Genomic DNA, 144179 nt, shown 5'->3' on the forward strand with positions numbered 1-144179 from the left:
CCTGGGATCATGACCTGAGCCAAAGGCAGAGGTTTTAACCCACTGAGCCATTCAGGCTAGCTCTTTAAATAAAATAATGATCAAATGCTAACCTTAGGCAGCAGAACACCTTGTGAGCTTATAGAACATGGTTATACATAGGAAATATTCCCTTCCTGGCATAGATATGGGTTGAAGTATTTATTAGTGAATACATGTGTAAGTCCAAATGTATGATGCAAAGTGGTGCTCACCTGAGATGATGATTTTTTTTTTTTTAAGATTTATTTATTTGAGAGGTAGAGAGCAACCACAGAGGGGGAGTAGCAGAGGGGAAGAGTGAGGAGAGAGAATTTCAAGCAGACTCCCTGCTGAGCCCAAAGCCCAACACAGGACTCCATCCCACCACCATGAGATCATGACCTGAGCCAAAAATCAAGAGTCCCACAATTAACTGACTGAGCCACTCAAGTGCCCCTGAGACAATGCTTTCTTAATAAAAAAAAGTCAATTAGCTCTAGCATTAAGAGGTAATGGGAAAGGTTTGCCACCCAAAGGTGTTTTGTCAAATGAAAGGCTTCTTAGAAAACGACCACAACCAACACTTGGCTTCCAGAAGGCCAAGGTCATACCTGTCAATATCAGACTGAGTCTCTGGTAAATTCCATTCAAAATATGTAACACTAAATAATCCCTTAATGTATTTGAACTTCACTTTCTTCATCTGCAAAACGGGAATGACGATGTAAAACTTGCCCAGGAATGAACCTTGTGAGGGCCAAAGGAGACAATGCAGGGCAAGGGTTTTGAAACTGTCAAGTGCAGGATTACATGATTTCAGTGATTTTGACTAATTTACGTTTGCTTAGACAGGTCAGGCTTTTAGAAATCGTTGGTAAGACTCAGCGATTACGTTAGATGTCAGGAGTCCGATGATTAAATTACAGAAACTACGTGTTGTCCGCCCTGGTCCAAGAAGGTCATCTGTTATTCTCCTGTTTCTGTTACTAGTGATCCAAAGTTGACCCTAAATGAATTCCAGCCCCTTGAAAAGTCTCCCCCCAACCTCTGTATCAAAACGGTCCTCATGCCTCATTCCCCGCGCCCGTCTTTTCTAGTTCCTTGCAGGGGGACTACATTTCACAGAAACCCCTCCAGTGCCCAGAGGGGAAGGTGCTGTGACGTCCTTCCACGCGCGCTCGGAACACCTTTTCCCTCCCCCGGCCCGCCGGCCCGCTGTCGCGCCAGTCCGCCGTCCCGCCAGCCCTCCTGGCTCCCGGCAGCGCGGCCCGCGGACCCGCAGCGGCCCGGAGCGCGGCTGCGGACGCCCGGCGGCGGGGCGCCACGGCGCAGGCTCCGCGGCCCGAGCAGGCGCGTCAGCCGAGCTCGGCGGTGGCGCGGGCGGCGGGGACGCAGCTGCCCCCGCTCTGCGCCCGCCGCACCCCCAGAAGCCACCGCCGTCTGGGCCCCGAGCCGCCGCGTCCTCGCCTGGCGGCTGCGGGTGGGGGCGCCTCGGGTAGGTGTGGGGGGCTCTTGGCTGGGGTGGGGGAGGAGGGCAGGAGAGGACCCGCAGAGGGAGGCGGCGGTGGTCTGGGGACGGGAAAAAACGCTCTGCGGAAGGACCGGGTCAAGCCTGAGGTGGTGGAGGCGCGGGGAGCACTGCGGCGTGCAGGGGGAGGCGGCGAGTGCTGCCCAGCGTGGGTAAAGGGGCGCGGGGCGCCCGGCAGCCGAGTCAGGGATGCAGCGATCCGGTGGCGTCCGCGGATACGCTCCGGATGGAAGGATGCTGAGACCTGGGGGGAACTAGGAGAACGCAGGATTTGCGGGGAGGGCTCCTTGCCTTGTTTTGTGAAGCTCTTTCAGTCATTGCAGCTGTCCCCTTTGAAAGGTTGGAGGTGAAGACAGGGAGCATAGGGTTGGATTTCTCTGGCCCCTTCAAACCGTTGGGACGGCCCTCCCGTTTTCCTGGGGAAGAATGTGGAGGTGGGAGAAGTACCTGCTGCTGTGGGCAGAGGTGTGTGGAAGCCGATGCCACCGTGGGATGGGGGAAGGGAACGTCCAGTGGGAAGTTGACAGAGGAGAACCTTCTGTTCTTGCTCTGGTCATGATAAGCCCTCTCTGTTGTCCTCGGAGAGGGGGCCTGGGAAGAAGCCCTCTGGCTTGCCATAGGTGCTGTAAAGGATACATGGAAGAAAATAAGAATTCCTGGGAGAAAGGGAGGTGCAAAATATGACACAGGAGAAGCAAAATTATAAGGGTGAGATAGGAATTAAGTGAATGGTGAGGAGTCTGATAGATCTCTTAGTCTGCAGAAAACAATGATGGAGAAACAATTTATGGTTTGGAAATGAAGGGCTTCAATAAATATTCCAGTGTTACTAGACACTTGAAGTTCTTCTTCATCTTCTCCTTCTTTTTTTTTTTTTTTCCCCTTAATGCATCGGACCGGCAACAATATAATTATAATTTGAGCATAGAAAGTGTTATTAAAATAGGTCTAAGAAGATTATTTTAAAGAGTCTGACCATACTTGCTAGTTTTTTTCCATATTATGTTACCTAGAATGTAGAGTCAAAAATCATCTTCGATCAATCTTAATATCATGAAAGTGGGAAAGCCAACAAAATACCTTAAGTCAATATGCATCCTTTTTGGGTAAAAGGTAACTTGCAAATTTAATGTGTATAAATAAAAACAACGAATTTAAAGTGTGAAGTTTTGATGCTACTATTTTTCTTTTATCTCTGTCAATTCTTTAATCTTTGTGATTAGAATAGTTTTATTATTTTTGAAAAAAATATACATGCAAACTTCAAAAATATAGAAATTGAAAAAGGAAATAAAAAATCCAAATGTACAAGAAGAAGGAAACCATTTTAACACTGTGTTACACATCCTTGCAGGTAGTTTTCTAAGCATATATTGAATATTGTGCAGTTCAATGTCAATTTATGATTTTCTCTAACATAAAATCAGAAATTTTGCATACTTATCTTTTATACCTCCTTGGGGTTGTATTTTCTAAGAACCGTTATTCCATTTAACCTTTACTCACAAATATATAATGAAGGCCAACCACATTGGTTTGAGCAATGAGAATTTCATGTACAAATGTACTTGTCCTTTGGGTAGTAATGGTCATACTCCCTAGAGTCCTATTGTTATCACGTTATGTAAACCTTTTCTTGTTCTTTCTTGTAGATTGATCTCCTGAAACTTAACTTTCAAGATGAAGTTTTTATTGGCGATTGCCTTTTTTATTTTAATTTCCTTATGGGTTGAAGAAGCTTATTCTAAAGAGAAGTCTTCAAAGAAAGGGAAGGGGAAAAAGAAGCAGTATCTATGCCCATCGTACGTCCTTCATGTCTTATATTATTATATGGAGAAATATTAGTGCATTTTTTATCAAAGTAAGGTGGTTTGTTAAAGCATATCAGCAGAACTTTTCATATCAGAATATGTACCCATTGGTTTCACAAGAGATGTTTAGAATGTGATAACTAATACCTAGTGCTTAAGATAAAGTTTTATAAAGTTTTGTTCATGCTCTAGGATTATACAATTTATGTACATATTTTATAAAATTAGGAAAAAAATTACTTTCTTTCTTACCCTAAATAAGGAGCTATAATTGGATACTGAAATTCCATGTTTTGAGCAAGAGCAGTTCAAAAAGATGGTTTTAAAAATTCCTAAAAATGAATATCAGTTTAAAAATTAGCTAAAGTATGATTTTTAAGGTATATTTCATTTATGTTGATGCATGGAAGAAGAAAATTCACATGGTAGATCAGTTTTCTATTTCAATATTATTCTGCAAAGGGCTTAGATTGGAAAATTATTTTTTTCAAAATTGGATATTTTTCAAAAATGGATATTTTTCCTTTTCAAAAAAGGAATATTTTTTCAAATATTTCAAATATTTTTCAGAAAAGGATATTTTTCAAAAAATACGTCATGAAATTTGAAGTTACTTGTAAAAACAAAATCTAAATCTGAAACACCAACTCCTCCTTTTGTGGTTTGGACTTTTTTTTTTTAATAAGAATGGTTAATATTACTGGCGAATAACAGCATATTTTTTTTATAATACCTAATGGTTAGAGCAATTGAAGAGTTTGTAAGTAAATAACTTTCATAAATATAAGGGATCTTTAGGTAATAAGATCACATATGCAGTGATCTGGAATAAAAATTAATTTGCTGTTATAGGTCATTTTTTAATTAAGATATTTTAAATGTCATATTGATCATGGGTGACATCTCAGAATCAACATTATTCAAAGATAGACCATGATAGTTTTGTAGATATTCTGTATGAGATAGGAACATTTTGGGAAGTTTATTTTGTTAAGAAAGGATATTAAAATTGATATTTTGGGATGGATATCTGTCTGACCATGTGAGACTGGAAGTCTGGAGTCAGTATCATGTACATATAGGTTAGCATTAAATAAAGTTCCTGATTTAGAAGTATCTCTTGGTTTTCAAGTTTATTAGTCCTACTTATTTCAGTGCTGCAGAGTCTGATGTCAGGGCCAGATTTCTGTGTGTATTACGGGATGGCCCTGAGTTACATTCACGTGTCCCTCCTTAGCTGTCTGCCCAGTTGGATATGAAGTATCTGGTGGGGTAGGTTTAGGAATAATCACCATCTGCAATTATTACTATTCTTCAGTGTTCAGAGTTTTTGTGTCACAACCAGGAGATAAGCCTGTTAGCAAAATGGACATTGTCAGGCCTTACTCCTCCCAAGGGAAAGGACACATTCTCATGTTTTAGCTCTTTTTGTATTTTTTACTTGATGAATGTTGGCATATTGATACAAACTGTTGCATACATGTTACAGTCATGGTGACTCTATGTGTGTGTCAGGCCAGCTTCAATCAGTCAGGTTTCCCTATATGTGGAAGCTGATAGAACTCTCTTCCACTACCTCTTGCCTGTCCCCCAGCCTCCGCCCCCAATCAAGTGTCATGAATCAAAGAGTTCGGAAGCTGGCAACAGCAAGTCTTAGAACTACTATGTATCTTTTTTTTTTTAATATGTTTAAGATTTTAAGATTTTATTTATTTATTTAACAGAGAGAGAGATAGATCACAAGTAGGCAGAGAGGCAGACAGAGAGAAAGGGGGAAGCAGGCTCCCTCCTGAGCGGAGAGCATGATGAGCTCGATGAGCATGAGAGCTTGATCCCAGGACCCTGAGATCATGACCTGAGCCGAAGGCAGATGCTTAACCCACTGAGCCACCCAGATGCCCCCCCTTTTTTTTAAGATTTATTTATTTCGGGGGTACAGAGAGAGCAAATCTTCAGGCAGACTACCCATTGATTGTGGGGCCCAACATGGGGCTCAGTCTCATGACCCATGAGATTACAACCTGAACAGAAACCAAGAGTCCAGTGCTTAACCAATGGAGGCACCCAGATACCCCTCACTACCATATATCTTACAATGGTCTTTTAGAAGGCATTCTGTCCCTTTTCAGAATTATGCTATTAAATTGTCTTATATATAAACTGGCTATATGTTTACAATGTCTATAGTTATTTAAGACAGATTTTTAAAGTTAAATCTAGTAGGTTAAGAATGAAACAATAAGGTTCTCTTGCTGAACATTTAAATTGACAAATAGAAGGCCCAACATAGACTTGGTAAGCCCATATCATGGTATTTTAAATACATTGTGTAATTAATTGAAATTTTATTTTTGAAATTTTCTACCATGAAATTTAAACTTTTTATTTTATTTATTTTATCTTATTATAATTATGAGACTAGATAAAACTTTATTAATAGTTGCCATGGTGATGCTGCCAAAAAACTGACTTATTAAAAAACAAGCGTGCCTTGGAGAATAAGATTTATGTATTTTTTTGTTTGAGCATTTTATCAGAATTTTGATTTATTGACACTAAATTATGAAATTCAGAAGACAATAGCGTTTTCTCTGGCTGTGTTTGGATCCATTATACATAATTCCTTGGAATATCCAGATTAAGAATCTCAGCTATTATAATATGCTGTGAAAGAATATGCAGATCCTTTGTATCTTGGAGAATGATCCAGTTAGCCCATCTTGTATGAGTTGATAAAGTATAAAAACATTTTGACTAAGAGGAATATTTGAGATTATGAAAGTTAGGTACAGACCACCATAATGCTTTTCAATATGGTGAGATCTCCCTCCGTGGTATTTTTATTTATTTACATTTTTTTCTTTTTGAATAGAATTGAGGAAGCAATGAGGTTGTATACACACATGCAGTTAATGTGTGAGTATTGCAAACATGAGCAAAGATTTCCCATTTTACTATTGTAACAATATTCTGTCCCCCAACCAAGACTTAAAAAGGTTTTAAAATGAAGAAATAGAAAATTCAGGGTCCTTAAAATTCTAGGGATTAATTTTGATGTTGAGCTTGAATTGTATCATAAACTTTTACTGGCTCTTTTACTATATATTTTTTTAACTTACTTTGTTTTGAGATGCTATAACATAAATTTATGCTATTGTTTTTTATGTTTATAAGTGAAGCAGTAGTACCACACTGACAAGGTTTCTGATAAATTTCCTTTCAAAAACTTCAGAAATTTAAAACACATTAAGATATAAGAAATAAACTATAAATGAGAAAAAAATTGATTAAGTCCTTGGATAGAGTAAGCTTTTTATTTACAGCTTGAATTTAATGTTAACCTTTATTTATTGGTCTCTCCTCTTTCTATAGAGTCGGCCTGAGTGATTCCATCCAAATCTATGGCTGTAACTACCATGTATTCACTGTTAGCTCCAAAGGCTCTATGTCCATCTCAGACTTCTTTGAAGAATGCCATATCCATACATCCAATATTTTCTACCTGGCTCTCCTATTTTGACCTCAAACTCAACTTCAAATGATAACACTTGAGTTCAGAAATCCTCCCCATCACTCCTGATGCAGGAGTAATGCATTCCTTATCTAGGAAATGCATTATCTAGGAAACGATACCTCTACTTCTTTTCCCAACCAAAATGCTGGGCATCTCCTTAGACCTTCTCTTTCTACTGAAGCATCTCAAATTCAGTAGTGTCCAAGACTTCTCAATTCCATCTTTCTCACCCCCAGAATATGTCCTTCATTTTCACTTCCCTGTGGGTACTGTGTTAATTACTTCTCTCCACCCATTTTCATGAACTCTTTATTAGTCTCCCTTCTTCTTGTCTTCCTCCATCAATTCATATTGGACACTGACCCTAGAGGATGTGTTCTAAATCTTCAATCTAAGCAAGTAATTCTAATGCTTAGAACCCTTCAAGCACCTCCATAGCTTTCTGTGGCTTCATAGATAAAGCTCTTGATGAACTGGCCTCTGGCTCATTTCTTGGCTGCACATTTCTTGGCTCCACACACACAGCTCTTGCTGAACTGGCCTCTGACACCTGCATCTGTGTCTTTTTATCCAGCCCCCCTCTCACCCAACACATATGAGTCAGGTCTCATATACACTTGATCTTTCACACCTCTTGGAAGTATGCTTTCCTTTACCTGAAATGCCAATGCTTTCTTTTTATCTTTAGTTAATTCCTGCCCCAGTGGTCTTGTCTAAATCTGTGGCTATAAATATCATCTTTCACTGTTGACTCTTCTTAGAAAACAATATTCAGCTGAGTAAACTGGAAGATCTAATTGGCTTTATTAAGAAATTCAAGAATTAGGCAGTATTCCATCTAGCAAGTAGAGAGATGCTCTGAAGAGTTATACAAAATGGAAGGTTTTTATGGGAAGAAGTTATTAGCAAAAGAAAGGATTGCTTCAGGCAAGGCTACCTTCCCTTAAGGGGAAGGGCAAGGGATTTTATTGGGTAGATTACCTCATCTTTTGGGGGATGGAGAGGGCACATGTGACAGATTCCTCATTGATGCTGGTCAGGAAATTCCTGACTAACCAGTTAACACTACATTTTTAGGGTAGGTTGAAATGTAGTCGGGTAAGGTATTAGGTCCATATTTGGTGACTTGACTGAAGTGACACCATTTTGAGCCAGTGGTTTTCTTTTTAAGGCACCTAAATCTGCATGCCTGGCCCAGACCTCTCTCTGAAGAGCACCACACCCATATAACCAGATTTTAGTCTGACGGACCCACAGTGACCTCAAACTCAAACCTTGCTATCTCCTTTGGGAAATCTTTCCTAATCTGATAATTTGATTTAGATAATTACACTCTATACTTCCATATTTCCCTAATTGTCTATCATGTTTATAATACTATGGCAATCATCAATTAGAATTGTTGCTTTCCCCACCTGATTGTAAGCTTCTTGGGAGTAGCATCTACTACTCAATCACCAGAGATGATATCAATTTAGTGCGTGACACAAATTATACATACAATAAAAATTTGTTTAAAGAATGAATAAAAATCCAAAGATTTTTGGCTCTTATAAATCTTATATTTAGATTTTGTTAAGGAACTTGAATATAACTTATATAGTCCCTATGGACTATATTTAGAAGTATGGTCTCAGTATAGGGATAACTAGATAAGTTAACAACTGGGTAATTAGTGAAACATTTCCAACCTGGATGATGTTTCCTGATGAAATTTTGGCCTTATCGTGTTTAACATTTTATCAATGACTAAAATAAGACTGTATGGATGAGATACTTATCCAAACTGAGAATCATGTGACTTAGGGACATATAATGAATATCTGAGACAGAATTAGTATCCACTATGATCTTGAAGGGACAAAGTAATGGACTGAAACTAAAAAAGGTCGATGGAAGTATAAATTGCACTTTTGCCCAGAAATCATCTGTGCAAGTATAGGATGGGGGAAACACAGTATGGTAGAGGTCATTTGAGGGAAAAAAAAATAGATAATACAGTAATGATTTATATACATATATATGTATTACATGTAAACAATATATATGATACAAATGAGTATAAGTATATATACTTATATACTATATACTATACTTATATATTCTATATACTTATATACTATAAGTATATATACTTACTTAAATTAATATTTTTATTTTACCAAGTTTATGTTTACTATATTACTTCACTTAATAGGATGATATTTAAAGCAAGACTTACAGAGATTTCTGCATTTTGCTAGTCATATTTTCAGGGGAGAGAAATAAGAACAATTGAGATCATTAAAATCATTATCATATTAGGGAGACTTAAAGAAACTGAGATACTTAAAGTTGTTTTCAAATTGTTGAAAAACTGTGATGTAGATGAGAAAGTAGACTTGGCAGTTGGCACCAATAATGAAAACCAGGACTAATGAGCTGAAGCTAGATATTTTTAGCTCTCAGGAAGAACTTTCTGATAAGAGTTTTGCCTAAATATAATTGACTGGGAAGGGAAGTAGTAGAGTAGTATATGACTGGTGTCACTTGGCATTGAGGGGTAGTTATTTAGCAGACATTTTATAGAAAGTTTGAACATTGGTTGGGTGGTTTGACCAGATGGTGATACTTAAGGTCATTTCAATTTGTCAGATTTTTAAGATTCTTTGATTCTAATATATTATATTTGATTATGGCCTTACTATTGTCCAATAGAATGAGATAGAATAATTTAAAAATTTTATCTCAATACATGTTTAGACAGATCTGCCTTTATTTTTGGCACATTGCCTTGGGATGCTCTACCATATAAAATAAATATTATCTTGGTCCTATATTAATAATAAGGATTTAAAAACCTTCAGTAGTAGAATTTAATCTTGGAATTTCATGAATAATCATATTTTAAAAGGATCTCTTTCAAACCCAGAAAATACTTCTCTTTTCTGATCTAAACCAATAGGCAGAAATATGTCTTACATAGTGATTGGGGGATGACAGACATAAGTGATCCAATTAATGCTTACCATAATTTATAAGAAGGTGTAGGTTTGCAAACTTATATTTATATGTGTATTATATATGAAACCAGAACATGTTAAAATATACTTTCAGTGTTGCCTGAGTGGCTCAGTCAGTTAAGCATCTACTTTCGGCTCAGGTCATTATTCTGGGGTCCTGGGATAAAGCCACACATTGGGCTCCCTGCCCAATGGAGAGTCTGCTTCTCCTTCTGCTGCTCTCTCTCTCTGTCAAATAAATAAATAAAACCTTTCAAAAAATAAAATACACTTGCAGAATTTTTGTTTGAATAAACAAAAATAAAACAAGACAGAATTATCTCAGTAAAAACATTACTTGTCATTTCTATTTGTGCTCCCAGCAGATATAATAACACTTCTAAATACTGGATTTAGGGGCACCTGGGCCTCTCCATTGGTGAACCATTCACTCTTGATTTTGGCTCAGGTCGTGATCTCAAGGTTGTGAGATCCAGCCCCATATTGGGCTCTGTGCTCTGCTGGAAGTCTGCTTGAGATTCTCCCTCTCCCTCTCCCCTCCCCCCACTCACATGTGCTCTCTCCCATGCTCTTCTCTCAAGTAAATAAATAAATCTTTAAAATTCATACATACATACATACTGAGTTTGACCAGGCTGTAACCTCTTAGCACGTGCTGCCATAGTTTACTATCATTGAGCTTAGGGAACCTTCCACCATTTGTTGAGGACTGTTTGAATTTCAGGTGTCTGATAGCTTATAGTAAGCGCACTAATATGTTTACAAGTTTAATTTAAAATCTCTTTTCTCCTACTTGGCCCAAACTTTTATCTTAGGTATGGAGAAGCTTAATAATAAGCCCTAAATTAGTACTAGGTGAGGGCTGCTATTACTTACATTAGTGTGTGGTCATGTTAGTATGAATTTATCCTGTCTTCTTCATGATCTTTCCTCCAGACCATTGGTGCTCTACCTTTAAAATCACGACAAGGAAATTTTTACTGTGATTCTGTGTGCACTAATGGAAAAATTGTGATTTCTTTATATTAGTTTGTTCATATACTAAAAAAAAAATGTGAGTTTAAGTGTTACTCTCTGTTATGAGAATTTTTTTTGTTTCCTTTAGAGATATACTGTACCACTTGATAATAACATTTGTACACATCAGTTTTATGTGGTAGAAGGGTAGGAATACTGAATAATCAAAAAGCTACTACGTGTTGTGTAAGTATACTATTAGCCATTTTCTTCCTATTCTAATTCACTTACCTACTATTGATTTATAGAATAGGTTGATTTTAGTTTAGTTCTAGTTTCTTCCTAGTGGAAATGTTGATGATAACTGCATTGGCCAAAAGATGGAAGGCAATTGCAAAAGGTTATGGGTAATCTCGGTAATGAATACGATTGAAAATTGCCTACATTATTCTTACTATAACATATTTAGGTTGAATAGTTCACTGATGTTTAGTTATACATTTTCTTGCTACCTGTTGAACCTGGGACCTCAGTCCCAGCTGAGTGGCATGCTTTTCTTTTGCCGTCAGCTGAATTAATGATCTTCCCTTTCCAAATAATTTCCCAGGTTTTAAAACTGGCATCCTCATTACTCTAGCTACTCAGGCATGAAATTTAAATGGAACCTGTCTTTCTATCTCTTAGAATTATTTCCTATATCTGTCAGGTTCATTGCATCTCCACTTACCATCATTTTGAACAGTTTTCATCAATATTTTTCTAATTATTTACCCTATTTTTTCTGTTCATTATCATTCATTTTGCATATGGTTTCCATTTTCATCTTGTTAATATTATATTCAAGACCCACAGTGTCTTCTTATTGCCTGATGGGTCCCAGTGCAGACTCTTTACTTTGACTTTCAAGGGCCTCTGTAATTTGCATCCCAAACTTTATGTGAAACTACCCTATTTTATTTTATTTTTCCTTTGGTAGATTTTTTTCTCATCTTTTTTTTTTTTTAATTTAATTTAAGTTTTTTCAGTGTTCCAAAATTCGTTATGTACCACACCCAGTGCTCCATGCGATACGTGCCCTCCTTAATACCCATCGTCAGGCTCACCCAACCCCCTACCCCTGTCCGCTCCAAAACCCTCAGTGTGTTTCTCAGAGTCCACAGTCTCTCCTGGTTTCTCTCCCCCTCCAATTTCTCCCAACTCACTTATTTTAGAAAGGCTGATCTACCTTCACTCCTAAACTTCTTTTGCCATTGCTTATGCTTAGACTTGTTTATGTGTAGAATGACAACTTCCTGCATAGTCCTTCAGGACTCATCTCAAGTAGTACTTTGTCTTATGAAAGTTTTAAAATAATTAGAAGATTCAGTTGAGAATGAGGTTAATATAAATTGATAGCATGCGATGGCTATTTAATACTTTTGTCTTGGACACTGATAGAAATACTATGTTTAGAAAGGAAAAAAAAAGTTAATATGGTGGGTATAAATTCTGGTTGCTACCGTGTGTGGTGGTTAGAATTACATCAGAGTTTGTCCAGGGAATCATGATCAGGGTTTGAAGGAACATGAAAATTTGTTGTTTGATCAATTGCACTGTGGGTTGTTTTTCTTGAAGAATAGAAGAATAATTACTTGCTGTTTGAGGAATTACCGCATGAGGTAAACTCGACTTCTTTTGTATGATGTCAAGTTATAAAGCCAAGACCAAAGAGAAACATTGAGGAAGACAAGTTCAATTTTAAAGGATATGATAGAACTGTCCAAAAATAAAATGAATTTCTTTGGGTGGTTCTTTGTTGCTACAGTGATTAAACATAGTTTGGGTAGGTATATTACCCAAGTCAATCATCACTGGAAAGTTACAGAATGTGAAAGTTCTTTTTTGTCCTCAAAATTTCAGAAGTCTATGATTAGAACTTGTGTTCACTCCCTCTCCTTTTTATTTTTTTTTAAATTTTTTTAAAATTTATTTATTTATTTATTTGACAGACAGAGATCACAAGTAGAGAGGCAGGCAGGGAGAGAGAGGAGGAAGTAGGCTCTCTGCAGAGCAGAGAGCCCGACTCAGGGCTGGATCCCAGGACCCTGGGATCACGACCTGAGCCGAAGGCAGAGGCTTTAACCCACTGAGCCACCCAGGCGCCCCTTCACTCCCTCTTCTTGATCTTTTTGAATCTCTTTTGTCCATACTGTATTTTTTTTCAAAGATTTTATTTATTTATTTGACAGAGAGAGACACAGCGAGAGAGAGAACACAAGCAGGGGGATTGGGAGGAGAAGCAGGCTTCTAGCCAAGCAGATATCCTGGTGTGGGGCTTGATCCCACGACCCTGGGATCATGACCTGGGCTGACGGCAGACACTTAATGACTGAGCCACCCAGGCTACCCATACTGTATGTTTTGACATTTGATTTTATTTAATACAAATACTCTTTATATGATATCTTTTATTTTCTAGTTGAACTATATTATGTATGTATTAACTCTAATACATGTATATATACACATCTTATTTAATATATATATGTGTATATATACGTACACATCCATCTCATCTCAAATATTTACAATTTATTTAGATTGTTAACACAATGTATTAACTCTAACCATATATAACAAGTGTGTTCATACACACTTATTATGTAGCATACATAAATGAGACTCTTATGCAAAGAATCTTGAAGTGGGCAACATATAAAAGTGTGTGTGTATATATATATATTCACGCATGTATGTTTAACCTATATGTGAAAGTGTGTGTGTGTGTGTGTACACAGACACATACACAGTTTTATATTCTGCTTACTTCATAATTCTTTCCTTAAGAGCCTCACTTATGCTTGCTAAATCAAGCAGAATAAAATGGGTCACTGACTCTACAGAAAAAAACAAGTCTTTTGATTGGTCAGTGGCTCGCTGGAACTGTGATTAAAGGTAGCACTTCTAAACCTGTACTGTTTAAAGTTCCCTTTGTATGTCTGCTAACTCATGATGACATGGTAGTATAGGCGAAAGAACACTGCTGTATCTCAATTAAAGCTGTTGTTGAGTGGCTTTATGACTTTCAGTAATTCACTAATTTTAGGGGCCATCTCATTTGTATAAGGAGGTTTGATCCCAGTAGTCTCCTAATTTCACTCATTCATTCATTTATGACAGCTGTATCTTGTAAGACTTTACCAAGTTTTATTCATGATTCTTTTGGTACCTTTATATCCTGTGTTAACTATTTTTGTTTTTGTCACTGTTTTGCTTTCATATTCAAAACCAGTCAAGCCAAACCAACAGAAAAATACACAAAACTCTGTTTCTTGACCAAGTTAATTACAAAGAGATCTAAATTTTGAACTTGGTTTATCAAAATGTAAGCATTTAACTGAATCCCAAAGTAGAATAATGTATGCGGAAGGTGAACTGTTTGCTTTCTTAGCTTACCAATTTTTATAAAAAAGGAGTTTAACTTATAAAAATGTACTTTTTTTTCCCTTTGGAGATGAATAATACAATAATACAGTAAAGTCTTTTCAGAATATATTTGCAGAACTCTTCTCTATTCTCTTTGTGCTACTACCTAAAAGAGGCACATTGCTTCTGTGTTCCAGAAAGCAGAGAACTTTTTTAACTGAGTTCCTTAACCATAGATATTTCATGGAAATTTACACTTAGAATTCATGAAGCAAATTATTCAAATTTATGTACATACAAATAACTCCTCTGAGAGATGATGTAAATACAAAATAATATTTCTAGAGCTCTGATTGGAATAACAGCAAAACACTGATTAAATCACTAATAGAATATGTTGGGTAACTTGAAACATCTGACCTTTATTAGTCCTCTTGTGAGAGAACAATAGTATGAATCTGTGATATTTAGCGAAGGTTACTATTCTGATTTCTGAGAATAACCTAATAAAAAGGCCAACTTATTAATGATTGGTTGTGTAGTGAGTATTCTTCCCCACCGATAGTTAGCTTCCCGTTAAACCATGGGGGTGGCTGACAAAACGATCCAGGGGTCTAACTGTAACACTCTTTAATATCATCCAGAAGTTTTGTACTCATTTGATTATAATATTTTTGGCTTAATTCTACAGATGTAGATGTTTTCAGTTATTAAGAATCTGTATTGATTTATTTTGTGTGGTGATCTAGTCTTGGCTGGGTCCTCACTATGTTTCCAATAATCCTTGTACTTGGCCCTTAGTGCTCTACTTTTCTCTCTGTCTCTCTAATAATTGTTTCATCCTTTATCCTGAATCTTAGCATGCACTCTTAGCTTTTGCTTAAAAAAAAAAAAAGAAGCCACTGGGCAGGAACTCACCCAGTGTCTCCCTGTCTTCACACTAAAGCTACCTATAACATCATCCTTTCTTTTCTCCTTTGCTCCGGACTTAACAGGAAGTGACTTCTTTTGTTCATCTTTTCCACGCTTTTCTGACACCTATCTCTATTATCTTACCTTTGCTGGCCCAACTTTTCAATATGCTTTTCTTCTTTGGCTCTTTTTTTTTCCTCTGAGGGCTTACAAAGTTACAGAAGGGTCTCTCAGTTGAGAAACAAAGAACATTTTTATAGTCCTGTTGCATTAACTTTGTTTTGTTTTCCCTGTGTTCACTGCCATATGTCTTAAACTAATCGACTACAATGGTCTATACTTTCTCAGGGATATTCATTATTTATTTTTCCCTTCCCTTCCCTTTCCTTTCCTTTCCTTAAATTTCTTTAAATTATGAAAGCCATACACTATTGGGTTAACACATGAAACAATATGTACCACTTAGTATTCTGAATACTTACTCTCCTGTAGACATTAACTGCTGCTTCATTGTACTTTTTGGTAAAGATACTTTATTCCTTTTAACCAAATCTACTGACTTTCCTTTGAGTCCTTCCATTACTTGGTAAAAACTAATGATTGTAATGAGAACTAATGAGTTTCTTACTCATCAATTTTCCCCTGAGTAATTTCTGCTTTATCTGTAGCTCTTTCCACATCTTTACCTCTAGGAGTAACTACCCATGTGAGTTCCCGATAATTATTTTCAGTATTCTACTGGACCCCAGAGTTAATGTATGGAACCAGCCCTTCCGTCTGCATTTCCCAGCTTTGTATTCAGCCATTTGTGAGAAATAGCTGAAGCAACTTTCTTCCATGAGATGTCTCCCTGATTATCTCATCAGTTACTTATCCTGTTGATTCTTGTTTAGAAATGACTCTTGCATCTGCTGTTTCTTCTCATCCCCACTAGTATAGTCTTTGCCAGGCTCTCATCATTTCACCTGGAATCTCTTATTGCAGTTACTTACCCAGAAGCCTGAATTCTGTCCTATCTTCTCCACTTTAGTTCACACTGCATGGTAATGGCTCTCAAATTGTTGGTCTGGGCACCCCTTTATAATCTGAAACACTATTGAGGACACAAAGAGTTTCAGTTTATGTGAGTTATAGCTACTAATACAGCCTTATTATAAATTGAGACAAATTTTTAAAAAATTTATTAAATCACTTAAAATAAGCCTACTCATTACACATTAACATAAAAAACTTAATTCTTGTGAAAATAACTATATTTTCAAAAATAAAAATAGTAGGGAGAGTAACCATTGTTTAACATTGTTATATATCTCTTTTAGGCTGGCTTAAGGGAAGACAGCCAGATTCTCATATTGGTCTTGTGATATATTGCTTTGATTGAAATAGGTAAAGAAAATATACCTCAGACATGTAATTAGAAATGGGAAGAGTATTTTAATAGCCTTTTCATAACTGAATATTCTTCTTTAATGCCATGTCAAAATTTAACAAGTAATAGTTGCAATGTAAATTTTGAAATCAGATTAGTGACCACTCTATTTTCTGTTGCAATAAAATCCACTCGTTTTACACTTTTTCTTAGAGTTTCTTATTTTTATTACTGTTCGTATTTTTTTGGTGTCTTAATTATTTTTGAACAATTTAATTTTCACTTTTTTCCAGTTTTATTGAGATGTACTTGACCTGTAACATTGTATTCGTCTAAGGTGTACAACATAGTTATTTGAGATATGTAAATATGGTGAATGGATTATAATTAAGTTTAGTTAATATCCATTAAACCTCACAAGGTTACACATTTTTTTTCTTGTGATGAGAACTTTTAAGATTCACTCTCTCAGTAATTTTCAAATATACAGTATAGTCTTATTAACTGTAGTTACAGTGAATGGCTATTCTGCCCAAACTTGATTTTATAACATCCTGCATTGGTCATTAGGAAAATATAGGTATGCTTGGCTTTGCAAATGTTGACATATTTCCTTATAGAATGTCAAAAAGTCACATCCATTTAATGTCACGTCTGATCTCATTGGAAAGTCTATTAAGTATTGAAAAGCTGTCAGGGTCATGGTGATGAATATTAAGTTTCCCAAAATTCCACATTTTTTGTAAAAATTTACATTATTTTATTGGCAACAAATGCTATGCTCTTTTTAGTTTTTGTTGAAGTTGTAAGATGTCTTGATTTGCTGTTGAAAAGTTATTCATTAGATATCTTAAAACTAAATGACCATAGCTTTTCTGTGGTGTTCCATGAAAATGGTGTTCCATAAAAATACCACTGCTAGAACATCATTCATCCGAGTGCTTTTCATAGGAACAGTTAACATAGTTTCATATGCAGCAGAAGTGCTGTATGGATACTTCCCTTTTTTTTTTATACAGAATATTAAGACAATGTGGACTTAAATTTTAAAATTCAATAAACTTAGAATTTTTTATTTCTCCTTCAAGAACATCACTTATGAACACTGTTTTTAAATTATTTATTTATTTAATTACTGCTAGCATGCAGTAAGTAGTAAAGAATACAATGACTATTAGTGCCTATTAATATTATTTTCTTGATGCAGTTTTATTCACTATTGCTTTTGCACCATCAGTGCAAATGTCAGTATTGTGAAACAAAGTAAATGGTATTTTAAAATAATAATTATTATTATGAAAATAGTTTTGACTCTGTGGACCACTAGAAAAGGTCTTGGGTACCTTCAGATCCTTGTGGACTACACTTTGAGAACTGCTGTTTCATAGGGTCAACAGATTTGTGATGCCCATTATATATCCAAGCATTTATTTCTCTCTCTTTTTTGAAAGATGTATTTATTTGATTAAGAGTGTTGGGGGGAGGGGCGCTTGGGTGGCTCAGCAGGTTAAGCCTCTGCCTTCGGCTCAGGTCATGATCTCAGTGTCCTGGGATCAAGCCCTGCATTGGGCTCCCTGCTCAGCAGGGAGCCTGCTTCCTCCTCTCTCTCTCTCTCTGCCTGCCTCCTCTCTGCCTACTGTGATCTCTGTCTGTCAAATAAATAAATAACATCTTTTTTTTTTAAAGACCTGAGCTGAAGGCAGAGGCTTAACCCAGAGCCATCCAGGTGCCCCTAAATAAATAAAATCTTAAAAAAAGAAAAAAAGAGTGACAGGGGGAGGTGCAGAGAGAGGGAGAAAGAGAATCTTCAGCAGACTGCCTGCTGAGTGAGGAGCCCCTTGGGGAGTGCTTGACCCCAGGACCCTGAGATTATGACCTTAGCCAAAATCAGGAGTCAGATGCTTAACTGACTGAGCTACCCAGGCGTCCCTTTCTCTTTCCACTTCTGCTTCCCACCGCTGTCATGCCTTCTGAGTGCTGAACTTCTCAGTGATCCAGGTCCTTCCCTGAGTCTGTACTATTGTTCATACTGTCACCACCTCCTCAAATTTGCCCTCACCCTCTACCTTTTACCTGTTACATGCTTCTTTATCCCTTCAGCCCCAGCTCAAAAGTCACTGACTCTAAGAAAGCCGAACTCTATACACAATTAAATGATTAAGAAATAAAATCAATAATGACAAATTTGAAGTGAAATTAGTTGAATTAAAGAGGAAGAATGAGATTGAGGTTCCAGAGAGGAATAGGATTCACTTTGTTACTAACTCACAGTATGTCCTCCAAGATAAGTCATCTTGGATCTTAAAAATTCTGATCTGTAAAATGAAGGAATAGCAATATGATTTATGAATTTCTCACAGTAATTGGGAGAAAAGGTTATTTGGAATTTTGACATGTGGAAGCAATGTTGTCCTGAGTCAGAAGACCTTAGTTCTATTCTAGAACACATTAATACATTTGTGACCTTGAATGAACAATTGTTTTTCCTCTCCAGTCCTCAATTTTCTCATCTGTAAATTAGAAATAATAATCTCTACCTATTTCATAGAGCTTCTCTGAAGGTATAATTTGAAATTTATGTGAATGTATTTTCTGAACTGTAAAAGTTTTACGAAGTGAACTACCTATGGTAGTGTATTATGGAACCCTTTTTTAGGGGTTCAAAGGAATTTTGCATATTTTATATTGTTCTTGATCTCATTTTTCTATTTTTTTCTTTTTATTTTTTTAAAGATATATTTTTATCCCCAGGGGTACAGGTCTGTGAATCGCCAGGTTTACACACTTCACAGCAATCACCAAAGCACATACCCTCCCCAATGTCCATAACCCCACCCCCCTTCTCCCAACCCCCCTCCCCCCAGCAACCCTCAGTTTGTTTTGTGAGATTAAGAGTCACTTATGGTTTTTCTCCCTCCCTATCCCATCTTGTTTCATGGATTCTTCTCCTACCCACTTAAGCCCCCATGTTGCATCACCACTTCCTCATATCAGGGAGATCATATGATAGTTGTCTTTCTCCACTTGACTTATTTTGCTAAGCATGTTATGCTCTAGTTCCATCCATGTTGTCACAAATGGCAAGATTTCATTTCTTTTGATGGCTGCATAGTATTCCATTGTGTATATATACCCATCTTCTTTATCCATTCATCTGTTGATGGACATCTAGGTTCTTTCCATAGTTTGGCTATTGTGGACATTGCTGCTATAAACATTCGGGTGCACGTGCCCCTTTGGATCACTACGTTTTTATCTTTAGGGTAAATTCCCAGTAGTGCAATTGCTGGGTCATAGGGCAGTTCTATTTTCAACATTTTGAGGAACCTCCATGTGTTTTCCAGAGTGGTTGCACCAGCTTGCATTCCCACCAACAGTGTAGGAGTGTTCCCCTTTCTCCGCATCTTCGCCAGCATCTGTCATTTCCTGACTTGTTGATTTTAGCCATTCTGACTGGTGTGAGGTGATATCTCATTGTGGTTTTGATTTGTATTTCCCTGATGCCGAGTGATATGGAGCACTTTTTCATGTGTCTGTTGGCCATCTGGATGTCTTCTTTGCAGAAACGTCTGTTCATGTCCTCTGCCCATTTCTTGATTGGATTATTTGTTCTTTGGGTGTTGAGTTTGTTAAGTTCTTTATAGATTTTGGACACTAGTCCTTTATCTGATATGTCGTTTGCAAATATCTTCTCCCATTCTGTCAGTTGTCTTTTGGTTTTGTTAACTCTTTCCTTTGCTGTGCAAAAGCTTTTGATCTTGATGAAATCCCAATAGTTCATTTTTGCCTTTGCTTCCCTTGCCTTTGGCGATGTTCCTAGGAAGATGTTGCTGCGGCTGAGGTCGAAGAGGTTGCTGCCTGTGTTCTCCTCAAGGATTTTGATGGATTCCTTTCTCACATTGAGGTCCTTCATCCATTTTGAGTCTATTTTTGTGTGTGGTGTAAGGAAATGGTCCAATTTCATTTTTCTGCATGTGGCTGTCCAATTTTCCCAGCACCATTTATTGAAGAGGCTGTCTTTTTTCCATTGGACATTCTTTCCTATTTTGTCAAAGATTAGTTGACCATAGAGTTGAGGGTCTATTTCTGGGCTCTCTATTCTGTTCCATTGATCTATGTGTCTGTTTTTGTGCCAATACCATGCTGTCTTGATGACAACAGCTTTGTAATAGAGCTTGAAGTCCGGAATTGTGATGCCACCAACTTTGGCTTTCTTTTTCAATATTCCTTTGGCTATTCGAGGTCTTTTCTGGTTCCATAAAAATTTTAGGATTATTTGTTCCATTTCTTTGAAAAAAATGGATCGTACTTTGATAGGAATTGCATTAAATGTGTAGATTGCTTTAGGTAGCATAGACATTTTCACAATATTTATTCTTCCAATCCAGGAGCATGGAACGTTTTTCCATTTCTTTGTGTCTTCCTCAATTTCTTTCATGAGTACTTTATAGTTTTCTGAGTATAGATTCTGTGCCTCTTTGGTTAGGTTTATTCCTAGGTACCTTATGGTTAGGGGTGCAATTGTAAATGGGATTGACTCCTTAATTTCTCTTTCTTCTGTCTTGTTGTTGGTGTAGAGAAATGCAACTGATTTCTGTGCATTGATTTTATATCCTGACACTTTACTGAATTCCTGTACAAGTTCTAGCAGTTTTGGAGTGGAGTCTTTTGGGTTTTCCACATAGAGTATCATATCATCTGTGAAGAGTGATAGTTTGACTTCTTTGCCGATTTGAATGCCTTTAATTTCCTTTTGTTGTCTGATTGCTGAGGCTAGGACTTCTAGTACTATGTTGAATAGCAGTGGTGATAATGGACATCCCTGCCGTGTTCCTGACCTTAGCGGAAAAGCTTTCAGTTTTTCCTCCATTGAGAATGATATTTGCAATGGGGTTTTCATAGATGGCTTTGATGATATTGAGGTATGTGCCCTCTATCCCTACACTTTGAAGAGTTTTGATCAGGAAGGGATGCTGTACTTTGTCAAAGGCTTTTTCAGCATCTATTGAGAGTATCATATGGTTCTTGTTCTTTCTTTTATTGATGTGTTTTATCACATTGACTGATTTGAGGATGTTGAACCAACGTTGCAGCCCTGGAATATTTCCCACTTGGTCGTGGTGAATAGTCCTTTTAATGTACTGTTGAATCCTATTGGCTAGTATTTTGGTGAGAATTTTCGCATCTGCATTCATCAAGGATATTGGTCAATAGCTCTCTTTTTTGATGGGATCCTTGTCTGGTTTTGTGATCAAGGTGATGTTGGCCTCATAAAATGAGTTTGGAAGTTTTCCTTCCATTTCTATTTTTTGGAACAGTTTCAGGAGAATAGGAATTAGTTCTTCTTTAAATGTTTGGTAGAATTCCCCTGGGAAGCCGTCTGGCCCTGGGCTTTTATTTGTTTGCAGATTTTTAATGACTGTTTCAATCTCCTTACTGGTTATGGGTCTGTTCAGGCTTTCTCTTTCTTCCTGGTTCAGTTGTGGTAGTTTATTTGCTTCTAGGAATGCATCCATTTCTTTCAAATTGTCAAAATTTGTTGGCATAGAGTTGCTCATAGTATGTTCTTATAATAGTTTGTATTTCTTTGGTGTTAGTTGTGATCTCTCCTCTTTCATTCAGGATTTTATTTATTTGGGTCCTTTCTCTTTTCTTTTTGATAAGTCTGGCCAGGGGTTTATCAATTTTATTAGTTCTTTCAAAGAACCAGGTCCTAGTTTCGTTGATTTGTTTTATTGTTTTTTGGTTTCTATTTCATTGGTTTCTGCTCTGATCTTTTTGATTTCTCTTCTCCTGCTGGGCTTAGGTTTTCTTTCTTGTTCTTTCTCCAGCTCCTTTAGGTGTAGGGTTAGGTTGTGTACCTGAGACCTTTCTTGTTTCTTGAGAAAGGCTTGTACCGCTATATATTTTCCTCTCAGGACTGCCTTTGTTGTGTCCCACAGATTTTGAACCATTGTATTTTCATTATCATTTGTTTCCGTGATTTTTTTCAATTCTTCTTTAATTTCCCAGTTGACCCATTCATTCTTTAGGAGGATGCTGTTTAGTCTCCATGTATTTGGGTTCTTTCCAAACTTCCTCTTGTGGTTGAGTTTTAGCTTCAGAGCATTGTGGTCTGAAAATATGCAGGGAATGATCCCAATCTTTTGATACCGGTTGAGACCTGATTTAGGACCGAGGATGTGATCTATTCTGGAATGTTTCATGTGCACTAGAGAAGAATGTATATTCTGTTGCTTTGGGATGAAATGTTCTGAATATATCTGTGATGTCGTTTAAGGCCTTTATTTCCTTGTTGATCTTTTGCTTGGATGATCTGTCCATTTCAGTGAGGGGAGTGTTAAAGTCCCCTGATATTATTGTATTATTGTTGATGTGTTTCTTTGATTTTGTTATTAATTGGTTTATATAGTTGGCTGCTCCCACGTTGGGGGCATAGATATTTAAAATTGTTAGATCTTCTTGTTGGAAAGACCCTTTGAGTATGATATAGTGTCCTTCCTCATCTCTTATTGTAGTCTTTGGCTTAAAATCTATTTGATCTGATATAAGGATTGCCACTCCTGCTTTCTTCTGATGTCCATTAGAATGGTAAATTCTTTTCCACCCCCTCACTTTAAATCTGGAGGTGTCTTCGGGCTTAAAATGAGTTTCTTGGAGGCAACATATAGATGGGTTTTGTTTTTTTGTCCATTCTGATACCCTGTGTCTTTTGATTGGGGCATTTAGCCCATTAACATTCAGGGTAACTATTGAGAGATGAATTTAGTTCCATTGTATTGCCTGTAAGGTGACTGTTACTGTATATTGTCTCTGTTCCTTTCTGATCTACCACTTGTAGGTTCTCTCTTTGCTTAGAGGACCCCTTTCAATATTTCCTGTAGAGCTGGTTTGGTGTTTGCAAATTATTTCAGTTTTTGTTTGTCCTGGAAGCTTTTAATCCCTCCTTCTATTTTGAATGATAACCTAGCTGGATATAGTATTCTTGGCTGCATGTTTTTCTCGTTTAGTGCTCTGAAAATATCATGCCAGCTCTTTCTGGCCTGCCAGGTCTCTGTGGATAATTCAGCTGCCAATCTAATATTTTTACCATTGTACGTTACAGACTTCTTTTCCCGGGCTGCTTTCAGGATTTTCTCTTTGTCACTAAGACTTGTAAATTTTACTATTAGGTGACGGGGTGTGGGCCTATTCTTGTTGATTTTGAGGGGCGTTCTCTGAACCTCCTGAATTTTGATGCTCGTTCCTTTTGCCATATTGGGGAAATTCTCCCCAATAATTCTCTCCAGTATACCTTCTGCTCCCCTCTCTCTTTCTTCATCTTCTGGAATCCCAATTATTCTAATATTGTTTCGTCTTATGGTGTCACTTTTCTCTCGAATTCTCCCCTCGTGATCCAGTAGCTGTTTGTCCCTCTTTTGCTCAGCTTCTTTATTCTCTGTCATTTGGTCTTCTATATCGCTAATTCTTTCTTCTGCCTCATTTATCCTAGCAATGAGAGCCTCCATTTTTGATTGCACCTCATTAATAGCTTTTTTTATTTCAACTTGGTTAGATTTTAGTTCTTTTATTTCTCCAGAAAGGGCTTTTATATCTCCCGAGAGGGTTTCTCTAATATCTTCTTCCATGCCTTTTTCGAGCCCGGCTAGAACCTTGAGAATTGTCATTCTGAACTCTAGATCTGACATATTACCAATGTCTGTATTGATTAGGTCCCTAGCCTTTGGTACTGCCTCTTGTTCTTTTTTTTTGTGGTGAATTTTTCCACCTTGTCATTTTGTCCAGATAAGAGTATATGAAGGAGGAAGTAAAATACTAAAAGGGTTGCAACAACCCCAGGAAAATATGCTTTAACCAAATCAGAAGACATCCCAAATCGTGAAGGGGGGAGAAAGGGGATAAAAAGAGTTTCAAAAAGAAAGAAAGAAAGGAAAAAAAAAATTAAAAAAAGAAAATGAATAAAGAAAAGTATAAAAAAGAAAATGTATATATATATTAGATAAACTAGTTAAAAACTGTTAAAAAGGAAAAGGGTAAAAGTTAAAAAAAATTTACAAAAGAAGAGAAAAAAAATGATAAAGAAAAAAATTACTTTAACTGCAAGACTAAAAAATCACAGGGAGAAAGCCATGAGTTCCGTGCTTTGCTTTCTCCTCTTCTGGAATTCTGCTGCTCTCCTTGGTATTGAAACTGCACTCCTTGGTAGGTGAACTTGGTCTTGGCTGGATTTCTTGTTGATCTTCTGGGGGAGGGGCCTGTTGTATTGATTCTCAAGTGTCTTTTGCCCCAGGCGGAATTGCACCGTCCTTACCCGCAGCCAGGCTGAGTAATCCGCTCGGGTTTGCTTTCAGGAGCTTTTGTTCCCTGAGTGCTTTCCGTAGAGTTCCGGAGGACGGGAATACAAATGGCGGCCTTCTGGTCTCAGGCCCGGAGGAGCCGAAAGCCCGGGGCCCCACTCCTCAGTGCGCCCTCAGAGAACAGCGCCAGTATCTCCCGTCTGCCTGACCTCCGGCCGTGCTCCGAGCTCACCGAGCCTGCGACCGTTTCAAGGTAACCCGGAGCTGTGAGCTTACTGTCGGCTCTGTCTCTGTAGCTGGCTTTCCTGTTCCAATACCCGCAAGCTCTACAACACTCAAACACCCCCGATCCTTCTGTGACCCTGTGGGATCTGAGGCCACGCTGACCCCGCGTGGGCTTCGCCCCGGTTTAGCCTATGGAGCGATGTCCCTCAGCAGATCAGACTTTTAAAAGTCCTGATTTTGGGGCGCCTGGGTGGCTCAGTGGGTTAAGCCGCTGCCTTCGGCTCAGGTCATGATCTCAGGGTCCTGGGATCGAGTCCCACATCAGGCTCTCTGCTCAGCAGGGAGCCTGCTTCCTCCTCTCTCTCTCTGCCTGCCTCTCTGCCTACTTGTGATCTCTGTCAAATAAATAAATAAAATCTTAAAAAAAAAAAAAAAGATATAAAAAGTCCTGATTTTGTGCTCCGTTGCTCTGCCGCTTGCTGGGAGCTGGCCCCTCCCCCCGGGGTCTATCTTCCCGTCGCTTTGGATTCACTTCTCTGCCAGTCCTACCTTTCAGAAAGTGGTTGTTTTTCTGTTTCTAGAATTGCTGTTCTTCTTCTCTTTGATCTGCTGATGGATTTGCAGGTGTTTGCAATCTTTAGATAAGCTATCTAGCTGATCTCCTGCTAGCTGAAGTAGTCTCAGCCTGCTACTTCTCCGCCATCTTGACTCCTCCTCATTTTTCTATTTTTAGGCTAATTTTCTTAGGCAGAAAAACTAATCAGGGAGGAAATATCTGGGTAGCTTGATTAGACATAGGTCTTTCATAGATTCAGTACTAGGACTGGTTGAATACATTTGTGGCACACTTTCAATGCAAGGGTGGGTGCCATATGCTTGACATATGGCCCCATTTGATACAGTAAATCTAGCAGGCAACATCATTCACCTTTATATATGAAAAGTTTGTCTTGTGGAGCACATTTATGTAGCTTTTTTAAGGTCATAAGGTTAATAGTATTCTAGATATCTAATCCAGATAAGTATTTTAGACTAATTTTTTCCTCATATAGCACATCATAGCCCATCCTGTTTATTTGGAAGGTAATAAAACCAAGGTCAAATAGCTTTCTTATGGCATACCACTGGCTAGGAGCTGGGAGTAAAACTTAGGTCTTCAGATTCTCAGTCTGAGGTTTTTTTGTTTTTGTTTTTTTTTAATTAGCTTTCTTTCCAGTTTGTATTTATTTAGTTGTTACTTTCACCAATAAGAACTCATTTTTCTTTATCTTGATTTCACGTATCCTTTTTATATTTTTATCATTTTCAAATAACATAACAGGTTTACTTGTGGTCTTTTACGGAGATTGAAAAATCACTGAAGTTCTATCTAAATAACAGAATGTCAGTTTCTGAGTGGAGAGCCTTACAGTCTTCCTGTTCATTGATGTGTGTGTTCCACCACATAAAAACTTGTCGTTAGTTTGATTAATGGTATTCAATTTGAATGTTAGTTACCAAGAGAGTTGTGTAAATAAGTCATTCTGAGCTACTATTGTCATGAAACAGTATATGATGCATTCTTTCTTCAAACTGCATATATTCATACTGTAAGAACTACAAAGGCATAACTACAAAGGAAATTAAGTGTAAAACACACAGTTCTCTTTGGCTATGTTTTTAAGAGATAAAAAGCAATAGTCCAATTCTTCAGAGATAAGAAAGGGAATTATCATTTAGTGACCGTAATAAATTTGAAGTGAATGCATTTACTCCCTTTCATATAGAATATTAGAGAATTTTAGTTTTGACCAGTAATTCTAGTATCATCTTTTTGTTGCTTTGTACAGTCAATCTGTCTTTCTTTTCATGTGTATATATGCAGATGTTTGTGTCTGTCCATGTGGGTGTACACACACATATAATTAAACACAAAAGTTGTTTTTGTGTGTATTTTTTTAAACATTCTGAAGCCTAATATGCATACATAAAAATGCACTAATCATAAGTATATAGCTTAAGTTCACATTTAACCGTGTAACCAGCACTTGAGACCTAGAGATAGCACATTACTCAAAAGCTTAGAAGCCACTTCATGTCCTCTTCCAATTACTCATTGCCTTCTTGAAGATTACCATACAGTATATTAAACTTGCCTTTCAACTATATATAAATGGAATAATCCAGTAAATATCTTTAATGAGTACCTTATTTTGTTCATTTTATCTATGAGATTCATCTGCAATGTTCAGTAGCTCATTACTGCATAGTATTCTATGAATCACTACACTTTATTTTTCTAGTCTACTTTGGAGACTTTGGGTTGTTTCCAAATACATGGACATACACAAAAATAAAGACTTTTATTGAGGACATATGAAAAACTAGAGATTATTGAGAAAAAGGCAACCTAATTGAAAATGACTAAAAGTCTATAGACAAAAGGCCATAAGCATCTTCACTAGTGATTAAGGAAATGTGAATTAAAATCACAATGGGATACTATTACACATCCACCAGAATGGCTAAAATTAAAAAAAAAAAAAAGTGGGGGGATATCAAGAGTGTGAGCCAGAATGTGAACTATAGCTCTCATACACTGCTGGTGAAAGTTCAGATTGGCATAACACTAGGTAAATTGACAGCATCTAAAAACCCCTGAAAATTCACATTCCCTATCATTCAGCCATTCTGTTTCTATGTATATATACTCAGTGGCAATGTGTACATGTTTACTCAAAGATATGTACAAGAATGTTCATAGAAACACTATATGTAACTACCAAAAATATGATTCATTTTTTTAAATTTTGAATGTGGTTTTTTTGATTCAAAAAATACAAATTATTTTAAAATACAAAATAATATTTGGCATTGCATCAAGAATTAGACCTTTGGTAGTACTAATATAGATTAAGTTGTCTAGAATGAGAATTATATGAAAAAGGTGAAATAGCCATTTGTAGCTGTGGTTAAAATATTCAAGATAAAGATGGACTCCTGTAAGTTATTTCTGGAAGTGTGCATCTTCTTTCTTATCAAAATTAGGTGGGTATAGTCAATGCTGGCTTATCATTGGAATGGAAGAGAGTAGTCCTATAGGTAGCTTGAAATGAAAGGCTCAAGGGCCTCTGGGTGGCACAGTCAGTTAAGCAACTGACTCTTGGTTTCGGCTCAGGTGCTGAGTTCAGGTTGTGAGATCAAGCCCTGTGTTAGGCTCCATGCTTGGCCAGGAGTCTGCTTGGGATTCTCTCTACTTGTGCTTTCTCTCTCTCTCAAGTGAATACAAACAAACAAACAAACAAATGGCAAAATTACTCTTTTACTCATTACTCATTATAATTGAGTAATTACTCAATGAGTAATTACTCATTACTCTTTTGAATGCATTTATATTATTTCACAATTCTTTTTTTTTTAAAAGATTTTGTTTATTTATTTGACACTCAGAGATCACAAGTAGACAGAGAGGCACTGTTAACCCACTGAGCCACTCAGGCACTCCTTATTTCACAATTCTTAATGAAAATTTTCAACTAGAATAAACAATCTCTTTCTGACCCTTAATGAACATACTGTCTACTTCTCATTTCATGTTTTAAAAGTTAATCACTTATTCACGTACTCTTTATTGAGCATTTAGTTTGTGCCAGGCCCTGACCCAGGTGCTTGGGATATAGCTGAGACCAAAACAACGTTCTTTGCCCTCAGGAAGTTTGATTCCAGTAAGAGACAGAACATGAACATGTAAACATGAATATTTTAAAAATTAAATTTATTTTTTTTCACTGTTCTAAAATTTATTGTTTCTGCACCATACCCAGTGCTCCATGCAATGCGTGCACTCCACAATACCAGCAATCAGTGCTGTGGGAAAAAAGAGAGCAGGATAAGGAGAATCGGGGGTGTAAGGGAGTTGCTATTTTATGCATGTTAGTTAAAAATATCTTTCTGATAAGGTAAGATTTGAATAGAGAGCTAAAAGAAGTAAAGAAGAAAGCCATGGCAATCTCTAGAAGAACATTGATTAAGGGAAAGAGACACCCAATACCAAAGTCCTGAAGCAGGCTTTATGTGTTCAAACAACAGTCTGGAGTCCAAGAACAGAGTGATGATGGAAGAGTCAGAAAGCCTGTAGTTCACTGAAAGGGTGATTCCCATGCTTTGTGTCTGAGCAACAGAAAACATGAAGTTTTTTCATTTACTGAGAGGTCTATCAAAGATTACATTAAGAGTAGATAGATAGGAAGTGAGGGAAAAATCAGGAGTTTGGTCTTGGTGCAATCATTTGGAGGTCTCTATTAGACTTTAAAGAGGAAATGTCTCCTAAGCTGTTGAATATGGATCGAAATTCTGGGGAATGGTGCAGTCTGGAGGTATAATTTTCAAGTTATAAATTAATGATGTGGATGAGGTCATGTAGAAAGTGTCTTAGGAAAGTAAAAACATCTGAGAAATGACTGGAGATGACATTGAAGAAATGAAGAACAGCAGGCAAAGGTGAATGGGAAGGAGCAGCTAGCGAAAGAAAGACTGGATTTAAAGGGAGTGTCTTTTACTTGAACTGAAGTCAAATTAAGAAAATCTTTTAAGAAGGTGGGTAGGGAATAACAATGTCAGATACTGCTGTGAGCTGGAGAGAGGTGAACATTGATAATAGGTCATTACATTTGACAACATCATTGACCTTGATAAGACTTTTTTCTATAGATGGTTACAAAATCTCGCTATATTGGATTTAATGGACATTAGTGAAGAAATGGGGGCTGAAAATATTAAAATTCTTCTGAGGAATTTTGATGTAAAAAGAAGCAGAGTAGTAATGAGCTATAGTCAGAAAGAACTTAGGGTCAAGAGGAAAGTTTTTACAGATGGGGGATAATAAAGGATATTTACAAGGTGGTGAGAAGTTTCTGGTAAAGAGAGAAAGCTTGTGATGCAAGAGAGCAGGGACAGTTGCTGGAGTGATTCCGCAATGGCAGAAACTCACAAAGAAGTAGAAAATGTAACCTTCAGTAGCATTTTTATCTTTTTTTTTTTCCAGCTTGTCTATGAGGTTCACAATGATAGAAGAAAAGTAGACAAACAATTGTTTTGTTTAAGAGTCCTATTACATGGGAAAAATAAAAAAGGATTTCATCTGGTAACAGTATATTGCACTTACTATCCTTGCCACTTATTTTGGGCTAGAACACAGATGCCAAAACAAAATCTTCTGATATACACCAGGGCATCAACTATATTTCTCTCAAGTCTCCGTTACATAACCATGCAGGATCTGTACAACACACACAGGTTTTAATTGACTGATACTTCTATACCATACAGTAGATAACTGGTTATGGTTCATTGGTCTGTCTCTGTGGGCTCAAGAAGATTAGTTTACAGAGCTGCAGATTGTTATTTTTTCCATATACTTGTTTGTCTTTGGAGTCCTGTTTCTAAGCCATATTGCACAAATTGCCTTTCAACAGTGTGTGAAATTTTAGGAAAAAACACCCTTGAACAGGAATATTAATTAAGACTTTCTTTTTTCCCCCAATTCTTTTGTTTTATTTCTTTCAGTGTTCCAGAATTCATTGTTTATGCACCACATTCAGTGCTCCATGCAATACATGCCCTCCATACTATCTACCATATGGTTCATCCAACTCCCCACCCTCTCCCCTCTAAAACCCTCAGTTTGTTTCTCAGAGTCCACAGTCTCTCATGATTTGTCTCCTCCTCCGATTTCCCCCAACTCACTTCTCCTCTCCATCTCCCAGTGTCCTCCGTGTTATTCCTTATGCTCCACAAATAAGGGAAACTATATGATAATTGACTCTCTCTGCTTGACTAATTTCACTCAGTGTAATCTCTTCCAGTCCCATCCATGTTGATACAAAAATTGAATCCTTTCTGGGGCGCCTGGGTGGCTCAGTGGGTTAAAGCTGCTGCCTTTGGCTCAGGTCATGATCCCGGGGTCCTGGGATCGAGCCCCGCATCGGGCTATCTGCTCAGCAGGGAGCCTGCTTCTTCCTCTCTCTCTCTCTCTCTCTGCCTGCCTCTCTGCCTACTTGTGATCTCTGCCTGTCAAATAAATAAAATCTTAAAAAAAAAATTGAATCCTTTCTGATGGAGGCATAATATTCCATTGTATATATGGACCATATCTTCTTTATCCATTCATCCATTGAAGGGCATCTTTGTTCTTTCCACAGTTTGATGACTGGGGCCACTGCTGCTATGAACATTGGGATACAGATGTTCCTTCTTTTCACTACATCAGTATTTTGGGGGTAAATACCCAGTTGTGCAATTGCAGGGTCATAGGAAAGCTCTATTTTTAATTTTTAAAGGAATCTCCACACTGTTTTCCAAAGTGGTTGCACCAACTTGCATTCCCACCAACAGTGTAAGAGGGTTCCCCTTTCTCCACATCCTCTCCAACACATGTTGTTTACTGTCTTGTTAGTTTTGGCCATTCTAACTGGTGTAAAGTGGTATCTCAATGTGGTTTTGATTTGAATCTCTCTGATTGCTAGTGATGATGAACATTTTTTCATGTGTCTGTTAGCCATTTGTATGTCTTTGGAGAAGTGTCTGTTCATGTCTTTTGCCCATTTTTTGATGTGATTATCTGTTTTGTGTATGTTGAGTTTGAGGAGTTCTTTATAGATCTTGGATATCAGGCCTTTGTCTGTAATGTAATTTGTGAATATCTTCTCCCATTCTGTGGGTTGCCTCTTTGTTTTGTTGACCGTTTCCTTTGCTGTACAGAAACTTTTGAACTTGATGAAGTCCCAAAAGTTCATTTTCACTTTTGTTTCATTTGCCTTTGGAGACATGTCTTGAAAGAAGTTGCTATGACTGATGTCAAAGAGGTTACAGCCTTTATTCTCTAGAATTTATAGTTAAGACTTTCTTTGGATAGCAGTGATCTTGTAGAGGAAGAAATAGAATTTATAAGACATGAACAACTGCTCTTATTTTTACATATTAATCTAAACTCTTCATATTTAAATAAAATAGAGGTGGCATTTTTGAAATAGAGGTTTTTTTGAAATAACTTCTAAAAATGTAGAAATGACTGATTTTTTATTATTAGGACAAAGCACTTTTATTTAAATAGAGAGGCAAGTTATTAAAATTCTAATTTGTAATTTCATAATTCTTTAATCTTAGCTCATGAAAATTCTTAAATCTCTACTTTAATAAGTCTGCCTTTTAAATTCATAATCACCTTCTGTATTTGAAAGTTTTTTATGCCTATGTGATGTCCTACCAGAATCCAAATTATAGAAATCATAATTGATTATTTGGTATTAAGGAGCATCTTGCTACTTTAAACTTCAAAAATGTAATTACTTGTATTTAATTTTAAGTAAATATTAACATTTACTTTATTAATTAAATAGTCTATAATTACTTACCTTTTCTGTTAAAAAGGACCACTAAGAGCAGTTAAAATTTAACTTAGTTTATCAGGAAGTTGAAGTAGGGTTCTTTCTGACTCAGTCTTAGATGAAGTGCCAAAGGCCACAAACAAAATGATAGGTGCCTTGATGGCCTTAATGGGTTAAGACCGAGACCAAGTAGGAGAAATTGTTTGGAGAAATTTGCTGGAGCCCAGTGGCATTTTCCATACCCTTTGCCACTGGAGATGGGAGGGAAATGTATTTCCTTCTTCTCAAATCCTAGTGAGAGGCAGAACCATGTCTGTCCCCTTTAGTTTGAGGGGCACATAGTAGACTGATTTCTGACTCACATCAGAGAAGTCAAAGGCATGGCTGTGACCATGGGTTAGAGGAGATACCACAGAGAAGAGGGCTACCACAACATGGAGATTCACTTTCTGTTTATCAGGAAAAATAATACTTGAGTAGTCACTTGACACTATGATAGAGACCAAGAGATGTAGACAGTGACAGCGAGAGCAACGTGAGCAAGAACATGCTCGCTTGATGTTTAAAACCAAGGAACTTTGCTCCAAAGGGCCTAGGGGCATGTTGGAACCCAGTACTGTGCCTGTGAGGTGTGGACTGCAGAATACCTGGAGTGAAGGTTAGAATCAGGAGCTGTCGGCTGAAGAAAAGCCATGGCCATTTCATGGTCATTGAAATGAGAGGTTCTCAAAGAGAGGATTTTGAGAAACCCACAAAGATGCTGTAAACTAACAAGGCAGGAGAACAGAACAAAAACTAGTCTGGCCTGCAGCACCTTTCTGAGGAAGACTTGTCTAGGGGAGGGAGGGCATATCATTTTTGAATCAAGCTGAGAATTTTTATTATTACCAGGGAGTGGGCAACTGAATTATAAAAAGTGACAGTTCTGGAGGGACTTAAAGTGCCATGGAGACCTTTTATTATCTGAGAGTGACTGTAAATATTATGAGATCTGCGGAAGATTTCATGCAAGTACTAGCTCACAAAGTGAATTTGGATGGGTGTAGAGGGAAAAGCAGAATATGTTTGTATGTATATATATATATAAAGAGAGAGAGAGAGAGAGAGATTGAGAGAGAGAGAGTCTTCTAGAGTCTAGCTCATTCAATAAAAAGTTACATTGGTTTCCAAACAGTGGCTGATAAGAACAACAACAACAAAAGGCTTATCTTTCATTATCCAGATGCCACCATGTACTGCAAGGAAGCAGTTCATCTCACTGAATGACATTCATACTTGTTGCCTTTGTATCTTTTAGTGGGATGTTTGTCTGAGACACTTATCGTTGTTCAGACATGTGTGACTGTGGATATTTTAATGAAGATATCATTCAAAAGAGAGAGTTTTCTGATCTCTATCTCACAAATAATCTTATACCTTAGAAATGCTGCAAAGAGAAGCTACAAAGAGCAGTTACAGCCGAAACAGGGTCAATAGTGACAGCTTTTCCCTGGCTCACTCAGTTCACTCCTGAGCAGAAGAAGCCCCTTTATCCAAAATCTCGGCAGTATCTCTTGGAGCTCTTTACTCTAAAGGGCTGTGAGGCTTAAATTATTTGTTTCAGTTCCCAATTTCTTCTCTGGCCTCTCAATAGCTTGTTTTTAAGTTTTGTTTTGTATTAGCAAAAAAAACTACTTCCTTTTATTAGCTCAGTACCATAATTTTCTAGAAAGTAGTAGAACTAGAGTATTGCTTTGGAAAATGAACTCACAGTACGTATTTATGTAAGGAATGAGAATATTTTACATATTTGCTTAACCAAACCACATAATTGATAAGTTTCAACTGGTTTAGGCTCCACTTTTTTTTTCACCCTGACTGGTTTATCTTATTTTGTAACTGATTTCTCTTCCTTTGCCTATGACACAAAATAGGTTAGTGGGAAGTGATATGTAACACAAAGAATATAAATAGACCTTGTTCGAAGGTCTTTATTTAAATTGTCTAACCCTGAAAACAGGTCTTTTTTGAAGAAATGGTTTTCCAGGATTATTAGCTTCTGTGTATCAGTTAGCTCATCTGTAAACAGAGCTAATAACCTTGGAAAATCACCTCACTCAACATCATCATATTTGCAAGATTTCATCCATGTTGTGGGTATAGCAATAGTACTTTCCTCCTCATTGCTGTGTTGTATTCAATTGTCTTGAATATACTACCTTTGTATATTTGTCCGCTTTACACGTCAAATGAAAAATACATATGAGCATAGGTGGAGGTTCGATTTGAAAGGATTATTCCAATAGACTGAATGCTCTGACTTTAAGTTCTTTAAGCATCTCAAAGGTCTGGCAGAAGGGGCTTCTCTTTTATAGGAGTAATTGAGGCTGGAAGGAACCAGGTGTTGGGGAGTGCAGTGAGCAGTGGCAAAGTTGGACAATTTTTCTTTGCCACAAGCCAGTTCTTGGGGAAATCCATTAAGGAGGGTTTGTTCTGCTCTTTAAGTGACTGCTTAATCTCAGGGGCATGAGAAAATTGAGGATCCTTTGGGGAGAAGAGAAGCCTAACCCAAGTTTCTTCAAGTGAGGTGGCCAGGCATCTAGTTCAGGTTGGTTAGTGGGGACAAACAGTTCAGGTACTCATTTATGAGACAAAAAAGGGGAATTTAGGGGATTTCTGGTCTTGTCATAGGCAAGCAAGGGTTAACCACGAGTCTTACCAGGTTATCTGGGGACAGGATCTTTGCAGTAAGATGCTTCCCAGAATGCTAAAAGGCAAGGATATTTCTTAACGTCCCAGTGTTCTGGGAATTCAAGTGAAGTTTGAATATTACTGTTATTACTCTTGATGAATATTCATAATGCTTCCAGTTTGGGGTCTTTATTATTGGGGTTTGTTAAAGGTGTTATAAACATTTTTATATACGTGTTTTGGTAGTCATAAGTATATACCTAAGAGTGAAATTTCTGTATCAGAGGCTATGTGTATACTGAACTTTGGACAGTTTTCCAATTAGACTTCATCATTAATATATGAGAGTTCCAGCTGCTCCATGCTCATATCCAAAGTTGATATTATTAGCATTAACTTGAATTTTAGCCATTTGGTGTAGGTACAATGATATTGCAATGTGATTTTAATTTGTATTTCTCCAGTGATTACTATTGTTTGAGCATCTTTTCATGCATATATTGGACTTTTAGCTGTCTTCTTTTGCAAAGTGCTATTTCAAGTGTTTGCTCACTTAAGTGTTTGTTTTTTTTCCTGAGTGGTATGTGGAAATTCTTCATACATCCTAGACAGGATTCCTTGTCACAAGCATGTACTGTAAATCTCTTCTCCATCCTTTGATTCAACTTCTTATTGGTAACTTTTGATGAGTTGATGTACCTATTTTGAATGAGTTCTGATTTATTAGTTATTGTTAATGCTTTTGTGTTTTGTTTTTACATCTTTCTTTGTTCCAAGGTCATGTAGATAGTCTGTTTTTGTTTTTGTTTTTTTTTTTCCTGAGAGCCTTATTGTTTTATATTTCACATTTAGTTGTGTAATCTACTTCAGTTCGCTTCTCATATATGATGTGGGATAACTCAAGACTCATTTCTAAAATAGGCATATTGATTAACACAGCACATTTGTTGAAGAGGCTACCCTTTCCCCGATTTCCAAGTGATAGCTGTACAAATAGTTCAATAATCAGCCATTCGATTCAGTTAAAAAAAAACCAAACTTACTTTTGACTTTTTTCTTACACTTAATTGAGCAATAACTCATTCAAAACTTATTATATGTATACATACAGTATAGATTTTCTTTTGGGGGGGTTGTCACTCGAAATTGTGTTTTTAAAATTTTTTCCATCTTATTATGATAAGAACACTTAAATAACATGTAGCCCTCTTAACAGATTTTTGTGTGTAATATGGTATTATTAGGTATAGACAGTGTTAAACAGCAGACCTGTAGAGCTTTCTCATTTTGCATAACTGAATTTTACCTTTTGATTAGCCACTGCTCTTTTCTTCTCACTGCCAATCATTATTTTCTTCTTTGCTTCTCTGAGTGTGACTACTCTAGATACTTTATATGAGTGGAATCGTTCATGCGGTATTTATGCTTCTATGACTGGCTTATTTCACTTCGCATAATGGCCTTAATATTCATTCCTGTTGCATGTTGCAGGACGTCCTTCTCTTTAATGGCTGGGTAGGGGAACGCCTGGGTGGCTCAGTGGGTTAAGTGTCTGCATTTGGTCAGGTCATTATCTGAGGAGTCCCTGCATTGGGCTCCTTGCTCTGCATTCTCCCTCTGCCTGTGGCTTTCCCTACTTGTACTCTCTATCTCTCTATCTGACAAATAAATAAAATCTTAAAAAAAATGAAGACTGGATAGTAGTTGATTGTATGTATATGCAGGACTTTTTATCTATTCCTCTGTCAGTGGACATTTAGTTTGTTTCTGTATTGTGGCTACTGTGGTGCCCTGACTCCGGTGGTGCAGACACAGGGAAGAGGTGTGTTTCTAGCCCAGTCACAGTGCAGCAAGGTGGTGGGGGTGGTGAGTGCTGCTTGTTGGCACAGCTGTTCTGTTCTCTGTCATCCCCAGGGACTAGCATTTGTGCTGGGTCCCTCAGTGCCCCAGATGAGATAGGAGCTGGTCCCTAGGGTGGCACCTGGCAAAGCTGGTGTATTAGATATGAAGTCTGAGGCTTTCCCTCTTCAGGGAGGAACTGCAAGCTGAGGACACATTTGGATGGGATTATTACACTGTGCTGTGCTGTGCTGTGCTAGGGTGGGGATTAGGGCAAGAGGGTGTTTCCATTTTTCCTACTAATTTCATTGCACCTGCTTGGGTGTAGAAGCCTGTCAACTAGCTTTTGGATTTCTGACAAGAGAATTCATCTGTGTGGTGCTGTTGAGTTGGTATGCCCACAGAGGGAAGGAGTGTCGATTTCCTTCCCTGCCCCTCAGTACTATGCCCACTCCAGTCTGGCTCCTGTCTCTCTCACCTGAAAAAAAGCTCTCCTTTTGCTAAATCCCATGGGTAAGGCTTCATTCTTCACCTTAACCTCTCAGTGGCATTTGGTCCCATTAACCAACTCTTTCATAAAATATTCTTTCTCCTTAATTCTGTTCCCACCACATGCTTCTGGATTTCATCTTCTCTTGCAGTTTATTCTTTGTCTTAATTGTTGGCTTATCATCCTCCATCTGCTCATTAAATGTTGGACTTCTCAGTTTTTAATTCCATATTCTTTCACTGTAAACTCTCTTTTCTAACAAGTGATTCATTAGACTGTTAGAATCATCTGAGGAGCTTTCTAAAATCCTGATGCTTGGACTTCATCCCAAAATAATTAAAGCTGGGGTGGGACTAGGCCTTAGTTGTTTGCAGAGCTTCTCAAGTGAATTTAGTGCATAGCAAAGCTGAGAATCACTAGACAAATCCATCTGAACCCACAATCTTTAAATACTACCTTTTCATCAGAATAACCAACACTCGTGTTTGGTTTGTAAATACATGGTATCTTGCATGACATATAGAAAATGCTCAAAAACTTTGTTAAATAAATCCAAGGAATTACTAAAGTCAGGAAAATATTTGGTGTATAGATAATTGAGTGATAGTAACATTTTTGTTGTTCATTAAGTAATTGTATTATTTAGTTGATGTTGTGGGTTGAGTTGTCTCTAAGATGGTCTTTGAGATAAAGATTTCCACGCAGAAAGAGCTTGTTTTTGGGACAACACTTCTTGGGAATGAGGAAGCAGGTTCAAACACAGGAAAGGTGCAATTGCACCTGTGGCATGGGTTCGATGCCACAGGGCGTGCTGAAGCTGGGATGGTCCTTCAAAGTTATCTCAATCAGTAAGAAGAGACTTGAACGCTTTTGTGTCCCCATGTTGAAGCTTTGTTGGGTTTGTTGGGTTTGTTGGGTTTGTTGTCCCCATGTTGAAGCTTTGTTGGGTTTGAGTTGCCTCCAGAGCAGGACACCTTCCTTCAGCTGAAGGCTATTCCAAAAGGGACCCAGCTCAGAGCCTTAAGAAGCCAGCATTCCTGGCAGAAGCCTTGAATCCAGAGGGGTGATGGGGAGGATCTGGCACCATGGCATCTGCTACAAGTAGAACCAGATTAGCAGGCAAATGGGATCTTACTGATCATCTTATTTAGACCTTTGATTTAAAGGTGACTTTATGCGGCGCCTGGGTGGCTCAGTGGGTTAAGCCTCCGCGTTTGGCTCGGGTCATGATCCTGGGATCCTGGGATTGAGCCCCGCATCCGGCTCTCTGCTCAGCAGGGAGCCTGCTTCCCTTCCTCTCTCTCTGCCTACTTGTGATCTCTCTGTCAAATAAATAAATAAAAATCTTTAAAGGTAACTTTACTGAGGCTCAGAGAGGGATTTGCCTCATATTATGTAGTAACCTTAGAGTCTGTTGGGGTCTAAAATGCTAGTCCCCTTAGTCTTAGACAATTGTTTCTTCAGTTATACCCACTGTGTGTGAGTGTGGGATTTATCCTATCACCATTTCTGTTAGGCCAGAAAGGAAACATTTTATATTTATCTCTGCAGGGAGATAGAAAATTGAGAAAAGATAATTACAGTTGTAGCAGCAGTTAGAAGCAGAGTTAGAGGTATTACTCCGGATTCGCCTTTGCTTGATGAGCATGTAGTACTCTTTCTGCAGAGCATGGAATGTAATTGCTGAGTGAATGTTTTGAGGTTTATGTGTGTGTCCTTTGGTTATGAGGTTTATATCAACTTAGTAAACCAATAAGAAGTAGCGAGAATGTATAATGTTTTACACTGAGAAACATACCCTGTCAGTAGGCGACCCTTGCAGTATTCATATGATGAGGAATCTCACATGTGATCGGAGGTTAAAAGAGACCACAGCCTCTGATGGGACTGGGAAGTTGCTGGTCTCCAGAATCCAGCATCTCTGCAGATAGATGTTTCTACTCTGTGAAAAATGTTTTTCTTTGAGCCACGGATGATGTAACTGCATAACTGAAGGTAGACAAGATCTGGAAGTATTTCCACAGGACCCAACAGTTCCTGAGCCCAGTTGAGAGATAAACAGAAGGATTGCTGTGAAACTCTGTTCTTAATTATGATTCTTGGCCTGTAATGACACAGTAGATGTTGCCACACACAGGCACACATACCCATAAACACATTCTTTTCAAGTAAATATAAACTAATTAAACTAAATCAATCATGTAAAAGGTATCACTCACTGTATTCATAAACCTTCTGTTCATAGTTCAATCCAGAAACAGAACAGAAAATAAATATAGAAGCTGTCAAAAGAGGTAATAATAAGTTTAACTGTAATTAGGAAAATACAAAACAAACAAAACTCCTCTATAATAACCTTGCAGTTCCCTGGATTCATACATAACTACCGACTCAATTTATTACCTGAATATATAAGGTGTTTCTCTGTCTTTGTATGTCTGTCTGTCTGGTTATCTAGGAGAGTATTTTCACTGCTCTAAAAATCCTCTATGCTCTGCCTATCGATCCCCCACTCACCCCAGTCCCTGGCAACCCTTTTTACTCTCTCCATAGTTTTGCCTTTGTCCACAATGTCATATAGTTGGAATCATCACATAGTAGCCTTTACTTATTGTAATATGTATTTCTGGATGCTCTATGTCTGTTCATGGCTTAACAGATCATTTGTTTTTAGTGCTAAGTAATATTCCATTGTCTGGATGTACCATAATTTACTTATCCATTCATGTACTAAAAAACATCTTGGTTGCTTCCAGATTTAGCAATTATGAATAAAGCTGCTATAAATATTTGTGTGCAGATTTGTTCATGTAGATCTTAGGTTTTTATATCCTTTGGGTAAATACCAAGGAGTGAGATCGCTAAATCGTCTGGTAACAGTTATGTTTAGTTTTGTAAGAAATTGTCACCCTGTCTTTCAAAGTGGGTGCACCATTTTGCATTCCCATCAGAAATGTACCAGAGTTTCCATTGTTCCATATCTTCATTTGCTTTTGGTGGTATCAGTGTTATAGATTCTGACCACTGTAATAGGTATAATGCTGTCTCATTGTTGTTTTAATTTGCATTTCCCTGATGCCATATGATGTGGAGCCTCTTTCCATAGACTTATTTTCCATCTGTATGTCTTCTTTGGTGAGGTATCTATTAAGGTCTTTGGCACTCTGCTCTTTTTCCCCCCTCAAATAAATTTTATTTTAGAACAACTTTAGATTTACAGAAAATTTGCTAATACAGAGTTCACAAATACTCTGCTCCTAGTTTCTCCTATTATTAGCCTTTTGCATTTGTATGATACATTTTTTAATAATTAAAGAACCACTGCTGCTACACTGTTATTAAATAAAGTCCATTCTTTACTCAAGTTTCCTTAGTTTTTACCCAATGTCCTTTTTCTGTTCCAGAATGCCATTCAGTACATTACATCTAGTATTCATGTTTCCTTAGGCTCCTGTTGGCTGTGAAAGTTTCTCAGACCTTCCTTTTTTTACATGACCATGATGGTTTTGAGGAGTACTACTCTGGTATTTTGTAATGTCACTCTACTGGGATTGGTCTATGTTTTTCTCAGGATTAGACTGGAGGTATGTAGTTTTAGGAGGAAGGTCACAGGATACAATGCCGTTCTCATCACATTTTATTAATGGTACGTAAAATCAACATGACTCAACACTGTTGAGGTTAACCTTGATCATCTGGCTAAGGTAGTATGTGTCAGGTTGCTTTGCTGTAAAGTCACTTTTTTTCCCCTTCCCATTTTATATTCTTTGAAAGAAAGTCACTATGCACAGCACATGCTCAGGAGTTATGTCCCATCAGTTGAGAATAGAGGATATACTTGAAATTCCAGTTATTTGGAATCCTGCTTGGGAAGATTGACTATCCTCCTTCACTTATTTATTTAATCATTTATTTGTATCCATATGGACTCATGGATTTTTACTTTATACTTTGGAATATAACCCAATATGACTTTATTTAATTGCTCAAATCATTTAGATTTGAGCATTTGGGAAATCTTTTCATTGGATTGTGTGTCACTTTGACACACTGATTATCTTTTCTTTCTTTCTTTCTTTTGAGTTTACTTTCAGTTGCTATGAGATCTGATCTTTTCTTTATTTCTTTTTTTTTTTAAATGTTTTTCTTTTCCTCTCATTTTAGATGAGGATACCAGCATTTGTTTCCACAAAAGAAAGTTTCTACAACCTTAAGTGTTCAGGCCCAGGATCCCTCAGCATTGTAAATTTTGTGTGAATTTTTCAGGGAAGAACATAGATTTTGCCAGATTTTTAGTGTTGTCCATAACCTAAAAAGAGGTAAAGAATCACTGCTCCAGTGTAAAGGGGAGAAATAACACAACCTACACATTTTACATACCTTGCTCTTTCCTAACTGCTTTGTGCTTGCCTCAGTTCATGTCCAGCTGGAAGCTTTATAGCTCCCACACCCAGATTCCTCCTCCAGCATATGCCAGACTGCTTTCAGGTCCAAAAAGAACTTTGACCGTTGTTGTTACAGTTATAACTCTGTAAAAACATAAGCATCCCTTTGGACTCAGACTTTTAACTGGAGGGAAGATATTCAGTTAATATGCTCATATACACCAGTTTTGATATTGAATTATGCAGTATGGTCACTAAAGGGTCATGTAAAAATAAGAGTGTTCTACAGTTGATGGAAAGCTGAGTTTCCCCTTTGGAAAGAAATTTCTGGATTTGTCCTTTAGTTCTGGAAAACATTACATCATCCAACTATACAGCCTGATACATTCCTTGCATAACTTCACATATTAGTAATGACATTGGTTCAAGTTTAGGCAAGTGAACAAAAGAAGACTGGTTGTAAAAAGGCTTTTGATATAAAACATTATTTTCTCTAGTCATTTGATCACTTTGCTTGAGTAAAGTAAGTTATTTTCTTAAATTAATATCATATTTCTGTGGAATAAATCCTGTTTTGTCATAATAACAATTATTGATAGATTTCTTGAAATAAAACAAAATGGCATAGTCAAAATGGATAAAATATTGGACTGAGTTGCAGAATATAATGACTAACAATGAAACATGTAGTGTGTGACCTATTTAAATGCATTTAACTCTTCTTATTCTTGCTTGTTTTGTGTAAATAGTATAGTCACTTTCCCATATTACAGGGTTTATATACTAAAGTGCAGAGAAAAATTGCAGATTATTTCAGCTCTTTGGCAGAAAGTGCTGTAGCTTCTAGACTCTTAAAATGTATCTTAACATGTAGAGATGACTTTAATGTTGTTTTAGTATTGAGTGAGCTAAACAAAAGATTTCTATTGTTTTCAGGTAGGAAAAACCCCTGAATTCATGCATGTGAATATGAACTACATGGGATTCACTTAAATTTTAAAATATCTTTGAATTTCTAGTATAAGGAAAGGTGAACTATCAACTGAATATTCATATAAAATTAACTACAACAGACATGAAAATATATATTTATACAAATAAGAATAAAAAAAAGGAGCTATAATGTATTTGATATATTCCTTTTTTATTAATTTGAAGAGATTTTTCTTAGCTGACACTGATTTTTTTATTGTTGTTAATAAACAAGAATTTCCGTTGTTTTGTTTTTTGTTTTTGTTTGTTTTTAGCTGTGGAAAGAAAGAAAAACATTTGGGGATGTCTGGATGGAAGAGTGACTCTGATAAATTATAGAAAGAACAGATTCAGATTTTCCAGGAGTAATGATAAGTAAGGCTAATAGAAACTAAGAATTTATCACACACACACACACACACACACACACATACACGTCTATACACGCATTTATATAATATATCCCAAAGCAATATATGGGTGGATGGTGATAAGATGAATACTACTTCACTCCCATTTGGCAGGTTTATTGTGAAATGACAAGTAGGAATCAGAAATACCAGATTTCATAACTCTCCCATCTTAGGATACTTTCTTAGCCTTGCTGTCTTAGTTCCTGTGGGTACATCCTCTGTTGCTCCATTAACTCAACCTAGTGTGTACTCTTTTACCGGTCAGGGTTTTTCTCCTTCATTGAAGAACAGCTCTCTGGGTGGTTAATTATCTCTCCTGTTTCTCAGGGGAATGTTTGTGATTATCAAATCAAAGAATGTAATAGACATGATAGTTGATTCCTCAGTGTTTCATTCTGGACTATTGCTCTGAGCCAATCATGGTCGTTTTTTTCTCCTTGACAGTGATTGGTTCAGCAATGGCCATTGCTGGAAAACTTCTGAAGAAAACAAAAGAACAAAAGTAACCCCTATTCTGAGAAGACACCTCAGGAGGAAATGCTCTTTACCTGCATGTGATGTGTGGAAATGCCCTTGCTTTAGTGCACACAGGCTTCCTGAGGTTGCAGTCAGCTTAGAGGTCTGGCAGATAGGAGATGCCTGGGTGGCTCAGTGGGCTGAGCATTTGACTTTGGATTTTTGACTCAGGTCAAGATTTCAGGGTGGTGAGATAGAGCCCTGCTCTTGGGCTTAGTGATGAGGATGGAGCCTGCTTGAGATGCTCTCTCCCTCTTCCTGTGCGACTCCCCACCCCTGCTCACTCTCTTTCTCTCTCAAGTAGATAAATCTTAAAAAAAAAAAAAGAGCAGGCAGATGGAAAGTGCTTGAAAGAGTGTGTATTTCATACTATACAGAAAGTGTATGGAATTACAAAAATATAGAAGCCATGATTCCCTCAAGAATCATACTGTCTGGATTCAGTCTAGTTGTTAATAAATACACAGATATGAAAAAAAAAGCTATAATATAATTGCCAAACAGTCTGTTTATGTTTTTGTTTGTTAGAGTAAGATGGGATGATTGAAACAAGATTTTAGGAGAGCAGTCTTAAAGGACAGGTTGGGGTTAGAGTAGTACAGTGAGAAGTGGAAGTTACAATATTCCAGGAAGGGAGATTTACGCTGAACCAGTGAAGGGAGGAAGGACAAAATTTGGCAGTGAGTTCCAAGGACCAGAAAGTAAGTTTGATTGATACAACTTATAGTGGTACAGGAGGAAAGATTTTTTTCCTTCTATCCTCAATAGCTAGGTCTATGAACTAAATGACAACAGGCATATTAACAGGAGAAAAGGTATACAAATTATTAATTTTTAATATCACATTCATGGGGGCATCAGAGCTAAAAAAAATAGTGAATACCCACAGAGTGGTGAGATTTGAGAGCTTATATTATGTCTTCATAGAGAAAGGGGAGGAGGATATGTTCCTCTTAGGGGAAAATATAAGATTTTTAGGAAAGATGAATGAACCTTTAGAAGAACAGTTGGGAGTTATGATCGAATATGACAAAGTTTGTTTCTGTGTCCTGTCCTGTGATAAGAGTCAATCTTATTTAGTTGATGAAACTCCAAGGGAGGGGATTTATGACGGTAAATTCTTTTGGGGGAATCTGTCTGTAGGCAGATAGGAGTTCAGAGAAAGCCTCCCCTGCATTTGCTCTTTTTCAAGGACTTTAGCTCAAATAATCCGTATGCCAAAGAGACATCTTCCACAGTTGGAAGAAAAAAATCAGGCTGGAAAGTTCTCATTATTAAAATCAGTGTTAATTTTTTTAATATTGTCTGATCATTTCATTGGTTAAAATGGATGTACTTGTAAAGGATTTTACGTCAAGAGACACAATAATGAAGTCCTTAATTGATCCAATACAAGTATATTTTGTAATCAGTCAATTCTGTTTTCCTCCCCTGAATGGAAACCTTGTAAATGGGTTTGAACACTAATTTGCATCCTAATATCCAATTTTCCTACATACCTTCATTCTCTTCAGAGTTTTCAATCTTTTGATAAAGGATGATACTTGGCTCTAGGGAGGTTACAATTTCACCTGCAATGAAATGGGAAATCTCATTACTAACCCCCAAATTCCTGCAGCTATAGTATTGGCACTGATAAGGCCACGAGAAGCAATTTAAAAAATCTACATCATCTCCTGAACCTTTAGGAGGTTTAACTAACTGATCAGCATGTTTTCTTTAATATTTTGGACTCTGATATCTACTTGAAGAGATTGTCTGTATCAGTTTGTAGTGTTTTTTGGATTTTATAAACCTCTTAATATCAGTCGCATCCCACCTCTAGGGGTTATATCTTATCAGCAGACTGTATGTAATTAACTCAGAACAGAATTGCCTGATACATGAGAGGTTGGATTTCAAAACAAAACCATGCCCCTTACTTCTAAGTTTGCTTTGTATAAATTAATATCATTTTTTTGAAATCGAAACTTTCACCATATCAGTACAGAATACACTAGATAGGGGTAGATACTCCAAGTATAATTTTAAACTTCCTTGTGATTGTCATGGACTTTTTTCCTTTTTTGTATTGAGACAATGATAATATAAGACTTTATGTGTAAAGATATGTATTGTTTTACTTTATGTTAAACCAACAAACAGTAAACAACAAAACATTTTTCATTGGATTCCAAGAAAGTGGATTTTTTGTTTGTGTGGGTTTTTTTTAAGATTTTATTTATTTATTTGGCAGACAGAGATCACAAGTCGGCAGAGAGGCAGGCAGAGAGAGAGGACGAGGCACGCTCCCTGCTGAGCAGAGAGCCCGATGTGGGACTCGATTCCAGGACCCTGGGATCATGACCTGAGCCAAAGGCAGAGGCTTTAACCCACTGAGCCACCCAGGTGCCCCTGTTTGTGTTTTATAGTGCTTTCAAATGATACCAATTTGGTCAAAATTCATTGTTCAAAGTTAATTAAAAGAGAAAAAATGTGCCAGGTTTTTCTCATTTTGATAGCTAACAAGCAAACATATATAGAAAAGAGGTAGCTGTAACTTGTAGCTCTGTATTTTCCTTGTTTAATTGATCTGGTAATAGAGAAACTTCTTTTACCACTTCCCTGCATCCCCCACCATTCTCCGCAACATATTGAACTCATTGAGGACATTCATCGGTTATTTCTCGGGGAATACCATTTTATAAATGTCAGCGTGATAGTTTTCTGAATTGTTAGACTGTCTCTCTGGCCATATCCTCTTAGGGTATGTACATACTCTTTTGTTTAGGCAGAAGGTTAATGTACATTATTAAACTATTTTTGGGGGGCGCCTGGGTAGCTCAGTGGGTTGAAGCCTCTGCCTTCAGCTCAGGTCATGATCCCAGGGTCCTGGGATCGAGCCCCGCATCGGGCTCTCTGCTTGGCAGGGAGCCTGCTTCCTTTCCTCTCTCTCTCTCTGCCTGCCTCTCTGCCTGCTTGTGATCTCTGTCTGTTAAATAAATAATTAAAAAAACAAAACAAAACTATTTTTTGCTCTTTTCTTTTTCCCTTTTATCTCATTGTCTGTACTCCCTTTGTGCATCTCTAGATTTTGATTGCAGATTGCTTCTGAACTAGTAATATATCTACTTAATTTTATTTAAAAGAAAACAACATTGAGTACTTGGGGGAGTGTTGCATGAATTTAGAAAATTAAGTGCTAAAATACTTTCTTCACCTTTTATTTCTCATGACAACTATCTTTTGGGCATTTGACAATGCCTACTATTTTTATTTACTTCTATTTGGAAAAGCCATGCTGTAGTTGTGAATCTGTCTCAAAAAGCATCTCTTCTCCATGGAGAATTACACATTTCTATTGCCAGCTATGTCTAAATGCTTACCAGAGTTTTGTTTTGTTTTCTTCTCCTATAGCCAGCAGTCAGCCGAGGACCTTGCCCGAGTACCTGCCAACTCTACTAGCAATATCTTGAATAGGCTATTGGTCAGTTATGATCCCAGGATAAGACCAAATTTTAAAGGTTTGTTTCTTACCCCCTTCAAAACCTTCAATCTGTGCAGTTTAAAAGTTAATTTTATGTGTTTAATCATTCAGTTGTGATATTCAAAACAATAAGGTTTCAAATTGGCATGTTACTGTCCTGTGATGTTGCTTAGGTTTCGAGCAATTTAATGACAAAAATATTCAAAGACAAGCAGAATACTAGTTCTGTTGTTTCAAATGGTTCCCAGTTAAAAGAACAAAATAAGTATATTGTGGATTAGACTAACCTCCATCATGGGTTTGCTAAGCACTTAGTATTCCAAGTCTTAGTGATTTAAATTTCAAGCTCTGGACACAGAACTTCCTTTCATTCACAGACACCAAAGTTATAATTTGTAGAATAGCCCACACTTGTTAGGGATAGACAATAGTTCTGATATGTTTTTAGATTCTTTTAAAATTTTTGCTAGCATTTCACATTGATAAAAATATCCCTCTACTCTTTTGCTGAAAAAAAAAATGGCCATATGGTTTTTAAAAACATGCTAACTTTGTGAATAAAAGCAACTGTGTTTTCTACAACAGATTGTTTCTACTCCAACAGAATATTACTATTTATCACACCTTTCAAGAACTAAAACCATACTTGCAATAAAAGTCACGAGAAGATTGTATAGTTGTGCAAACTTTCTTTCTTTCTTTTCTTATTTTCTTTTTTTGTCCTCTTGACGAGCTGGGAAAAGCTATCTGAAAAAAAATATCCTCTGGAAAACTCTAATCCTTATTGCTGGCTAACGACAGGTATTAATGTAGATCAGATTAACATTATAAGGCTTGATATTTTTTTCTTCTTCCTTTGCAGAAAAAAAAAATGTCTGCAGCTGTTTCTAGTCAACTGAAGTTATACAACTATGTTGTAAAAACAGGGTTTTTTGTTCATTACCAGAACCTATTCAGTTACTTTCAACAACAGCCTTGGTCTGGGTTGTCACATGTCTACCATATATTGATTCACCACCTGTTTTCCATCAGTCAGTGGTTATGTGGCTAAAAGGCTAAATTCACATTTTCCCTTTGTTAACCCAACCAGCAGCCCACAATGAATAAAAAGAAAAAAGAAAAAAAAGAAAACAAAAAAGCAAGCAAGCAAGAAATTTGCAACATTATACCTTAATTCTCACTCCATGAACTTTCAAATTATTTTCCAACAGGTCAGGCAAAAATCTTTATAATGATTCTGTTATATGTCTGATTAACTTTGTATATTTATGAATTAAAAATCAAAATACAGTCATTATAGGTAATAGGTATTGAACACTGCTTTACTAATGAAAGTAAGACTTGAAATGATTATAAAAATACAAAAAACTAAAACATTAAAAAATGTTTTTTTTAAAGAATGTTTTACGTTTTCTTAAGGTAAGTGCGTTAGCTCAATTAAAAACTTCTTTAAAAGTTAACATATTTACTCAGTCTTAACAATTTAAGAAATAAATATTTCTGAATAATAACATGAGTTAATACAACTTAACTCATTTTTAAATTTTTATTATGATGCTTTACTTAGAAAAATAAGTTAATAGCAATTGTGAACATGGAATACTAAGACCATAGTTTTAAAGTTTTGTATCTCAAGTGGATTGGAAAAAATATAAAATCAAGTACATAAACCATAGAAATATGATAATCTAACCAAATTCTAACAGTTACTGAGTATGTTCTTAATTTTTATTTGTAGGCATTCCTGTTGATGTAGTAGTCAACATTTTTATCAACAGTTTTGGATCTATTCAAGAGACAACAATGGTAAGATTACAGGCAATTTAATATTTTTAATTATCAAAATTTTAACTAGAAGATAGTGAAAGATATAGTAAAACTGAAAATAAGGAGTAACTCTATGGAAAAATGCATGCTTTTTTCTAGTATGAAATATCCAAATTCCAAGGTGTGTTACATCAGAGATTTCAGTGCCTATATAATTTTGCAATTCAAATGTAGCCTTAATGCTAATTAAAACTTACAGAGTTGAAAGAATTAATTTACTCACTCTGAGCTACTAATTGGATACCACCTGGGAAAAGCATTTATGAATATTCTGGAGCAATGTTTATTTCCTAGTATGCATGTATGTATGAACATTAAAAAATACTTAAGTGTTCACAGTTTATTTTTCTTTCTTTTTTTAAATTTATTTTAAGTTTTATAATCGTTTATTTTTCTCCTAGTTTCCTGAGGAGAATCTTTGTTTCCTCTGTAGTGCTAATATTGTGGTGCTTGGATCAGAGAATTATAAAAAGCAAAGAGGAAAATTAATTTTTATAAGATAAGGCAACAGAGCTCCGTGAAAAAATTATATAATAAGAGGAAAGATCAAGGAAGGGCAAAAGAGGAGCAAGAAAGAGGTGACAGGAAGGCTCCTGTCTTGAAAGGATTGGGCAAGGAGTGGCTGCTACCCATGATGAGTTGGACTACAGGGACAAAGGCTTCTATAAAGTAGTAGTTTTGTTAGTAGGTTACTAATTAGTAGATTACATTAGCAGACTTTCTGAATAATGTGTGATATAATTACTCCTGCTTCTTAAAAGGCATTCAATAAAGTCTACTTGCTCTTTGATGTTTTAGAATATTAGGTTTTCTGCCTTTTTGAAAAACGATGTGCTGAAATGATACTTCAAGTGGGAGAAAGAAGGCCCAAGTTTTTTTGTATTTTTTTGAGATCCTTATATTTTATTAATAATATACACTGTGGATCGAAAGGCCAGTAATGGATTGGGCACAGTACAATTTTTCAGGGACTCTCCCAGGCTAGAGAAAGAATGATTTAAAATACTTATTCCTTTATTCCTCATGGCAGCATAATGTGTTATCAAAGCAACTATTTATTGCATCTGATTTGTGACACCCATTTTTGTATCTAATTGCAATAAGAATGTTATTTATTTTTTGTAGAAGCATGTATTTAGCCCCTGAATAATTGGTTATTTTCTTAGTGTGTAAATATTCTTAGAGAATTATTCAAAAGTAGATTCTGGAATCAAATTCATTGATTTCCGGTGACTTTTTAGTTTACCTAAATGACAGAAACAGAGTACAGATCAAAGACAGCTACAGAGTAAGATACAGTGAGTGCCGTATAGCACTCAGGAGACAAGTGTAGCACTTGTTTACCAAAAATGTGGTTAGTCTAGCTAAGCACTTCACTTTGTAAGAATAAGAGATGTCCTTTTTTCAAGGTGAAACTTTAAAGGAATCCATTTTGTCTGGATACTCTTCTCTGTGCCCTCTTGTATTTCTTGGCATCACTACACTAATACTAAATCATCCCTGAAAGAATGTTCTGGCCTGATGGAAACGCTCCTGCTCTGTCTTGCATTTTGGGACAGTTAATACAAGGATATTTTTTCTCATTTGCATAAAAGCCACACATGTGTCCAGCTCAGTAGATATCATTAATGTATCTCTACTTCAGTCATCATTGAATGCCTTCCAAATGTTAGATACTTCAACTTCTCCAGGCCCCGTCTGTAGTTACTTGATGATATCCGGCTGAAAACACCGGGGGAAAGGGATGCTAGAAAAGGGAGAGGAACTTTCCTACAGATTATTTGAGGATTATAATAAAATATTGCATATTTATAACATATTCTCATATTGTCCTCCTTCAGGGATTCAATATAGTAGCTAGCCCAGGGTACTTACTGCTGGGACCAGATTCAGCCTATTCTCATCAGAGTCTTTGTCCCTGCTTTTTAACCGTGATTTCCATTTCTTCTAATTAGAGACTTTTCTGGCTGCTCTGACTCACTTTGTGCCTTCTTTTCAATCCAGGTCTTTCATCTCTATCACTTGTTACTTAAATCTGATAGCTTTATTTTTCTCTCTCTCTCTCTTTCTTATTTATTTTGCTAATAGCCCGAGAGTATATTTCTTAAAAACAAACCCAACAAAAAAGTCCCCTAAAACAAGAGGTTGGGAAAACAGAGAGTATTAGATTTGTGTAAATAAAGGATATATGTTCAGGGAAACAATATCGTGACCAGTGTGTAAGTTGCAATATTAGACTGGCTTGTGCTTGAATCTGTTGTGTAAATTACAAAAATAAAGAAGCAGTAGCTTTCAGTGATGGTGATTCTTGGTTTGTTATGCATTCTCAAATTCATTTCGTATTTCACAATAGAATTTCAATCCAAAGAAAATGCTAAAGAAAACGAACCATTTATAAGTTTGTTAGTAGCACCATTATACAGTTGGGATTTTGTTTATTAATAGCCCACTAGAAATTTCCCTTACAAAGTTCTGCTGAAATAAAGGAACTCATAAAATCTGGGAAGCTTTGATACTGCCCCAAACTTTTCTCTCCTATTCAGACCTTTCTATCTCAACTGGAAGTTACTTATTCCAGAAGGCATAATGCAGAACACAGAACTTGGGGGTGACTGTGACTTCAGTAGCTGCAAGTCAGGTAGTGGACAGATGTAGGGCAGCTTCTGAAAGGGGAGGGCGACCATTCCATTTTTCCAACAGATAACACTGATTATCAAAGAAGCAATCAGGTTTATAGGCATTCACATTGTTGTTAGGAAATTTGAACCAATTCCATTTGGAAACCATTTCTTTGTGCTAATTTTTCTTTTTCTTAATTCAGATGTTAACTATTGGTGACTAAATTAAAAGTAATCTCACACTTATTCAGAAGCAATAATTGTGTAGTGAAGGAGAAATTATAGCCATATTAGTATTCCTTAAGATCTTCTATACTTCCATGGTTATAGGCCCCTTCAGCTTGTTTTATTATCTCATTTTATCAGCATTATAATTCCTTTTTCTCATATCTGTGTTTATTTACATTCCACTAACTTATATTTTTGTAAGGTATCATTATAAATACTATACGTGGTATTTATTGACATTAATAGTAACATCACCAAAATTATCTAATAAGTATAATCATCCTATTTCAAGTTCTAATTTTATCAGTTTGTATGCTACTGCCTGTGGCAACTGAAATGAGTATTCAGAACACTGAGAAGAATGGTTTTTTAGAGGTCAGGAGCATCTGCTCTGTGGTTATGATTGTAATATATTTTGATTTTTCCATTTGGTTTTTATCTTTGGCTTAAATCACTGGGATTTTAATAAATAAAAATGTGAACTGTTACACTTGTGAGGAAAAATTAGGTAGTATGTTTTATTATAATAATCAATGCATAGACTTCATCAGGAACACATAAGAACTATTTCATGGAAATAGGAGCCTGTTTGTATAATCCATGTTCTTTCTTTGGTTGAGGATGCTTCATGATTATACTGTATTATGATTACACTACAATTCATGGTCCCATCAGACTTTCAAACCCTTTCTGCTGCATGACTTATTATGTGTCTCAGTAGACTTCAACTCTTTTTGAGCAACCCAGTGTGCCTGTCAGGAAAAAAAAAAAAAGAAGTCACATTTTGGAACTGTTAAAAGAGCTAAATTATGGTTCTTGGCAATTATTTATCTTTGTTGTTTTAGAAACAATTTTATGTATTTCCCTTTATATAAACTTACATTTCTTTCCTTAAAACTTGTCTTAGCTTACTATTCTTTTTATCTTGTTGCTTTTATTATTAACTTTCCAGCATTATTTCACTGTAGAATAATATTAGACATATTTTCCCCATTTTTCTCTATTTTGCATCTTAGATACACAAAGTTTCAAAAGGTTTTTATATTTATTTTTTCTCATATGATCAATATTCAGGTCTGTCCCCTGTGGTAGTCTAAATAATGTTCCCTCAAACCGTCCATATCCTAATCTCAGAACCTGTGAATAAGGTATTTTACATGATAAAAGAGACTGTGTGTTTATAATTAAAGTAAGGATCTTGAGTTGGGGAGATTATTCTGGTTATCCAAGTGGGCCCACTATCATCACAGGGTCCTTCTAAGCAGGAGGCAGGAAGATCAGAGTCAATAGTGGTAGATGTGATCAAGACAGTGTGAACGTGGAGTGATGCAAGGAAGTGATGTATCAGTCAAGGAACGTAGGCGGCCTCTAGACACTGAAAATGCAAAAAAATGGAGTCTCTCTTCAGCTTCTCAAGAAGGAGTCAGCCTTACAGATACTGTGACTTTAGTCCCATGAAACTAATTGTGATGTTTCGAATTCCAGAACTATAAGTAATAATTTATGATGTTTTAAATCACTAACTTTTGATAATTTTGTTATAGCAGCAATGGGAAACTCATACATGTGCTGATGAACACTTTGTTGATGCATTTTTTTCCTCCCACATTCTATTGGAAGATTATCTAATTGCATATAACTTCATCCTATATGCTACTAGAGAGATATCTGATTATGTATATAACTTTTTCATATGGGAAAATAATCAATGGTTTTGAATTCAGTGATTACTAAATACTCTCACTTGTTAATTGTAATAAGGACATAATTTGAAAGAGAATATATTTTTAGTTGTTAAAAATGTATTTCATTCTCTTTTTTTGTCAAAGTTACTTTTTTAGTATCTGCCTTAAAATGAAAAATAACATGATTTGTTGTGGATACTTTTCTCTTCCCTTTTTTCTTCTAGCTGTATTATTTAGAAGTATTGGTGATTAAACATCATATTAGGCAATAAGGAAGGAGGAGAAATGCTCAAGTTTTATATTCTTCTTCCAGTAATTAGTCATTGTTATCAACTGATATAGAGAAATTAAATTAATGGTATTAATAATACTAGACAAATATCCTAACCTGTCAAAATGTGACAGTAATATGTATTAAATAGAATCATGTTGCATACTTTTTATTCAGCCCAACATACTGCCACTCTTATGGAGTTCATAGTTCAGGGAGGCACCACAGTACCACCTAGCAGGCACTCCTAATACATATGGAATATTGGAATAGGTCTAGAATTTTTAAATATTCATAAGGTGTTACTAAACAATATTTAACTATTTTTAAATAAAATGACATATTGGGAATAATTACTAAAATATAACCTAGAAAATTTTAGTGGCATTTTGCTAACTCGTAATTCTTACATGAAATACCTAACCTCACTAATGACTAAATTTAAATCTTTTCAAACCAGGCTTATAACAGCTCTTTGACAGAAATTTAATTATAAAGCTGCCAGAGGCTATGAGAGCTGATCTCCTTCATTGCCTTGAATGCTAATATTTTTATTATAATGTAAAGACTACAGATGAGTTAGAGATTCCCTGTGTGAGAGGCAGGTAAAAATTATAACTAACCAGAATAGCTATCCTAACAACAATAGAAAATATAAACATTTTTTAAATATTAAAATATCAATAATACAACTTAACCAGTTTTAATGTCTTATTGTGAAATGTTTTATTGCATTGAAGAAATAGTTGAATTTAGTCTTAATTGGGACTGAAAATTTTGGAGAACATCCATTTTCCAGATAATGACTAATAGTGTGCTCTTTGGAATGAACAATGAGTAGTATTTGTCACCAAGTTCTTTAAAAACAATTAAGTAATTTCCCACTGATAAAAGAAGTCTGTTTCTGATGGGAATTTGTTCATTGCAAAATAAACGATAAAGCTATAATTACTGTGATTGACTAATTGAAAATGAAAATAAATAGGTTTCAAAGATAGTTATCTTAATATAGAACATTTGAAATGCCAATAACTAGCAATTATTTAGAAATGCTCATAAAACATTAACCAAAGCAACTAATGAGCTTTTATCTTTTAATGAATGTTAAACTCAAACTATTAATTTAAACTGTAAAATTTTAAAACACTCTTAAAGGATATATAAACTTGCTACAACTTGGATTGAATCATAATGATATGTGACTACACAGCTAATAGAAAAACATCTTTGAAGTACTTTTATAAGGAAATAATAAGATATAATGGCCAAGACTGATACAATGAAATAAGCAATTTCCAGATTTTTGGTGATGCTCATTATAATACAACTCTGGAGTTCTACTAAAAAATTAAGAAAAGGATTACAGTGGAGACTTGAAGATATGTGGTGTGTTAAGCTTACAGTGGAGCAGTTGAAAGCACGAAGAATAATTCGGGAAATGCTCAGAAGCAGATTTTAGCACTGTGTCAAGATTTGTGACTTTGAAGTAGATTACTGTTAAGAATAATTGTTGGTTGGGGGCACTGGGTGCCTCCGTTGGTTAAGCATCTACCTTCAGCTCAGGTCATGATCTCGGGGTCCTAGCATCAAGCCCTGCATTGGACTCCCTGTTGAGCAGGGAGCCTGATTCTCCCTCTGCCCTTCCTACTCATGCTTTCTTTCTCTCTCTTTCTCTCAAATAAATAATAAAATCTTTGAGATAAACAAATGAAAAAATAATTGGTTGATCAACACAGTACAAAACAAACTAAATGAGTTACACTAGATGCAGAATTTTTTTGAAGCAAAAAAACCCCAAACAAACAACTTATTAAACTGTGTTACCAACATTATAGAAGGATAACAGCAGCATAAAAGGTATATCCTAATAAGGCAGTATATTTGTCTAGCCTTTAATATGGCCAAGTCCTGTTCATATACTTTGTATACTATCTCATTTAATCTCTATAAAAACCCTATCTTTGTGGGTAAGTTATTACTATCCCCATATTATAGATAGGAATTTTGTCCTTTGTTCACTTCTTAATCCTCCATAATCTTGCTTTTAATATGCCACTCTACCAAAAATGCTTTTGCTAAAATTTTCAGCGGCTTTCTCATTTGCTGATATTCAGTATGACTCTGCTTGACACTGTATGACACCTGCTGCTGTTGACCTTCTCAAAGCTTTGGACTATTTGGTTTGGTGAAATCACATTTTCAGGATTTCCTTTTTTCCTCAGTCTTCTAGCCTGCCCTTTGAATGCATGTCCTTCCCAGGGTTATTTATTTATCCATTTTTTTGCTTTGGATTCCTACTCTAATACTTATGGACAAACTCTTCATTAATCATCTTCTCCCCCCCCCTTTTTTCATGTTTTCAAGATTCATTTATATCATTACAGGTATCAGAATTTCATTCTTTTTTTATAGCCAAATAATATTCCTTAGGGTGTATGCATATACAGGCATACCTTGTTTTATTGTGCTTTGTAGATACTGTTTTTTTTTTTTTTTTTTACAGATTGGAGATTTTTGGCATCCTGCAATCAGCAAGTTTATTTGTGTCATTTTTCCAACAGCATTTGCTTACTTGCTGTCTCCTTGTCACATTTGGTAATTCACACAATATTTCAAACTCTATTATTAATATTATATTTGTTATTATGATCTGTGATCTTTGATGTTAGTCTTATGATTGTTTTAGGGCATCAGGAACCAAGGTCATATAAGATGGCAAACTTAATTGATAAATGTTGTGTGTGTTCTGACTATTCTACCAACCAGCCATTTTCTGTTTCTTTCCCTGTCTATGGGTTTCCCTCCCCTGAGACACACAATACTGAAATTAGGCCAGTTAATAACAAGACAATGGCATCTAAGTGTTCAAGTGAAAGGAAGAATCACATACCTCACTTTAAATCAAAGGTAGAAATGATCAAGCTTAGTGAAGAAGGCATGTCAAAAGCCAAGATAGGCCAAAGGCTAGGTCTCTTGCACCAAACAGTCGCACTGTGGATGCAAAGGAAAAGTTCTGGAAGAAAATTAAAAAATGCTATGCTAGTGAACACATGAATGATAAGAAAGCAAAGCAGCCTTGTTTAGTGATCTGGATAGAAGGTCAAATCAGCTACAACATTCCCTTAAGCCAGAGCCTAATCCAGAGCAAGGCTCTAAGTCTTTTCAGTTTTATGAAGGCTAAGAGAGGTGAGGAAGCTGCAGAAGAAAAGTTTCAAGCTAACAAAGGTTGGTTCATGAAGCTTAAGGAAAGAAGCCGTCTCCATAACATCGATGTGCAAAGTGAAGCAGCATGTGCCGATAGAGAAGCTGCAGCAAGTTCTCCAGAAGATCCACCTGAGGGCATTCATGAAGTTGGCTACACTGAACAACGGATTTTCACCGTACACAAAACAGCCTTGTATTGAAAGACGATGCCATCAAGAACTTTCATAGCACGAGAGGAGAAGCCAGTGCCTGGTTTCAAAGCTTTAAAAGACAGACTGACTCTCTTGTTGGGGACTAGTGCAGCTGACAACTTGAAATGGAAGCCAGCGTTCATTTACCATTCTGAAAACCCCCCATTCTGAAAACCCCAGGCCCTTAAGAAGTATGCTAAATCTATTCCGTGCTTTGTCAGTGGCACAGCAAAGCCGGTATCACAGCTGTCTGTTTACATCATGGTTTACTGAATATTTTAGGCCCACTGCTGAGACCTAGTGCTCTAAAAAAAGATTCCTTTAAAAGTATGGCTTCTTCACAATACTTTTGGTCATCCCACCATTTTGATGGAGATGGGCAACAATATTAATGTTGTCTCCATACCTGCTAATACAGCATCCATTCTGCAGCCCAGAGATTAAGAAGTAATTTTGAAATTCAAGTCTTATTATTTAAGAAATGCATTCTGCAAGGCTATCGTTGTCATAGATAGTTATTCCTCTGATGGATCTGGGCAAAGTAAATTGAAAGCTTTTGAAAGGGATACAGCATTTTAGATACTATTAAGAACATTTGTAATTTGTGGGAAGTAGTCAAAATACCAACATGAACAGGAGTTTGGAAGCTGATTCCAAACCTCATGGATGATTTTGAGGGGTTCAAGACTGCAGTACAGGAGGTTGCTGAAGATACAGTGGAAATAGTGAGAGAACTAGAATTAGTTGTAGAGCCTAAGGATGTGACTGAACTGCTGCAAGTTTATGATCAAACGCGAATGGACGAGGAATTGTTTCTTTTCAATGAGCAAAGAAAGTGTTTTCTTGAGATGCAATTCACTCCATGAAGACGTTGTATAGATTGTTGAAATGACAACAAAGGATTCAGAACATGACATAAACTTGGTTGATAAAGCAGCAGCAGGGTTTGAGAGGACAGACTCCAGTTTTGAAAGAAGTTTTGCTGTGGATAAAATGCTATCAAACAGCATCACATGCTACAGAGAAATTGTTCATGAAAGGAAGAATCAATGGGTGTGGCAAACTTCACTGTTGTCTTCTTGTAAGAAATTGCCAACCACTTTGATCTTCAGCAGCCACCGGCCTGGTCAGTCAGCAGCCATCAGCATTGAGGCCAGACCCTCCACCAGTAAAAAAATACTACGACTCACTGAAAGATTAGGTGAGTGTTAGTATTTTTTTAAATAATAAAGTATTTTTTAATTAAGGCAGGTATATTTTTTAGACATAGTGCTATCACACATTAATAGATTATATAGTACAATGTAAATATAACTTTTATATGCACTAGAAAATCAGACAATTCATTTGATTTGCTTCATTGCAATATTCACTTTATTGCAGTGATATGGAACTGAACCCACAGTTTCTCCAAGGTATGCCTGTATACCCCATTTCATTTATCCATTTACCTCTTGATGGGTGCTTGGGTTGTTTCCACCTTTTGGCTCTTGTGAATAATGCTGCAATGAGCATGGTGTGTAAGTATTTGTTGGAGTCTCTGGTTTCAGTTCTTTTGGATTTATACCTAGGAGTGGAATTGCTGGATCATATGGTATTTCTATTGCGTTTTTGAGGACAAAGTATAATTACTTAAAAGTGAAAAATGTACATTTAGTGAGGAAGTATGGACATGTTAGTGATTTATTTAACTCATTAGTGAGGGACCCAGCGGGATACTAAAGCTGCTTCAGTGGAAAATTCAGGAGCTTGAAGTGAAAGAATGAATGCTGAAATTAGATTGCTAAATTAGACACAGGCTTGTTAATGTCTCACAGGGCAATAAAGGTGTAATCTTTGGGGATATCTTTTCTCCCTGACATAGAACATTTGCATCTGTACCGGGCAGATACCATTTGCAATTCTTGAATCTTCTGTATCTTATCTGCTTTTGCAGAATCTAGGCCCTAACTAATAGAAGATGGCAAGTCAGACAAAGATACACTTTCCTAGAGAACCCCACAACCCTTTGGTGGGCTTGTTATGAATTGTTTCATCAGGATATTGAAAGGTTGAATAATAACCTTTTTTCCTTACTTCCAAATTTTGATTTTTCTTACCTTCTTGTCTATTCCCTTTCATTTTGTTTATACTATATTTTGCATCCACCCTTTGTAACTTTTGTACATATCTTTCTTAGAATGTATTACTTTGTTGAAATGTATTTACTTTTCTTTAAATTTTGATACATATTGCCTAATAACTGTCCAGGTTAGTTTATACTCCAGGAAAGTTTATGCATTTATGTTGCTATTGTTGGTGTATGAATGTGCCAACTCTCTATGCCTTACCAGTGATAAGTAGGATTACTCATCATTTCTAACTTCATGGGCAAAGGGAAAAATAGAATCTTGTTTTTCATTGTTTTTCTTTTGTAGTGGGGCAGAACATATCTTCGTGTTTATTGGTTCTTCATAGCAAATTTTGCTATAGAGATTTCCATGAGAGTACTTTCTCAAAAGAAACTTACAGTACCCCTCTGTTTTTGAGAGAACTATCAGATTGTTTTATATAAATCATGTTCATATTTTTAATGTTAAATATCATTCTTTCATATGAAAATAACACATTTTACTAATCTGTCCTCCCTGATGGATTTTAGATACTTTCTGGGGTTTTGTTTGTTTGTTTGTTTGTTTGTTTTGGTTTGGTTTTGGCTATTACATAGTTGTATGCAGTAGACATCTTTGAAATGTATTTATGTACCAAGTACCTTACTTTTAAAACTGGACTTTTTTGTTTTTTGAGAGCAGTTTTATCTTCACAGCAAAATGGAGCAGAAAATATAGAGAGTTCTCATATACTCCTTACGCCCCCTCCTCACAACCTCCCCCACTATCAACCTTTGCACCAAAGGGGTGTATTTGTTGCAATCGGTGAACCTACAATAGCACATCATCAACCAGTCTGTAGATTACATTAGGGTTTGCTCTTATTGTTCATTTTATGAGTTTTGACAAATGTTTGAACATACGTATCCATTTATAATTTCATATAGAAGAATTTCAGTACCCTAAAAGTCCTCTGTGTTCTGCCTGTTCATCTCTCCTTCCCCTATAATCCTTGGCAACCACTGATTGATTGATTGATTGATTTTTACTGTATCCAAGTTTTGCCTTCTCCAGAATGTCATGTAATTGGAATCATGTAGCATATAGCCTTTTCAGATTGGCTTCTTTTACTTACTGGCATGTATTTAAGGTTCCTGCATATATTTTTATCGCTTGATAGCTCATTTCTTTTTCTTGCTGACTAATATTCTTTTGTCTGGATGTACCACAGTTTATCCATTCACCCACTGAAGGACATCTTGGTTGCTTCCAAGTTTAGGCAATTATGAATACAACTGCTATAAACATGGACGTGCAGGTTTTTGTGTAAGATTTTAGTTCCTTTGGGTAAAAACCAAGGAGTACAGTGTTGTAAGAATATATTTAGTTTTGTAAGAAACTTCCAAACTGTCTTCGAAAGTGGATGTGCCATTTTCATTTCCACCATCAGTGAATGAGAGTGCCTTTTGCTCCATATCCTCATTTGCATTTGGTGTTGTCAGTGTGATGGATTTGGCCCTATCTGATCATTGTGTAATTGGTATCATTGTTTTAATTGTTTAATTTGAATCTCTCTAACGGCATATGAAGTGGAATGTCTTTTGATAGGTTTATTTGTCATCAGTATATCTTCTTTGGTGAAGTGTCTGTTAAGATCTTTGGCCCATTTTTTTAATGGGGTTGTTTGTATTCTTATTGTTACATTTTAAGATGTATTTTGTGTATTTCTTCTTGGTCTTGACTTTAACTAGCGTCTTTCTCCTGGCCACTCCCAAACCTCTGTCTCATGCTCTGGCCTCCTTTTAGTACTGATCTTGATTATTTCTGCTACTTTATGTTTCTTGGTATTTAGTGATTCTTTTGTATTGCAAACAAAACACTTGAGAAACAGTGACTTTTGACTGCTACTTTAGTCCTGCCCTTTCTTAATATCACCACCTGTTAAAATTCTGCCAACTCTTAGAGAACTCCCCAGACTCACTATCTGCAGGCTTTCCTGACCTGTGTCTGTAGTGATCATTTATTCTCTAGTAAGTGCTGTCACCCCTAGAATCCTTACCATTTATTCCCTTACTTGTGTAATCATCACTTCCTGTTTGACTTATCATATGGTTTCACTTATTTGTGGAACATAAGGAATAGCATGGTGGACACTAAGAGGAAGGAAAAATGAAGGGGGAGAAATCGGAGTAGGAGAAAAACCATGAGAGACTATGAACTCCGGGAAACAAACTGAGAATTTTAGAAGGGAGGGTGGGTAGGAGGATGATTGAGCCTGGTGATAGGTATTAAGGAGGGCATGGATTTCCTGGAACCCTGGGTGTTATACACAAACGATGAATCATGGAATACCACATCAAAAACTAATGATGTACTATATGGTGACTAACAACACAATTAAAAAAAAAATCACTTCCTGAGGGTATGGCCCTCAAATTTTTATCTCTCTCAGACTGGTAGCTCAGACCTTCAAACATAGAAAGCTCTTAATGAATTACTATTTAATGAATGAAAAAATGAAGGAAGAAATGAATGTTCAACCTAGCAAAGTAAAACTGATTGTTAACTCAGTCTCTTTTGTAACCATTGAATTTAGTCTTGAACATAAAAACCATAGATGTTTTATTTTGTTAGTCCACAAAACAAACCTACCATTGTTAGTAGATGTATTTTAAGTCTTTGAAATCTGAATAATATTAGGTTTATCAGATATTAATAATTCATATTAATAATCTGAAATTGCCTTGTTTTCTAGTACTATATTATATTCATCTTTTTATAACAGCTACTAACATAGTCTTCACATCTGTTACCCAAAAAATTTTTTTTTAAATCTTTTAAAGAATAGAATTAAAGTCAGTTTTGATGTTCAATAACCAATTGAAACTTTCAGGTGGCATCTTTGTAACTATAGAAAAGGAATGCTGTCAATGGTAGTTGTGAACCATTTCAAAGTGGTGACAATAACTATAATGGTAATAAAGTTAATAATACATATAATAAATTAGTTAACTTTTGAGTACCCTCTTTGTTCCAGGTTTCATGCTTTAGGTACGACCTTTCATTTGATTCTTGTGAATAACTGAGGATTAATTTTATTGATGAATTTAAGCTCAGAGAAGTTAAGTGACTAGCCTTAGGACACATAATAGGACATAATTCAGACCCACATTTGTCTAATTGTCCTGTCTTCAAGTCTCCGTGTAGGTGTCAGTTCACTTTGTTACTTTTAACTTATCCTGAGTCTACATGCCCCATAGCAATCTATTTCCATTTTCAGAGTCTTTTTCAAATTGTTTTATATTTGACTAATTGTCAATGTAACTGACAATTATTTCTTTGAAGTCTGAGAGTACTCACAGTGTGTCCTTAGTACCTAGAGCATGGAAAGTAATATATGGTTAATAAATAATTTTTGGATTGAATGAGTGAGCCAACCCATCACCTAGAGATTTAGGAGGAATTTAAATAAACATTTTTGGGAAATAAATAATATATTCTGTAGCTAGATTCTCAAGGATGTTTAATGGAAAGGAAACGGACATTTATATAGTGGGTACTATATTAATCTTTTATATTGAGCATTTTATTGAGTTATCACATTAGGAATTAAGATTCTTATTTTTTAATGTTAAAAATTGAGCTCAGACAGTTTAAGAAACTTGCTCAGAGTCAAAGCTATAAGATTCAGAGCTGAAACTTGAGTGAGAAACTTTGTATTTCTAAGTCTATGTTGACTCCATTATATTAGACTCTATAATTTGATTAATATAACTACAAAAATTACTTGTGATGATAGATAGAATTTTAAAAGGGATGGCATTAAAACATTCTTATATAATTTGTAATTTTGTAATTTTTTCCACAGATAGGTTTTGTTTTGTCAAAACCTTTGATATTATGTAGGGCCACACGCTGGGCTTTAATCAGCTTTTGGCTGGTTAAAATGTTTTGAACTTAAGAACTGATATAAAGATATAAGCATTATAAAGTTATTCTTGGATTGATGGAAGCACTGATTAGACTTCAAGAAGGATTTAGAAGAATGAACTTCACATGGGAAGCACCATTTGAATTACTTTAAAGTTTTAAAAGAAAAATAACTTTGCTGTATAATTTTAGATGAGTTACCCATACAATTTTTGGAGATAGAATTGTGGAATATAGGAGTGTTCCCCAAAGAATGTGTGTATGTATGGAAATTTTAAGGAGAATTCAGTAGTAATTCTGGGGTAATTTTTAAATTTTTACCCCAGACATTGCAAGGTGGCTTATTTTTAATTATGCAAAATATGCCCAAGTTAAAGCTTAGAATTGCTTTAACTCCTGTCAGATATCTTGAGTATTGTTATAAAATATCGATATGTCATTGGAAATTAATTACCATGATGTAAACTAACATACATTCCAAATTTCATCTAAAGAATACCAATAGGTCTTAATATCTGTATCTCTAAACATAGAGTTAACATTCTATTAAAATATGAAAACCTAATTTTAGACTAAAATAAAGCATCCTGATTCTAAAAGCCACATTGGCAGTTTCTGGGAAGTGGCATACAAACAATGTTGACAGACTCTTGTCAAGAATATGACAATCCAGGGTGCCTGGGTGGCTCAGTCGATTAAGGGTCTGTCTTTGGCTCAGGTCATGATCCCAGGGTCCTGGGATACACTCCCGCATCAGGCGCCTTGCTTGGTGCGGAGCCTGCTTCTCCCTCCCCCTGCTACTCCACCTGCTTGTGCGCGCTCTCTCTCTCTTTCTCTCTGTGTCAAATAAATAAATATTCTTAAAAAAAAAAAAGATAATCCCTAAATTGTTATTTGACTTTTGATTCGTCTGTATTTCTGTCAAATGTTTTAGGTGTATCATAATACCAAAAATATGCAAGGTAATAATTGAAATAGGACTAAATATGCAAGAGCCACACAGTGATAGTCATACAAGGATATGGGAGAGAAATTATTAACTCAACTGGCTATAGAATTTAGTCTTTAGTGCCGTAGCTGCCAGGCGAAAAGAAAAACATGATACGAGGGGCACCTGGGTGGCTCAGTGGGTTAAAGCTCAGGTCATGATCTCAGGGTCCTGGTATCAAGCCCCGTATCAGGCTCTCTGCTCAGCAGGGAACCTGCTCCCTCCTCTCTCTCTGCTTGCCTCTCTGCCTACTTGTGATCTCTGTCTGTCAAATGAATAAATAAAATCTTAAAAAAAAATGATACGATAGTTCAGTCTTGCTTTCCTGTAATAGGAAGCATATAAGAGAATCAGGAAAGTATTTTTAGTATAAACTCTGAGGAATATATTTCTTTTTGCAAAGCCTTAGACTAAATATGCCTAGCACATAGTAAATACCTAAATAGTTGTATTATAGTTATATATGTATAAACAAATGAGAAATTACATATAGAAGAACTTACCTTGTATATTTTCATGTGATGGTCGTTGACCAAAATAAGGAGTCATGGCTTTAATAATGTGTTTACAGATATATAGCAAAGTCATCTGGTTATTTTTCATACTAATCCTTGCAAACAGGTTAAGGATGTATATTTTACCATGACATTGTGAATGCACATTTTAAATATGGAAGATTAAAGATGTAGTTTTTGATGATATACCTTTTGATAAGACACAGTACATAGAGAAGGTAATAAAATAGCTTTAGTTTACCTACTTTTAGAATGCTGATAATTTAAGCAGGTCATTCCAAGGAAGCTTTTTAGCAAATAATATAAAGTTGAATACTGTTAAGTATTCAAAGTAATGTCAAGTGTATGTCAACCATGTGCTTTAGCTAAGGTAATGTAACTGGGATCTTATTAGAAAATCAAACCCCAGGGCACCTAGGTGGCCCAGTGGGTTCAGCGTTGGAGGTTTGGTTTTGGCTCAGGTCATGATCTCAGGGTCGTGGGATGGAGCCCCACATTGGGCTCTATGCTCAACAGGGAGTCTACTTGAGATTCTCTCTCTTCTTCCCCCTGCCCCTCTTTGTGTGCTCTCTCTCTGTCTCTCAAATCTTTTTTTGAAAAAAGAAAATAATTGAACCTAATGTGTATTCTTTTTAAAGGGGAGGGCCATGCATGTTTGCCTGGAATGGAAAAAAGCTTGCATCAGGAAGCAAAATGAGGTCTTCTGGAAGTCTCACCATGTGATGTAGATAAGCCTTTGTCTTGGACGCGTCTGAGTTAGTTCTTTTTGTCATAATCACTGTCAGATGTGAAGCAATTAAGTCCCATTATGAGTTTTAAGATAGTTGTATATTTTGACAGTTCATATAGTTGTACAATGCAGCTCTTTATTTTCCAGATTTCTAAGCCTCCTTTATTCCCTCCTTAATTCCATGTTCATTTGATTAGAAAGATATTATCTTTTTTTATCAGTGCTGCATATAAGTTCAGTGCCAGCTTATATAATCTTTAATTTATTTGACTTTGGTCCTCTAGCATCATCTGCATATGATTCTTAAGAATCAATTTGTATTATACATGTTGAATTTTTTTTATAAATCTTAAGTTTAGAGTAGCTATGAGATGTAGGTAGTTTAATTTTATTTCACTATCTATACTTCAGTATGTGGATGTCATTACTACGTACCTTACCCTTCTACAGTTATTACACAGAGTCTGAAGATCATGTGAGAAAGTAAATTTTCCAAGCTTTTTTACTGGGACAGTTACTACTCCTTGATTATGTTTTATTTTATACGTTATACATACATAAAACATGTGCACTTAGGTTTCATAGAAATCTATTCTTATTACTAAATAAAAGATGATCTATAATGTCTTCTTTCCTAGTTGCTTATTTGGATTTTGATTCATTTTCATCATGTTGAAAGAGTATAGATAGATAGCATTTTGTGAATTTTGAATGACTGAAAGCAAGGAAGCTGAAGCCCAAAACAATTTTTACCTTGAGCACTTCTGTGCATGTTATGAGTGCAGTATGTAAAATTAAAATCAAAAGTCCTGAGCACCATGCTCAGTGCTAAGTACGTACATGCTAACAGTCTGATTTGTGGCAGACCCCCATATCACTGATGATATAAAATATATTAAGCTACTAAACATGTTTCTAGGTTCTCATATTCTTAATATCTATGTCTTGACATAATTCAATTTTTACAAAGGTTTAAAATGAGTATTTTTGAAGATAGACAAAAAACTGAAGTAAAATGGCCAGCTTTTTAGTGGATTTCAAAACATTTTTTTTCTTATTTAAATAAACGTAACTCAAATTTTGATATACTTAATCTGTTTTGCACGATGCAAGTCTCAGTTGACTTTCTCACATTCTCTCTACAATCATATACACATATGAGTAGTCAAGAATAGTTTATCTTTTCCTTATTACATATATGTAGATAAGTATGTGTGTTATAGACATATATACATGTTATATGTTGTTTTTATAGCTTGCTACTTAGTAAAAGGCAAGTAGAAATATTTTCCCTTGGCTGCTTATCTATTTTTAATTAAATTTTATTCTACTTTTTTGGAGGAAGAATGACAATATTTAGTAATCTCATGTTTTTATGATAATATCACTTAACCAACTGGCATAACTGGTATTTGTAAAAAGGTGAAGCAATTATTGGTAAAGTTATATTTTGATATCAGAGCTAGCAAGTGCTAAGGAAATTTCTGTAAAGTTATTAAATAGACACAATGGTGTCTTTATATTTAGTGGCCAAGCAGTTTTGATCCTGTTTGGTGGGGGGAGAATAAAAATATCTGTGCTGCTTATCACTGAAACTCTTTTCATTCTAGTTCTGAATATATTATTTCAAATAGCAGTAAACACACACATGCACACAATTTTTTTCCAGGACTATAGAGTTAACATCTTCTTGAGACAGAAATGGAATGATCCCAGGCTGAAGCTCCCAAGTGATTTTCGGGGCTCGGACGCACTGACGGTGGATCCCACAATGTACAAATGTCTATGGAAACCTGACTTATTTTTTGCAAATGAAAAAAGTGCCAATTTTCATGATGTGACCCAGGAAAATATCCTTCTTTTTATTTTTCGTGATGGAGATGTTCTTGTCAGCATGAGGTACTCTTTAATAATATTTGTACAGCCCTACGTGTGTGTGTGTGTGTGTGTGTGTGTGTGTGTGTGTGTGTTTGTGTGTATAAATTCAGATTATCACAGACAAATACATTAAGTGACATCTAAGACCTCTGTTTCTACTTTCAGGTTATCTATTACTCTTTCATGCCCTTTGGACTTGACCTTGTTTCCCATGGATACACAACGTTGCAAGATGCAACTGGAGAGCTGTATGTAAATGAGACCCTAAGTGACTATAGGAATACATATTCTTAAAATCTCTAACCAGTACATTCTGCTAATCTCTTAGATAACAATGGTCAAACTAATGTTTTTTATTACAAATAGTAGAATAATTTATTTAGGATAATTGTTATTCTTTTACTGTAATAATTACTAAGATAGACATATCTTTTGGGTGTTAGGTTTTGCTTTCAGTTTATGTAGGTGTACACTTCTAAATTGTTCCAACTGCCATCATCATTTGGATTGATAATATAAATAAAGGAGAAAACCATATCTTAATAACTGTTTTACTGTTAAAGCCACATGTTCAGATCAGAAAATTTGAAAATATTAAAAAATAGCACCTAAATCCTACCAAGCAGTCATTTTCTGCAGATTGTCTAAAAAGTTTTTTTTTTTTTTGCAAAATTGGGATTTTTGTGTTTCTATGATCATATGTTTTTCACTTCATGAAAGATATACCACATTAAGGTATAAGGTATATTAACTGAAATAATTAATGAAATAATTATCTTTAAAATATACCAATTAATTTTCTAATCATACTTATCTTTTGAAAATAAAAGAGGATATAAAACTTGAAAAACTAACACTAAAATAAGGAAGTCTTAGCCTGAAGACCTATATTAAATGACCTCTTTCAGCAAAAAAATAAAGAACAGCCTTGTAAAATATATATATACTTGCTAGATTAGATATGCTTTAAAGTTACTTTGTGGTTATCTGCTGTTTAAAAAAAAAATTACTGAAGCTGGAACCTAAATCTGAACAATCTCAACTGCTTTCTAAGTATAAATTGAGATTTTGCAGATGTAAGTGTGTGTATGTATGTACGTTTTTGTGTGTTGTATCTATTCATGCCTGTGTTAATATGTATTTGTGTAAGAAATTCCAAGTGGGTATTTATATTCAAATCTATTGTCAGATGCACTGAAGTATTGCTTTGAAAAATCCAAGTACTTATAGTTGAATGGTAGGCTATGATATGTTGTAAAACCCCATAGGATCCTTGAGTTGTAGCCATATTACCTAAACCCAAAATATGTACTTTTGCATTTAATAATGATGTCCACTTGAGAGACTGTTTTCCTGCTTTCCTGTGCAATGCAACTCCCTTAGGGAAGTTTGTAGTTATTTCTTCAAAAATATAAGTGATTTGTGCTTAAGGTTTTTGTTTTTTTTTTTTTAATTTTCAGGTAGCATATTGTATAATTGTGAATGAGTCTATTCTGAATATATTCAGAAAGCTAGTATGACATATTTATTACTTTTTATTGATGACAGCTCTGAAATCTGACATAGCAAAGTATGCTACTATATAGGAGGCAGTGAGATTGTAACTCTGTACCATATGCTCATTGTTTTAGTTTGTTCTTTCTTTAAGCCAATTATCTGTAAATTTGTGCTACTGTTTTCATTGATAGCCATAGATTTTATCTCTGCATTTTTAACAAGAGTTTCAAAGAAGAGTGACCTGTTATTTTACCATTTATGTGTGTAATAATTGGATTCTTAAAATATTAAGGAAATATTAATTACCTTTCAAACTAATATTTTTATTTATTCACTTTTGTTTATAGTTGGCTATACAACTGATGATTTACGATTTATCTGGCAGTCAGGGGATCCTGTTCAGTTAGAAAAAATCGCCTTGCCTCAGTTTGATATTAAAAAGGAAGATATTGAATATGGCAACTGTACAAAATACTATAAAGGCACTGGTAAGTAATATTCTTTGAATTAAACAAAACTAAGTCCTGTTTCAAAGGTTTGTTTCAATTTTAACATACGTCAGGAACAGAATAGAAATTATTTAAATAATGAGTTCAGTATTTATAGGTAGTTTATCTTTACCTTCATATATTTAAATCTTTCATAAAATGACATTTGCTAAAGTTCTTAAAAATGTTCATTACTACATAGTTTTGCTTTTATGTAACTACGTAACAAGAGGTTTTCAATTTTTTATTTTAGTAATATGAACTCTCCCAGGCAATAGTTTTCTTAGGTGTTGCCAAGAAACTCTTTTTCTGGCAAGTTTCAGTTTGGGACCAAACATCATGGATTTGATGAATGTAGTCCATACACACTTGTCTCCTGTCTTTTAGGCAGGTTTAGATGTTGGTTGACCCATATTCTTAGTTACAGAAAGCACTGATCTTTATGCTACACAGGAAGCGGTAAGTGTGGAGAATAATTGGGCATCAGTTAATATTCCCTGTATAATATTGTTGGCCTAGGTTATGGAATGCTAATTGTGAAAAGCACAACAAATTAACCTCATTCACTACATTACCTCAAGCTTTGCAGAAATGAAAATATACCCACTAATCAATACTTTAATAATATGATTCATATTCAACATTTGAGTCACAACTGACAGTTATAGTTATTGAGGGTTTTAGTTATTAAATATAATGTTTTTTCCTATAGTAATATACATAAAAGGCTGATTGAATTTTGCTCATTATTTTCAAACTAATCATTATCATTTCAATTTTGAATTATGCAATTCTAATTTTCTATGAGGAAGTAAACAAAGATATGACAAAGGTGTTCAGAAATAGATATAATTAGGAGCACCTGGGTGGTTCAGTTGGTTAAGTGCCCAACAGTTGATTTTGGCTAGAATCCTGAGATCAAGGTGTGTAGAACCTTGTAGACTATCTCTGCCCACCCCCCAGAACCCACGGCTGCTCTTTCACTCTCACTCTCTCTTAAATAAATAAATAAATCTTAAAAAGTGAGAGAGAGAAATAGATATAATTTAATGTATTGTAACATTTATGTTGACTTGCAAAAATAAAAATGTATAGTGTAATTGTGTAGGATTCGGGGAGATCAGATGTTTGAGTTTATAATACTGCCATCATGGCATCATCAAAGACAAAATATAATACGAAAAAAGGCAGAGTGAACTTTGACACATTTACAGTGCTACAGTAAATGCAACACTTAGGCAACTGGAGATAAAGTTAGTTTAAGCATCTGTTGTCATTGACATTCACATAATTTAATGGATTATATAGCATTTATATATAAGTAGCTCCTTCTGTTATAGAGTTTATAGTATATTAGAACAAGAGAGATAAAAAACAAATACACTGCTAAAAGAAATTATAAAGTTTTTTAAAAAGGAATTCCTGAGAACTCTTAAAAATTTTGACCATCAAAACACTCATGTATCATTTGGATACATGGGCTTTTAGGGATCTTATTGACAGTTCTGAACCAGTTCCTTTATTTAACACAGAAAATAACTGAGGAGCACAGTGATTGAGGGACTTATGGAATGTTGCAGGCAAATCAATGGCAGCTGCTGCACGAAGAACTGTACTCCTTTTCTCTGTACTCACTCAAATTAAGGGAAATGCACTACCGTGTTTAGAAACTTTGACAGGTCACCTAGTAATGAAAAAAAAAAAAAAAGCTTGAAAGTCAAGGACAATCCTTTTCGGATTGTTGTGTAGAAACACATATTTGGTAGATAGCTTTTGGATTTCTTGCTGTTTGTTAGGCATTATTTTAAGTGTTCTGCAGGAACTCTATTTTAATTCTCACAACCACCCTATGCATTCAGTACTTTTATTTTCCCTTTTTTATTTATGTTAGGATAATAGACCAAAGACACTTACCCAAGTCATACAGTTACTGAGTGATGACTGGAATAGTGAGTCTGACATTGCTATAATACCTGTGAAGTCAGTCCTCCTACACTTTGCAAATAGTTATTCACATCTAGATTATATGGTTAATATTTCAAAATGAATAGGCTCAAAATTGTTTTGAGAAATTTGAAATGACCTTATTGAAGTTTTAAGCTTTGTCTAAAGATGAAAATAAAGCTAGTAATTTTATTTCTGATTTTATGTAATAGCATAAAATTATGAGATAGCATTGAAAATCCTGGGGGTGCTTATTTTTTTTACCTTTAAGTCCTACATCTAAAAACCTTCATTGGGGATGCAACAAGGAATAAAGGAGATATCTCTGCCTTTTTATAGATCTATATTCTAATATGGTACACACATAAAATAAATAAGATCCTTTTGTGCTTGAGAGGTTACTCAAGATTATGAACACGAAAGTTTTTTGTGGTCCTTTTTGAGCTATTTTAAGTAAGTCGCTGATCTCTCATTAGCTACACAAAATAACAATAAAAGAACTTATGTCTAACATAACAATAGTTGTCATTTACTGTGTTTCAGTAAGCATCTTATCAGTGTTTACATGAATCATTATATGAATATAAGTAAAACATTTTAATATTTGGATAATATTTAGATATGTATTTATAAATATGGAAACTTATAAATATATAAATGCCTAATATGTAAAATAGTGAAAAAGATACAGACAGCAACATTTATAAAATGATGGGCAGTATTTTCTTTAACTAGTACAGAAATAATCAGAAATGATGATTTGGCTTTAACTTTATTAAAAATTATAGTTTTTTTATAATTATAGATGTTACAGAGGTGGAGAGATGGATAGGAAAACAAGAATACAGAAATACTTAAATTGAAAGCCCAAGTGAATAATAGTGAAATAAAACCTCACAGGAAATAGAAAGTAAATTGAATTTGCCAATGAACATTTATATCAATTAGCTGCCCACCTGCCTCTCATAAATGTAACAGTACTAGGAAAAGATCAAAAAAGATCAAGAAATGTTTCTCATAAAAGTTTATGGAGCAAATCACTATTATATCCAAGCATATATTTTATTGCCGAATTCATCCCAGTCCTGGGAAGCTCCCCTAGTGGGTGCCTTCATAAAAGGAGGGGGTGGAAACCGGCTTCAGACTATAGGAGTCCTGTTATTTAGGCTGTTATTTAAACGTGGTGGGATGGAATGCAAAATTCACTTTAGAGTGAGCAACCCTATAGTAAGTTGTTGTAGTATTTGTGACAATTTAGGGTACCTAAAAATATGCAGTAAACACATACATGTTGTTCTCTATCTCACAGGCACCAGGTACACATAAAATGAACTTGAGTAAGTGATACTATTGCAAAGCCAGGTACTTCAGAACCACTTTTAGGAGGTACCGTGAGTCTCTTAATTGTGGAAAATTGGAATTATGAAAGATTCTATTTTGGAAATTTTGCACATGATTTTTAGTTAGAAACATGTTCTTGTTTATACAGGCAGGAAGTTAAGATGAGTGGTGGGAAGACACAAGGGAGGGAGTTTTCATTGTTTGACCTCTTGTATCTTTTAAAAACCTGTGAATAATTTAAATTGATTTTCTACTTTTAATGTACTTAAAAAAGAAGACAAACATGCTGGTTTTTTTTGTTTGTTTGTTTTGTTTTGTTTTATATAATTTGGAAACATTTGGCATAATTAGAATTTACTTCAGTTCCAGTCAGTTCTTAATTTTTGTTACATTAGCCCCAATATTCTAATCTCTCAGAGTTAGCAATGATTATAATTCACAAGGGGAAAAGGATAGATTTCTGGTCTAAGCTACTCAATAAGAGGATGTGAATAGCTGTTCTTTTATTTAACATTTTTAAAGATCCTATTGTGTGCCAGTACCACCATAGGTATCATTAATGAATAAATTTGAAGATTGTTCTAGTGCTAGAAGTGTGTATATTCTTCCTAACTAGGAAAATTAAGTAAATGTTACTTTTAAAATATAAAATAGCAAAAAAAATTGTCCTTTCCCCATAATTATTATATTTATTTATTCATTTATTTATTTTAGCATTTTGAAATACTGGTGTTTAAGCTAAACACAACTGGAGAAATATTAACTTTCTATTATTTGCACATAGCCTTGCTTTTTTCTGAATGGTAAATGAGATTTTTATCAAAATTAAGCACTTTAAGCATTAACTATCGTATTTAAATTGCTAACTGAAAGGACTAAAGCATTTTTTTAAAAAAAGTCTCAAACATCTAGAAGTCTCTCTTCTATTCCAGTGCTAGAAGAATATCTTGTCACTTATTTTGTTTCTCAAGTCAGCAAAGGCTCTGATGAGGCTGCCCATAATTTGCGATTAATTTGGAGGACTAGTTGGTATCATGGCATCCCTAGAATTATTTTTTTTAAATTTTTTATAAACATATATTTTTATCCCAGGGGAATCCCTAGAATTATGTTGTAAGGCAATTTCTGCATTTGTCTCAGCTTCTGACAATGAAGTCCTTTCCCTCATAAAGCATGTTTGAGCACCTGGAGTGGCAGATGGGACAGAATTGAGAGGAATATCAGATCACTACCCTGTATAATATTTTATCTCTATAGCCAGAAAACATGTATTTCTTATCCTTGCTAAGATTTACTTACAATATGCTTAATTTTTTAAGGTTTAAGTATGCATAGGAGTTATTGTAGACTGCTATGCTTTCTAGATAAGAAGTGGTACATGTAGCCAAAAAATTATACTGACAATACATAGTCTTGGAATGTTTCTTTTTAGACTTGTTCCACTTTGATTTACTGCTCCCTATATGACTCCTTCAGATCAGTTGCTCTGACAGTGCCCATGGGTAATGAAAAGTTTAAGTTCATTGCCAATTCCCTGAACAAAGACTTAAAAGCTGTGACCCTGACATAGTGGAACAGCATGTGGTATCTATTTCTCAACATCATAATAAGGTTGTGAAAGGTCAGGTGAGGCGGGTCGCATCATGTCAACCTTTACACCAAATAAATTATATATTTATAAGAGAAAACTCTCTTTGTGGAATTTACTTTGTGAAACTGTCTCAAATAGAAGTGACTTATAATTTACAGGTACATTACTGGTTTTTGCTGTTGTAGGTAGGTGGGCCCCTCTGATTTCTAACATAAAGTTTGTTTCCGAAAGGGTACTACACCTGTGTGGAAGTCATCTTCACCCTGAGGAGACAGGTCGGCTTTTACATGATGGGTGTTTATGCCCCAACCTTGCTGATAGTGGTTCTCTCCTGGCTCTCCTTCTGGATCAACCCAGATGCAAGTGCTGCCCGAGTGCCCCTGGGTAAAGTATTCTGTGCTTTTCTCTCATGTCAGGAATGTGTTATGTCCTTGCATAACTCACTATATACTCAACAATTTTTAAATAGACTTTTAGAATTGAAGGCAACCTTATTCTCATCTGTTTTTAGACTTCCCTCAAAACTTGACCTTGAGGGTACCTGGGTGGCTGAGTGGGTTAAGCCTCTGCCTTCAGCTCAGGTCATGGTCTCAGGGTCCTGAGATCAAGCCCCACATTGGGCTCTCTGCTCAGCAGGAAGCTTGCTTCCCCTTCTCTCTCTCTGCCTGCCTCTCTGCCTACTTGTGATCTCTCTCTCTGTCAAATAAATAAATAAAATCTTAAAAAAAAAACACAAAACTTGAGCTTTAACTAGAATTTCTCAATGTTTATGAACTCCATAATTAAACCAAGTTTTTTTTTCTTTTCATATATTTGGATATTTTAAACAGTTAATCTATCCTACTTTGACTTTCATCCAATAATTATTAAGTAATTTTCACAGATAACTAAAATCTAAACTCCCCAAGAGTGCCAAACTAAACATAAAACTATTTTGATGGGACTCTTTCTAAATTATACTGTATACCATCTCATACTCTTCAACCGGGAATATGTGATACAGTGTATTTTTTTAAACATAACTTCATGTCATTTTCTTAAACATCAGTTATTGTGTGCTCTATCATCAGGACTGGCTAGGGAGAAGAAGAGCTGGTTATCCATGCTCCCCCATTTGTTATTTTTAATGCTCTGCCACACAGGAACAGCATCAGCCAGTCTTGAAAACTGTGTCTATATAGGGGTGAAAAAGTCTTTGCTTCATGAAATAATCAAGAGATCTTCTAATGGATGAATTGATTAAACTTAAAAATAAGAACATTGTTATAACAAATTTTGATTGTTTATTATGTTTTAAGATGTTTCATTACTGTGTGTGTATGTGTGTGTGTGTGTGTGTGTGTGTGTGTGTGTGTGTTTTCTGAATATCACCTGGAACTTACATAGGTAAGACTGTGGTATATCTGGCCTCTTAGCGACTGGTTGCAGCACTTTTTTTTTCATTGAAAAGAGCTTGTGCAAATCTCCCTCCTGACAGAGTAGGGGAATTAAATGAAATACAGATTTTAAAGAGTAGGCAACCAGGAAAGAAGCAATGAAAGTGACGGTTTTACCTGGGTAACAAACGTGATGGTTTGTATTTAATAAGAGCCACAGAGACCAAATCTGTATCTTAATAACCAGAAATGTGGGAAATTTCATCCTACTGGTTATGTATCTGGAATGAAGACAAAGACAACCAGGATTAACTCCTTTAGGGGATGAGAATGAACTATGTAGTATACCATACTGAGAATAAAACACCTAAAAAACTAGATTTGTGTCAGACTTGTCAAAAATATCATGCATTTACCCCCAAATAGTTAATTTTTTGCTTATTAGGAATATCATGCAGGGATATAAATTGAAATGTCAGGCTTCCAAGAGTACTCTGGAGACATTTCAATCCCTGACATATTCTTGAAGGATTTTTCTCTGTAAATCCCCATCTATTACAAGACTTCTGTCATGAAGTCCCTTAACTTTCCAGTTAACATCCAGTGGAACTGTTGTATGAAGTAAACATGCTTAATGGTTGAAAGTCAGTCTCTTCCGTTAAATATGGATTTGAATTCCTGCTCTCTGCTTACTAGCTATGACAGTTTGGACAATAAGCAGATCTAATCTCTTTAAGCCTACTCTGTTAAAATGTGGATAGGGATGAAAAACTACTCAAAGGGTTAATTGGAAGATTGAAAATATGAGTGGAAAGTGCTTATTACCCATTCAGGAGTTAATAATATGCCTCATTTATACATAACAGTTTATAAAGCACTTTTACACAATAGATTCATTTAGCAAGTATTTATTGTGCACCAACTATGTCCTAAGCAATGTTCAAGAAGATGGGCATATAGTTAAAGTAAATAGAAAATAGATAAAACAGATAAAACAAAAGAAAAACACTGAGCCTCAATGAGTGTACTTTTTCTTGGAAAGAAAGAGACACCAAATAAATACAATATGTAATCTCTAAGATGATGATATATAACTTCCAGTTATAGAACAAATAAGTCCTAGAGATAAGAAGTACAGCATAGGGAATATAGTCTATAATACTATAATAACAAGGTATGATGGCGGAATACATTTAATCATGGTGAGCATTGAACACTCAATAGAATTGTCAAATCACTATATTGTACACCTAAAACTAATATAGCATTGTATGTCAACTCTACTTCAATTTAATAATCCTAATGCCCAGGGAGTGGTAGAAGGCTGATGTAGGGACAGAGAGTTCAGGGACAGCAGCCTGCTTGTCAGGAACTTCTCAGAAGGAAGTGATATTGGATAAAAATGTGACAGAGGTGAAGAAATGAATCACTGTGTGTATCTAGGAAAGAATAAGCTGGGATAGTGGTCATCAAGTCCAGCATTCCTAAGGCAGGAGCATGCTTGGAATATTTTGGGAATGCCAAGGCCAATGTGGCTGGAGCAGAATGAGTGAAAGTGTGATTAGTAGAGGTCAGAAAGACAGCAGTGTTGAGGAGACCATGTAACATCTCCTAAGGCATTCTGATGATTTTGGCTGAAATGGGAAGACCTTGAGGGCTTTTACATGCGATCTGCTTTAAATTTTAATAGATTCTCTTTGTCTGCTTTGTGTAGAACCCATTAAAAGGGGGTTTGGGTGGGAGCAGGGAAGGCAGTTATTAGGAAGCTCTAGTAATCCAGGTGAAACAATCACAGTATTGCCAGGGGGTAGAGACACGTATAAATAGATGATGGTTATGGTAGACATAATGAGATTTGCAGATGTGTTGTATGTCGGATTTAAGAAAGCAGATTCAAGGCTGACTTCAAGGGTTTTTCTGGCTGAAAAGCCAGGAAGATGAAGCTGCCACTAAATTAGATGGGAAAATCTGTGGACAAAGTATGTTTGAGAAGTTGGGCAGACCAGGAGTTCTTTTTGGACATGTTAAGTCTGAGATATCTTTTAGGTAGAGTTATCAGGTATTCAATTGGATATACAAGACTGGGGTTTCTAGGAAAGATTAAGGCTGGTGGTAAGAACTTCAGATTTATCAGCATATAGATGATCTTTAAAGGGAGACTGGATTATGGGTAGAGAAGATGTCTCAGAACTCAACCCCTGAGACTGACAAGATGAGTGACAACCAACATGATGTAGCTTCCTGGGAGCCAAATGGAGAAAGCATTTCTAGGTGAAGGGAGTGATCAGTTAAGTTGCTTGTAAATCAAGTAAGTTTGGGGCTAAATATTGTCATTGGATTCAGCAGCCTGAGGAAGTCACTGGTGTCCATGATAAGGACAGTTTCCGTAGAGTGACAAGAGGAAAGCTTGGTTGGAGTGACTTCAAGTGAGAATAGGAGGGGAGGAACTATTGGCATCCAGTATAAACAACCCATTGGAGATTGTTAACTGTGAAAAGAAAAAGAGAATAGGGAAATAGCTGGGGTGGGAATAGGAGTTGACAGGTTTTGGGGTTTTGTTTTTAAGGTGGACAAAATCATATTACATTTATTTTTGGTGGAAAACAAGCATTAACAAAGGAAAAAATGAGAGCTGGAAGAAGTGTAGGAGCAGAATCCTTGAGAAGTGAGAGGGGATGAGATCTGGTGGACAGACTGGACTTTGCTAGGACAAAGTGGATTTGTTCCAGGGATCAGCAAATGCCTGTAAAAGGCCTGATAGTAAATATCCCATTTTTTAGTTTCAGGTGTACAATGTAGTGATTCAGCCCTTCTATACATTACTCAGTGCTCATCATAAGTGTACTCTTAATCTCCTTCACCCTATTTTAACCATCCCCCCATCCTTGTTGCCTCTAGTAACCATCACTTTGTTCTCTATAGTTGAGTCTGTTTTTTAATTTGTCTCTCTCTGTTTTTTTTAAATTTTGCTCATTTGTTTTGTTTCTTAAATTTCTTAAATTCCACATGTGAATAGTATATATATATGTATAGCATTTGTCCTCTGACTTATTTTGCTTAACATTAGAATTTCTAGCTCAATCCATGTTGTTGTAAATGGCAATTTCATAATTTTTATGTCTGAATAATATTTCATGGTATGTTTACATGTGTGTATGTATGGGTATATATGTGGTATATGCACACACATACATACCACATTTTCTTTATTCATCTATGGATGGATACTTGGGCTGCTTCCATAATTTGGTTATCGCAAATAATGCTGTAATAAACATGAGGAACATATATCCATTTGAAATAGTGTTTCTGTATTTTTATGGTAAATACCTGGTACTGCAATTACTGGATGTAATTCTGGGTAGTTCTATTTTTAATTTTTTGAGGAACCTCCTTACTGTTTTCCACAGTGGTTGCACCAGTTTGCATTCCCATCAACAGTATACAAGAGCTCTTTTTTCTCCACATCCTCACCACAACCTCACTTGTTGTTTCTTGTGTTTTTGATTTTAGCCATTCTGACAGGTGTGAGATGATATCAAAATATGTTTTACTTTTATGAAATACTACTATAGAGTTTATCAAAAAGATGGTACCATTTGCTTCACATACTCCCTAACATTTACCAGTTACTTCACATACTCCCTAACATTTAATTTTCTCACCTTATTGTAGTTCTCTAGTGTAATGTTGAATAGAATTGTTGAGACAGGGGTTATTCCTGTTTCTGGGTAGAAATAACTGAGCCACTCATTATTGGGTGTGGTAGTAGCTGTAGATTTTTTGTAGCTTTCTTAATTGGGTTGCATAGATTCCATTTTCTCTCTAGTTGGCTCAGAGTTTTTTTTTTTTAAACATGTATGATAAAATTTGATTGAATTTGTATTGAGTTTAAATTTGATTGAATTTTGCCAAATACTTTTTATGCATGTATTTAAGTATTCAGATGGGTTTTCATATTTATTTTGGTGAATTATATTGATTGATTTCTAGATGTTACATGAGTTGCAAAAATTATTGCACAAAAATATGTTGATAATATTTCTTCATCCCTTTAATGTCTGGCTGTAGTGGTATTCCAGATTTTGTTCCTGATATTGTTAAATTGTGAATTCTCTTTATTCTTAATCATTCTAGCTAAAGGCTTGCCCATTTCTTGACATTTTCAAAATCTCAGATTTCGTTTCATTTATCTCTTCTATAATCCTTTTTGTTGATTTTTAGCTCTTTATTAAATTCTTTTTTTTTAATTAGTTTGAATTTAATTGGATATTTTTGATGCTGAAAGTGGGAACTCAGATCATTTTTAGATTTTTTTCCCTAGTATGAGCATTTAAAGTTATTAATATCCCTATACGCACTACTTTAGCTACTACTCACAAAATTTTGATATATATTTTTCATCTTCTTTCCGTTAAAAATATTTTGTTTTTTTTTTTGTGATTTCTTCTTGGCTTATGGATTTTGTTTGATTTCCAAATATTTAGAGTTTTAGTAAGTACTGGAACATGATTTAAATTTTATTTTAATGCTTTCTGATTTTGTCAGAATATGATTTCAAACTTTTGTTTATAGGAACTGTTTTTTATGGCCCAGACCAGTATATGTCTCCTGGTAACTATACCATGTTCACTTGCAAAGTATATTTGTCATCATTGGGTGTAGTGTTCTGTAAATATCAATGGAGTCAAGTTGATTGATAGTACTATTGAAGTCTTTTATGTCTTTTGTCTAGTTATTTTTATAGCTATTGGTGAGAGAGTTATTAAATATCTTACACTATAAAAATTATGCTTCATGAATTTGGAAGCTCTGTTATTAAACCATTACATATTTGTGATTTTATCTAAAAAGGAAATCTTATTACTTTAATGTATGATTTAATGTATCATGGTACTTTAATAAAAAGATATTCCATTCAAATGGAAACAAAACTGGAGTAGCTATACTTACATTAACAAAATAGATTTTTAAATACAGACTTTAGGGGCACCTGGGTGGCTCAGTCGGTTAAGTGTCCACCTTTGGCTCAGGTCATGATCCCAGAGTCCTAGGATCAAGCACTGCATCAGGCCCCCTGTTCAGTGGGGAGTCTGCTTCTCCCTCTGCCTCTCATCCCACTCATGCTCTCTCTCATTTTCTCTCCAATAAATAAATTCTTTTTTTTAAAAAAGGAGACTATAATGAGACAAAGAAGGGCATTACATAATGACAAAGAGGCCAATCCAACAAGAGAACATAATATTTGTAAATATTTATGCACCCAGCATAGGAGCACATAAATATATAAAGCAAATATTCACAGACTTAAAGGGAGAAATAGACAGCAATACATAATAGAAGGAGACTCTAATGCCCCATTTATACCAATGGATAGACCATCCAGACAGAAGATCAATAAACATCAGCCTTAAGCAGCATGTTAGAACATATGGACTTAACAGTTACAGAATATTGCATCTAAGAGCAGCAGAATACATATTCTCAAGTGTACATAAAGGATTTTCCAAGATAGATCATATGTTAGGCTGAAAAACAAGTTTTAATAAATTTAATAGGATTGAAGTCACATCAAGCAGTTTTTCAAACCACAATGATATTACACCAGAAATTACAAAGATTTCTTTATTTGAAAGAGAGAGTGCATGTGCATGTGAGTGGGGGGAAGGGGGAGAGGGAGAGGGGGAGAGAGAATCTCAAGCATATTCCCTACTGAGCACAGAGCCTGACACAGGGCTCAGTGCCATGGCTCTGGTCATGACCTGAGCCCAAATCAAGTGTTGGAAGTTTAACCAACTGAGCACCCCAGGTGTCCCTGAAATTAGAAATTAATTACACAAAGAAAACTTCAAAATTGACACATTTCTGGATATTAAACAGCATGCAACTGAACAACCAATGGGTCAAAAAATCAAAAGAGAAATTAAAAATACCTTGAGACAAATGAAAATGAAAGGTAACATACCAAAATTTATAGATGTAACAAATGTAGTTTTAAGAGGGAAGTTCATAGTGATAAATATTTACTTCAAGAAACAAGAGAAATCACATATAAACAACCCAACTTTATGCCTGTAGGAACTATAAAAAAGAAGAACAAATGAAGTCAGAAGTAAGTAGATGGAAGGAAATAAAGATGATAGTAGAAATAAATGGAGATGAAAAGGACAAGAAAAAAGATCAATGAAACTAAAAGCTGTCTCTTTGAAAACAAACAAATTTAGCTAGATTCACATAGAAAGAAAGAGAAAATGCTCAGATAACTGAAATCAGGAAAAAAGAGATGTTACAACTGTTATCAACAAAAATGAAGGGTCACAAGAGACTATTAGGAACAATTATACACCAATAAACAGATAGCCTAGAGGAAATGGGTAAACATACAACCTACCAATCCCAATCATAATAAAATAGCAAATTCAAACAGATGGATTACCAGCAAGGAGATTGAATCAATAATCATAAACCTTCCCAAAAGCAAAAGTCCTAGACTGGACAGCATCACTGGCGAGTTATTTCAAACATTTAACATTTTTTCTCAAACTCTTCCAAAAAATAGAAAACAGAAGAATTCTTCCAAACATTGAACAAGGTCAGCATTACTTTGGTACCAAAAACAGACAAAAATGCCACACACTAAAAAGATTACAGGCCAATATTCCTGGTAAATACACATGCAAAAATCCTCAACAAAATACTAGAAAATCTAATTTAAGAGTACATTAAAATGATCATACACCATGATCAAGGGAAATTCTTTCCAGAGATGCAAGAATGATTCAACATCTGTACGTTGGTCAGTGTGATACATCACATTAACAAAATGAATGATAAAACCCCTATGATCACCTCTGTAGATACAGAAAAAGCATTTGATACATTTAACATTCATTTATGATTTAAAAATATACTCTCAAGAAAGTAGATAGAGAGAGACTGTACCTCAACATAATAAAACCCTTATGTAACAAGCCCACAGTCAACATATTATACTCAACAATGTAAAGATGAAAGCTTTTGATCTAAGATCAGGAATAAGACAAGGTAAGCAGAGAGAGTCAATTATCATATGGTTTCACTTATTTGTGGAGCATAACAAATAGCATGGAGGACAAGGGGCGTTAGAGAGGAGTAGGGAATTTGGGTAAATTGGAAGGGGAGGTGAACCATGAGAGACTATGGACTCTGAAAAACAGTCTGAGGGGTTTGAAGTGGCGGGGGGGTGGGAGGTTGGGGTACCAGGTGGTGGGTATTATAGAGGACACGGCTTGCATGGAGCACTGGGTGTGGTGAAAAAATAATGAATACTGTTTTTCTGAAAATAAATAAATTGGAAAAAAAAAAGACAAGGTTATCCACTCTTGCTATTTTTATTTAACATAGTGTTGGAAGTCCTAGACAGAGCAATTAGGCAAGAAAAAGAAATAAAAAACATCTAAATTGGAAAGGAAGAATTAAACTGTCACTATTTGCAGATGACATATTATATTCAGAAAACCCTGAACACTCCATCAAAAAATGGCTAGAATTAATAAATGAATTCAGTATAGTTGCAAGATACAAATTCAACACACAAAAATCTCTTGTGTTTCTTTATGCTAATTATGAACTATAAAAGAGATTTAGAAAATCCTATTGCAATTGCATTAAAAAGTATAAAATATTTAGGAATAAATTTAACAAAGGATATAAATGAGCTAAAACTACACGTTATTAAATAAATTGAAGACAATGCAAAAAAATGGAAAGATATTCCATTAATATTGTTAAAATGTCTATATTACTCCAAGCAGTATACAAATTCAGTGGAATCTCTATCAAAATTCCAATAGCATTTTTCTCAGAAATAGAATAATCCTAAAATTTGTATGTAGTTACAAAAAATCCTGAATAGCCAGACCAGTCTTGACAAAGAAAAGCAAAACTGAAGGTATCCACACTCCCTGATTTCAAACTATACTACAAAGCTATAGCAGTTAAAACAGTATGGTATTGACATGAAAAATAGACACACAGATTAATGAAACAAAATAGAGAGCCTAGAAAAAACCCACACATATATGGTCAATTAATTTACGATGGCAGTGCCAAAAATATACAGCTGGGGACAGTCTCCTCAGTAGTGCCGGGAAAATTGGACAGTCACCTGCAAACTGGACCACTATCTTATACATGTGCAAAAATTAATGCCAAATGGATTAAAGACTAAGTATTAGACCTGAAACCATAATCTTTTAACAGAAAACAGGTGGTAAGCTCCCTGGTGGTAAGCTTGGTGATGGTTTTTTGAGTTTGACATCAAGAGTATAAATAAACAAATGGGACTGTATCAAACTAAAAAGCTTCTGCACAGCAAAGGAAACCATCAATTAAAATGAAAAAATAACCTACTGAATTGGAGAAAATAATTGCAAATCATATATCTGATATGTTATCATATGATATGATATGTTATCATATGATATGATATGCTAATATCCAAAATATACAAAGACTTATAAACTCAATAGCAAAAAAACAAAAACAAAACAAAACGGAATAAAAGTCCAGTTAAAAAATGGGCAGAGGACTTGAATAAATGTTTTTCCAAGAGATTTACAGAGGGCCAATAAACACATGAAAAGACATTGGATATTCTCCCAATCTTGTTTTGATTTACCTTTTCCATTGTTAACAAACATGAAAGCTCCCTCTATGAATTTTAGGTGAAGACTTTTGTCCTTAGTTACTTCTTTAAGTATGGGAATAACTATGCAAACAACTATGGAACTGTTATAAATTATATAGAATATTCCCTTTCTCTGGTACATAAAACACTTGAACTGCTGCTAAAAAGGAATTTTTTTAACAAATAACTTCCAGTCAAAAAGATTTGATAATTTAGGTTACAACTCAGACCTCTAGCAGACCACACATACATACATTTCATTCTTATACTCTTTTCATCTGGAGCAGGACCTCTTTCATTAATGTCAAAAAGTCTTTTTGGATTTTAGTTTGGACATGATATTAATAATGGTTTTCCTTTAGTATCCTTTGATTAAGGCATTATGAAATGATAACATCCCAATATAATTCAGTAGTACTTCTAAATGAATTTTCATTTTATTAATCACAATTCCACATCTATGAATTTGATAAATAGTTTATCACTTAATGGTATAAAAATTATTTGGAGTTTATTACTTCTTGACCAGTTCATGGCATTTGTTATTACATTAGCATTCTATTCTACTCTCTGGTTCCATCCTTATTGCCGCAAATGGCAAGATCTCATTTTTTTATGGCTGAGTAATTTTACACCGTACACACACACACACACACACACACCACATCTTCACATCTTCTTTATCCATTCATCTATCATTGGGCACTTGGTGGCTTTCCTATCTTGCTATTGTAAATAATCCTGCAGTAAATTAAGGGTGCATATATCTTTTCAAATTAGAGATTTCATTTGCTTTGAGTAGATACCCAGCCGTGGAATTTCCTTTGATTGGCTTATGATTTATTAAAATGCAGATAAAAATTCACTATGCATTACCTAATAATGAAGTAATTTTATTTGAAGAATGTATTAAGATAATGTCACAGTGTTTGTCTAAAGGAATATTATTTGCTCAGATTTTCTTTTTAAAAAAGATTTTATTTGTTGTGAGAGAGAGAGAGAGAGAGAGAGTATATGAGTGGCGGTTGGGATGGAGGGAGAGAGAGAGAGAGAAATCTGAAGCAGACTCTGTGCTGAGGGCAGAGCCTGAGGCAGGGCTCAATTTCACACCGCAAGATCATGACCTGAGCTGAAATCAAGATTTGGCCACTTTACCGACTGAGCCACCCAGGTGCCTTATGATTTCCTATTTTAGGATTAAAAAAACAAAGGATATTTCCTTTTTTAATATGATTTCCTAAAGAGAAGGCATGCAATGATATTCATATTCTCCTCCTCCAGAACGCATCTCCATTTCTATTCTTTTGCCTTTGAAATGATAAAAATTCTAATAGAATTGACTATCATGGTTTTTAACTTAATACCTGGAATTATAAATACCTCCTTTCTCCTCCCCACCCCACATCTATTAATGTCATACCATTCCTTTTAAAAGACAGTCCCTTCTCTCTTTCTTTGCTTTCCTTTCTCTGACACTCCAGCATCTTTTCCTCACAAAGCTTTCTGCATTTTCAGCATGACCTCCATCTTCGTATTGGCTGATCTTTCTTTCCTTTTACAAAACTCTCACGTGCTTTGTGCTCTGTCATGGTCATCAGTTTCTTGGCCTTTATCTAACCTAACTCAGTATTTTTATTACCAAAGTCATTATCTTTTCTAAGTCTCTTCTTCCCATCTTTCATGGGTACTTTTCTAGTTACTCTGTTTTTCAGATAATTTTCTCAATCTTTTCCTTCTTCCTTCAATCAATAACCAAGTCTTTTAAAATGTTCTCTTCAAAATCCTTTTTATATTAGTCCTATTCTTCTTTTTTCATGCTTTCTTTCTAAAATTGCTGTTTTTTCCCTTTCTTAGTCTGTTTTATATATCCTTACCAGAGTAATGTCTTTGACATTCTTTTGATAATGATAATGTCATTTCTCTTCCCTCAGCTTACAGTTTCTTAATATTTTCTACCAAATATGGTAAATTCATTATAGGGCTTTTAAGACCCTCTATAATCTGACATTATTCTCCACTTTCTCATGGACTTTCTAATATATCAAAAAATATTCAGGTATACTACTAAGTTTGATATATTCTCTGTTATTGATGAACATGAAATGCTATGGAAACATGGAGAATGGTGTGTCAATATATTCTATCTCAAGAAATTAAGCAAGGCTTATTTTTGATTGATAGATTGACAGATAACATTTGATTAAGAATAGAAAAATTGACTTGGAAATATCATTTGCCAAATTAATGCCCATAGGTATAACTCACTGTAGTTTCAAGAAATAAGTGATAGGACCTTGGATTTGTATGTTATTTTCTACTTCAGGTTGGTAACATTAAGACCTATATTAACTTTTAAAATATAGTCCTATTAATTAGTTCTTAGTTTTCCTCAGGACTAAGGATAATTAGTTTAATAGCATATAGGATGTTTATCAAGTCTTTATATTCTAAGTAATATTGTTTCCATCCGCTAGAAACCTTTCTTTCTAGTAGAGACTCTTTAAACTCTTGCATACTTACAAAAAACCAAACCAACAAACTCTGTAACCTTCAAGAGCCTCAGAATTCAACTGATCGAATATATTTTTCAATGTTTTAACTGATTATTAATACTAATATAGTACTTACCATATTTTCAAAGCAAGAGAAAAGAGAGCCAAGTACATCTTTATTAGGATAACATATCATTAACTCTCAGGGGTGGTCAAATCTAAGAATTAAAAAGTGTACTTTGCCCATAAGTGAAATGGACTCACAGAGTCAAGGCAAACCTATTTCCTACATGGCTGAAAGTGAATCTCCCTTAACATCATATAAGATTTTTTCCGATCCATTGTATTATTGGTAGTTAGTGACAGTGGGTCATATTTGCCCATCCCCTCTTCTGAAAATATGAAGGGAGAGAAAGACTAAAGGGAAAGGCTGGGAATATGGCAAGTGGAAAGAAAAGGAGAGATATAAATTAATGCAATTTTCCTTTAGGATCTTAAAATTATTTGACTTAAATTGATATGTAACTAGTTAGCTTTCCATAAGTGGTTAATATTACATATAGCAGAATATTAGTCTTTCCTTGAAAAGCTGAAATCATTTGTTTCCCTGAAATAATCAGGAACACTCTATCTTTATCTTTTCTATTAGATTTTGTTCTTTAATTGTGAACCTTATCAGAAAATTGTTTTGTATGTTCTATTCTTGCTCAGGTTTAGTTCTTCATAGGGTAAAATTCAGTTCTATAACTGTCTAAAATAAAGTGGAAAAATGAAATAACTAATTATAGAGCTTTGTGGCTTTTTTTGAGATACTATAAAATAGTTTTTAGACATCTATAGTATTTAAACATGGTCTAAATTGTGTTTCTACACCTTGGTTTAAATTTGTTTACTTTTAAATATTAAATATTTATAAACATCTCCAACTACATTCACAAATTCTAAGATAAAAAGTATGTTAGTATTGTTTTTTCTACTCTTTGAGCTTGAAAGAGATCTGAGGAGCATTGCAACTTACTGGAGAAGGATATTTTCCAAAAGTAATGTTTGCAGAACATTTCACAGGGGTAAAAAACAACTTTAACTCCCATTTCTATTTCTGTAGGTATCTTCTCGGTACTCAGCTTGGCCTCTGAGTGTACAACCCTTGCTGCCGAACTTCCCAAAGTATCCTACGTGAAAGCTCTTGATGTATGGCTCATTGCTTGTCTTCTCTTTGGGTTTGCTTCCCTGGTGGAGTATGCTGTCGTCCAGGTGATGTTGAATAACCCCAAAAGAGTTGAAGCAGAAAAAGCCAGAATTGCTAAGGCTGAGCAAGCAGATGGAAAAGGTGGAAATGCCGCTAAAAAGAATACTGTCAATGGTACAGGCACTCCTGTTCACATTAGCACTTTGCAGGTAAGATTGAAACTGTCCAGGGAAATTCTCTCCCCCATCCTCTCTGAAGTATCAAGAGAAAGATACTTTTCTGTGGGTGTGAAGGTTTGATAGAATCGGTGTTCACTCATTTTCCTCTCACAGAAAAAAAGGAACTGTACACAGCATACTTTTTGGAAAAAAAACAAAAACAAAAACCCTTAGGTTAAATACTAATTAAGAAACAGGAATCCACACTGAATCAAATTTATAGAACACATTCCATGGAGTTTAATGGTACATTTCTGCTTTGATGGCTACCTTTGAATGTGGAGATCTTGCCAAAGTATAGACCTTCTGACTGTTTCTCACTATACCCATAGTTTAGTATCTGTCCAGCTTAGTGGGGAGTGCTTACAGAATTGGACATTATCACTTGATCATAGATTTAAGAATAATAGACAATGCCTTTAGATTCTGAGAAATTCTGGAGCAGTAGGCTATTTCATGGATTAAATATAGCTATCCACTTACCCCAGTGTACCTGATTGATGTCTTCTGTATGGGAAGAGTAGTAAACCAGGAGACTATGTCCATTGAGCTTTGCATGATAAATTCCATAAGAGACTAATAGGTTCATACTGTCCTACAACCTTGAAAACCTTACCTCTTCCTTCTATATTATAGCTCCATTAACATGGGCCATTAGTCTATTAGTTTGTTAATTACAGCCATATCCCTTACCTAGAATGTTAGGCAAGTATGCTACAGACTCTTTTCTAAGTACAAAAGGAGGCAAACTGTTTCTATATGGTGCTGCCTGAAGCTAGAATTTTTAGGAAAATTAAAAAAAAATTCTAGTTAAGTCATTAAACTCTCTTTATGAAGAATATGAAGAATAACTATACTATTTTCATTACTGCAGAGTCGTCATGACCTTAGAGAGATCATGTTTGACATGTCTTTTCAAGCCTTTTCCATTCAGCATGTTTTTGCAGACAACATATATTGTTGATTTATGGCTTTTAATCTGCTCCACCACTCTCATGTTTTGATTGGTATATTTAGATCATTTAAATTTAATGTAAGTATTGATATGTTAGGATTTCATTCTATTGTTTCATGTTTTCTTTTATGTTTCATGTTTTTTTAACCTCCCTCTTTTCTGTTTCTTGTTTCATGAAGGTTACTTTAACATTTTTTAGAATGACATTTTGAGTTTTCTATATTGTTTTTAAGTATATTTCTTTGTCTATCTTGTTTAGTGGTGTTCTAGATACTAATTACATGTACATAACTTGTCATGGTCTACTAGTGTCATTATTTTGCCAGTTTGTGTGATGTTACATTCTTTAACATCCCTTTAACTTTCTGTTTATGATAGCATTGTAAATATTTCTTAGAACCTAATTAGAGAGTGTTAAAATTTTTGTTTCGTTATCAAACATAGTTTAGAAAAACTGAGAGGGAGAAGGAAAGCTTATTATATTTATATATCTTTTTGCTCCATGTTCTTTTTTTCTGACATCGATAGCATTGTAAATATTTCTTAGAACCTAATTAGAAAGTGTTAAAATTTTTGTTTCGTTATCAAACATAGTTTAGAAAAACTGAGAGGGAGAAGGAAAGCTTATTATATTTATATATCTTTTTGCTCCATGTTCTTTTTTTCTGACATCTTTCATTGTTTACTTTTAGAGAATTTCCTTTATCCATTATTTTGGATAATGCTGTTGATAACAAATTGTTCTAGTTTTCCTCCATCTGAGGAAGTCTTGATTTCCACTTCATTTCTGAAGGATATTTTCACTAGTTATAGGATTCTGGGTTGACAGTTCTTTTAGCACATAAAAAATAGTTGTGCTACCTCCTTCTGACCTCTGTGGCTTCTGATGAGAACTCCACTTCATTTGTATTGTTTTTCCCTCTGAGGGTAAACTTTCGTTTTTCTCTGGCCACCTTTAAGACTTCTTTTGGTCTTTATTATTCGGAAGTTAAATTCTATGTTTTGGTGTGGATTTCTTTGCATTTGTTCAGCTCCTGCTGAGAAAGGAGGCTGATGTGGGACTTGATCACATGACCCTGGGATTATGATTGGGCCAAAGTCAGACATTCAACCCACTGAGCCACTCACGCTTTCCTCAGCTATTATTTTCTTAAGTATCTTTTCAGATCTGCTATCTTTCTCCCAACTTTCTGAGTCTCTAGTGACACAACTGTTAGCTCCTTTGTTATAGTCCCACAGCTCCCTGATGCTTTTCATTTTTTTCTAGTTGACTTTCTCTGTTTTATTGGGATGGGATAATTTCTTCGGTTATATCTTCTAATCCAGTGATTTTTTTTCCTCTGCCCCTTCCATTTTTCTGTTGAGCTCATATGCTGAAATTTATATTTACTTAATATATTTTATAGTAATAAAATCTCCATTTGGTCTTTCTTTCATTCTTTCTTTGCTTATATTTTGTATTTCTTTGCTCAGGCTCTCTATTTTTCAAAAGATTTCAAACAATTGTTCACCACACCTAATTGAAGCATTTTTATCATTCGTGTTTTAAAACCTTTCTCAGATAATTCTAATACATTTTTCATCTTGGTGTTGGTATCTACTGATCATATTTTTTAAAAAAATTCAATTTGAGATCTTCTTTGGTTCTTCATATGATGAGTGATTTCTGTTGAAACTGGAACATTTTCATATTATTTTAAGAGACTCTGAATCTTGTTTAAACTTGCCTTGTTTTGTGGGCTTTCTCTTACTGTGTCCTTCCAGGAGAAGGAAGGGTGTTGCATCAGAACTTCCAGAAGTAGAAGTTCAGATCCTCACACTGTGTGGGTCTCTTCATTATTTCAGGGTGGTATTGGGAATTTTTAATACCCCATGTGGTCTCCACTGATACGACAGGGGGAATGCCCTTGTTACCACTCTGTGGTGATAGAAGTCCTGCCTCTCTGCTAGGCCTCCTGTGATATCATCCTCAGTGTAAAAGAGGGGAAGCAGTTTGCTTCTGCTGGGTGGGGGTGGAGGTCCTAGTTGCTTACACAGTCTCCACTGATGCAGTGGGAGAAGCAGACCCTTGTTAGTGGTCTATAGAGATGGAAGTCTAGAAGTCCCAGCTTCTTGTCTGGCCTTCTCCAATACCATTGCAGTGAGAGTATTGGGTGCCTTGTTACAGCCTCTTAAAGGTGGAAGGCTCAGTTCTCCCCTCAGACTTTGCTGCATGAATGGAGATGGGGTTACACTTTTTTGTGTGTGGTGTTTGGCTCAAGTAGAGAGATTATTAGCCAAAAGGGTTTTGGTCTTGCTAAGCTGCTTTTTGCTTTGTTCTGTGACTAGAGGAAGCAGGATTTTATTGGGGCTATTTTTATCTGTGTCCATTGGCATATCAATTTCAGCTTCAAATCTGGGATATATAAGGCAAAAAGGACACACAAGAACTCACCACCAAGTGAAGGTGCCCAGCTGATCTCCATTTATATCTCCCAGTCTTTTATCAGTTTCTCCTTTTTCCAACCTACTAATCCCTCTACTCACTAACTTGAACCCTGGCTAGTGATCTCAAGACAGAAAGCAAAGAAGTTCTACAGAATAGGTGCTATTTATTTTATAGTTGGAGGAGATTTTCAGAGTATCATAGAATATATCAAGATTTTTATGACAATAGATATAAAGGATAAATAAGATCATTAGACTGAATTATGTTATTTTCTATTAAAGAGTAATTATACACAATATTATATTAGTTTCAGATGGAAAACATAGTTATTTGATATTTATATACATTGGGAAATAATCAGCACAGTAAGATAAGTCACAATCTGTCACTATACAAAATTGTTGCAAAATTATTGACTATATTCCCTATTCTGTAATTTATATCCTATATTTTTACTTATTTTATTAATGGAAGATTGTACCTTTTAATTCCTTTCATTTATTTTTATCCATCTCCTACCCCCTCCCCTGAAACAACCATCAGTTTGTTCTCTGTATCTGTGAGTCTTGTTTGTTTTGTTTTTGATTCCACATAAAAGGCAAATAATACAGTATTTATCTTTCTCTGACTTTTCTCACTTAACATAATACTCTTTAGGTCTACCCCTCTTGTCACAAATGACAAGATTTCATTCTCTCTTGTGGTTGAGTAATATTCCATTATATGTATTTACTACATCTTACATCTTCTTTATTCATTCATCTGTAAGTGGATACTTAGGTTGCTTTTGTATCTTACCTATTGTAAATAATGCTGCAGCAAAAATTGGGATACCTGTGTCTTTTTGTTTTTAAGATTATATTTTTAAGTAATCTCTATACCCAATGTGGGGCTTGAACCTATGACCCTGAGATCAAGAGTCACACGTTCTCCCCGCTAAGCCACCCAGGTGCTACCTGTGTCTTTTTGAATTAGTGTTTTCATTTTCATCAGATAAATACACAGAAGCAGAATTGCTGGGTCAAATGGTAACTCTATTTTTAATTTTTTGAGGAAACTTCATTCTGTTTTCCAGAGTGGCTGTACCAGTTTACATTCCTGCCAACAATGCACAATGGTGGCCTTCTGTCTGCATCTTCACCAATACTTGTCATTTCTTTTGATATTAGCCATTCTGATTGGTGTGATGCGATATCTCAGCGTGGTTTTGATTTGCATTTTCCTGATGGTTAATGATGTGGAACATTTTTCCATATGCCTGTTGATCATCTAAATATACTTTGGCAAAATGTCTTTTCAGGTCTTCTGCTCAGTTTTTTTTTTTTTTTAAGATTTTATTTATTCATCTGAGAGAGAAAGACAGAGAGAGCACAGGCAAGGGGAGAGGCAGAGGGAGAGGGAGAAGCAGACTCCCTGAGCTGCTGAGCTGGTAGCCTGACATGGGGCTGGATCCCAGGACCTGGAGATCATGACATGAACTGAAGGCATACACTTATTGAACCATCTGAGCCCCCCAGGTGCCCTTTCTGCCCAGTTTTTAACTGGACTGTGTTTTTTATATTGAGTGGTATGAGTTATAATGTGAATATTAGTATACTTAATGTTGTCCCAAAGTCCCTTAAACTACCCAGTTTTAAAATTATTTTTCTCTTTTCTGTTTGTTTTGGGTTATTTTCACTATTCTGACTTCCAGATTGCGGATCCATTTTTCTGTATCAACTAATCTGCCTTTTCTTCCCTCTGGCATATTTAACATTTTATTATTGCATTCTTCAGCTCTGGTTGGTGAGCATTTTTATAACCTTTATTATGAACTCTTTATCAGGTAGATTGTTTACTCCATTTCATTTAGTTCTTTTACCAAGATTTTGTCTTGTTCATTCATTTAGAACATATTCTTCCATCTCTTCATCTGCCTGACTCTCCGTCAGGCAAAGTATTTAAAATTAAATACTTAATTTTGTATTAAGTATTCCAGCTCTTTTTCCTGGTCTAGAAGGAGTGGCCTCATTTAAGTGTTGTCTTGTGGGGCCCAGAAGTGCACATCTTCCTGGCCACAGGAGCCAGGTGTTCCAGGAGCATCCCCTGTGTAGGCTGTGTGCACCCTCCTGTTGTGGTGGATACATGACTGTTGTGGGCATGTGATAGGTGGGAGTGGCCTCTGGCCCAGCAGGCTGGGATACCTGGCTGTGACTGCTGCAGGGGCATGGTGGATGGGGTTATTGTCTTGTCAACTGCAAGGCCTGACCAAGGCATAGGGTTGTTTGATGCCCTTTATGGAAAATGCCCTCTGACATTAGCAGTCTAGAGGAAGCATTCTAAAATGGCACTCACCAGTGCCAGGATCAGCATGGACGAACAAGGTGGTAAAACTGGCTACCTCCACTGTCTAAGTTCTTGGGGGAAAAGAGGCTCAGCTCCTCCTGTTCTTGCACTGGTTTCCATGTCAAGTGAGTCAGCACCTGAGCCTTTTAAGAGTGGGTTTTTCAATTACTATGGTTCTGTAATTTTCCTGGACATATTCCTTATCAGTTTTCAGAGTTAGGTATTTTGAGGACTCATGTCTCCTGTGCAGAATCTAAGGGTTAAGTTGCATGACCTGGAGCTCACATCTTTTACTCCTCAGGGTAAAGCTGTGTAACTTTGAGATCCCTCCTAAACATGGAGTGCTGTGTCTGAGGTGTTTTTTTTTTTTTTTCCCCTTAATGAGACTGTATCTCTGCCTCTTCTACACATTTTGTTGATGTCCCTTAGTACAGAGGCTCTGTTCATCCACATTCTTGATCCCCTTCAGAGGGAATTTTTCCATATATGGTTGTAGATTGGTTAGGTCCATGGGAGGGATGAGATCAGGTTCTCCCTGTGCCATCTTGAATTCTCTACAGAATTGTGTTATTTTAAAATTTAGCTTTCAGGCATTAAAATAATTACCCAACAAAGGAAAGTTGAAAATATTTAAGAACATCTATATTTTAATTCTTTGTGTTTGAGCTTAGTAATAGAAAAACATGTGTTTGGATTCTGAAACTGTTACATTTTGCTACAAAAGTCATAGAGTGATACTTATGGAGTTTAAAAGTTGACCAGAAAATTTAGTCTCCAGAAATAAATATGAGTTATTTTTATTGCTTACAGGCCAAATGCAACTTCTAAAATGAACATTGTACCCATGTAACATTTGTATCCTGAGATAGACTTCAAAATGAGAATGAGTAAAAAAACTAACATCTTTAATATATATGTCAAACTTAGAGAAAATATGTAAGCTTGATAAATTCATAAGACTGTTACACATTGACATAAAAAATATAAAAAAGAGAAATTAAATTTTGTTGTCTTTTTAATTTAGTGGTTTTGCTATGGAAAACATAATTTCTAGTTTCAAAATACATTTGTTCCACTATACTTTGCTTTCAAAACACAAACTTTTATGAAGTAATTTCTATGAAATTGTTATTGAAACCCAAGTTTGGCTGCTTGCCACTCGAAAGACAATGCTGAAGAGACAAGTGTTGGTTGGAAAGGAAAGAGTGCTTTGTTTAGGAGGCTGGCAACCTTGGAAGATGGTAGATTGGTGTCCAAGGACCATCTCTGAGGTTCCAGGTGAAGAAGTGGGTTTTTAAAGGGGAAATTCAGGGTAGGAGATTACATACATATTGATGAAAAGGGCAGAGAAACTTATGACTATTCATGAGGAAAGATGGACCACACATATTGAGCAAACATATATGTAACATAAATCTCATTTCACTTTGGGGTAGGGACTTAACACCAGAAAGAGGAAAAAGTCAGCCCCTCACATCAGGAGGTTTTATTAGGACAGGGAGAAGGGGCCCTGGGCATACTCAGAGCTGGTATAAAATGGAATGGGGTCTTAGTCTTGTTATCTCTGTGAAAGAATGCAGGGCCTTGCTTGTTCATAGGCTGGCACCATGTCAGTTGACCTTGAGTTCAGTCTTCTACAGAAACAGCTAGTGGATTTGTTAGTAGGGTCTGAAAACACACAATAGCTGATTAGGGAGAAAGGATTCTCTGAAAAACAAGCTTTCAACATACTGCTAGTTTCAGCCTCATGAACCCTGTGGTGCACAGTTTCAAAAGGATATGCCATTTATTTTTAGACAGAATAACAATAGTTATTAATGAAAGCACAATGAAATTTGAATTATAGGGAATTTTTGATGCTGATTTTTAAAATAATACTGTTTGCTAAAGAAAGGGATAATTTTAAAAAGTGTAATAAGAAACAGCAATGATAATGTAATCTAGCTTTTAGCATGTTTTAAAATTTTGCCTGCATACATAAATCTGTCATCATACACGCATAATTATCTGGGTTATTTCCCCCTTAAATTTAGTAGAGGACCCACTATTGCTAATATCATCCTGTCCCCAATGCCTGGTGTGTACCGTGTGCTATTCATAAGAAAGATGCTGTGAATAAAAGACAAAATAGTGTCTTTGCCTTATGATTTGAACAATTAAAAACATAAAACCTGTTGTTTAAGTATGAATGAGATAGTTGTTTCCTATAGTAATGATGGGTTTTTAAAAATAAGGAATGACTTAAATTGGGTAAATTATATAGAAATTATTCCCTTTTGAACATATTTTTATTAACTGCAAAAGATACTATTATCCACGTGAAATCATATGTAAGTTTTCTGGTCAAGAAATATTGCATATGGTGATTTCCTTTTAAATGTGTGACTCAAACTGAAAACCATACACACAGTCACACACACAACCTAAAGGTTGTAATTTGAAGCATTAGGAAGTTCTTATCTGCGTCATTTTTTATTCTTGACAGTTTCATTACCATACTAGCTCATTTTTGCTACCAGTAATTTTCAGGAATGACAAGTTTATATGATGAAAGTAAATGAGACACATATTTATATGAGGAAAAATTGAGAAATAATAAATTGGAGATTAATATAACCAAGATCACTTTTAAGAATGTGTTACGTAGGACTACTCTCTTATTAGTAAGGAGTGTATTGAATCCCTCTTGATGTGATATTATAATTGCTTTATATAATATTACATTGTAAATATTTTTGTACTTTTAAGTAAATATTTGATATGATAACTATGGGTGGAGAGTATTGTCATGTTTGTGTAAAAAAAGTTATGTTTGTGTAAAATCTCCAATGAATGCTAAAAGGTGAGCCCAGCCAACTAGTTAATGAATCATGGCCTATTTAAGGAAGCTGAGGACTTCTTATTTCTTATTTAGGTATGTCACATAAAAGTTATTTCCATAAAAGAGGTTCTCTCCTTCAGTACACACACACACACACACACACACACACACACACAACTCTTTTCAAATAAGAGAACCTTCAAATACATTTCTAGAGGAGGTTTTAATAAATTAAATGAGTGAAGATTTAGTACAACCAACTGAAGCTCTTTGGAGTACTTTTCTGTTATTACTTTAACATTGAAGAAATTATTCTTCTTTTACTGACATATATACTATATTTAAATAATCTCTCTGACTAAATATAACATCCTATGTCTACATTTTGATTAAACTGTGTGGATGAAACTCTAAAATTATTGAAATGGCTAGCAGAACCCAATAATATGTTTTTGTAAATAAAACAGATTAGAAAATTTCAACTATTTATGTGTTACTTGGGTTATAATATCATATAAATTTGATTACTTATTTAGTTATTTATAGATACTAAAACTAGTATCTAGGATCTAGTGTATCTAGTATACACTAGAGCTGTGTATAAAATATGATTTAAATGCATTTCTGTAGTAAATATGCATGGCTTTCTTTGTGAGAAAGTAAAGTAAATGATAAGAATTGAGTCTATTGGCAGAAGCTAAAATATCCCTTTGTTTTGATAAGTGGATTCTAAAGCACAGTTAGTAAATAAAAAACTTTTGGAGTAGAGAATTCTAAAGGGAGAAAGCAAGGTGGGATATCCACAGAGTCCCAGATTTTGATGACTGCTCTGAGAGTCTGGGGATAATACAAAGATATGATATGTAGAGACTGTTCTCAACCTCTGTTCCAAACAAGGCAGCAATTTCACTCTTCACAAAAGTTCATTAATAATCCTAAGACTTACTCCTCAAATAGGACTGGAAAATTAGAGCTTCAAATGTGGTCTTCTTTCTGGTACACTTAAGGAAACGTGTAGGAGTATGAATGTGAGTCTGTGTGTTCGTGTTTGTGGTGGTGGAGCTGAAATCACAGAATGCTTGCTGAAAATGGCCTTTTAAAATTTTAAATTGGGGAATTTAAATGGAAGGTATGAGTAAGTTTTATATATATAAAATATATTTTCTATTATATAATCATAATTTATAATATTCACATATTTGTGTTTGTTAATATATGTATACTATATATATTCATAATTGTATATATGTGATTTCCCAAAGTCATATTTAAATAATTTCAATTTTAGTTGCTGTCTTTGTTCTCATTCCACTGACCAGTCCCTATTTTTTGCCAGATATTTTCCTAGACACACTGCATAAATTGATATGGACTAGACCCTGAACTTGTGATTGCTCAATCAAAAATAGCCAATCAAGCCATACTCTTTTAAAGTCAGTTGAGTTCTCAACTACACATTAGCAAAGGGGAGGGAGAATCCTCTTAAGGTTTGCCTCTGTTAGCTAAAACAAAGTTCCATCAAAGCAGTATGGAACTATGTTTCTACTTGGGCTATTTTACATCCCAAACCTTCTCTAAATATGTTAATATATTGGTGTTTCACATCTTTTTTTTTTTTTTCTTAGTATGAAACACTAAGAAGGGTAAAATTCCCCCCCAAAAAACATATAATAAATAGGTAAAATTCCAGCTCCATAATTCCCATTCCTACTTACCAGTAGCTTCTTGTGTATTTTTATATAGTTATATTTATATAAACATATTTTTAACAATTCTTACTCAGCAGAATTTTACACATATCTATGTGGTATGAAGTATATATGATTAAAGCCAACACTTATATACCAGCTTAAAAAAATAACATTACCAGGACATGTTCGTAATTGAAGAAAAAATGGAAGTAATCTACATGTATAATGATAGGAGATACACAAACGCATCTTAACTTGTTTTGTTTTGTTTTCTTTTGTTTTCACCCACTATATCTTAATTTTATGTGCTGTATTCCTCTAAACACTGCCATCTGGCTCTTGCCCAGAAGATATGACTCAGTGTTTGTCCAGATAAAGGCTAGGATCCTGCTACCTGAAGTACTGCTGGGAAATAATTTGTGTTAATTCTTATATTAAGCATTAGTTTTACCCAGCCATAATCTGGCAAAGGTGAATGGAATCTATATAACTAGTCATTGTATTACAAAAATTGCAAAAACTAGAGTAACTATAGTGTACTAAGAGTATATAATGACAGGTTTCCTTTTTCAGTAAAAGCAGTAAATATCAATAATGGAGATTCCCAAGGCAAACTGTGGAACTCAGGATTAAGAATAGTAGGAAATTAAGCAGTAGAGTCAAGAATTAACCCTTCTGTGGCCTTTTGTAATATCAGTGTTATTTTAAGATGTTGGGGTTGGCATCTATTTTTTTCTTTTAAGAAATATTTTATTTATTTATTTGACAGAGAGAGGGAGATCACAAGTAGGCATAGAGGCAGTCAGAGAGAGAGGGGGAAGCAGGCTCCCCACTGAGCAGAGAGCCCGATGCGGGATTCAATCCCAGGACCTTGAGACCGTGACCTGAGCCAAAGGCAGAGTCTTAACACACTGAGCCACTCAGACACCCCAGCATCTATTTTTTCTGAGAGCATTTCTGATTGCTAGAGAGAGTTCAATGTGAAATAATTATTCTGTATCTTATAGGGAATGTTATAAATTTAATAGTTTAAAGATTATCAACTGAATAATCACTATGACATATGATCTGGCTGAAATATACATAATTTCTTTGGATTCTCTGAGTGGTTGGCTAATTCACTTTAGTCACAAATTAGGAATGATTGCCTTTCACCAGTTCGTCTTTGGTTCATGATCACTATGACCCTTTTTTAGTTCCTAGTTGTGAATGCAGTTTGGAGACAGAGTCTGTCTCATTAAAGAGATAAATGGCCTCAGTCATTTAAAAACCACCATCTCCAGAAATAGAATCCATGAGGAAGTCAAAGATTAGAAGCACCAGAAGATTTCTCTTATCCATGTATTGTAGTAATATGGTCTGTATAATGGTTAAATATTGGACTGTAGTGTATTGGTATTTCAAATGAGAACACTGACAAGCCTGGGAGTACCTAAGTTAAATGTTGATTTGCATTTTGAGTCCCTTGACATAAAATAACCTATCAAAAGTTTATTCCATGACATAAGCCTTGTCATATGGGCAACATTTTAGAACTCTAAATACTCAGGTAGTCTGATGGCCTTATCAGTTACTATTGGATCTTTTTGTGAAACCAAGATAAGAGTCAAATGACTAAACCAGCAGATTTTTAAAGTATCCTTTTGAAGAGATATTTATGAATAGAACAATTCTAAATGTACTCTGTCTTCAACTTTTATTCTCAGGTAGGAGAGACAAGATGCAAAAAGGTGTGCACTTCCAAGTCTGATCTGAGGTCTAATGACTTCAGCATTGTTGGAAGCTTACCAAGAGATTTTGAATTATCCAATTATGACTGCTATGGAAAACCTATTGAAGTCAACAATGGGCTTGGGAAATCTCAGGCGAAGAACAACAAGAAGCCGCCGCCTGCCAAACCTGTGATTCCAACAGCAGCAAAGCGAATTGATCTTTATGCGAGGGCATTGTTTCCTTTCTGCTTCTTGTTCTTCAATGTTATATATTGGTCTATATATTTATGATAAATCTTTCTGATTTGTGTAAAATAAAATGCCATTTCATTGTGACCGGCTTCCCTCATAAATGCCAATCTGAGAAATTTTGCATTTTCATAGCAATATATTGCATTTTGGATGCCATTTGATTGTAATAAAAATGTGGCACCTTACTTTTGAATGGCAGCATGATCTTGTTACTTCTGTGCTCTACTAATGATGTATATATGTATAGCGAACACATTGCTTTAAGAATAAATGAAGGATAAGCATACTACATAAAATAAAATCCAAACAATTCTCTTCAGTTAGTGTAAATTGCAGATACTTCAGATGATTCTCATAATAAAATGATGTGCACGCTGGATCCTGTTATGGTCACCATTCTAATGTATGTAGAATTTCAAATTTCCTTCCTTGTAACTTTCAGAGAAAACCATCTTAATATTGTATAATTTTAGATGATATTATCACAGATTAAGCAAAATTATATTACATATTATTTAAACTTTGTAAGTAGAAACATATCAACTATAATTATGTGGGCTCTGTGGAGAAATAAAGTTCAAAAAATTACTAATTTGCAAAATCAGCTCATTTTAAAGTGTGCCTGTGTTGTCAAAATGCCAGTTTATGAAACACAGAGAGCATTTTTGAAACAAAGGGAAATCTAGATTTATGTAAATTCATACTGAATTCTGACTTCTGAGAAAAATAAAGGATAGATACATTGATTAAATATTTCTGGTAAAAGAAAGTCTATTTAATCCACGTTAAAGCCTAAATATATTTTCATGGATTTCATTTTGTTGATACAGAATATACAAAATCATTGTGCCTTAAAGAATCATAAATATTTTAAATTGGAATATAATAATGGATATGTGATTTCACATAATTTTTAAGAAATGAAGAGGAAAATACACTATTACTGGAAATAACTTGAGTTTGAGGGGAAAAATCATGGGAGGATTTTAATTTCTTTATTAAAATGCTTACTTTTTTTAAGTAAAATTGACTTTTTCTGAATTCATTTCTTTTTTTATTTGAATACTTTTTGGATTTGCTATAAAACATTTAAAGATTAAGTATGTAATATCTTTGTTTAAGTTAGGTCTTACTGCTAGTTGTATTTTCTTTCTTGTCAGAGGTCTAGACTTTTTAGATTTATTTACATTGATCTTGTTTGAACCTGAAAATAGGCACTTGATGATCTATAAGTCTCCTGTTTCCTAGTGATATCAATCCAGTGTAACTTTTTTATTTCTCCATAGCAGAAATTGGAATTATCCATAATTCATATAACACAAGCATAAGACCAAGTAAGTATATTTACATTATTTAGAGAGTTTTGTTGGAGCTGAGAGTTTATATGGTCAATTCAATGATAAAATGTGTTTAAATATTGTTTATGCAAATTGATATATGTAATTCAATGCTATTTCATTAAAGACTTTAATTTTTTAAAGATTTTCATTGATTACCAAATTTTTAAAAAATAAGATGTAATCTAATCCTCTGCAGTCCTTCAGCACCCCCTAGCTGCAAAATTTAGCCATCTGAATAGTTATAAAATGCCACAACTAACCCCACCAATGGACTTGAATATCCTGCGGGGACCCAGGGCAGTAACATTTTAATGGAACTGTGATGGGGGGAAAAAAAGCCTTGAGTAGAACTTAAACCATTTAAAATTTTTACTTATAAAAATTAGATTTGATTATAATACATTTTCTATGTTGCCTCAAATTTCATTCATATTCAGGAGTTTGATTTAGAAACAGAATTTTAAGTGGGAAATGTACCAAATGGAAGACAGGTTTCATCATGCAAGAATTTATTGAAAAAAAAAGTGAATGAATTCCTTTATGTAATATAGTATTGTTGCCTCTTAAGATCAATTTTAATACCCAACTATAAATATGTCCTGTTCCAGTACTAAGTGTGTTATGGAACATCAAATGGAGCATTAGACCGTGATCATAACAAAGAAGTACAATCTGTGTCCACTTATAGTTTTATAATTGTTACCTCAAAGATTTAGTTGCTTAACCCCACGGTAGTTCTGGTCTGTGTCTCTAAATATTATGTCTTTCTTGGAGACTTGCAGTATATCTACCTGGATATCAGTATCTTAGATTCAGTGTCTCCAAAATAAAAATTATCTTCTCTTCACAAATCAGTAGGTTTCCTTATTTCTTGTTCTTGTTAAAGTGTTAAAGATGTCGCCATTGTAGTCAGCCATATTAAATCTTCCTTCCTTCTCTCGTTTTTCACCCTTTCAAGAGGCATAGAGATTTTCCCTCTCACCCTTACCACAGCCTCCTCTCCATTTCTGCTGATACAGCCTTAATTCAGTTGCCTTTCCCATTCTTTTCCAGACTGCAACAGCAGTTTTTAATCTCTCTCCACTCTACCTCAGCTGATTATTACTATCATTATCATTATTATTATTATTTTGATTAAGTACTTTGCATACCTAATGTGGGGCTTGAACTCATGACCTTGAAATGAAGCATTGTGTCCTGCTCAGATTGAGCCAACCAGGTGCCCCAACTCAGCTTAGTTTGAACTAATTGTGAGATAATGAGTTTTTTAAATTATCCAAGTAAGATATGAATACCTGATATATTAGAAAGCAAGATGTATTTAGAGTGAGCACTAAACATTGGTGTCATAGCCATCTTTCTTCAAGCTCTTCTCTCTTCTTCCCAGAGGTTATCACCTTACTCTAGGTAAATTTACAACTCTATCCATGTTTAAGTATAAAAGATAATTTAACTCAATGGGATTTAACATAAAGGGGATTTTACCATATGCATAGTTTTGCAACTTCTTTATTTTTCATTTACTGTTTTAAGTTTTGGAGATCTTTCTGTGTGAGGACATATTGGACATTTATAAATCTATCCTCTGTCTCCCGATTATTCTAAAGCATGAATGTGCTTGAATGTAGCTGCTTCTTAAGCAGAAGTTTTGATTGGTTTACTTTTCTAATCAAAATAGTATTGCACTAAGTATCTTTGTGCACACATGAGTATACTTCCATGAGACGTATGTCGGAAATGGAGTGCTGAGTTTAAAGATGTGTACGTTTTAAATTTGAGGATGTTCTCCCAGATTTCCCTCCAAAAAGATACTAATGTTGATTTTCATCATGGTATATCCAACTCGCACAACCTAGTCATCTCTAAACCTACTTTATGTCACTGACACACTACTTTTCTTTTTAAAAGCTTTCTTGAGATTGTTTCAGACTTTTAGAAAGCTTGCGAAAATATTCCAAAGAATTCCTGTTTACCACTTATACAGATTCCCCAAATGTTAATACGTCATCATACTTACTTATTCCCCTCCTACTGTGTGTGTGTGTGTGTGTGTGTGTGTGTACTTGAGACATTTTTTCTGAAACATTTAAAATAAATTTGCAGATATGATGTCTCCTTACCTCTATACACTTTAGTGTATGTTTCCTAAACAAGGAGACGGTACCACAGTACTACCAGTTATCCATATCAAGAAATAAACATTAATACAAGGCTATAATCTAGAGACCTTATTCAAATTTACCATTTGCCCCACTTTTTTTGTTTGTTTCAAGATTCAATCCAGTATCACAAATTTCACTTAATTATCATGAAATTAAATTCTTCAAAATAAAGTTTGATTATGGCATTCTGCTCAAATGTCTTTGGTGTGTCTTGTGCTGCCCAGTGAACTAAGTAAAAAGTCCTCTCTCTGATATGAAATTTTCTCCTATTAAATGTTTAACTTATCTCTGCAGCTATTTCTCATACCACCCCTCTTCTCACATCTTAAACTCCAATGAAACTGATTTTGACCTTTATGTGTCCTGTTTAGCAATGATTAGAGTGCTAAGTTCAGCTACGTTACTTACCTTTTAGGGAAGTGGTTTATTTCATGTTTCACTATTTCTTTTAAGTATGCCACTCTTGGATGTCATGTCTTTACTCATTTTAACTAAAATGTTTTCCTCCAATATAGTTTATTAGCCATATGGTTGCATCTCTATTGAAAAATGAAGTTAAAATATTTCCTATTACATATTCAGTGTTCAAATTAAGGTGCTCTAAAAACAACTCAATTTATCATCCCTATTTACTGAAAGTTTGTTTACATAAATAGTTGAATATAAAATTTTAAAGTACTAAGCCTAAGATGAGAAATGGTTTGAAGTATTTTTTATAACTTTTAATCGACTTTTTAAAAGATTTTATTTATTTGACAGAGAGAGAGGGAACACAAGCAGGGGGAGCAGCAGGGTGAGGGAGAAGCAGGCTCCCTACCAAGCAGGGAGCCTGATGTGGGCCTCGGTAGGTCCCAGGCCCCTGAGACTAGAGACCAGAGCCAAAGGCAGGCAATTATCCAACTGAGCCACCCAAGCTCCCTAAAGCCTTTCTTGTTAGATTGTTATTGCTGTGCTATGCTTTAGAATAGCAGATTTTTTCCAATATTTTCAAATTAAATGCATATGTTTACACAGCATATCAATAATTTAGCATTCACTACCTCCCCCCTTATTTACTAAACAGACTTTCTTGTGATTAATATTAATGGAGAATATGGATGCCATATTCAAGATTGGTTACTCCTTAGTGTGTATATATACATATAGCCATAAACTTTATATTTTATATTTAATACCTTTTATGTTTTCTCTATATTTTTACACCTATATTATTATACATGCTCATATATTATTATATTTTGTCCTTATCCAAGAAGAACAATAAGAAAATTAAAATTTCTATATTCTAAACAATAAATGCATTTACGTTTCCACAAATACTTTAAAATTTCTCAAATTTCACATATCACTCCCAAACCATTCTCTCTAAACCCTCTTAGAATAAAATACTGAAAAAAAAAATTGTACATCAGTAAATGCTTATTGGGTACTTATGCTAAAGGTATTGTGTTAACCAAAAACTGCAAAGACCAGGACTCCCTTCTTAAATGAGAGTCAATAGTGTGAGAAGGAAATAGATATGCTAAATACACAGATCACTATTATACAAACCAGAATGCATTATGCACATCACCAAAGGACGAGAAGGAACCACCTCATTTGTCTAAAAGAAAAAGACCTGTTTTCAAGAAAAGTAAGAAATAGTTTAATATAACTAGGTAACCTCTATTTTAAAATAGATTGTAGAATTTTGAAGCTAGATATTAACTAAAAAATGATGATATGTAAAGTGTAGAAACATTGCAATTAAAAATGTTAAAGCGCTATTTGTATTTTATTTCCTAGTTAACATTGCTGAGGAAATAATGAACAGTAAAGGAAAGTTTCCTTAGTTGATGATGTAATGCACTTTACCTAATGTTTGCTTCTTAACTAAAACTCCCATCTGATCTTAATCCTATAACTTGAAACATTTTTCAGTAAATCCCAATTTGCAGCCTGAGGCAATTGCAGTTCAATTAATATCATTCACAGTAAAGCGGTCAAAAGGAATCAGAGCCCTCCGCCCCCATTTAGCAAGAATGCAGTCAAACTACAGGTCCTTTCCCAATTACCTCATCAAATAGGGATTTTATTAGTCAATTAGCATTGCCTCACCCTATGCCATTGATGACACATAACAGAAACCCCATTTTGTGAAATGGTAAACAAGATGAAGAGGCAAATGATTTTAATTTTTGAAAAAACTAAGCTCAGTTTATTGTAGGTTCCCATGGGATGTTCTTTCAAGTGTTTATTAGAGTTGGAAGTGTAGCTGGAGGAAAATGGCATTTAACAATAATAAACACCCCGTCCACTTCTCTTTAAGGACTACAGCCTACGCCATATAGCTTTTAGGGATCTTCTCCTTCCGACACGAAGTTAGCACACAATGGCATCTGCCTACTTTACCAGCCAAATGTATGCATTTTTAATAAATCCAAGTCAGAATCTTCAGGCTCCTCAGCTACAAAGATGATCTTTAACTTATTAACTGAAAGAATTATATGGAACTCATTAAGAGGGAATACCTAATAAATTCTGCCTTGGACTATTATAAAGCCTCATTCTAAACACAGCTGCACTTGTCTGGTTCATTCATTTGTATACTCAAAAGCCCTTTCATTCAAAAATCACTGGAGTTTCCAATCAGTCCACTGGCATCTTAGAAGCGTTCAAATTTCTAATTGAATGAATTTAAATGTCTAAATGAAAACGTGACATCTGCTGAAGACTACGTGTGGGACATGCATGATATGAAAGTAATCTCAGGGTCCTAACTGAGACAAAAACCAGCATCGGATGGAAACTTAAATGGAGGCAGGGATGGGTAGTAGAAAGACCTTTTGGAATGGAAGTAATAGGACCCGACTTTGCCATATACAGCCCTGCAAACCTGGTCTAAGAATTTTTTCTTAAGTACTCTATTTTTAAAGAAGGAATAAAAATAATGTAAGAATGACGAATTACGACATGTAAGTCTGCCTTTTATAGCCCATTATAGGCAAGGATTTGGAAACACATAATCTATGCTAGGATTCTATTTATTAGTGTATATCTGGCAAGTTATTCAACATTTGTGAGCCTCAGTTTCCCTATTTCTAAAACATGGGTAACAATAACAATCTCACAATGTTATTGTGATGATTTAATGTATTATTATATGTAAAGTGCTCAGCAGAGTTCCCAGCACATAGTACATGCAATAAAAATTGTGGTTATTTTTTCTGATTTTACCCCTAACTACTATGACAACAGTATTTCCAGCACTAAACCTATCTCTAAGGAAGTTGTCCTTTTTCAAAATTTCCTAATTAAAATAATGGTGTTTGGCTAAAATATACACTGACATTTTGATAAGAGGCACATATGACTTCTGCATGTTAGGTGTTTTAGCATCCATAATCATTGAGATTGATTTTGAATATAAAATAAATGTAATTTAAAGAGAAACAACAGCAGAAACTACAACTTGTATATTAAAATATTATTGGTAGGTATGAAAAGAATCTTCAGACTATTTACTTGGAATCCATAATTTAAACATTAGGTTGTGAGCAACAGAGTGCAATAATGCAAAAAATTCAGAATCCACATATTTAAGGGTCATATTCTACATTTATCCTATAAAAATAGATAAATGAGAATATTTCAGAATTTTTAAAAAAGAATACAGGAAGGATTTCCTAGATATGTTACCCATATTGTTCAAATTGGACTCAATCTCTTGTAACTTGTGCATGTATGGTAATAAGAGATAATTAAAGATCTAATAAAAGATTATTAATGCTTATAATGATTTTCCTGGAGAACTGCATGATTCTGAAATTCTTTCTGAAACTTAGAGGGAATACTAAATAACATTCACTAGAATTTTGTGTTAATATATTTTATTGTACTTTAATTCTTTGAAAATCAGTAATTCAAATATGTACTGACCATAATGGTTAGTTTCAATCAAAATATCCTATTAACTCACTTCTGTATAAATGATAATGTGTTGCATTCTGAATTCATATTAAAAATGTATGAGGTCAACCTCTAAGTAACAAAATTATATTTAAATCTTCTTAAGGCAACATATTGTATTTTATAGCCATAATATTTATGCATTTATGAAAAAATACTTGTTAAACACTTTACACCTGACAAGTATAATGCTGGAAAGATACTAAAGTAAAAAATGTGTGTGTGTGTGTGTGTATGTGAATACACACACACACAGAGTATAATAACAATTCGTTGGTGTTTTATTTACAATTAAGACATACTATATTTTGCCCATTTGGAAGTACTAAAGGGTACCTGTTATATATATATATATATATATATATATATATATATATATATATATATATGGAACAGTTTCACATTAAGGTTACATTAGGAGTTCTTTGAGAGAATGTCTATTTAAGGATCAAATAAAACAAGTGTGTGCTAATTGATATGAACCAGATGGCCCAGAGAGAAAAAGTTCGTCTCAACAGATTGTTCCATTTATTTATTTGTATGCTATTCATTGAAAAAAACACTCCCATCCTTGTATATACCCCAGGTTCATTCTGCCCCACCTCATAAAAGCAACTATATATGCTTCTCTACCCCATCACTGAATACTTCAAGAAAAACTCCTGTTTTCTGTGTACAAAATGGTTCAGGAAGGGAACACACCCAGCTTCCTCCCTATTCACTTTGTCCAATTCTTTTGGGTCTACTCATAATTCAGGCTGACTCTAACTCCTTGCACATAGGCTAGGTCAGTCCCGTCCTCCAGGGGGTTTTGGCACTTGCAGAGTATCTTATCTTACTTCGTAGGATACCCTTTCTTGGGATCTCCTCACGAGCCATCATTGTTCATCCCATCTCAAATCCCAGCTCTTCTCTCAAGCCTCCACTTCCGAGGCTTAACCTCCTCTAGTTCCCGCCTTTCCGTATGTTTCCACATGTTTCCTCTGTGCCCCTGGGATGCCTTTATCAATGAAACCTGAACATCCTTAACCTTTCTTTTATTCCTTCCCCTACCTTGCCTGTACTTAATCAGAGCTCTTCAGAGAAGTGTCTAAGTTCAATACCAAACAGTGAAATAGCTGTCGGACTCTGTCTCTTTCAGGTGGACCCTGTTTATTTTCTCTCACCATATATAGGGTATGAGACTTGAATAAGCATCTTTCTTGCTCTCTAATAATTTCGCAGATTACTTCTCCACCTATGTGTCTTAGTCTGTTGAAGCTAGTATAGGAAATCACCATTGACTCGGTGACTTTAACAACAAACATTTATCTCTCACAATTCTCAAGTCTGACTTTGAGATTAGGGGGCCAGCATGTCTGTTCTTGGAAAGCGCTCTCTTCTTGGTTCAGCGGGGGCCATCTCCCTGTGGTGCCTTCACAGGGCGAACAGAGCTAGTGAATAGTCTGGCCTCTTGCTGTAAGAGCAACAATTCCGTTCATGAGGGCTCCACCTTCATGATCTAATTAACTTCCCCAAAGCCTAGTCTCCAAACACCATCACACTGGGATTAGGATTTCAACATTCAACATGAATTTGGCGGGGTACAAACATTCACAGTATTGCACACCACTACACTGTGCAAAACTCCTTTTTTTTTTAACTTCTTTCTTTTGAAACTTGAACTTTTTTATGATTTTAAACATGTGTATGTGTGTGTGTATCAATGAATGAGAGAGATTGAGAGTGAGAAGTATCAGTGGGAATAGAAAAAAATCAGAAAAATGGAAAAGGAAATATAATAATTACCTATATTCCAACACTAAGAATTAAATCGCTTTAACTTTCTAGCATATTTGATTTGAATTCTTTTATTCATTTTATTGGTAAGTAACATAAGAATACTTTGTCTTATTTGTTCTTTTAATTAGAATTATGAAAATTAATGAAAGGAAACTTCACTAAAATGAGTTGGGAGGCCAGAAGGGGAAACTCTTGGGCCCACTTGTCTTCACTTGCAGAGCCAACAGGAAGAGATATACCTTGCAAGTGACAATACTTTAGCTACTTCTTTACTACCCAGCAGGAGGAGAAAGGTTTTGCTCCTCCCCAGCAACATTTCAGCCAATGAGAGACAGTCACAACTCAGCCAGTGAAAAGCCACTGCACTTCAAACCCAGTTTTCACCACTGAGCTTTTTATAATATAAACAACTTGTTTATATTTTGTTTATAATAGACCTTCTATAGAAATCTCCTTCCTCTATAAAAAAACAAAAAAACAAAAAACAAAAACAAAAACAACCCATACTTTTCCTTTGTTCTCCAGACTTGTCCATGACTTACCATGGCTTATTTGTCCTGAATTGCTATTCCCAGATGAACCCATTTTTTGCTCGTAAAATAACTGGCAGTTTTATTTTTGAGGTTAACAGACCCTAAGGGATAAACTTGAAATAGTCACAACCTCTTGATCCTCTGCAGTTATACTTGGAGGCAGTTATGATTATCAGTTTGTACTTTTTTCCAAAATTATTGCTTAATATACTAAAGAAACAATATACAAATATTCATGTTTTTAAATGTACATAAATGATATGTAACCATATGTATTACTCACAACCTTAGGGTTTTTTAAAGCTATTCATACATAACCAGATTATTCATTCATATGCATGTATCACATTTTATTAAATTAAGAATATTTATTGATTCAGGGCGCCTGGGTGGCTCAGTGGGTTAAGCTGCTGCCTTCGGCTCAGGTCATGATCTCAGGGTCCTGGGATCAAGTCCCGCATCAGGGGTGTCTGCTCAGGGGGGAGCCTGCTTCCCTCTCTCTCTCTCTCTCTCTGCCTGCCTCTCCATCTACATTTTTTTTTTTAAGATTTTGTTTATTTATTTGACAGAGAGAAATCACAAGTAGACGGAGAGGCAGGCAGAGAAAGAGAGAGGGAAGCAGGCTCCCTGCTGAGCAGAGAGCCCGATGCGGGACTCGATCCCAGGACCCTGAGATCATGACCTGAGCCGAAGGCAGCGGCTTAACCCACTGAGCCACCCAGGCGCCCTCTCCCTCTACTCTTGATCTCTCTCTGTCAAATAAATAAAGAAAATCTTAAAAAAAAAGGGATATTTATTGATTCAAAAATTTCATTGTTTCAAATAATGCTGAAATAAGCATCCTTGTGGATATATCCTACCATTTATGTGAGAATTATTTTGTGTAGTAGATAACTATACAAAGAACATCTATAGTGTTAAAAAATTAATTTATAAAGCAAAATTTTTCTATAGGGTAGCTATACCAATTTACACTCCTGCCATGATTGTATGAAAGAACTTATTTCCATCCTCCATTCAGGAAGTGATATAGTCAGAATTTTACTTTAAGAAATTTACCAAACTAAGGTGCTGAATATACTCATTGTTTTAATTTGTAACTATTGACATATTGAATTTTTTCTCCTATAAACTATTATGTAGTTACTGGGTTAAAAGATTTTTTTTATTTTTTATTTTTTAAGATTTCATTTATTTATGTGAGAGAGAACATGAGCGAGGAGGAGATCAGAGGAAGAAGCAGACCCCCCATGCTCAAAATGATATCTGTATTCCTGAGATGAGCTGTTTTTGTTTGTGATGTGTTGTTTTTAGCATATTCCTTTTATATTTAATATGGTCTTTTAAGAGTTATGTAAAATTGCTGTATCTGTCTTTATATGTGAGATTGGCCAAAATAATATTTTCTTAAGTCATCCACATTCTGTTTATGTGGTTTCATAAAATGAGTTGAGTATCTTTTTGTTTCTTTCTAAACTCTAGAAGAAATTAAATAAACCCAGAATGAATGGTTCTTTGAGTTTTTCTAGAACTCCCCAAAAAACAAATCCAGTCCTTTGCTGTTGAAGGTGCATTGGGAGACATTTATGAATCTGAGGACATTTTAAAACAAAAAACCATGTTGGTCTATTCACACTTTTCCCTTGTTAGATAAATTTTGATAATTTATATTTTCTCTAGGAAATTATCTCTTGTATTTAGATTTTTAAAATATTGGTTATCATGCATAAAATAATGTGTTGTGGTGTCAAAAATCTCTATTATAATCTGTATCCCTTTTCATCCTAATGATATTTACTTATGTTATCTCTTTTCTTTTTTTATTATCTTTTCTTAATTGCACTTATACAGATTTTAAATTCTTAGTCTTATCAGAACATCAGTTTATGTCTTTCTTTTTTTTTAAATTTACTTCTTTCTTGATCAGTACCATTGGATTTATTTTGTATTGTGTGTGTACTCCATTAATTTCTCCTTTTGTCTTCAGTATTTCTTTTCTTTGATTTTGTTTGGGTCTATTTTGTCATTGTTTCTTAAAGTTCTTGATTCAAATGTTCAGTCCTTTTTTTCGAGCTATTCTTATTTTCCAATAGATGCATCTAAAGTTACAAATTCCTCTGTAGGCATTGCTGCATGGCACATATTTTTCTATATATTTTTTGTTGAGGTCAGTTATCAGTGTTTTTACGTCTATTTTAAATTTATTCTGTGATATGAAATTACTTAGAATTGTGGCTTCTCCTATCCAGATGTACAGGACATTTGGTTATCATTTTTTAGGAACATCTATGTTTTGACTATCATTTTATTATTGATTTCTTATCTTACTAAATATGATTGATGAACATAATCTGTGACAAAAATTATTAAAAATTGACATTTTACCATGTAATTCTATTGATTTCGCTTTCTATATTTTAAGGCTTCATTAATCCTTATGTGTATATATTATATATATTATTTTTAATATTTTATTTATATTAAATTAACATAGTATATTATTAATTTCAGAGGTAGAGTTCAGTGATTCATAAGCTGTATATAACAGCCAGTGCTGTTATATCACACGCCCTTCTTAATGCCCATCACCCATTTATCCACTCCCTCACCCTGTAACAACCCTCAGTTTGTATCCTATGGTTAAGAGTCTCTTTTGGTTTGTCTCCATCTCTGATTTCATCTTGTTTTATTTTTTCCTACCTTCCTCTATGCTCCTCTGTTTTGTTTCTTAAATGCCACATACGAATAAAATCATATGATAACTTTCTTTCTCTGATTGACTTATTCCACTTAACACCCTCTAGTTTCATCCATATCCTTACAAATGGCAAGATTTCATTTTTTTGATGAGTAAGTAATTTTCCATTGTGTATATATGTAGTTATACACACACATCTTCTTTATCCATTCATTTGTCGACAGACATCTGGGCTCTTTCCATAGTTTGGATATTGTGGACATTATTGCTATACATTAGGGTGCAGGTGTCCCTTTGGTTCACTACATTGTATCTTTGGGGTAAATACCTAGTAGGGCAATTGCTGGATTATAGGGTAACTCTATTTTTAACTTTTTGAGGAAACTCCATACTGTTTTCCAGAGTGGCTGTGCCAGCTTGCATTCCCATCCACAGTGTAAGAGGGTTCCCCTTTCTCTGCATCCTCGCCAGCATTTTTTGTTTCATGACTTGTCAATTTTAGCCATTCTGACTGGAGTAAATTAGTATCTCATTGTGATACTGAGGTATCACAGTATGATGATGATTCCCTGATGATGAGCTGATATGGAGCATTTTTTTTCATGTGTCTGTTGGCTGCTTGTACATATTCTTTGGAGAAATGTCTGTTTATCTCTTCTGCCCATTTCTTGACTGTATTATTTGTTCTTTGGGTGTTGCGTTTGGCAAGTTCTTAATAGATTTTGGATACTACCTTTTATCTGATAAAGAATTTGCAAAAATCTCTCATTCCATAGGATGTCTTTTGGTTTTGTCAACTGTCCAAAAGCTTTTAATCTTGATGAAGTCCCAATAGCTCATTTTTGCCTTTGTTTCCCTTGCCTTTGTAGATGTGTCTAGCCAGAAGTCGCCGCGGCCAAGATCGAAGATTTTGTTGCCTTTGTTCTCCTCTAGGATTTTGATGGATTCCCATCTCCCATTTAACTGTTTCTTCCATTTTGAGTCTATTTTTGTGTATGGCATAAGGAAATGGTCCAGTTTCATTCTTCCGCATGTGGCTGTCTAATTTTCCCAACACCATTTGTTGATGAGACTTTATTTTTTCCATTGGATATTCTTTCCTGCTTTGTTGAAGATTAGTTGACCATAAAGTTGAAAATCAATTTCTGGGTTCTCCATTCTTTTACATTGATCTGTGTGTCTGTTTTTGTGCCAGTGCCATACCGTCTTAATGATTATGAAGTCTGGAATTGTTGATGCCACAAGATTTAGTTTTCTTTTTCAACTTTCCTTGGATATTTGGGGTCTTTTCTGGTTCTCTACAAATTTTAAGATTATTTGTTCCAGCTCTATGAAAAATGTTGATGATATTTTGATAGGGATTGCATTGAATGTGTGGATTGCTCTGGGAAGCATAGACATTTTAAAAATATTTGTTCTCCCAATCTATGAGAATAGAACATTTTTCCATTTCTTCATGTCTTCCTCAATTTCTTTTGTGAATGCTCTTTAGTTTTCTGAGTATAGATCCTTTACCTCTTTGGTTGGGTTTATGCCTAGTTACCTTATGTTGGTGCAGTTGTAAATGGAATTGATTCCTTAATATTTCTTTCTTATGTCTCATTGTTAGTGTATAGAAATGCAACTGATTTCTGTGCATTGATTTTATGTCCTGCCACTTTGCTGAGTTGTAGTGATTTGGGGGGTCAAGTTTCCTGGGTTTTCCACATACAATATCATGTCATCTGTGAAGAGTGAACGTTTGACTTCTTTGCCTCTTTAGATGACTTTTCTTTCTTTCCCTTTCTTTCTTTTTCTTTTCTTATTACTAGGTCTTCTAGTACTACGTTGAACAGCAGTGGTGATATTGGACATCCTTGCCATATTCCTAACCTTAGGGGAAAAGCTTTCAGGTTTTCCCCACTGAGAATGATATTTGCTGTGGGTTTTTTGTATATGACTTTTATGATATTGAGATATCTTCCTTCTATTCCTACACTGTGGAGAGTTTTAATCATGAAAAGATGCTGTACTTTGTGAAATACTTTTTCTGCATCTGTTGAGAGGATCATGTGGTTCTTGTCCTTTCTTTTATTAATGCAGTGTATCACACTGATTGATTTGTGTATGTTGAACCACACTTGCATCCCAGGAATAAATCCTGCTTGGTCATGGTGAATAATCCTTTTAATGTACTGTTGGGTCCTGTTGGCTGGTGTCCTGGTGAGAATTTTGGCATGAATTTGCATCAGGGTTATTGGTCGGTAATTCTCCTTTATGTTGAGATTTTTGTCTGTTTGGGGGATCAGGTAATGCTGGGCTCAGAATGAGTTTGGAAGTTTTCCTTGCATTTCTATTTTTTGAAAAAACTTCAGAATAGGTCTTAGTTCTTTAAGTGGTTGGTAGAATTCCCCAGGGAAACCATATGGCCTTGGGCTCTTGTTTGTTGGGAGATTTTTGATTAATGCTTCAGTATCCTTGCTGATGATGGATCTGTTCAGGCATTCTATTTCTTCTTGGTTCAGTTTTGGTAGTTTATATATTTCTAGGAACACATCTATTTCTTCCAGACTGCTTAGTTTGTTGACATATAGTTGTTCATATTATATTCATATAATTGTTTGTATTTCTTCAGTGTTGATTGTGATCACTCACTCCTCTTTCATTCATGATTTTATTAATTTGTGTCCTTTCTCTTCTTTTTGCTAAGTCTGGCTAAGGGTTTATAGATCTTATTCTTTCAAAGAACCAGCTCCTATTTTCATTGATCTGTTCTACAGTTCTTTTGGTTTCTATTTCATTGATTTCTGCTATAATCTTTATTAATTCTCTTCTACTGCTGGGTTTAGGCTTTATTTATTGTTCTTTCTCTAGCTCCTTTAGGTGTAACATTGGGGTTTGTATTTGAGACCTCTCTTGTTTCTTGAGAAAGGCTTGTATTGCTACATTCTTCCCTCTTAGGACTGCCTTTGCTGCATCCCAAAGGTTTTGTACATTTGTGTTTTCATTTTCATTTGTTTCTATTAGTTTTTAAATTCTTTAATTTTCTGGCTGACCCATACATTCTTTAATAAGATGATCTTTAACCTCCATGCATTTATTTCCTTCCAAATTTCCTCTTGTGATTGAGTTCAAGTTTTAAAGCACCATGGTCTGAAAATATGCAGGGATTAATTCCAATCTTTTGGTAGCATTTTAAACCTGATTTGTAACCCGGTTTGTGATCTCTGGAGAATGTTCCATGTGCACTCAAGAAGAATGTGTATTCTGTTGCTTTAGAAGAGAATGCTCTGAATATATCTATGAAGTCCATCTGGTCCATTGTGTCGTATAAAGCCCTTGTTTCCTTGTTGATCTTCTGTTTAGATGATCTGTCCATTTCAGGGATGTATTTCACTGGAACAGACTTAAAAAAGTTCTAATTTTGTGCTCTTCTGCTATATCACTTTCTGGTGTCAGCTTATGACGCCCCCCCACCACCACGTGTTTTATCTTCCCATATATCACCTTGGATTCACTTCTTCACATTTATTACCTTGCAGAAAGTGGTCACTTTTCTATTTGTAGAATTGCAGCAATTGTTTTTTAGATCCTTGGTTGATCAGAATGATTTGATAGCTATCTAGCTATCTATCTACCTGGGACCAGGCAAAACGAAGGTCTCCTACCCCTTCTCCATCCTTCTCCTCCTCCAAGATCTATATATGATATACAACTCCCCAAGACTAACAATCTGATGGATTATTGCATTTATTTGTATAATTTTTGCTATTTAATTCAATGTCATGCATTTCCTCTTTAATTTCATCTCTCATTCTATGGAAAACTTGACCAGTAACCTTCAAAATGTCAAAATCATGAAAAACAAGGGAGCTATCAGTGGTCAGAGGAAACTAAGTTTTGGTAACTAAACGCAGTGTGGTATCCTGGATGAGATTCTGGAAATGGGGCATCAATTAAAAAGATTGGGGAAACAGAATTAAGTCTGTAGTTCTGTTAATAGTATTGTACTAATGTTAATATTTTAGTTTTGGTACACATACTGAGGTTATACAATATGCTAACGTTAGTGAAAGCCAGGCAAGTGGTATTTGGAACTCTATTTTCCTTGTAGTTCTTTTGTATAAACAAAATTATTTGAAAATATCAGTTTATAAATATTGTTTGAGTTTTCCTATTAATAGCTATGTTTAATTCATTAATTTTTTTTATATATATGGATATACTTCTGCCATTTTATGTGGCATATCCTTACCATTCTGTCTTTCCTTCTCACAGTTGTTTTGATCAAATTTTCTTAATTATATTTTTTTGCTATCATATAGAAATATGTATATTACATTTTTAAAATAATGTTTTTATTTTAGTTTTTTGGAGAGAGAAAGAGAGAAGGAACAGCGTTGGGGGGAGGGTGGCAGAGGGAGAGTGAGAATCCCAGGCAGTATCCATGTCCAGCATGGAACACTACTCGGGGTTTGATCTCATGACCCCGAGACCATTACCTGAACTAAAATCAAGAGTTGGACCGTTAACTGACCACCCAGGCACCCCTATTACATTCTTTATGTGTAGAATTTTTAAACCACATATCTAAGTTTTTTCCTCCTATGTCTAAGTGTATTAACTATTCTATTTGTTCTCTGATCAAGATAATAATATTAACATGTATTTCCTTCTTTCACTATCTCTTTATCAACTTCTATATTAAATTGCCTGGAATTTTAATCCTAGAATACAAGTAAAAGTAGAAATGTTTATTGTTGAATCAAATACTTAATTAGGTGTAGAAGATTTTCTATCTTCTCATTGTAATACATTATTTAGAATGTTTTTCTTGAGCAAGTTATGAAATTCTGTGGTAAATTTTATGAACTCATATGTGTTTGAAAATGTCTGTTGCTCCTTTATTATTACATGAATATTTAGCTTAGTATATAAAACTTAAAGTTATTTTCCTGCTAATGTTTCTGATGAAATATGTGATGTCAGCCTGCGTCTTGGTTTGTTGTCATTGTTTTTTTTGTTTGGTTTGGTTTGTTTTGGTAGGTAATCTGTCTTTTTCTGCTAATAGCTTTGAGGATATTCTTTTCCCTTCCCTAAATTTTGACTAGAGATCTTATTTTTTCCTTTAGCTCTTCTCAACAGTTAGTGGATTTCTAAACTGAGGGATTTGGCTTTCTTAGTTTGGGGAAAATTTTATTCTCTTTTAAATTACAGCTTCACCATCTTTTCTTCTCTCTTTCTGAAACTCTTAGAGTCCTTTTAATTTCAGTGTGTTTAAAATTACTCAATGTCAAGTTTACTAATTTTTTTCAATGACTGAAGTAATCCCCAAACATAAAGAAGCACAAAGAAGCAAATATCTTCAACATGGTAGTCCTTCTTTGATGCATTAAGATGTCCACTGGACTAGCTTTAATGTAAGAGATATCTTAGTAAGGTACATGGTCCTGTAATATACACAGAAGGAAGCTTATTTGGTGATGAAACATTTCTCTTTTATAAGAGTTGAATAGCTTAACATTATATTTTCCAGAGAGTGATTGAATTCATATATTTTGGATTTGTTAACCAAGATGATTTCTACACAGACCAGGTACATCTTCCTAAAAAGATTCCATAGGTAAGAACTCTTGCTACTAATGTATTTTCCAGGTGGTTTCCCACTCATATGTTTATGAGGAGATTTGATTAGTCTTCTTTCTTTTTTACACATTCACCAAAAGAGGAGAGAATCTATTATAGGTCTGCTGCTTTCCTTCTCAGTCCATTCTCTAGCCTTGGTCAAGATCTTTTTGACACATACTTCTCAGAAACTTTTCATAAAATTTCACGTTTTATTTTATGGACTATTTTATATTAAATAATAAAATTCATAAGCCCCTTTGATCAGCATTTTAAACCATTTAATGTATAGGAGGGATTTTTTCTATGAGGCTTGCTATTGGTAACCATATCATTTCACAGTTCTTTGATATTTTTTTTTTTACCAGCAATTTCAACTACATTAGCTGTAGTAATTTCAAATTAAAAAGTGTTGATACATTTTTAATTTTAAAGGAAAAATTCACTTATTTTATTCTTGTAAATTTTTATGACAGTGATTCTATCACTTAGTTTTTCAAATCTGCCTCTGAAACTAATTTCTCATTCTGGAGGTCAACATCTATAATAAGTTTGGTTTTTATTTGATCCTACCTATTAGCCTACAAATCCTTTGTTACCTATAAAATTTTAGCAGATAAATTAAGAGTATATTTGGCACATCATTTATAAATATCTGGTATATTTATATCAGTAAATTTGCGATATCATTCTCATTCCTAACAGAAGCCACATTTCAGCAACTGGGATGGAGACTGGAGGTCTTTGTTCAGTAAATTGTGGATTCCAACTTGTGGGCATAACCATAGCTCATTTATGGTATAGCTCTTCACGGAGCCTGACATAAGAGGGTCACGTGTAACACTGCCCATCTTTTCCCTCTATGAATAATCTTATATTGCTTCTTTATCTTTTTAATTCTAATTAGCTGTATCACAGAAATGACAAAATCTTTTTTACTTGTGGTAATGAACAATTAGAGAAAACAACAAAGGTCACCAATTCTTTAGTAATGTCTGGCCACAGTGTCCCTGTAAATGTAGCCCACTACTCTGACCCTCTAAACTTTAAACACATCAGATTCCATATGATTAGAATATCCAAAAGTCATTCCTAGGTAAGAATTTAAGTCCTCTGTCGTCATTGATGACAAGTATGGAGTTTTATTAGAGTCATTATTCAATTATTCAGAGTCATATTCTAAAAACAATAAGCTGAATGATAGCTGGAGTTAACCACAAATAATTTGAGTTATTAAATTATATCACCTATTTTCCTTTAATTTTTCAAGTGGAGTTCATTCCAGTTCCACTTCTCTTAAAAAAAAATAAGTTCAGAATTTCCTCCCAATATTAGCCACTAATCAGTGCCATATATAAGAGCACTTGGGAAGAATAAACATTCTTGTGGAAATAGCATGACTGCATTCTTTCCTAGGACTGTGAATCACTTATAAATTCCAATTCCATTTGTTATTATTTCCCTTTGTTTCCTTTTATCACTCCTCATGATCAGTATTGTTTAGCTCAAATGTCCTGTTCAACCATTGGGCTGAGGACCAAATTATTTAAACATCTAAGCCAACCTTTCAAGAGTTTCCCTTTATCTGTATTGAATAATAAGTATTTTCATTACCTATTCCAATTAGAAATTTAAAATGTGATAGATCTTATAATATTAGGCTTCTTTTTCTAATTTTGCTTACTGGTAGCTATCAAGTGCTTACTTATCCAAAAGAGCCAATATGGTAGAAAATTTGTTTTTCCAAATTTTTAATTGTTTTCTCCAAGGCTGTTTTTTTTAAATTTATTTATTTTCAGCATAACAGTATCATTATTTTTTCACCACACCCAGTGCTCCATGCAATCCGTGCCCTCTATAACACCCACCACCTGGTACCCCAACCTCCCACCCCACCGCCACTTCAAACCCCTCAGATTGTTTTTCAGAGTCCATAGTCTCTCATGGTTCACCTCCCCTTCCAATCTACCCCAATCCCCTTCTCTCTAACTCCCCATGTCCTCCATGCTTTTTGTTATGCTCCATAAATAAGTGAAACCATATGATAATTGACTTTCTCTACTTGACTTATTTCACTCAGCATAATCTCTTCCAGTCCCGGCCATGTTGCTACAAAAGTTGGGTATTTGTCCTTTCTGATGGAGGCATAATACTCCATAGTGTATATGGACCACATCTTCCTTATCCATTCATCCGTTGAAGGGCATCTTGGTTCTTTCCACAGTTTGGTGACCGTGGCCATTGCTGCTATAAACATTGGGGTACAGATGGCCCTTCTTTTCACTACATCTGTATCTTTGGGGTAAATACCCAGGAGCGCAATGGCAGGGTCATAGGGAAGTTCTATTGTACTGCAGGAGTAGAAAAGCCCACAATAGACAATCCACAGAATGGGAGAAAATGTTTGTGAATCAAATATTTGAAAAGGAATTAAATCTAAAATACACAGAGGAATTCTAAAACTCAACAGTAATAGAAACAAAACCTTTTTCAAAACCAGCAAAGGTCTTGAATAGACTTTTCTTCAAAGAAGATACACAAAGGGCAAAAAGCATACGAAAAGATGTTCAGTATCGCTAATCACTATGGAAATATAAACCAAAATCTACCATGACATCTCACATCCAGTAGTATGGTTATTATTAAAGTAAAATAACAAGTGTGTGAGGATGTGGAAAAATTGAGCACCTTGGGCACTGTTGGTGGGAACATAAAATGGTGTAGCCACTGTGGAAAACAGCATGGCAGGTCTCCAAAAAACTTAAAAATAGAATTACTATATAATGCAGTAATTTCGTGTCTGGGCATGTACCCAAAAGAATTGAAAACAGGGTCACAAAGACATATTTGTAAACCCATGTTCATAGCAGCAATATTCACAACAGCTACAATATGGAAACAGCCCAAGTATCCATTGACAGATGAACAGATAAGCAAAATGTGATACACACACACACACACACACACATATATATATGCATACATGTATGTATATACATACACACACATACATACTATGGGATATTATTCAACCTTTAAAAAGAAGGAAATTCTGATGTTTTCTAAAGCACATGGATGAATCTTGATATATTATGCTAAGTGAAATAAAGCAGTCACCAATAGACAAATATTGTATGATTCCAGTTATATGAGGTACTTACAGTAGTCAAAATCAGAGACAGAAAATAGAATGGTGGTTGCCAGGGGCCAGAGAGAGGGAATGGGGAGTTATTGTTTAATCAGTATAAAGGATCAGTTTTATAAGATAAAGAATGGGAATTTACAGTGCTGATGTAGCATAGTATTATGAATGTATTTAATACCACTGAACTGGACACTTAACAATGGTTAGGATGGTAAATTTTGATACATATATTTTACCACAATAAAAAATGTAAAAAAAAAAGATATTTGCTAAAGAAAGTTAAACAAAGAAAAGAGAAAAGAAGAAAAGAAAAAAGAAAACCCTAGAGTTGAATCCGTGTCAATCCCAGTCAAAACCATTTGCAGATCCTTGCAGCTAATGGTTGAAATTCAGTGTAATCAGATTTAAAGGTATTGATTCTTTTCCAGTTGCCATTAGGCATAGTTTCTTATTACATTAGACATTTCTTCAGGTGCCAGAGGACATGACATCTCAGTCCATGAGTACATGTCCTGAACACCCACATCCACATGCCCACTTGTTCATAAAGTCAGGAGCTAGTGAGGCATCTATGCTAATTTTCCAATTTCCCTTTTAGCTGGCAACAGTATTTTATTGGTGAGCATTTACATGACCCAATTTCATTCTTCCTCTAAATCCCCACAGATAATTTTGTAACTGAATTCTCCATATGCAGTACTTTTTTATTGTTCGGTCATCTACAGCCCATTGGCCTGACCATATAGCAAAGGTCTTTGGCTACAACCCAAGTCTATAAATACTGAAACACCCTCTAGAGGACCTGAGTCTAATTCCTCTTCTGCTTTTAATTGAACATTTCTCAGGTCTATTCATTATGTATGTGAACTTGCCCTTGCTTGCTTCCATCAAAGTTTTACCATCTGCTGGGCATATCGTGGCTGATTTCCAAACAGCATTATGGCTCTAAGATTGGGAATTCCCTAAAATTGAAAATTCCCTAAATTTGGGAACTCCTGCTAGTGACCAGCAAGCCTATTTTTCATCAGTAGGGAGAGAACAAGACATTAGCTGCACAGCAATGGGAACAAGGAGTTCCTCAGAGATCATAAGATCTATGAAAGTGAGGCAATCCACTCATGTGTATGGCATACCTCACTGAAATCCCCCTCAACCTTGTGCTGTCCTTAAACTTCCATTTTTTAAAAAAATATTTTATTCATTTATTTGAGAGAGAGAATGAGCAGAAGGAGAAGGACAAGCAGACTCCGTGCCAAGCGCAGAACCTGACTCAGGGCTCAATCCCATGACCCTGAGATCATGACTTGAGCAGAAACCAAGTTTCAGATGCTCAACCAACTGAGCTACCCAGGCATCCCTTAAACTTCCATTTTTATAAGTGAACTTTGCCATGGTCCTCTCTCCCTATTAGAATGCTATCAGAAAGCTTAATTCTATTAGAATGCTTCTGTGACATCATCTAATTCATCACTGGTATTTCTATCCTTAGATTTATTTGACCCTTCTGTGATGGGTAAAATTTTAATTAACATCCAATAAGAAGACAACACTTTCTTTTCAAGTAAGCTAGAATTAGCAGCAGTCAGGCGGTCCTCAGATCCAACATCCATGAGGCCTCAGCGGAGTAACCTTATTCAAATTATGCCAAAGGTCTAATTTATTCTGATTGCAGATACCTCTAATGTAATGAGAGCAGCCAGGTCCTAAGAGTTCAATGGGATTGCTTGTGACACCGCTCTCTGTAACTCTTTTAATGCTTGTTTTTGCTCGGAGCCCAAGGCTAATTCAAATTTCCTTCTGGCAACTTTGTGATGAGGAAGCAACAGGATTCCTAGATGAGAAGGATGATTTTGCCTTTACCTAGCAAGTAAACTGAGTGAATCAGAGGGTTCATCACATTCAGTCCTTAATAATCTGCTGTTTGCATTTAGTTCCTGCTTAATATACTGGCTAGACAGGGTTATTGCAATGGCAGTTAGCGGGAATCAAGATTCTCACTTCAAGCAGTTCTTTAATAAAGTAATGATAATTTACTGCCCTTCTGGATTTTTATCTTGCTTAATGCTAACTACTGAGGAGAACTCAGGTAATTCCCAGGTTCTTGTTTATCACGGCCGATTTAAACTGGACCAAAGGCAGACTGAATTTTTATCCCTTGTGAAAATCATCCCCATGTCTTGTTCACATGTAAGACCTATCCCAGTTACATGTGTAGTTATAGGCAATGAGGCCACAGAATAATCAATCTAGTCACAATTTTCAGTTTGTAGCTCTATCTCTACCTTAATTTTCTTAACTCAGCAAGTATACCCTCCCAGTTTCAACTTTCAGCCCTTGAGAACACATCCTTTTCCCCCATAGAGCCATTCATATCCTCCACAGGGATAACTCTGCTTTGAGCACTGGATAAAGATGCTTTGGCATGTGCTCTGACATCTTAGTGCAGAAGCTTTACTTCATTGTTAAACTATTTTCCACACTGTGTCCTATATTGCTCTCTCGGTCACTCATATTTACTGAGGGATTTGTGAGGTAGTATCACAGATCCTACTTGTTTATTTGCCAGGTCCCCTCAGGTCTTTTTACCAGTTCCTTGGACCCACCCTTTGGCTTTGATGTGTTTTCTGTGCAAAGATATTGCCTGAAGATGATGGCTCTTTAGAGGATGGTTCTAGAATATTGAGGTGCCCTGATAAGCCATAAGTGCCTGGAAATCACATTGTTTCCCGAGTCGGGGCAGCCAAATGCCAGGGACTGACCGTATGGGCAAAGAGAAATCCAGATCCTTTACTCTGAAGTGGGACTCATGTTCTTGAGCTCTCCTAGGGATCCTATTGAATCTGGGAATTCACCTGAAGTTGCATATCCGCCTTGGTTTGTTCCCTTGCCCTCTCTGGTTTCTTATTCCCTTCTTACTTTCTCCTGGGAGTACATCATAAATCACTTGTATTTAAATCCTTGGTCCAGGGTCTGCTTCTAGGAAATCTGACTTAAGATACCTAACTAATAATATCCAATTCTTGTCATCCCTCTGGGTAACCTTTATACCTTAGAGAAGAGATGGCAAACGGGTGTCCTTTGTCACCAGGCTCTCTTCTGACTTCATTGCTGTCACTTTCTACTTCCATTGTGCATGTCATGGCATCTTCCCTGCTGAACTCAGATGCCAGCTCAGAATTCTCTACACCATGCTTTAGAAAAGCACAGATAACCCTGAAATGTTCTAAGTGTTTTACTTCAATATAAAACAACAACAGTAAATTATACCAAGCCTGTCCTTTTTACCACTCCATCTCCCACCCTCACTATCCAGAGAATCTTACAAGTAAATCAGATTAAATCCACTCTATATTCTCTGCCTAATCGTGTATTTAGAAGTGAGTATGTACACTGATGTTTTCTTCTCTATTTTCATTAGGGATTTTTAAAGGGATCATACAGCTATATGGTTAAAGAGAAAGAATGCATTGTCTTGTTATGGATGATCACTGGGATATCTTGAAAAGATCATCAGTTTACTTGGAGTGTGCCTCTCACTCTTTTGAATTTCATGAACATGGAATTTCATGAAAATGAAATTTAAAAGTGAATATATTGTAAGATGCAGTTCTTTCTTCTGCTTCTTCACAGAACAACTTCAACTTGGCTGCTCTGATCACCAATCCTTAAAAGACAGTTCTTTCTTTATCATACTGTGTCTAGTGAGTTTTGTTACTGTTGCTTATCACAAACCTATGAGTATTTTGTAAACTTCTATATTAACTTGTTATTGTTGGTGTCTCTAATTATAAGAAAAAATTAAATAAAGTTTTCATGAGAACAGGGACCTTATCTGACTTGTTTACCATTGTATTTCCCACAGTCGATGAGCCTGGCACCAAGGAGGAATTCAACTAATAGGAGGTGAGTAAGTTAATGATGAATGAAATAGTAGGAAGAAGCACAGGTCAGGACAGGTCTATGTGGAACTTGAATACACAATGCAGAAATGGAGAATCACATCTTATTACCTATTCCTATGATTTTATTATGATTCTGCCTTATAAAACAGTGGATTGCACATGGTTCTTGGAATTAGACACAATCTATGTTAACATCCTGGGTCTATCACTTACTAGTTCAGGGTTACTTAAATTTCCAGGGCCCAGTTTGTTCCTTCTCAAAATAATATTGTGCCAGGTAGGGTTTACAAGGGAGATAAAGTGAGGCAAAATGTTTAACATATAGTACCTGGCACATAGCAAGTACTTAGTAAAGGTAACTATTTTGGAACTTAGATCATATAATATTTTTTATGTATTAAGAAGAAATATGGAGTAAATTGGTATAATTCCTTTATGTAATACAATTATGCACACTAGTATGAAAACAAAAAATATTTATCTGAATAATAAACTCCTGGCTCTAAAATGAGATATAAGAGCCTGGAGATCATCTTGCCCATCATTCCATTAGATAATAATTAAGATTTATTGTTCATATTTTTGGGGCAACTTATAAAATAATTTTGAGACATTACTAAATTTTTAACAGCTGCTTGACATTTATACACCAAATATATCAAATAGGAAATATAAAAACACCACTTAGAGAATGCCATGGATCTATGTGGCTCCTTTAGACACAAATTTTCTTGCTGATCTCTGGAGAAAGTTGAGCTGTATAAATTTCATTCCAGTTAACCTTAGTCTTCTTCTAGTTCATTGACTTTATCATAATTGAAAGCAAGTGATTAAACACACAAAATTGTATTATGTCATAATAAAAAAAAGGCAAAATGTTTGTTTATTTGCTTGCCCCCTCCCCAGGATTAAAATAATCATGTCTATCTGGGACAGAATCAGTGACAGATTTTTGCATTTATCCGTACATGATATAGAATGGCAGTCAGACACTGATATTTTAAAGCAGTCGGGACCAGCAAGCAAACAAGCAGAAAACCACTGAACAACTAAAACAAAAATCTTGTCTTTTTTGTTATGACATAATATAATTTTGTTTATTTTAATTTTTTAAAAAATAGCTATTCAACCATGATGCATTTTAGCACAGTCAGGTAAAATTCCTAATTATTGTTGCCAAAAAGAGAGTGCTGAACAAGGATGTTTGTGGGCTAAAAATTCTTTTATGGAACTCATTAGCTGTATCAGACACAAAAATATTTATGATGTTATAAAACTGCTGAAAACAGAGGGGGCATTAAGTGCCATTTAGAGTTTATTTGGGCCTCAAACTACTTTCATAACCTTGAAATTCTCTCAAGTAGTATATGTAGTAGCAAATGGTATTATTCTATTGAGTTTACAGTGTTATTGGAGTTTATGCAATGTTCAAGCAATAGCTTTTGAAATAAATAGAATACTATACTCATAGCAAAGTATGTGTAAGTAATCAAATCAACTTAAAGGTTTCTAAGATTAAAGAAAGCATTTTTGTGTATAAAGTCACACAATTCTCCTTTATTAGAATTAGCTTTATTTTTTCCATGTTAGAATTAGCTTTATTTTTTCCATGTCTGCCTATTCTAATGGACATGTTTGTCTTTCTGCTTACACATTTCTGTCTCTCTCCTCCCCGTTGTTAAAGTATACATGCATTGTATCAACTCCTGGGCTTTCGTGCAGAATAGTACCAAATCCAACCACTGCACACCTTCTTTCCTGGACAAATTGCTGGGTTAAAGTTGGCTATGTTCCTTAGGCAAGCCAGTCCAGATAAGCTTTAAGACATCTTGTTGGAATACCAGACACCAAAGTACTTTCTTTCCAGCAGGAAAAAATACCATAAGATGCTACATATGCTACATATGCTACAACCATAAGAAGAAATAATCTCAATCTTTTCTGGTCAAAAGATAATCAGTGATTGGACCAACCAAATCCTATTATTATAACTCTGGAATTCCTGTTCTATGAATGATTATGTTTATCCTATTTTTAAGGCAGCTGGTGCTGGAATTTCTGTTTTTTTTTTATATAAAACATCATAGATTTAGCAACAAAATTACTCTTTTTAGAAAAGGGAACTTTTATTTTTTCCTGACTCATTCAGATATAGGAATTTAAGCAATACCAATAAAGTTGAATTTTAGTTTATTCTTCAGGCTGTAATATAATAGTTCTATGGTTTTTCCCCTTGAAAGGCAGATTTTCTTTCTTTCTCTTTTTTTAAACATCTTAATTTAATTTAATTTAATTTTTTTCAGTGTTCCAAGATTCATTGTTTATGCACCACATCCAGTGCTAAAAAGCAGGTTTTCTAGAATGTGTGATGGCATTGTAGATATTCCCTGGAAGATCTAAAATCCTTGTAGTAATTTTACTCTGCTGATGCAGAAATGGAGCTCAGTCCCCATAGAAAGGTTCACTGGAGGTTAGGGTGAAGGAGAGGGTCACATCCCAGCTGTACACCTTAATATAGAATATCAGACCTCCATTTTTTGACAAGTACTTTGTGTCTTCTTTCCCAGGAATTTCTGACCATCTTCTCTGTAGATCCTGGCTCCTGTTATGCTGTGTTTCCTTGCTTCTCTGTTTTCTGGCCCACTTATGCTGGGTGTCCCCTGGAAGTTCAACTCTCCACCTTTAAAAGAAAAAAAAAAAGGATTTTATTCTTCCTCGCATCTTCTTAGCTGTAGATCCCCCTTTGTACAACCAAGAACTGGAATGCTCTATTAAATAAAATATTAACCAAGCTGCGACTTACCTTTTGCAGTTGAAAACTGGCAAAGGTTTTGCAGCTGAAGTCTTATTTTGCATTTCCATAAGACTCTGTGGAAAGATAAATTTATTTTCTATTTCTTTTGAATCATGCCCCTTCTCTTAAAAAAAAAAAAAGAAGTAACTTTATATAACACTTTACCTCTTCACTGCAATTGTCTGTCTCACTAGAACATGAACTCTCTGAATACAAAAATCTGTCATATGTACTGTGATTTCTCTAGAACTCAGAACCTTGGTGATCAATAAATATTTTTGAATGAATGAAAACATAACTGAACACTAAAAATAAAAATATAAGTATATAGGAATTTAAGTTGACCAAATATTGTAGATATTTGCACAATACTATTCAAATATTCTATCCACTTATTCTCCGTGTAATGAATTTAGACTATTCATTCTTTAATATTATCTGATTTGAATTGGCTTTTTAAAACTCCTGGGGCACCTGGGTAGCAGTTGTTAGTGTCTGCCTTCAGCTCAGGTCATGATCTCAGGATCCTGGGATCAAGCCCTGAATTGGGCTCCCTGCTCAGTGGGCAGCCTGCTTCTCCCTCTCCCAGAAAGACGGACTACCAGAGGGTTATTTCTTTACACTTCTTATTAATCTATGTTGAAAACAATAGCAAATTCTTGGCTTTCCTAGGTATTAAATTAGGGTTGTATTCCTATCCATAAAGTTACATAAAGAAAGCGGTTTCAGAAGATCAGACTAATTTTAAGTTTGGTCATGCAGGAAAGCAAACCAATCCCCAAAAACTGATCTCAAAATGTAAACTGCTATAGGAGAAGCCCCTACAGGTTTTGCTTGTTTGTTAATGCAAGCCCCTGACTTAAGCTTTGATTGCAGGGGCGTTTTATTTCAAAGAAGCCTATTTTGAATAAATATAGTACCAGAGACATAGCTAGATACAGAACCAAGCCACCTCCCTCCCCTAAGGCTTCCTTATTTTGGAGATCTTAGTTGATTTTGATAACAGACCATTTGAGCAACTTGTTTTTTCTCTTCCAGTGCCTTAAATTCCTGCTTTTTTGTTTTAAATTCACCAATAAAGAATGATCCTGTGAAACCTTCGGCCTCTACCATAGATCCCATTAAAAGCAGAACCCTAAGTCTGTGCGTTTTTTCTCCCTCTACCCATGACCTTCCTGTGTGACCCAGGTGTGTTATATAATTTCCAAGTCTTGTAAGTAATAAAGCTTTAATTTTTTTGTAATTTCCTCATGGTTATTGCTGAAGGGTCTTGTAATCATTGCGAGAATCACAAAGGCCAGTCTCACCACAACACTGGCTATTGATGGCTGAGAGCAGTACAAAACAGTTTGTGTTTTTCCAGGTCTCTTCAGGTTGTGGATTGAAAATGGGCAATTTGCAAGAGTAATATTCAAAATTTACTGGGCTCTTGTCTCCTCCTATAGAATACAGTAACAGCCACCAATAGATTCCTGCTCTGTCTTCTGGGAATCTCATAAAAAGTCCTCACATTTCTTAAGATCTGGTCCTCCATCATATGTGCTATTAATGAAGCCATTTAATGATGTACGTCCACCCCCCCCCAAGTTTGATATTGGTGCTATTGTGAGAAAATCTGTGTACTCTCTAAGATGTTCCCATAATGACAAAATCTCTAGCTGCCAAAGTCATGTAGAATTCCTTGGATCTTCATCTGACATAGTCATATCATGACCCAAGCAGATTTGGGGTGGGAAGGTAATCCAAAATGACACAGAAACTCTTATGAAAGCATCTCCTACATTACCTTCTTTGTCTAAAGGTATAATGTGAACTAGGGTCAGACGGACATTATACTGTCTTTTTTTCCCTGTCTTTCCTCTAGGTACACTTGCAAAGTCACCCAAGCCATCAAGTTGCCAGCTATTGGGAATGAAAAACAATGTCTTCCCCATCAATAGCTGCTATGAAACACAATTTTTGGTGTCTCTGCCTAGTGATTCATTTCATATCCTAACATTTATCTGAATCTTCATTAAGTTTAATATGGAATGGCCAATGTGCACATATTTCTGTTTCCTCTTCAAATTATACTGTCTCCTTCTCTGTCCTGCTTTCTGTTCCTGATGGCTGACCTGTAGGAGCTGCATTGGTGACTTCCTTCACTCTGACTCTCAACTAACTTTAGCCAACAGGGATCCTGGTCAGGTGATTGGAGGAAGAAAGCAAAGTGAGGTTGGAATATTTCTTCCTCTGTCTTCCTTTTGATGGGTCACTTCAGGTGATCTATGTCTCCAGTCAAAGATCAGGTCTTCTTTCAAGACGTCCTTCTTCTGACTCTCTCTTTCTAGAATCAGATATGGATTCCTCCATTCATTCCTTTCAGCCTAAGGATGTCAGTGGCCCTGCTGCTACTACCCTGGATATTGTACAAATTATTATACCAAATTTTGTGGTTTCCTTTACTTACATACATTTTATAAGTAGAATATCTTTGGATAAAAAAAAAGAATATCTTTGGATAATTCTTTTTGCATATATCATCTCTTTTCTGCTGGGACCCAGATACAGAGCAATGTTTGCAAGTGGCCCTAGGAGATAGAACCTTACAATGGGATTCAAGCATTAGATTGCTCACATATTTTGAGGAACAGAGGATATACTTCTTACAAGGGAGGGGGAATGGGACTTTGATGATCTATAGAAGATGGTGGCACCATGATTATAAACATTTTCACTGTTGGCAGTATAATATAAAGTGGAACTGGAGGGAAATTGGGTACATGTGGCATTTTGTTGTTGAAATGACAGCAATAATTTGTAATATTAAAGTCATCCAACTTCTTTCTCTGGCCCCAGAGAACAAACAGAGGAGATACAAGAAATTAAAGCCAATGAGCTACAATTAGGAATATGTATCAATATCAAAAAGCCTCTTTGAAGTTTTGAATGCGTCCTTCCTCTTCTACTGTAGCAAGGAATTTATGGCTTGAGGAAACCGAAGTAAACAACAAGGTGTTCTAGCAATTCAATATATATATTATATTAAATGGTGTAACTATAAGTATATATTATAGTCTCAATATAAAGACTATATTATCTATAATATAATGGTGTTGGTAAGCAAGGACTGGAATTCTGGTGCATTGGATAAACACATTCGTACAAACTTGGATGACATTGGGAGTCTATAAATTCTGAATTCTTCAGAATTGCTGTGTAAGCAGAAGCAGAAGCAGAAGTCAACCTTTCAACTCTGTAAGGGAACCATCCCCTCTGGGGGAAGGGGGAAGTCTGCATGGAATAGTTGATTCCCAAGATGAAGCCAATTCTTTCTCACTCCAACATCTCTCATTGTCTCCATACCAATAATTATATTCAAATATTATATCCCTATATTATATCCCAAATAATATTTATCCCACTATATCCTCAAGAGAGTTACAGGGACTGCTCTGGATATAACCTCTATAATAGCAGAACTTGACATTGATACATTATATTGATGACACCATGTTAATTGGACTTGATGAACAAGAAGTAGTAAGCCACTTAGATGCCTTAGTTATAATATGCATGACAGCGTGTGGGAGATAAACCCCTCAGAAATTAGAAGGTCAGCCTCATAAGTGAATTTTCTCAAGCACCCAGTGACCTGAGGCTAATTGTGCTTTTTGCACCCACCACAAAGAAAGAAGCAATGCTTGGTAGACTTGTCTGGATTTTGCAGGCAATGTGTACCACATTTGGGCATGCTGCTCTGACACATTTATTAGTATTAAGCTATAAGGTTGCCAGTTGGACTGAAAGAAATAAACTACATTGGCAGTTTCAGGCTGCAGTGCAAGCTGACATTTAAGTCTTGAGACCCAGTAGACACAATGGTATTTGAAGTGTCTGGGGCAGACAAAGATGTTGATACAGTGAGCATGACAAGTTCCAGTAAAGGAATCTCAGCACAGGTGCCTCAGGTTTAAAATAAGACCTTGCTCCCCTCTGCTGGCAATTCTTTTTCATTTTAAAAGTAGTTTCTAGCTTGCCAGTAGGCCCTGGTATATACTCAGCTTCTGTCCAGAGGATACCACATGATTTTACAACCTGGTTTCCCATCCAGAAGAAATGACATCATCTGGTCCATTGCACCATAAAATCATACCTGCACAGCAGCATACTATTATAAAATAGAAAGGGTACCTACTAGACTGGAGGCGAAATGTGCTATGCCATGGAGTAGATGAGGAAGTTCGCTACTCACTACAGTTCCTCTTAGTATTCTCTTGTCCAGTAATCAGACCAAAGAAAACTATAGAAGCCCCAAAAAAGACTAGAACATCAAGGACTCAGACCCTGCAGGAATGAAGATTTGGGTCATGTACAATAAGTAAAGAACTCTGTCTCACTGAAGTGCTGACTAAAGTAAGTGAATACAGAAGGCATGCTTGAAAAAAGTGGTTGCGAGTACCTATTTATGTCTCACACCCATCTACAGATTTGAAAATTGTTGTAGCTATGTTTTATGCTATTTATCCATTTCTTTCCTTCTCTCTTTTGTCCCCCTTACATTATACGAGAAGCACTAGTGGAGTCCTGCTGCATACTTTTGGCTAGCTGTTTGCCCTTCTAATTTCTGCTGTTGCCCACTGAGAGAGAGTCAAGAATATTTTAGGAGAATAAACTTTTTATGACAGTTGAATTTGACACTGTGATAATGCAATTTGGTTAAAATACTTGGTAAATTCATAACTTGTGAAAAGAGAACCGTGTTGGGTGTTCTAGAAACGGACGTTAAATGCAAGTAGGTAAAAAAAAAAATTATTCTAGTGGGTAGGAGAAGAATAAATGAGACAAGATGGGATTGGGAGGGAGACAAACCATAAATGACTCTTAATCTCACAAAACAAACTGAGGGTTGCTGGGGGGAGGGGGGTTGGGAGAAGGAGGTGGGGTTATGGACATTGGGGAGGGTATGTGCTTTGGTGAGTGCTGTGAAGTGTGTAAACCTGGCGATTCACAGACTTGTATCCCTGGGGATAAAAATATATATTTATAAAAAATAAAAAAATTTATTAAAAAATTTATTCTAGCTAAGAGTGAGCAAGGCTATCAAAAATATGAAAAAAATAATAAAAAATGAAAAAGATTTACTGTTCATATTTCTTCACACATATTCCTAAATTCTTATTCAATTTTAGAGAGACTGAAATGGAAAACTATTTAGGAAAACCATGGTCAAGGTAATGGCTTAGTCTCACTCCAAGTGAAGGAAAATGAATATGCATTTATCGGTACTAAGTGAAAGTGAGATTTTAAAGGTATGTGTGTGTCTTCTATTTCCTCAATTTTTTGTTTTAAATGACATTTCCAAGAAATAGTAACTGTCATATGAAACACCACACACTGATGATGTTAACTTCTCAAAGACAAACTTCAGATGAAGCCTCATCCCTGAGTATCAGAATCAGGGTCAAGTGCTAACACAATAGCGTGAGGGTTTCTATCCCATAGATCCTCTAATCCAACATGCACCAAAGTGAAACATCATATGCCTACATGTCTGCTTTCTGGTGTACTACACGTTTCATCTTGAGGTGAGACAACATTGTCCTGGACACTCTGCCTAGCACAGGAGTTGTCTTTTTTTCTCCATATCCTTTATCTACATGACAAGCAGGTTCACTAACAGGTTCTACTAAGTTTCCATCCTAAATATTTCATGAAACCAACCTTTTTTCCCCCTATCCATAGGATTATTCTCTTAATCCAGATTCTCAACATCCCCACCAGAAATACAACCTCCTTCCTGGTCTCCCTACATTCAATATGTTTCCCCATAAATAATTCTCCACAGCCTCCAGAATGTTCTACCTAAAATACAAATCTTAAGAACTCATCTTTGTACTTAACAACTTTCCAAATGGTTTCCTTTTCCTATAGGATAAACTACCTATTTCTTACTATGATCTAGCTTATTTCTGTTACTCCTTGTCTTATACTTTCCATTCTAGAAGCACTGCATTACTTGTTAATTCTTCGACTACAAACATGCATTTACTGATGTATTTGTTTTAAATGAAATATTCTTGAAGTCAACCAAGATGGCAAAATAAGAACCTAACTCCCCTTTTCCCATGAACATACTGAATGTGTAACTACACATGGAGCAATTACCATGAAAAGAAATCCAGAAACAGAGCAACTCCTATACTTTGAGTGAATGAGAAAAATACCCACATCAAAAAGGTTGGTAAAGCCTGAGACAAGCTTTGCCATAAACCCATCCCGATCACAATGCCCTACTACTGAGAAGGAACTCCCAACTCCCCACTTCACTCTGAAGAGGGAAGTGTTCACAATCCATATTTAGTGCCTTAACTTTTAGGATTCTCACTTGAGGGATGGGTCTCCAAAATACCTAGTTGTGAAAGCAAATGAGGCTTGCATCCATGGGATTCAGAACCATAGAAGGAGGAGGAGGAGGGAAGGGTCAGGGGAGAGGAAGGAGGAGATGATGAAGGGGAAGAAGAAGTTGATTATGGGCCTGTGAGGACTCCCTGCAACTATCTCCCTCAGGGTTCAGCATGGATGAAGTAGACAAAAAGGAAAGAAGTCTATCTGGGTATTTTAAAAGCTGCTGTTTGAGAGTCAGGCATCTAATTTAGCACACACCTAGAGGCTGACTAAGATTCTCCCTGGAGACTGGGGAAGCTAGTAGACCCTTTCTTGCCTTCTTACTCTAGCCCACTCCCAGCCATCAATTTTTTCTTAGAAAGAGCTTGTACGCATGTCTGATGTCCCAAACTTCTGTGATTGCTGTCTAAGGGGCAGGACCCCGGATCACCTGGTTTTGAGAACCAAGAGGACTTGAATTTATGAGTCCCATGAACTGTAGCAAAGAAAGAAGCATTTCATCACGGGTGCAGAAGCACCTTTCCTGCCCTCTATGGCTGTACACCAGGGTCTAGAACAGAAAAAAGAGCCAAAATGTCCATCTCCCAGTTTATCCCTGGAAGGGGTTTGACTACATGCTTTTCCAGCTGCTGCCTAGGGACCCATCTTCCAATCAGCTTACCTTTGGGTACAAAACCTGATCCTCCCCTTTGGGACAATGATAGGTTTTGGCATGCTCCCAACTACTGTAACCAACCACTAAGAATGAAGAAGGTGATTTGGCCAATCACAAAGATTTGAGGAACAACTAGAAACTTGGGCCAAGATGATTAACGAGGTTCATCTCCTACACAAGACCACTTCCTCAAGACTGAAATAGGTACCTGTTGGATTTCATGCAGAAACCAAAACAGACATTCAAGGAAAATGAAGAAACAGAGAAATGCATACCAAACAAAGGAACAAGATTAATTTCCAGAAACAGAAGTTAGTGAAAGGGAGATAAAGGATTTGTTTGATATAGAGTTTAAAAGAGTGGTCATTTAGATTGAATTGTGAAGAAATAGAAAATATGAACAGACCAATTATTACTAAAGAGATTGAATTAGTAATCAAAAATCTCCCAACACAGAAAAGTTTAAGACCAGATGGATTCTTTGGTGAATTCTACCAAATATTCAAAGAACAATACCAAGCCTCCTCAAAACAAAAGAGGAAGGAACACTTTCAAACTCATTTTACAAAAGCCAGGATTATCGTGGTACCAAAGCAGACAAGGACACTCCAAGAAAGAAACAATTTCTTGCCAATATCCCTAGTGAGCATAGATGCAAAACTTCTCAACAAAATATTAGCAAAGCAAATTCAATAGTACATTAAGAGTCATACACCATAATCAAGTGTGACTTGTTCTAGGGATGAAAGGAAGCAAGGTGCAACACCTGCAAAGAAATCAATAGGAAACACCACATTAACAAAATGAAGAATAAAAATCATATGATCATTTCAAAAGATGAAAAAGAAGTATTTGAAAAAATCATCATTTCATGATACAAACTCCCAACAGCCTGGGTGTTAGGGGGAACATACCTCAGTATAACAAAGATCATAAATGACAAGACTTCAGCTAGCATCATACTCAACAGTAAGATCAAGAATAAGACAAGGTTGCCTACCCTCACCACTTTTTTCAACACAGCACTGGAAGTCCTAGCCACACAATTGAAAGAAAGAAAGAAAGAAAGATAGAGGAAGGGAGAAAGAAAGAGAGAAAGGAGGGATGGAGGGAGGGAGAGAGTGAAGAAAGGAAAGAAGGAAGGAAGGAGAAAAAAACAGAGAAAGAAAAGAAATCAAAATGGGAAAGGAAGAAGTACAATTGATTCTCTTTACACATGACATAGTATTATATATAGAAAACACTAAGTCCCACCAAAAACCTGTTAGAACTAATAATTTCAGTAAAGTCATAGGATTCAAAATCAATATAAAAATAGTGTTTCTATAATCAACAAAGAACTATCAAAAAGAGAAATTAAGAAAATAATCCACTTTATAACAGCATCAAAAAGAATAAAATAACAAACACTTAATACTATAAAACTGATGAAAGAAATTGAAGAATATAAAATAAATGGAAAATGATTTTGTGCTCATGGATTGGAAGAATTAATATTATTAAAATGTCCATACTATCCAAAGTGATCTATAGATTCAGTGCAATCCCTATCAAAATTCCAATGGCGTTGTTCACAGAAATAGGAAAAAAATTCTAAAATTTACATGAAAGCAGAAAAGACCATGAGTAATCAAAACAATCTTCAGAAAAAACTTAGGTAGAGGCAGCATACTTCTTGATCTAAAACTATATTACAGGGCGCCTGGGTGGCTCAGTGGGTTAAGCCGCTGCCTTCGGCTCAGGTCATGATCTCAGGGTCCTGGGATCGAGTCCCGCATCGGGCTCTCTGCTCAGCAGGGAGCCTGCTTTCTCCTCCTTCTCTCTCTACCTGCCTCTCTGCCTACTTGTAATCTCTCTCTGTCAAATAAATAAGTAAAATCTTTAAAAAAAAACAAAAACAAAAAAAATAAAACTATATTACAAAGCTCTAGTAAACATAAAACATATGAAGTTGACATTAAAAACAGACACATAGGAAAAAAAGTAAAAACAAACAAATGAACAAAAGACCAGACACATGGAATAGAATAGAGAACCCAGAAATAAATCTATGTATATTGGGTTAATTAATTTTTGACAAAGGAGTCAAGAATATACCATAGGGAAAGGATATTTTCTGCAATAAACAGTATTTGGAAAACCAGATTGCCACATGCAAAAGAATGAAAGTGGACTCCAATATTACACCATACACAAAAATGAACTCAAAATGGATTAAAGACATGAAAATAAGACCTGAAAAATAAAACTCCTAGAAGAAAACAGGAGGTAAGTTCCTTGACATTGGTCTTGGAAATGATTTTTTTTTTTTTGACACCAAAAGCAAAAATAAGTAAGTAGGCCTACATCAAACTAAAAAGCATCTGCACAGCAAAGGGAAAGCATCAACAAAATGAAAAGGCAACCTATGGAATGGGAGAAGGTATTTGTAAATCATATATTTGATAATGGCTTAATATCCAAAACATACAAAGAACTTATTCATCACAATAGCAAAAACCAAAAATCTGAATAAAAACTGGGCCCAGGCTCTGAATAAACATTTTTCCAAAGAAGACATGCTGGTCTTGGCCAACTGGTACATGAAAAGGTGCGCAATATCACTAATCATCAGAGAAATGTAAATCAAAACTATGATGAGATATCACCTCTCATTTTTTGTTACAGCTAGTATTAAAAAGATAAGAGATAACAAATGTTGGCAAGGAAGTGAAGAAAAGGGAACCATTGTATACTGTTGGTGGGAATGTAAACTGATACAACTATTACAGAAAACAGTATGAAGATTTCTCAAGAAATTAAAAATAGAGCTACCATATGATCTGGCAATCCCACCTTTGGGTGTGTATGCAGAAGAAATGAAACCATTATCTTGAAGAGACACCAGTACTTCCATGTTCATTGCAGCATTATTCATACTAGCCAAGGTATGAAAGAAATCCAAGTGTCTGTCATTGCATGAATGAATTAAAAAAGTACTATATATGAGATATATATATCATATGTATTATATATATGATGACATAATATTATTCAACCTTGATATGAATGAATCTGGAGGACATTATGTTAATTGGAATAAGCTAAACAGAGAAAAACAAATACTGTATGGTATCACTGATATGTGGAATCTTAAAAAAAAAAAAAGTCAAACTCATAGTCATAGAAACAGAGTAGAAAAGTAGTTGCCTGGGACTGGAAGGTGGGAATATAGGGAGAGGTGGTAAAGGGAAGCAAATATTCAATTTTAAGATAAACAAGGTCTGAGGATTAATGTATAAGATAATGACTATAGTTGATAACACTGTAGTGTATAATTGAAATATGTTAAGAGAGTGCAACTTAAATGTTCTCACAAGAAAAAAAGGATAAATATGTGAAGTGATAGATATGTTAATTAACTAGTTGGAGTAATCCTTTAACAATGAAATGAAAACATATATCAAGAAACCACACTGTGCATGCTAAATATCTTAATTTTATTTGTCAATTATAACTCAATAAAGTTGAAAATTAAAATTAAAAAAAGTATTCCCCTTACTACATCCCCACTGCACACCTATCTATAACCTTTACTTCACTCAGTTCACGTGTTAGCATTTGCTGACTCCCTCTTCCCCAAGCTTCAACATAAAATGTGAATTATAGATTCCTCTTTGTTTCACCATATTATCTTAACCATATGCTTACTTGTTTCATTTCTTACTGCCCTTCTCCCACTGTCTTCATCATTTGCATACTTGAATGAAGTCTGGGAATCTCCTGAGAAAAGTTTCTGTTGGGTCATCTTCTTATCCAGTGTCAACCACAGTATTTGGAATATAGTGGTTTCTCAAACTTTATTGAATTAATGAATGAATTGAAACACTGTTTTCAACAAATATTCCTGGTACAGGATTGTTATCTATTAGGGTAAAATTCATTAAAATCCATATAATCAAAGCTCACAAACAACCTAAAAGGAAAACTACTTCTTTTCATTTTTAGACATTCTAAATTTGTTTCTAAAAAAGGGACAAAAGCCTAACTTACTAACTTTAGACATATATTCTGGATTATGTAGTTGATCTTATTGAAACAATGATTTAAAATTTTGTTGCATAAAAGAAAAGAATGTTGTCTCAATCTGGAAAAACTATTAACATTGATGTTATTATTTATTTTAATTAAAGAATTGAAACTTCTATTTGTAGTCTATTTACATTTGCTTGTTCTCAGCCAGTGGGGTCTCGTGTCTGGAACCAGGGTTCCTTCTGCAGAAAGTGCAGTTTTTTCTATCTTTTGCTGAAAAAGCATGGACCCTTTCTCCTTTCTATTGTTGCATTGTACCCAAGCTTTTCCGATGTCCTACATTTTCACAGTTCCAGAAGATCAACAGGAAGAAAGGCGATGATCTTCATGTTGGCGAGACTTTGTCACTAGGAACTATGGCACTGATCTATAATCCACTTCTGATAATGAAATCAGCTAAATTTTGCTCTATCAGTTGTTTAAATATTATCACACCCTTCCTCACACACAATGATTTTCCTTTATGCAAAGCTTTTTATTATGGAATAAAAATTAAAACTGTGCAGATTGCATAGGATATATAAGATCCTTAAGCATTTTAAAGAAGATTTAAAAGGGAAATTATTGTTTTGCGTGTTGAGACAAAGATTAAGTGAAATAGAAATTGAATTTTTACATATAATATTTGTTTGAGAAAGTCTTAATGCTAAAAGTTATATTTAAACACAAACATAAAGGAACAGCAGTAACAACCAACCAAGCAAACAAATGACAGAGTGGGTAGTATTTTTATTTCTTCCATGTTTTAATGTAAGTTACCTTGCTTTAGGAAACAATACTTATGGATAATTACCAAAATTGAACAGCAGAGGGCAGAAAATAGCAAATTCTGTTTTTTGAGGGAAGGCTACTCTATTCACCTATAGATCTAATAGTTTTTTTTATTGATTTATTACTGAACAATTAGAGATATATTCTTGAAGTGAGAAGTTTCTAAGTAATCAAAATAAATTCTAGTCGTTTTCATTAATTTTCATAACTACTTAGTTCAGGCAATTTAAATTGATTACATTTATATTGACAGTATTCTATGCTTAAAAATATAAGCTGTATAAACACTATAGCAAATTAGAAGGAGTTCTATGAACGGTGATATAATGATATTAACATTTCAGGAAATGTAAACAGGTATGTTGTGAAATGTACATACATAACAGCCTTGTGAAACACACATTAATAGAATAACAGTTGAATTACAAGTAATACCTACTAAAATTTTTATTTCTGTTTTCTATGTGAAATATAACTTGTCATTAAACAGTAATATTTGACCTGGGTTCTTATAGTATTTGCTAGGGAAAATGATCTATGATTCAGCAAATTCTTACTTTATATCATTTGCTTTTATAGAATGTAATTCAGTTATTTTGAGTTCATCTTTGCCTTGAATTTGAAATAGATTAGTACGAAAATGGTTTTTGAAACATTTTTTAAAGAAAAATTCAATTTACATTGATCTACACTTTAAACACCGTTTCTCCACATTTAAGCTCCTTTATCTCTCCTTCATTCCAAGTTATTTTGTATGAAACTGAAGTTCTTGTGGAAAAAACTGGATGGAAGAAAAAATAAAATAGCTGGAAAAGAATTTTTTTTATTTTTCTCTGAGAAATTATTTATTCATTTATTTATATTTTATATATACTTCATATATTTCAAATAGGGAATAATAGCAGATCATTTTTGGTGCCTTATATCACAACTAATGATTGACTAGATAAGATTAACTTTTCTTTATATTATAAATTTGGATATATTTTTATTTATATCTCTTTTACTATTTTTATCCTTATTTAATTTTTAATAAGCTACATACATTTAATTCACAGGGCCTGTTTTATATACAGTGAATTTCTTAACTGACTGAAATAAATTCTTGGTCTATGACCATATCACCTTGAACGCACCCGATCTCGTCTGAAGTAAATTCTTGGTGATAAAATTGAGAGGTATTTTTACAAGGTATTTTACTAAACTCAGTACTAGATTATGGATATTTCACTTTCTGGTTTAGGAATAAATATGTAAAATCAAAAGCAGGGGAAGACCATAACTTGGTATCACAAAGTTATAGGATTTGAGAGCCATAGAGGCCACTTTGCCCATCTTTTTCATTTCTAAAATGGAGAAATCAAGCCCAGGAATGATTAAGGGGCAAGTGTGAGTTAACAGTTAACAAAGAGGTTGTTGGAATGATATTAGTCTGATAATGCACAGGAAGGCAGCATGGTAGGTTAACACTTAGCATTCTGAAATATTAGCAAATTAATCCTTTAGTATTGTGGGCTCCAATCTACTGCCTTCTGGAAACAGTCCCTTATACTCAACCTTTCTTTATTTCTTTGTTTAAACCCAAAAAAACATAAAACTTAAGAATTTCTGAGGCAGCAGAAGGAATTGCCAGAGCAGGTTTCCAGGCAACTGCTTGGCAAGCAGTGAGAAGTGCATAAATTCCATAGGGGGAAGTCTAGTCTTAGATCCTCCCCATCAACTCCCTTCCCACTAACTTTTAATCCCTAACCTCATTTTTCTTTCGCAGTGGTCTTAAGCTCATGGGTTTAAAGTGATGAAAACTTAGCTTACTTCCTTTGAGCTGTGATTTCTCAAAACTCAGGGTCATAACCGGTGGGATTTCCAGTTTCTCACTACGTTCCTGGGAAAGACTGTGCATCTCAACGCCCTTTCTAGACTCACTTCATCTTTTTCTTTCTCCTACGAGCCTTTCCTTGATACGGAGTCTTCTGCTTTCAGTAAAGAAAGGGCTTCTAAAGAGTCAAGTCTACCTGTCTTTACTATAAGAGGGACTCTGCAGTGAAGACTGTGAGACCTGCGCTCGGCTGGCTCTGCAAGCTGGCATTAACTTCCAATAGAACACACTATAAAGATGGAACGTCCATGCAAAGTATTTCTAAGATTCAATCTTGATCTCCTCCCATGTGTCTCTAGCCTTTAAAGAAAGAATGTGGGTTTTTTACCCCTGGATGCTGGCTACATCACATTTAGCAAAACTTCACGATTTTGGAACAGTTTCTTCGATGGGTATTTTGTTTTCTTGTTTGCTTTTTGGCTGGGTCAGGTGAGGTGGATGATAGCTTTTCTACATTGCTAGATGAGTTTTCACAGGCAAGAGAAAATGAAAATAAAAATTAATGAATGAAAAAATGAAAAAAAAATTGAATGTAAAACAGCACGGCCTGGTGAGAAAATGCTTCACCGGCAACAATTAAGAATTCGGCTTCTGCACAGCAGCCGGAAATCAGCTTTGCTGCGTTTGGTCCAGGCTGGAGCATCTCCGCGGCAGCTGCGGCGGCACAAAGGTAGCACGAGGCTGGGGGGGTGGGGGTGGGGGGTGGCGCTGTCCTCGGTGCTGAAAAGGCAGAGCGCTCGGTGGGCGCGACAGCTCGCGAGACCCGAGGTGTATCCCTGTGGTAGCGGCTGCCCAGCTCTGAGCTGCGCTTCTTCAGCGCCGCGCTCGCGACGCTGCCGGGGCAGTGCGGGGTGCGGGGTGCGGGGGAGGGGTTGGACGCGCGCGCCAGCAGCCTGCCGCGAGTCGCGCACGCGCGCCCGGGACTGCCTGCTCTTCTGTGACTTGCGTGTGTGTGTGTGTGTGTGTGTGTGTGTTCGCGCGCGCGGGCGCGCGCGTGTGTGAGACAGAGGGGAGAGGGAGAAGAGAGCGCGAGAGAGGGTGAGTGTGTGTGAGTGCATGGGAGGGTGCTGAATATTCCAAGACACTGGAACCACAGCGGCAGCTCCGCTGAAAACTGCATCCAGCCAGTCCTCCGGACTTCGGGAGCAGGGACAGGGCGCAGGGCATCAACAGCCACCAGCAGAACCTGGGAAATAGGAATTCTTCTGCCTCCACTTCAGGTTTTTAGCAGCTTGGTGCTAAATTGCTGTCTCAAAATGCAGAGGACCTAATTTGCTGAGGAAAACCGCCAAGGAAGAAAGAGGAGGAAAAGGAAAAAAAAAAAAGGGGGTATTTTGTGGATGCTCTACTTTTCTTGGAAATGCAAAAGATTATGCATATATCTGTCCTCCTTTCTCCTGTTTTATGGGGACTGATTTTTGGTGTCTCTTCTAACAGCATACAGATAGGTAGGTACCCTTTGTGCTCTGCTTTTGAATGTGTATAATTTGGTGGTAATCTTTGTTCACAGTGGACAAATTAATTCATGTCATGTAGACTTATGTCATACCTTGACTGCATTCCAGATTTAAACTGCCTAGAATATACATGTTTTTCTTAGCATGAAGCAAAGGGAAAAGGCTATGGTTTTGGTGCAATAGAGGAAAAGGTGTTCTCATTTCTGATCCCCAAATTTTATTAATTCTGCCTTAACATTTTCCTGTTTGTTCAGATCCTCTAGGGGGTATAAATGCAAAGCTTGTGGTTACCAGGGAAGGCTAACGTTTCTGGCCACCTACCTTGCCCTCAGACTCTCATCTGTGTCTTGACCCCTTAGCTACCATTAGGAGATCAGCTCCCCGCTGCCCAAGTCCCTTGATGTGTTTATTCGGCCTATTAGCGAGAATAAGAGACTCCCGGGCTGTTGGGCTCTAGCGGGTTCCCCTCCTTTCCTTCCCTGGCACTGACACTGTTCTGCTTGGTGTTTGTTCTTTGCAGGGGGGCTATTTCCCAGGGGCGCCGATCAGGAATACAGTGCATTTCGGGTAGGGATGGTTCAGTTTTCCACTTCGGAGTTCAGACTGACTCCCCACATCGACAATTTGGAGGTAGCAAACAGCTTCGCAGTCACTAATGCTTGTAAGTAATGAATATTCATGTCTTTTGGATGCCGCACGAGGAGCGCCCGCGAGTGTGGAGTGGTGTGTGTGTGTGCTTCTGTGTGTCAGTGTGTGGGTGTGAGTGACTGCACACG

The 144179-nt window shown here is 35.5% G+C and overlaps 2 protein-coding genes across 5 annotated transcripts in view; both read left to right on the forward strand.

Moving 5' to 3' along the window:
- Positions 1-1438: 1438 nt before the first annotated feature.
- GLRB (glycine receptor beta) lies at positions 1439-102020 on the forward strand. The gene is made up of 10 exons (XM_044224684.1): positions 1439-1495; positions 3181-3330; positions 47066-47172; positions 48874-48941; positions 67082-67311; positions 67456-67538; positions 69135-69275; positions 74383-74535; positions 87793-88085; positions 100021-102020. The coding sequence occupies exons 2-10, from the start codon at positions 3209-3211 to the stop codon at positions 100315-100317; spliced, it is 1494 nt and encodes a 497-aa protein (XP_044080619.1). The 5' UTR covers positions 1439-1495; positions 3181-3208; the 3' UTR covers positions 100318-102020.
- A 40226-nt stretch (positions 102021-142246) lies between these two features.
- The window catches only part of GRIA2 (glutamate ionotropic receptor AMPA type subunit 2), a 169354-nt gene continuing 167421 nt past the window's right edge, over positions 142247-144179 (forward strand). The window contains exons 1-3 of one of the 4 annotated variants that reach the window (XM_044224687.1): positions 142247-142616; positions 143167-143394; positions 143924-144064. In XM_044224687.1, coding sequence (XP_044080622.1) covers positions 143307-143394; positions 143924-144064 — 229 coding nt within the window. In that variant the 5' untranslated portion in view covers positions 142247-142616; positions 143167-143306. Of the gene's footprint in view, positions 142617-142925; positions 143395-143923; positions 144065-144179 lie in introns of those variants that run through there. The other 3 variants (XM_044224688.1, XM_044224686.1, XM_044224685.1) reach the window with 3 other exon arrangements.

The sequence above is a fragment of the Neovison vison genome, chromosome 11, assembly GCF_020171115.1.
Source record: "Neovison vison isolate M4711 chromosome 11, ASM_NN_V1, whole genome shotgun sequence".
In the NCBI taxonomy this organism is placed as follows: domain Eukaryota; kingdom Metazoa; phylum Chordata; class Mammalia; order Carnivora; family Mustelidae; genus Neogale; species Neogale vison.

Coding starts and splice junctions, on each gene's coding strand:
- GLRB (XM_044224684.1), top strand. CDS start 3,209: ATGAAGTTTTTATTGGCGATTGCCTTTTTTATTTTAATTTCCTTATGG. Junction 47,173..48,873: donor GATAAGACCAAATTTTAAAG/GTTTGTTTCTTA, acceptor TTTTATTTGTAG/GCATTCCTGTTGATGTAGTA. Junction 69,276..74,382: donor AAAATACTATAAAGGCACTG/GTAAGTAATATT, acceptor TGTTTCCGAAAG/GGTACTACACCTGTGTGGAA.